General features: G+C 36.2%; 3 protein-coding genes across 6 annotated transcripts; 1 reads left to right on the forward strand and 2 right to left on the reverse strand.

Moving 5' to 3' along the window:
• Positions 1-15,253: 15,253 nt before the first annotated feature.
• Positions 15,254-40,080, reverse strand: YIPF7 (Yip1 domain family member 7). Of its 2 annotated transcripts, XM_045834467.1 has the most exons (6): positions 39,968-40,080; positions 37,878-37,994; positions 29,502-29,662; positions 23,920-24,065; positions 18,443-18,624; positions 15,254-15,763 (listed from the first exon to the last, which is right to left on the reverse strand). In XM_045834467.1, the coding sequence occupies exons 2-6, from the start codon at positions 37,991-37,993 to the stop codon at positions 15,601-15,603; spliced, it is 768 nt and encodes a 255-aa protein (XP_045690423.1). In that variant the 5' UTR covers position 37,994; positions 39,968-40,080; the 3' UTR covers positions 15,254-15,600. The 2 variants fall into 2 exon arrangements, with proteins under 2 accessions (XP_045690423.1, XP_045690424.1); XM_045834468.1 differs by lacking the exons at positions 15,254-15,763; positions 18,443-18,624 and having other exon boundaries at positions 23,939-24,065; positions 29,480-29,662.
• Positions 40,081-48,899: 8,819 nt separating this feature from the next.
• Positions 48,900-69,631, forward strand: GUF1 (GTP binding elongation factor GUF1). Of its 2 annotated transcripts, XM_045834663.1 has the most exons (17): positions 48,900-49,223; positions 50,913-51,024; positions 51,398-51,546; positions 52,368-52,448; positions 53,546-53,623; positions 55,265-55,348; positions 58,720-58,784; positions 59,274-59,477; positions 60,769-60,908; positions 61,951-62,074; positions 62,416-62,548; positions 63,328-63,471; positions 64,403-64,536; positions 65,556-65,657; positions 66,504-66,623; positions 68,406-68,442; positions 69,460-69,631. In XM_045834663.1, the coding sequence occupies exons 1-17, from the start codon at positions 49,059-49,061 to the stop codon at positions 69,595-69,597; spliced, it is 2,010 nt and encodes a 669-aa protein (XP_045690619.1). In that variant the 5' UTR covers positions 48,900-49,058; the 3' UTR covers positions 69,598-69,631. The 2 variants fall into 2 exon arrangements, with proteins under 2 accessions (XP_045690619.1, XP_045690620.1); XM_045834664.1 differs by lacking the exon at positions 65,556-65,657.
• Positions 69,632-71,219: 1,588 nt separating this feature from the next.
• On the reverse strand, positions 71,220-94,842 carry GNPDA2 (glucosamine-6-phosphate deaminase 2). 2 transcript variants are annotated; one of them, XM_045834241.1, is made up of 8 exons: positions 94,720-94,842; positions 91,991-92,152; positions 88,076-88,177; positions 86,862-87,044; positions 81,329-81,513; positions 79,783-79,957; positions 72,370-72,471; positions 71,220-72,205 (listed from the first exon to the last, which is right to left on the reverse strand). In XM_045834241.1, exons 2-7 carry the CDS (start codon positions 92,112-92,114, stop codon positions 72,395-72,397), a joined length of 846 nt encoding a protein of 281 aa, XP_045690197.1. In that variant the 5' UTR covers positions 92,115-92,152; positions 94,720-94,842; the 3' UTR covers positions 71,220-72,205; positions 72,370-72,394. The 2 variants fall into 2 exon arrangements, with proteins under 2 accessions (XP_045690197.1, XP_045690198.1); XM_045834242.1 differs by lacking the exon at positions 72,370-72,471.
• Between the last annotated feature and the right edge of the window lie 49,337 nt (positions 94,843-144,179).

A 144,179-nucleotide genomic window follows, 5' to 3' on the forward strand; every position in this document is an offset into this window, starting at 1 on the left:
TTTTATTAACAACAAAGATAAGCTAAAGTCCAGGCAGAATGAATAAACCCTCCCAAGTGATTTTGGGAGCAATGAAAAGACTTTTAAGTTAAAGAACCGAAACTCCAGCAGTGGGGACACAACTCTAAATTACAAAACGGGTCAAAGCTATGGGTCACAGATAGAATCTCCTAGAGTAGTATTCATTTTCTCACACAAATAATAGGTGGACACTGCCTGTAAATTTATACAAATAAAATACCTACACCAATTATTTACCATTTTTATTAAGACTAATTTGTTTCAAAAGATTTTTGATGCCCCCAGCTCTTGATAGGCACAAAATGTGAGTTTCATTTTTTTCCCAGCTGTTACTCAAAGTTTTCCAAATCTGTGGTCAAATATCAGCCAGGATATATTGTTATAAAATTTTAAATAAGACAGAATAAAATTTAAAAAATGATGAGGAAAAAGAGACTAAAAAATGAAGGTGGAAAGACAGCACAGGAGTAGATCTGAGGATCCAAGAAATAGAAAACCCACTCAAATGACAAATAAGAGGTTTTATTCGTTCACAGAAGAAGATGCCCCAAGGAAGGAAACTCTAAAGTTGTTAGTTTAACAGCTCAAAGTCATCAGCAGCAACCCAAGTTTCTGCCATCTTCCTACTCTGTCACAATCCGTTAGTGAGCTAACTCCATTTTCGTATATGTATATGGCTCCTTCTATCAAATATTCTTATGCTAGTGAATGAGAGGTGGAAAAAGTGACTATCCTTTATTTGTCTTTGTGTTTAAAGACTCAGAAGCATTTTCCAGGCATCAGACATTGCTTCATATCTCCCTGGCCACTTTTGGGTAACATGCCCAACCTAAAACCCATCATTGCCAAAGTTCATGATACCTGATAATTGGCTTAGAACCATGCAGATTTACCAAAGCACATGGGGAAGTTTGGACATAAAGCCAGAACAAAATTTAGGCTCTGCATTGCATGAACAAGTCTCAGTTTTACCTAAATCCTCTCTAAAAATTAATGTTCCAGATTTCATACGTTTCTAACAATATGGTTAGGGGAATTTGACAACCCATTTCCCAATCTACTTAAAGACATGGGAATTCACATAGGAAGTCAATGTCTTTCCAAATGGATGCAATCTTTGACAATATCAACCAAATATAAAGAAACTTACCTTTTGCTGTGAAGTTGAAGTTATAAAACATCAAAAAAGCAAAATGCTTATAAATCATATACCTGGAAAGTTATACTCATTGCACTAGTTTGAAAGCCAAATAGCAAAGGGAAAAAATACAAGCATAGCCTTTAGATGTACAAACTTTAGACACATATTTCTACTTTACAGTGGGACTGGAAATGGCTCATGAGGCTTGCTAGGATGGATGGTTAGGATGAAAGTGTCATGCAGTTGATCTTTGAAAAATGAGGTGATTAGGAGTGCCAACCCCAAGCAATCAAAAATCCACAGTCTGCTATGACTCTTGACTCAGCATAAACTACACTGGGCCCTTGGCATCTGGGATTCAACCAATCACTCATTGAAAACAGTATTTTCCACTTGTGGGTTGAAATTAGTATTTATTTATTTATTTATTACTCAGCCATAACAAAAGATAAAATACTGCTCTTTGAACAACATGGATGGTCCTTGAGAATATCATGCCAAGTGAAATAAATCAGACAGAAAAAGTTAAGAGCATATTATTCCACTCATATGTGGGATATAAAATTGAAAGCAATAAATGAACAAACAAAAAAATCAAAGGAAAATGTGTAGACACTGACCATAGTATGGTGGTTACCAAAAAGGGGGGTGTGGGGGTAGCAAAGGGTAAAGGGGGTCGATGGTGAGGGAAAATGATTTGATGTTGGTTGGTGGGCACATGATGCAACACAGAGATGATGTGTCATAAACTTGTACGCTTGAAACCTATATAATCTTATCAATGTCATCCCAATTCATTTCATTTTTTAAAAAACATAGTATTTTGATAGACCACTGAGAATCCATAGGTGGGAAACTGTGGTTGGGAATATGAAAAAAAAATTTCTATCTATGGTTGGTTTGAAATCTATGGAGAGGCCAAGTGTGTTTGCTGAACAAATGCAGGTAAGGGTGGACCCACACAGTTTAAACTCATGTTGTTCAAGGATCGACTGCATGATGGTTTGCTACTGTGCATCTGTTACCAGCTCAGTGGCATCACCTTTACAGACTGAAATCACAATGAGCGTATCAACACTACAGAAATCCTCAAATGCTACAGATCAGTGCTTCCCTCTACCTTCATAAAGCTGGTTGCTAAACCTTTAGCAGCAAATTACTTCATTTTCAGCTTCTTTATTTTCTTAGCTGTATAACCTCAAGCACCTTCTCCAGCTATTCCCTTATTTTCTTCATCTATTGGTACTGAAAGTCTCTACCACAACAGCAAAATATGTTTTATAAAACATCTACCCACCTGTTAGACACATTATAAATGCTCAAAATATACATTGCTATTGTTATTTCTACAATTATGACAGTGAGATTTTTGAGGGATATAGTTCAATAAACAACATATGCAAACTCTGCACTTTCAAATAGTGCTTGGTCAATACTACTGAAAATATAGAGGCAAATACACTCAATAAGAGTGTTAACAGTTAATGCTTTGAGACTGCAGTTTCAGTTTTCCTCAGAATTATAAAGATACCATGGGGGCCATTTTTCTAAATGTCCAGGTTTGGTGCAACAATGCAATTATGAGACATAAATTTGGGAATGGTAAATTGGTTTAGTTTATATGCCATTGTTTCAATGTACTTGAAAGGGATATAGGAGACTGAGATTCATAAACATGCTAATGCGTTATGTATTTGTTCAATCCCTGTTAATATTCTTTATATCCCTGTGTTTTGATTTTGACACCCGTGACATGCAAAAGTTGAACTTGGTCATTGGCTGTGCCTCAGTCACTGCCAGCATGTACAAATTTGGTCTCTTCTCCTGTCTCGATCCCATTGTACTCCTTGGAGTGGGAACTCACACCCACCAGATGCAAAATCTATTTACTATTTCCATAATTAGTTATCATGTCATCATGGACTCATTTCTTAAAGATATCTCAGAGATATTCACAATGGGTCTGTAGGATCCCAAGTGGACTGTTCCTCTTTCAGTTGCCCAGGCATATGAGGCTCTTTTCAGCATCCTGGACTTTGTGTCTACCGTTTCCTCTCCCTGGACATGCTTTTCTCCCTACTTTGCACATAGCCACTAACTTTCCTCCTTCAGGTTTGTTTTAGTCTGCTCAAACTGCAATAACAAAGCACGAAAGAAATTTATTTACTCATAGTTCTAGAAACTAGAAGTCCAAAACTGAAGTACCAGCATAGTCAGTATTTGGTGAGAAAGCTCTCCTTGGTGTGAAGATGTATCTTCTTGCTGTGCCCTCACATGATCTTGTCTCTGTGCATACATGAGGCTAGGGGACAAACAAGAGACTAAGAAAGAGAGGGAGAGAGGAAGGAGACAGAGAAAGAGAAAGAGAGAGAATAAGATGCCTGGTGTCTTCTCTTCTTATAAGGACGCCCGTCCTATGGGATTCAGGTCCTGCCCTTATGCCCTGTGATTGCTTATAAATTGTAATCATCTGTCTCTTTGTGTCTCAAGGATAAGACAATGAACTCCTTCAGGGCATAGACCAAATCTTCACCTTATATTCTCAGAAACTAATACAGTATCAGTGATAACAACATAATACCAGATGTTTAATAAATATGCTTAAATGCATGAGTGAATAAATGACTGAGAAAATGAATTAACCTTGAGCAGGAAGTGTAATATTTCTTCCTGGTTCATTTTAAAGCAAAAAAAAATGAGTTGCTGATTAGTAACAACATAAATATCACCAGTAAAGCAAAATTAAAAATCAATTGCAACATATGTCAAAGAATCAAGAACTAAGATTACAAAGCAAAGCAAAATTTGATTTGGGACCTCTAAGTCTTCAGATCTGGGAGTCACAGATCCAGTAGTAACCTGAAATGTGCTCTGGAGAAGACAAAGAAAGCTAGAGTTTATAAAGTCAAAAGCCACGCGTTGTTTTGAAATTTCTCTATTGACTAACACAGCCTTCTGGTGAGGGGAGGGTCGGTAAGGTCCTGGCAGGTGTTGGCATGCTAACAGGGAAGTAAGATCCAGATTGTAGCCTTGCAGGGAGAACAACAACCAAAAATGTTCAGATCTCAAGTCATCCAAGTGCGGATCTGAGTAAGCCTGACTTCCCCACTGGCTTCCCAACTCCAGGTTAGGTAAGGCTCTTTGACATCAGTGACTCCATTTTTGATGTTCACACACACATACATAAAAGGGGGACTGCTATGAAGTCATTGAAAATGGGACACTGGAAATAAATTCTATGACATGAACTGAGTACATTTTATAATATTAAGGGCATTTTATAAAATAATATACACATTTTGTCTGTTACACATATAGAGATGAAATCGAAAGCAAAAGCATCAAAATCTTAATAGCTGTTGTTCTCTATAATGATTTACAGTGTGCTTTTCCTCCCACACTTTGTTATTTTTTCTTTGCTTTTATGAGTTCTATTATAAACATGTTTTACTCTTGTAGAAATTGAGTTGCTATGAGAACCCATTTGATGTTGTAGTTTATAAACTTGAAATCAAACTAGTAAATATAGTTGTCTGATTCTCCAGTTTTCCAAAAGCTCCCTTAAGATCAAGCAGGAAATTAGGAGTTTGTAGTAACCTACGATTGTATGCAGCTAAGCACAACAAGTTAGCAGAAAAAATAAAGGGCTTAAGGAGTTGAGAATGTGAGACACCAATGCTATCTGGCGTGGATAGAACCAAAAGTGAAATGCTTTGAAATGGGAAAATAATACTGAAAGAAAAGGAAAGACTTTAAAAACTGACCATGCTAATGAATTTTTTTTTTCTTTTGAGATGGGGCAGCAAAGGCCAGAGTGTGGCTGTGATAGCGGGATGTTGAATAAAGAAGACATAACGGCTGCTTCAGTTGCCCAGAATTTCAGAGGAGGGAGTGCCAGATGCACCATCCACATAGAAATGCAGGTCCTTTGAGAAAAGAACAGGGCACAATAAGGATTCTAAGTCCTCAGTGGATGCAAAGGGTCCTATGGAGGAAGGGGTGGCAAGAAAGAGAGGGTAGGCACAGCCGCAGCAATGCACAGGAAGTGACAGCGGGAGACAGATGAGAATGGCAGTACTGCCTCCAATTTTTGGTTGTCGGAATGTTTCTTTCTTAAATTAAAAAAAAATTTAAAAACCTCTGGACTTTTAACATTTTTAATTATCATCACTCCTTACAAAATTTGTTCAGATGTAACCAATTTTCCTGTGGTACCTTTATGATTACTTAGCTTCTGAAGGGTAAGAGGTTATAGTATCAGTTAATTTACTTCCCTGCTATCATTACAGTGATTAATGACTGGCCATACGGAGAAGTGTGCTTTCAATTTTTTTTCTCATTAAATTGTGCAGGGAATGTTGACAGTGCCAATTGTACCTTAATAGGCATTTCAGGTTTAAGAATATTTGAGAACCATTCAGTGGATGGTTGCTCCAGTGAATAGATTTCAAATTACTTGAAATTGGTTTTATGTTAAAAGTGCAAGAGTTTGTCCTAAAGATGCATTAATTGTGTTAAATTGTTTAGAGTCTTAATTCCCTTTGGACAGATACAGTGGGCCTTTTGGGTAAGGACAGAACACAAGACTGCACTCACTGACTGCTCTATGTACTGGGATATTGCAATGTACTTCTCTAAGGTGATGGCACCTATCTGTTCCCAGGTGGTAAAACGTGGGTAGGGGCTTCAGTGAATGAAGAAGCATAGACATAGTTCTTCTCAGTGGATGGGCATCAGGGAAGAGACAGTACTACTAGTTAGAGCTCCCATTACCATGTTCTTAAGGTAAAACCTATCTGTCCAAGACATCTTCATCACTGACATTTTGAGCATCTCAGTGTTCTTTCCTGTGGTGTCTTATTCCAGCAGAGGGACTTGAATTTCAAGAGCAAGGAAGCAGAAGTAGTCAATCCTCTTAAAGGCTGGGCTCAGAATGGGCACAGTGCCATTTCTGACCATGTTATATTGGTCAAACAAGTCTCACGAAGCCCAGATTCAGGAGAGGGGGTAGCACATGTATATAGATACGGAAGGAAGTGCTGGCAACAGCCATCCCTCCTGGGAGATCCTGCACAAGAGGGTGAGGTGTGGGAGCATCATAAGGGTATGAAAAATAATTCTTAGCAGATTGAGAAAGAAGTTAGAAAATTACTTACACATACAGGTGGCATGATAGAAGCAAACACTGACTTTGTGGTGAGATATACAAATGATTATATATTGAAATCCTTAACCCCAGTATTTCAGAATATGACTGTATTTGGAGGTAGGGCCTTTAAAGAGGTAATTAAGGTGAGATGAGGTCATTTGGGTGGACGTTAATCCAGTATGACTGGCATCCTTATAAAAAGAGGAAATTAGGACCTAGAAAACACAGAGCAAGGAAATAACATGTGAGGACACAGGGAGAAGGCAGCCACCTACAGACCAATGCGAGGTCTCAGAAGAAACCAAATATGCTGCACTTTGATATTGGACTTCTAGCCTCCAGAACTGTGAGAAAATAAATTTGTTTTTTAAGGCACCCAGTTTGTGGAACTTTGTGATGGCAGCCCTACTATATAATCAGTATCCTCAAGACACAATTCTACTGAAGGTATAGACAAATAAATAGAAATTTCTAATATCTGTAACAGAAGTAGGCAGACACAGGATTCCATGGGAACATGTAAAAAGGGTATGGTATTTTCTTAGTTTATATTTTCCATTAGCATGTCTCATTGCTTCTTCTGATGGTAAAATGAGACATTCTATATAAAATGCTGACATGTAATACATGCCCACTATATAATGGTTTTTTTAGCTACTTCCCTCATGCCTATTGTATACATATATGTTTTTCTCCTCCTACCCGTGGAAGAAAAAGTAGAAAGCCAGAGTGGAAAAGTTTGAAAAGAACTCCACTGGCTACACACCAGAGCAGTGGTGGAGGCCTGGCAGTGGCAGCTGTAGGTCCCTTTGAAGAAGAGCCATTCACAGCCAGATGGCTGCTGCTTCTGAAGTTCAGTGAGGCTGTGCCTGTGATTGAGGATGGTTCTGATGATAATTGGAAAACATTCTGGATCATTCCATTGTGCTCAAGTTAAAAAGAATCTTCTCAAGATTAGTTTAAACTATGACTGAGAGCAAAGATTAGTAAATAGGATTCCTCGTTATTTTTATATAGTGATCTATGAAAATATAATGTTTAAGCAAATATTAATGACTATTGATAGATTTTATTTAATCAAAGTTTCTAAATGATGAAAAACTTATTGAAAAGAGTTCATGCCAAAAGGAACTTGGGAAATCTTCCTGGAAATGGTAAGTCTAATAAAAATAAGTAAGCATGAATGCATATCATTCTTCAAGGAGTTGTTTATATTTTTGATTTATTGTTTTAATTAAACATTATTTCTTAATAAAACTCATGACTCAGGGCAGATAAATAGTGTTTTTATTATAGGTAAGCAAAATGTTACACCAGGCTCCAGATTCCTCGCAGAAAGAAAAGCCCAGGGTCATATGTGTGTACGTGTGTGCGTATCATAGGCAGTGTTTATAAAGACAATGCTAGGAATAAAAATATCTTTGCATAATCTATATATTTGTTGGACTCACTCCAGTAATCTGTCTGAAAAATAAATAATATCAAACATAGAAAAACTAAATAGCATTTTGGGGCCTCTACAAACAATTTCAAGAGAATCCAAGAAAATTAAAATTTATTCTGTAAAAGCTTCTCTAATACACTTGAAACCAGAACAACCTTGCTGTACTTATACCAGATTCTCTCGCCTGTCTGTTCAGTAAATGACCCCGATGAGGGGAGTTCAGAGTGGTCATTTATCTACAAGGCCCACCTTCTTTATTAAGTACAAATGAATTCCCTATTTTCCACACTTTAAAAGGCACTACAGATTGCAACGCCTATTTAGGTTTCAGTAATGACTGAGGTCGTGTGCACTTTCCACTTACACTGCTCTTCCTTTGGCTGAGTTCAGCATTCCTGTCTCAGCCCAGGATTCCACCTCTAGGAAATAGTTCACATGGTCCTCCGCACACGCTGCTTTTATTCTGGCAGAAATGGTCTCTCCATGCCACAATATATAGCATCAAATACAGTCTCAGGTTTGCTGGTGGGACAGATGAAACCCATGTTCTCAATTGATCCCCAGAGTTAGGAATCATACCTTAATTATCAAATCCGCCCCCCCAAAATTACAGTCGCAAGTACCTTGTATGTGTGTATGCATGTGATAATGCCTCTGCAGTGAGAGTTTAGGTGCTAGGTGTTCCATATATGAGAGCTGCACACGGTACAATAGTTATGTCTTCTCGAACAATATAAAGAGTACACTTATTTAAATCTTCTATATTGTTATAACTTAATTTGCACTCCCAAGGTTTGGTGATACCAAATTAAGAAAATGGTCATTAGTTTACTAATACCTTAGAAGTTCTTAATTGCAAGAATTTGACCCTGGTTACTGTAAAAAGATGATGTTTATCAGAAGGATATAAGATAGATCATAGAATCAACCTTAAAGTAAGAGCACCAAGCTTGGAAAAAAGGCAAAATGCAAGAGGTCAGAGAAGATAGGTCTTGTCAGAGAGAAAGTCTGGTTTAGCAGGTATAACTTCAACAGCATATGCATAGCCACTGCCACTGTTTGAGTCTCATCTTTTGTTTCCATGAGTATTTCTAAATGCCCTTTTGCTGTATTATTTTATCTTCCTTCCAGGTACTAAACAAGAGGTTCTAATTGGCTGATCCTAGTTCACATGCCACTAGCTGCCAGGGAGGAGATAGAGAGAGGGTTTAACTGTTTTGGTTTCTACTTTGGGAGATGGAGAATAATTTCAAGATAAGAAGGAGGTTCAGATGCTTGGTAGCCAAATAATAAATCTTCAACAAAGACCCTTCTTTCAAATTAGTAAAATTGTGCTAATTTTAGTATCACTTAAAAAAAACCTTAGCTGACCTGACATGATCCCATTCACCAAAATAATTGTTTTTCACTAAATATGTATATCAGTTAAATTCATCATGATGTACCCAAAATTTTATTAATGATATAATGGAAAAGTAAAGAGTATGCCTTATAATCTCATCCCAGAGGATCTATTACAGCTGTGGTTAAGCTTCATTTATTGAGAAATCACTGTATTCCAGTGCTGGACTAGGTAATTTATATGCATCATTTATTTAGTTCTCATTAGGACCTTGCAAACTTTGTATCATTCACTTCATTTCCTATATAAAGAAAATGAGATTCATAAAGGTGTAAAGTGGTCTCAAAGTCATTAAGCTGTTTCTGTGTGGATCAAGGACTAGAATCTAGAATTTCCTTCCTTCCTCCCTTCCTCTTCTCTTTCTTCTACATCAAAGTCTTTGTTCATAGCATTTTCACCATTTGTGTGACTAATCAGCAGTGTATAAGCCTATGAAGATTACCTTCATAAAAAATCTATTTTTAATCAAAATATGTATTTGGTCACCAGCATCATGGATTTTCTGTAAGATAGACTGATTGGCTTTTAAAAGAAAAAAAAAAACAATTGTAACAGTGGGAAATTATAACCTACCCTGCCATTCTTTTGACATTGTTCCTGTAAATGCCAACTCTGACCAATATGTAGCTTGTAGATAAACAGCATATTTGCATAAGAATCCTAGGGAGTAACTACAAAAGATACAGACTCTCTGACCTTCAGTCATCCCAGCTCTAGGAGATTTACTGACCTTCAACCGTAAAACCAGGATGACGAAAACCAGGATGATGCACCCCAAACCATTGCTTGACCAGTTTCAAGGTCATTATTTGAACAGGTTAGGCTGGTCTGCATGTAGAAAACTTTTCAACCCTCTCCTCTTGATTGCATTGTTCTGCTTCCCCTCTCCCTCCTTATAAAGTCCTCTGCCTGCACTGAGATGTTAAAATGGGCTTTGGGACAAGAGTCCCCCATTTTCTCAGTTTGCTAACATTTGAATAAACCTCTTTCCTTCTCACCAGCACCTGTCTCACGAGGTTGGCTTTTGTGGTGGCAGACAGCCGGACCTGTGTTTGGTCACACTGTGATATTACAATTTATAATGATAACTATATATTTGGTCTTAGGCCTCATTTCAGGCACAGAACTTCTAATGCCCTTAGAATTTTCTAAGTGGTAAGAACAATAAAGGTATGTTTTGTTATGTTAATGAGGTGACTTTTGGAACTCATTGAAGGATAGCAGCTGGTTGTCAGCAGAACCAACCATGTGGTTAGAAGGTTGGAACTTTCAGTCCCACTCCTCCTCACTCCTCCAGGGAGAAGAGGGGCTAGAAGTTGAGCTAGTTGCCAAATGGCCAATGGCTTAATTAATTATGTCTGTGTCATAATGTTTCCATATAAACCCAAAAAGATGAAGTTCAGAGAGCTTTCAGCTTGGTGAACAGGTAGGGATTGGGGGAGAAGCTCATAGGGGGCATGGAAGCTCTGTGCCCTTTTCCCATGCTTTGCCCTACACATCTCTTCCATCTGAATGTTCACCTATATCCATTATCATACCCTTTCGAAATAAACTAGTAATCCAGTAAGTAGAATGTTTCTCTGAATTCTTTGAGCTACTCTAGCTAGAGTTCATCAAACCCAAGAAAGAGTTATGGAAATCTGTAATATATAACCAGTCAGTCAAGGTCAAAATTACAGCCAGCAACATGAACTTGGGACTGGCGTCTGAAGTGGGCTCATTGGAGGTGGGTGAACAGAATTGTAGGGTTGTTAACCTGTGGGATCCAGTGCTATAGCTAAGTATATTGGGTTTGAATTGAGTTAATTCTTATGCACCCTTCTGGTGTCCATGATTTGGTGCTGCTGGTGTGGGAGCTTTTCCTCCCATCTGCACATAGAAATTTGAGCCCCATAAAATCCATTTAAAATCATTTCAGATTTCTACTCAAAAAGTAAAACTGATTTTCAAAGCTATTGATCTCTGATTGTGTCACTGCGAAACAGAACAGAATCTTCAGTGCTCTTTAAGAAAGAAAAATCAGGAAATTGTCCATGTAGTTTTACAGTTGGCATTCGTCACCGGGAACAAGAACAGAGTAGAAAAGCATCTGTCATCAAATGTTGCTAAGGCCACTGCCCTAGTTAAACTATTGTGAACTGGGGCACTTGAGTCTGAGTAATTCAGGACTTTTATTTTCAGCACATGTCCCCAATCATTCCTGTAGAAATGAAGGCCACCTCTTGACCCCAAATGTGCCATTTACCCTTAGCACATAGTCTGTAATTTTCATCCAACCAGTAAAGACAGAAAACTAGAAAAATGTTGTATTCTGAGAGAAAAAGAAGTTGAAAGCATTTGAGCAAAAGGGAAAGTGCAAAAGTTTGTCAGCATCTATTAAATGGAAGAAGATGCATTTCTAGTTGAACATCCTAATTGTGTTTCCTTTCCCTTTAGCATTTGTTCTGTAACACTCCCTACTTTCCATAAATAAATGTCACAATTTATTTAAAAAGAAAAATATGAACCTAAGTAATGTAAATGGTACTTGAAATGAGGGAAGTGACCTATATTTTGTGAGATTTTTCTATGCAAATGCTAACTAGATCTGAATATGCATAACTTAGTTCAACTGGAATTCAGAAAGGTAACCAGGAGTGACTTAATTATCACTTCAGTCCCCTTAGGATAAAAGACTTAGATGTAAGTTACGAAACCATAAAAATCCTAGAAGAAAACATAGGCAGTAAAATCTCAGACATCTTTCATATTAATATTTTTGTTGATATGTCTCCAAAAGCAAGGGAAACAAAGGAAAACATAAACAAATGAGACCACATCACACTAAAAATCTTCTGCATAGCAAAAGAAACCATCAACAAAATGGAAAGGTAACCCACTGTACAGGAGAACGTATTTGCTGATGATACATCTGGTATGGGCTTAAATTCTAAAATATGTAAAGAACTTACACAACTCAATGCCAGGAAGATGAACAATCTAATTAAAAATGGGCAAAGGACCTGAATAGATGAAAAATGCTCAATTTCACTAATCACCAGAGAACTGCAAATAAAAACCACAATGAGATATCATCTCAATCTGCCAAATGGCTATCACTAATAAATCAACAAACAACATGTGTTGGTGAGAATGGAGAAAAGGTAACCCCAAGTGCACTGTTGGTGGGAATGCAGACTGGTACAGCCACAAATGAAAACAGTATGGAGTTTCCTCAAAAAATTAAATATGGAACTGCCCTTTGACCCAATGATCTCACCTCTGGGAATATATCCTAAAAATTCCAAAACACTAATGTGAAAGAATATGTGCACCCCTATGTTTATAGAAGCTTTTATAATAACCAAGATTTGGGATTCCAAGTGCCCAACAGTACATGAGTTAACAAAAAAAAACAACAAAAAAAAAACAACAACCAAAAAACAGTTGTACATTTACACAGTGAAATACTATGCAGCCATAAAAACAAGGAATGCTTACCTTTTTTGATAGTGTGGATGGCTTGAAGAGTATTATGCCAAGTAAAATAAGTCAGTTGGTAAAAGAAGAGTACTATATGACCTCACTTATATGTGGAATCTAATGAACAAAACAAACGGATGAACAAAACAGAACTAGAGGCATGGACACATGGAACAGATTGACAGTTGTCAGCAGGTAGATGAGGAATAGCTGGATGAGAGAAGGTGAAGGGATTAGCCAAAGAACTTGTATGCACAATCCATAGACACAGGCAACAGTGTGGTGATGGCCAGAGGGAAGGGAGGATGGGGCCTGGGTGAAGGTAGGCAAAGAAGGGAGAAATGAGGACATGTGGAATAGTGTCAACAATAAAAATAAAAACAAAACCAAGCAAAACAAAAAAATTTAGATTCTCCTTCTGTCTTCTTATGGTATTATTTCCCTTAGCAGGTGAAGCTTTTTTTTTTTTTTTTGGCTCTCTCTAATATTGTCCAAGGTCAAGGGGAAAAGATAAATCCAAGTGAAATCTATAGTAGACATGTGATGACCATGAAGATATAATGAGGTTTTTTGCTCAGTCACAGGTAGTGTTATGTCATGGTAATGGACTCTTGAATCAAGCTTCTTGGGTTCAAATCATGGTGATTGGCTGAAAAATGGTGGGCAAATGATTTAGCCTCTATCACTCAGTAGCCTCATCCATAAAATAGATGTGCTGATAAGTGCACTTCATAAACTAATTGTGAGGTTTAAGTGAGTTAATAATGTAAAACATCTAGGTCAACCTATGGTACATAAGTTCTTGGTAAATATAAAAATTATGAAAATGTCATACATGAATTTTCTCATGTTACACTTCTTTCAAAATATTTTATATAGTTATTTAGTATTCATCCAGAGAGATGAACAATAATTGACTTTAACTCACTGTTTCTTGTAATGAATTCTTAAATTGTTTTCAAATTTTAAATTATATATTTTCTTACTTTCAGATTAACCTTAAAATCATTTTGCTAACTTCTAAGAAAAATACTCCTAGAAATTTAATTGGAATTAAATCAAACATATATATATATTTTGGGAGTCTCTTTTACAAAGTTGAATTTTCTCATCCTGAGTATAGTACATCTATTTACATGTTGTTGTCTTAAAAATGCTTCTAATATTTTGTAATTATTTTCATACAGATCATCTACACTGATTTTTACATTAATTCTTAGATAATAATGGCAGAATTCATAATTATGCCATTGGGAATTTTAAATAGAATTTATTCTTATTTATTAGTATTAGGAAATGTTTAGTATTGTGTTTAGTAGCTTTTTCTACAGATGTTACACTTTTATAGTAAAAAAGCAAACCCTTTTTGGTGCATGACCTTTTATGCATAGAAGACTGTCAACCTACGTTCTGAATTTAGAGAAATTTTTACCTATAACTTCCTTTTAATAAAAGCACTTTCTAAAAGGTAAAAGTTTTAAGTCCATAATGTAAATATATCTCTAAGAAATAGAATAATATTGTAGAAAATCATTATAATAAGTAAAATCCTTGCTTCATCTTCCTTAAACAAAGAGTCAGTAAGACCATCTCAGACAAATATTATGGGTGAAGAGGTCAGGGTGTAAAGAAGTACAAATAGGTAGTTACAGAATGGTCATGGGGATGTAAAGTACAGTATAGAAAATGGAGCAGCCAAAGAACGTATATGCATGACCCATGGACATGAGCAATGATGGGGGGATGGCCTGAGGGAGTGGGAGGTGCTGAGTGAAGGGGGACAAGGGGGAAAAACCTGGGACAACTATAATAGCATAGTCAATAAAATATAATTTACAAAGCAGAATGGGTGGTGATGAAGTGGAGGTGGAGACAATAGACAACTCTTTCAATAATATTTCCAATAGAAAAACAAGCCATAACTGGAGAATAACTTTGAATGAATCCATTTTCATTCTAAGATGGGAGATATTAAAACATGTTTATATGCTGATACAAATAATAGGTCAAGTGGAAAACAATGGCAATGCAAGTGCCAGGGCTGGCTATGGAGAAGAGGAGAGATAGGGACAAGAAAGAATATGAAGTGTGTGTGTGTGTGTGTGTGTGTGTGTGTGTGTGTGTGTGTGTTATAAAGATGCATGTAAACTGGTAGGTCTGTTAGTGGAATACAAAGCATTTTTCTTCTGGATGTTTCCAATTTTCAATAAAATAAGAAGAAAGTTCAACAACTAACAGTGAGAAATAAGAAAGGAACACTAGCAATTTGAGCAGCAAAGAAATGGTGTAACATATTTATCCCAGAAATGTGAAAGCAAATTTAGTAGGGTAATGGAGCAGAATTTTAAAAGGCAGTATGGAAGACCTGTTTAAGATATAGTATATAATTGAAGTAAAACAGGTGCAATTTCCTCCAGTTACATTCAAGTATTGAGGGAACAAACGACAAAGTTACTGAGAATATATACAAAGGAGAAATTACCACAGTTGCTAAAGTAATGGAATGGAAAGACAGGAGTTATTTAATCTCAGGTAAATAAAATCCTACATAACCCATTCTTAGCAATTCTCTTAAGGGACTTGACAGTGTGACTTGAACCATTCACACACAACTTGAGACATGATGAAGTTTTCTCAAAAGGCTACCTGTCCAGGTGGCATGTGATTTTATTTATTTAAAATTTCTCAGAAATGTATCTACTGAGAAAAGCAAGGTCCATCAGTACAGCTTTATCCCTTATATTTTTATTTTAAAGTATGTTTAAATATTTGAATTCCCCAAAATGTTTTGCTGAAAAGCAAAACATCATTCGAACCAAACATGCTACCAGAACATCATCCTTAAGCAATACTTTTTCTGCTTATTATTCTCTCAAAGCAATGAAACAGAAATCTTATCCCCAAATTTGAATGGTAATAAATTCCCCAAATAATCTGAACAGCAAATAAATAAAATTTCATAATGCCATCTCACATGCTCTTCAGAAAACTGTTAGGAGGGCAAAAAGTCCATAAAGTAAGGCACACGGGTAGGCAATGAGAAGCTGTTGTCCCTCCATGTCCAAGGCTGAAATGAAGATTTTGGAAGCTGAGAGACTACACCAGCCGATGATGACCAGTGCCAATACTGTTCCAATTGTGTCTCTATAGCAAAGACAAGAGAGATGATTACCTTACATCAAGAGAAAAAGCATAATATGTATAACTACTTTCCCCATGTAGAAAATAAGGCCGAGGAACCATATGAACTCAAAGGCCTTGGCCGCTTAGAAAATATTTAAGTTAAATTCACTATCAGAGGCTATTTCAGTAGAACTTGAATTAACAGAAACTGAAGAATTCACTTGTGTCAATTCTCATATGTCGACATTCAGATCACAACTCTTGAAATTCTTTTATATCAACTGTGTTTACAAACTTTCTTTACAGCTACATATTTCTTTCCCTGGCCTTTTCTTCTTAAATGGGCCCACAGCATGAGCAGAAAGGTCCCTGGACTTGTACTTCAGGAGGGAGCCTGGTCGCCACTGCTCCCCAGTCCACTGCCCGGGTTTCAGTCTGAGAGAGCAAAGCCTGACACAGCTTGAGTAGAGAGCACATGGAACAGGAACGCGCGTGTATGTGTTGCTTTCCACTCCATCACTGAAGACCCCTTTAACATGGATGTGTGGATTCTTTAGAATTAATATGTATGTGTGAAGTTTTTGTTCAGATTGGTATCTTTAAGAATAACCATGGAGTAATTGTTCCTTTAAAAAGAAATAGGAAAATAAGGTAGTTAAGTCTACCTTGGACATAAAAAAGGAGGTGTGGGTGGTAACCAGTGGATTTCTCTTCTCATGTGCAAAGCCAAGTGCCTTATTTAGGAAAATAAGACATAAGGCCTAGAAGAGATTGTCGGTTTAGCTAGTCCCTGGCATTAAAGCAATGAAGTACCTTAACAAAACCTGCACAGTAAAATGGGCATTCGATCAAAATCTCCTAACCGCTGGCACATGCTCGTTTTCACCATCAAACTGCACTGCCTCACCTGATCCTGGTTGATTCTGAAGTTGAGAACTGAGTTTATTATTTGTGAGAATGACAGGTCTATCTACTTTAATAACTGAACCAAAGGCAAACAAGTGCAAAACTGTAGTAATAGCTCATAATTAAATCAAAATATTTTAAATATTCTAATAAATATTATACTCATTGATTTAGTTAATATTATTAGGGATAATTTCTAGAGTGATTTAATTTGCAGGCTTTTGTGAACAAGAATGTAAAATTACATATGATTAATTTGAATGACATAATAATAATATGGCTGAAAGAGCACTTTCAGTATAATGGTCTTAGAGGTCAGACTGTGCATTTCCCTTTAATAGAATTAAAAGGACTTCTAAATCATCTTTCATAATTTCAGAATAAAAATCTAATAAAAATATTCATACTGCTGATAATTCTTAAAATCCAAGGACCTTAGTTTTTATTTTCTTCCCCTAACAATCTGGAGTCATTTGAAATGTCCTAAACCTCAATTTTGCTGGAAATAAGTTTTCAAACTTAGAATTTAAATATGGTAAATCATTATAGTATTCTTTGGCAAAGGCATTTGACAAAATAGAAGTTCTAGAGCTGAACTCTACACTCACTTGTCAAATGTTTATACCAAACAACATAGTACCTGGGACAACTTGCCTGCTAAAGAATTCAGTATGCAAAAAGGTGGAATTTTTCCATGGATGGAACTCATTACATATATTTACAACTCACTTTGTATGTATAAATTCAAAGTATGCATTTTCTGTCTTGTTCCTCTATTTTAAAAGTCGGGGGTACTTGCTAGTAAGAATTTGCTCTGAGTTATTTTTAAGGATATTACTGTAAAAATAAGACCATATTTTAAAAATATTTACAACTAAGTTATTTTCACTAACACCATGAAAAATATTCTATAAAAGTATATCTAAATAAGAATATTAAAGGATTTTCTAAAATGTCTAACTCAGCTTTGGCCAACTCTTTACATAATATCTTATCCAGTGTAGGGTTAATAACTTGAAATGTGTATCATCCAAGAAAAAAAAATGCAAATGGTGTCTCATCAGGATGTGGAGTAATGAGCACGGATGGCAAATGTTTATTTCTAATTGGGTTTAGAACATGACAAGTGACAAAGGAGGATTTAATTGCTTGGTCTCCCCAATCAAAGTGGTTGTGAATCCAGATGCCCCAGGAGAGTGCCTGACAGAAACTTATCTAATGCATTCTTACTAATAGTTTTGAATTGCAAACACTAACTGCTCAGGAAGCAATAAAGAAAAGGAAATTCTTGACTGAGCGTATATGCCATAATATTCTCTGGCCTTCATATCCTCATCAGGGTTCCTGGGAATTCTGCACCGCGTGGAGTTCAGCTGAGGACGCACGGTTGCTTCCAGCCTGGAAGACGGAGTGCCTGGGAGCTGAGGCGATTAGTCAGTGTTCGCCACGCACTCACTCTTCCGAAATCAAACAAGTGAATTTTCTTTACTTGTTATATTGCCCGTGACAATAGTTCATGGTGAAGCATGTGACAACTTACAAACTACCAGTTTTAAAGATTACTTGGTTGTATCCATTTTTTAAATTATTAAAAGAGAAACAGCACCTTAGCCAAAACTGACCTTCTTTCCTGAATCTGCCTATAGCTTTTAATAGTCATTGGATTCACCAAGTCCACTCCCAAAATGACCAGAAAGAGGTTAACTGTTGGACCGGTGTGGTGAGCCTTGGCGGTGACTGCGAATGGGGGGGGGGGGGGGGGCGGGCACAGGATTAACGAACACAGACACTTACTGCAGCGAAAAGAAGACAGCACAACTGGACAGGATGACCATGGGCAGCAGGCAGTAACCCAGCACACTCGCCACGCAGCCGTAGGTCACCCCAGAAGAGCTCATCAAGTTTAGTAAGACGTAAATCCCCAGGCAGCCGATGGCACTCATGCCGTAGAGGTAACCAAACTGCACTTTTCCTGCCTGAAACAATGAGAAGAAAACGTTCTGAACACACGGAAAACATCAAGGGAAAAATCAGATTGTCAGCAAATCGGAGAGCATTTTAGAATCAATCAGCTCAGTGCTGTTCCATTTCTTTTTTTTTTAATTGCAGACTTACATGTTTTATTTTTTTGTTGTTGGTCAAGTACAGTTGTCTCCACTTCATCCCCACCACTCCCCCCTGCCCCACCCATCCCCACCCCCCACCCTTCATCCTACCCCCTTTGGCTTTCTCTATGTGTCCTTTTTTTAAATTTTAAATTATTTTATTGTTGTTCAATTACAGTTGTCTGTATTTTCTCCCATTGCTTTGTATTATTCACAATTATCAGGAAAAATATTGGCTATAATATGAATTCAGTTCCTGAAAACAAACACCCCCGACTCTACTGGGGATGGCACAAGCATGCTACAGAAAATATTTTATCACAGATGGCCTAGTTGACATACAAGGCATAGGTAAGAATATATTTTCTCTTCATATTTTTCAAATAATTAAATAAATGAATCAATTAATGAAAAAATCCAATTTAATCTTGGAGATAAACAAGGCACATTAGCAATATTAGCAAACACCCAGGGGGAGGGTTTTCAGGAACATGTATGAAGGACACATGGACAAAATCAAAGCTGGGGGTGGGATCAAGGGTGGGAAGTGGGGATGGCTGGGGTGGGGGGAGTGGAGGAAGGAAAATGGAGACAACTGTACTTGAACAACAATAAAAAATGTGAAAAAGAAAAAATAATAAAAAATAAGCAAACATCTATAGAATTTACTATGTTAGGACCTATTTAACATTTATAACACTTATTTAATCCATGCAACGATCCTATGAGATAAGTACCATTATTTTACCAATTTACACAGAAGGAAATTGATAGGCAGAAAATTTAAGTAACTTTCCCAAAATAAAATAATGCCAATTGGTGGAGCTTGGCTTTGAACCAAGGCAATTTGGCTCTAAAATTTAGGTCCTTGACATCTATAGGAGCTCTAACAAGTCCTAAAATAAAGGAACTCATTTAACCTTTAACAACCCAGCATATCCCAAACTCATTTGACCATCAATTTTGTTTTCATAATGCCTGTTGCCAGTTTAACTGGACACACCTTATGAAAAGCTGATTTATATGGACTACCTGGTAATGAATCATAGAAGAGGTACTGTTAAGGGAATTCAGTGTTGCCTAGGATATACCACTGATCTTCTGAGAACTTACAAAAATAGCCACTTTTCACTAAATATCTCTATTAAACTCATCTAGGGAAAGTCCCAATCTACTATTAATTCAACAGAGGCTATTTTAATATTGGCTACCAGAGGATGCCAAAGCTCCAGTAAAGAATGAATTTAGTTTTTATATTTACATTAATCTGATTAGAAATTCTAGATAAAGGCCAGATAAGCTGACTGTGGTTCTCATGGGAGCTATGCAAAAACAGTGAAGGATCTGGAAAATTGATTCAGAAAGAGAGCTTTTCAGCTGTCATTTTTTTTCCTCTCTATAGCTGTTATCCATGAAATCCCTGTGCCTCAGAGAACAGAAGGATATTTATTCTGTGATTAATGAAGGGTAATGAAGAATGTTATGGATATTTTAATGTTCAAAATTGTTCAGCTATTTTCATCTCTTCTTCCTCTGCAGTTAAGGAAGTTAGTCACTACCAAGTTCTTTCACAAAGTGTCCCTGGGCTATGCTGGCAGAATCCTCTCCTGCATTAGCAATAACGAGTTCCTACTGAATATCTTCTGCATTCTTATGGGTATTTTGTGAAATTACACTAATAATGTTAATGGACATGCTAAAAGAAAAACACATCAGTTTTGCCCTGCATCATTGGGTGAGTTTGTTCTGCTTGGAAAATAGTGACACTTCAAATCACTTGTATGTATTAGAAAAATATTTCATGTACTATTTGAACCAAATGTGATAATTCTGAGATAGTGATGGCTGTGATGGTGGAAAGCAACTTCCCTACACCTAAAGGACATGTAATTGGCCCTTCCTGGTCCCAAGAAGTTTTGTGAAGAGGGTAGAGTAGGTAAGGGGTGAAACAGTAAAGAAAAATGGTTGCTAATTTGGTAGAAAAAATATTTTTGTCTCTTTCCAGGTTAGTTATTGGCATTTTTCTTCATCATTTTCTCTTGTTACTTTATTCAATTTAGAGTTCAACTCCACTTGGCAAGGGCCACTGCCATTTTTTAATTTGTTTCAAATTGTAAGAAGGACTTGAAAAATGAAAAAAAAATAAGTGTTCTTTTTTTCTAAATACCTACAGAGAAGAGATCACAGATCTGAGTTGCCAGAAAGGCAGAGGATTGGGAATGGACTGAAGGGTTGAAGGATGTCAATTGTATGGTGATAGTAACTAAACTTTTGGGGGTGATCACTTCGTAGTGTATACAGATGTCAAATTATAATGTTGTACTCCTGAAACATATATAATTTTTTAAAAAGAAAGAAATATGAAAATTTCCATTTTTTTAACCTCAACATTTTCAGAATTCTCCCTGTACCACCTTCATTACTAAATCTTTATACGAAATACTTATTCATGTGATTATGCTTCTATATTGGACATGTATATTCCCTTTTCAGATCACGCTCTTCCTGCCATAATAAAATAAATTAATAGACAAACAAACAAACAAATAAATAAAACCAGTTGTCTTACTGCATTTGGAATTAATGTAATTTTGAGAGAAATAATAAGTAAAATTAAACCTGTGTTAAGTGTGTGAAGCTGTGCGTTTAGGTTGGCCTTGAACATGAAGAAAGCCCACTGTGAACATGAGTTCACAGCCCCCTGAGAGGCACTGTGCCTCGTGTCAACACAAATCAGAAAAGTGACGAGCACGTGACTGTGAATCATCTGTCCCCAGAGACAATGAACAGATTGGGACATTGTTTCTGTGTCTACTTTTGCTTTTGCTAGCACATGGATATACCAATGCATAAAATCATCCTTTATGTTTTTTTTATTTAATCTTTATTGTATTTTTTTGTATTACCATTTAGTCCCCTTATACTCTCCCCCGCCCAGCAATCGCCACACTGTTGTCCGTGTCCATGAGTCCCTTTTCCTTTTTGCTCAATCCTTCCCCTGCTCAACTTCCCCCCACTAGCTGTCATTTGTTCTCCATCTATGAGTCTGTCTCTGTTTTGCTTTATGTTTTAATTTGAGATACACAGGGCAGGGTTAACTTAACTTCAAGTGGATTCTGAGTTAAACCTGACTTCACTGACTTCCACTTTGTTTGTTTTGGCCCCGATTGCTTTACATCTATCAGAATAAATTCTGAAGTAACCATATACTTGTGGTAAAAAAATGAAGTACCATATTTTTTTCAACTATAAGACACTTCCCCCCCACAATTTGGGAGGAATAATGGTTGTTAATGCTGCTCTTCAGTTCTGTTTACATTTACATTGGTGAAATATTGTTATTTATACTATTAAATATTTTACCACATTTTTTGCTTCAAAATTTTTTCCTATTTTCCTCCTCTAAAACTTAAGTGTGTTTTATGGTCCAAAAAATATGGTAATAATGTTTTCCTAAATAGTTTCAAAAATATTCCTTTTCAAATAGTCCCCATAATTTCAGAACTGAAAGACAGCTTAAGTAGCCCTTTAATAAACAATTTTTGCCTTCAAATTTAAGAAATAAAGCCCTAGAAATAGCAAACAAAAGATTCAAGATCACACCTTAAAGCAAAGTTAGGGGTAGTTGAGTTCTTTCCCTAAGTTGGTTTGTGTTTAAGTCAAAACAGAGAATATTTAAATAGCCCTGGCTAAAACTGTATACCCTAGAAAGATCTTAATGGTATTAATACTCTCCTTTAAAGGGTGGTGATGAGAGTATTTCTACAGAAAAACAAACAGCTGTTATATTGCAAATTACTTGAAAAAGAAAGATGAGTTAATATATTAAATTGATTGTTTCTGACTATTTGATTAATTGACACAGTTTTACTTAGCAGCTTAATCTAAGATTATCAAATTACTGTGACAAAGACAGAAGGGAAGTTAGAGACTAAATTAAAACTCTGGTTGATACGCTGTTTGATTTACAGAGTATTCGTATTTGCTGTAGTTCAGAGGAGGAAATAAAACTCCACTACCAAATAATATTGTACTGGGTAGATACACTGTGATTGTTGACCGCATTGTCAAGCAGACACTAGATTGCTATCAGTGTTTTGATACTTGTATTAAGTAGTTAATAAATAAAAATTGAAAATTTGTTTCATTGTAAATAACACGTTAAAGTTACTTCTAAAAACTGTGACTACATTGGAGAAAAAACAATTGTGGGAAGTAGCTATAAGACGATCAAATAAAAAAGGCCTAAAATATTTAATTTCTAATATTATTTGTCTGCCTTATTAAGGATCACTTTGTGCCTTAATAAAACTGTATTTTTCAGACTAGCTCAATCATATTTTTAATGCTCTGTTTTTAGTATTTTATCATTCCCTTCTTGGTGTGAAATAATAGACTTATTCTCATTTCTTCTATTTTTAAAAAGTGAAACACTTTTCAAAACTATGAGCTAGGATGTTATTTAAACTTAATTAATATATCAATTTGGGAGGAAATATGTGCATTTTAATATTTGAGGTGTCTTTTAATATCATTACTTCCACATATAAAGGATGAAAGAGGTACTGTATATTTTCCACAAGGAAAACAGTAAAGTCAGGAGAAAAAAATGTCCTCATAAAAAGCATAAAAATAAAATAACAAGGGAAATATATTGATTCAATAAACAAATCATAGGTTATCAATGCAACTTAATTTACCCATAGTAGCCTAACCAGAAGGAAACAAGGAAACCCATCTCATATATCACAGGACCTTAGGAACATCTAGAGATACACCCCAGCAAAGAAAATGATGAACAAAGAAAAAGAATTTCTCCAGCGCCATAACACAAATTTCACAGGAAGCAAGAAAGAAAATCGAAGCCTTATATTTCCCAAATCCATGTGCTCCTTCAACGATCCCAGATTGACAGCTTTTTTTAATAACAAGAAAGACATAACTGATTTCCTGCTTTGCTGATAATGTTGCTTGGCAGTTTCTCTTTTGTTACTTCTAGTTCTGTTAAATATGTCTCTCCTCCCACCCCCACCAAAAAATGTAGTTATAAATTAAACAGACAAATTTCACTGTCTAAAGTGACACACTGCCTTCTCTCTTTACAAAGAGCTCTGCAAAAATGACATTGGAAAGGACACATTAAAATCTGATGCTGCTGTCCATTACCAGAAGCAGGGTGGCTCCCAGGGCGACACAGAACAGGATGGGCCCTGCTAAGTCGGTTTCATTCATAATGCTGCCATCTGCTGGCTTTAGTGGGTTTAACACTGTCAAGGTTTTTTGCCAGATGTGATCAAAATTAATTCCAAGTTCTGCAAAAACAGGGGGGAAAAGAGGCAATATAAATATAGAAAAATTAAAATCAGTAATATTCTTTAATTTAATATATGGTTAGTTTACTTAGTGCTTTAGTCTGATTGTTGTACCTTCATAATCTAAAATTGTATGTAAAAATGTAAACCATAAATAAGTAAATAAATATAGATTTGTATTCCCAATGAGCCAAAATATATTTTAGACAAAAAAATTCTATATGGAAAAAAATCTATGAAGTATGTAACAAATGCAAGTTTAAAATCTAGCTGAAAATTGGGAAATGGATAATCTACAGTAAAAAAAAATAAAATAAATGGTAGCTAACAGATGCAAAGTCCCATCCTATTGCCCATTTAGACATTTCCATTTCCTGCACTTCAATTGATAACACTGTCAAAATATCATCATATCAAACACAGCATAAATTTTCACCTAGCAGAAGCATCTAATGTGAAAGCATGCATCCCAGATCGTGGGTTTTACTTTCACACGGCTTCATGAGAAGAGCAATTCAATGCTGATTGCCCGGAGTGCTGCAGAGGAGAAAAGGTGATGCGCTTTCTGGCAGGCGAAAGTAATCATGATGTGCATGCATATTTTAATAAGTTGAATAGTCTATGTGGTTGAATGTGTGTATTTAAATATTAAATTTTTGAATGTGAGAATATGTTCCTTTTTATGAGTGATGGAGGTAGAATAAAATATCCTGCCATTTGCAATAACATGGTTGGGCCTTGAGGGTATTACGTGAAGTGAAATAAGCCAGGAAAGAAAAGTACTACATGGTACAAATAATACATTGAATCTAAAAGCTTAAAAAATATATAGTCAAACTTATAGAAATAGAATAGAAAAGTTGTTGCCAGGGGCTAAGAGTGGGCAAAATAGGAAGTGGTTGGTAAAAGGATACAACCACTCCACTCCAACCCCTGCAAAAAAACAAAAATCAAAAAAACATGCTTTCAATCAAGTCAATATGCATCTAATCTGATAATGGTTGTATTTTTTTAATTGAGCCCAATTTTCCCATGCGAAGCATGGTGTCCTTCAATCTCCTGACTGTGGCTTTCAACTTCCCTTCTTAGGATTTAGTAACTCTGGTCAGATACAGAGTACAGTTCAACTTCCTTTACGACAGCTCATACCACCAAAATAACTGGCAAAGCTGACATTCTATACGCAGAAGACTGAATGGACTTTTAATAATCGCATTGACACAAGCGGCCTTGCTTTACCAGGGACCTAGACATCTTTCAGAAGGTCAGGCAGAGGTTGGTCTGAATTAGGATGGAAAGCATATTCTTTCACTCATTTCACACCCAGATTGACTGCTATTCCAAGCTTGAAAAGGAAAAAAAATCAGCTGTTTCAGTTATTGTGAGCAAACAAGCTATTACAATATCCAGGTTGCAACTATTTTGTATTTCTTAATGAACATACACTTTGGAGAATATGAGTAGTTCACCAAGCTTAAAATAAGGTTAGAATGTCGAATGCAATTTTTAAAATAGCAGACTTTAGAAAATTCAGAAGTACTGCAGTGAAATTAATTCTACCTGAGACTTACATTGCTTTCAAACTTGATTGTCACTTTATGTGTTTATGCTAACAACGTTTTCAGTATTTACCACATAAAATGGTCTTTAATTCAAAGTACCTTTTTCTCAAAAAAAGCATTACTGAAGAAATTGAGATGAAAAATACGTTATGAGACATTATTACTGATTTCAAAAATTTATTTGATGGTACAATGAACTTCTGCACATGCTTTAACGTTGAGTCATGAAACCGTGAGTGAACGTAATAAGACTTACCATATATTTCCTTAAAATATGTGTTTTCTCCCAAAATACATTGCCATAATCCAGGGTGGGGAAAATTAGGTTTACAGATGTGAGTTTGTGAAATACAGCTTATCATTGTACTACAATCTATTAATTATTGCATTATTTTCCATATGAGCAACTGTAAACCTACTTTTGCCAGACCCTGTATTTTATTTTCAAATGTATCAAAAGTTATGCCAATGATATTATAAGTATTTGTTAATAGATAATGTAATATAAAACCTTATTATGAAAAATAAAAGAAAATAAAATTGCTTGAAACTTGAATACAAAATTATTGTTTTACTGTCATCTAGTGGTAGTAAAGTATGTGATATAAATGCTATATGATCAGTTAATATATCTATTTTCTATGAGAATTGTCTCATTGGCCTTTTGAATATAAACATCAGGCTATGCCACAAATATGAATACCAAATATCACAGTAGTTTTTCTAGTTTGATAGACTTAAATTGACTGTTAGTCTTCAAAATGTATTTGTTAACATATTGATCATACATCATCAAAATAGCAAGTTATTCTTACATAAAACCAAACAAGTCTTTTTTTTTAAAGATTTTATTTATTTATTTTTAGAGAGAGGGTAAGGGAGGGAGAGAGAGAGGGAAACATCAATGGGTGGTTGCTGCTTGTGTGCCCCCTATTGGGGACCTGGCCCACAACCCAGACATGTGCCCCAACTGGGAATCGAACCAGCGACTCTTTGGTTTGCAGACCAGCACAAAATACACTGAGCCACACCAGCCTAGGCCCAAACAGGTCTTTTAGACAACAAAGTATTTAAGGAATAAACAAGCACAGTTTCAAAGAGCATGTTTTTGTGCAGGGTATGTTAATTGTTGTAGATTCAAGATTCTAGGGGTTGTTTTAGTGTACAGTAAATAAAAGCTAGAAAATGCCTTATCATCTTATTGTAGAAATTCTACCTATGGCTTTTTCACACCTGTTATAGAGATGAAGCTTGAGACTCACAAAGTCCTCCAGCCTGAAGAGCATATTAGATCAGAGCTTGGAAATTTCATAGATTCCAAATGCAAAATTATGTTAAGTTCTCTGTCTTCTAATATACTGTACATTTTTGGTGGGGATAATCCCAAAGGAAAAAAATAATTGAGAAATTTTCTTTGAGCTGTATAAAGTGAGGGAAAATCTAGTATGGTTTCAGTTTAAAATTAAAGAGACATTAGGGGCAGATGTGTTACAGTTTAGTAGACCACAATAGAGTCATTTTAGTTAAGTAAAAAAGAAAGAATTATTTTCAATAAATGTTACAAAAACATGGTTAATTTTTAAAGAAAACATGGTTAAATCCCTACTTCACATACTAACCCAATGTTCAATGGTTCCAAACTTTAAATGCAAAGCCAAAAGTTAATTTAACAATCTATAAGAGGATATAAGCAGTATCTCGAGTTTGAGAAATATATTCTAAACAGAAGAGCAACTGGAAATAAAAGTTTTCAAGGAAAATATTGCAGAGTTGAAAACATAAATATTAAGATGTCTATATTCCCTAATGTCCCGTAAACAAATGAGATGGCAAACACGATCTAGGAAAACATGTTTGAATATATATTCCAGAAAATAGTTAATATCTTAACTTTGTAAATATCTCTAAAAATAAACAAAGAAAATCATGATTCTGTCAAAGAACATGAAAAGCAGATAGAAGTAAAAAGTCAATAAGCATGCAAAATGTCTGTCTTTTCTAGTAACCAAGAAATACAAAGCATTAATTTGTGCCTTTGTGCTGATCAAATTAACAAAAACACCCGACATTCTACTACTGAGGTGTATGTAGCAGGAAACCATTTTCCTGGATTTGCGGGGTGGTGTATGTGCCCGTTGACTGGTAATCCCACTGTATGGATCCACCCCAAAGGCGGGCTCAATGATACAGGTCAAAGTTCTTTACTATGAAGTTTGCCAAAGTATCACATTTTATTTAAAAAAAAATCAGGATGAGAACTGAATGTGGGGGTGGGGTCCAGGGCAGGGGAGAGCAACGGGGGAAAAGTGGAGACAACTGTTATTGAACAACAATTTAAAAATTTTAAAAACACTTTCAGATAAATTTAAATTATGGCATTTCTGTGTAATAAAGTATTATGAATCCATTCCATATCACGTTTTCTCCTTTTTCATTTATTTTGTTTCTTAGAGTTCCACATGGAGTGATATCACATGGTATTTGTCTTTCTCTGACTTATTTAACTTAGCATAATGCATGGAGTGTATTGCACATCATGTTTTCAAATAATATTTAATGGTTTTAAAGACTATGTGTAGAAATGCTCATGATATAATGAAACTACAAAGATATATAACTTCATGTATATATATACATACATAGGAAAACAGAATAAAATCTTAAAAATACATCAAATTGTTAATGGAGATCATGTGTCAGATAAAAGTTTAGGTGATTTTTCTATTTTTATTCATGTTTTTCTATCATTTTCCAAATTTCCATACTGAACATTGATTACTTTAATAATTCAACAATTGTCAGTTTTTAACAATAAAGACACTGGTCGAGATGAGGAAAATGTTTAATGAGAATAGCATGTAAATTTCATGTGTTGATTATTAATCACAGGGGCAAAATAGAATGAACTGGTTAAGCAAAAACAATTCAAAACTTAACTGGCTTTAAATGAGTCAAAAAATCTACTATAATTTTCTGTGCTTTACTGAAGGACTTAAATCTTTCAACTTTCTTAATTTTTAAGGCAAAGAAAGAATATTTTAATGCCAGTTGCCTGGCTATAAGGCAAATAAAGATCTTGTGATGTAAAATATTGGGAATTTTAACCTATCCCTTTTCACTTGACAACAAATAAAGGATTTGGAGCCGTTAACCCATGAATATTTCTCCTTAGCTCTCGTCTTACTTAGTTTTCGAAGCACCTATACTTAAAGCATCCTGTTGATGCTAATGAGAGATATAAGCATCAACATAATGTATATATATGAAAGAAAGAGAGAGAGAGAGAGAGAGACCCCTGAAATCCCCCAGGATCTCCAGCTGCTGCACCCGTCTCTGGGTTTCCTTGCAACCAGTCGTGCTACTTTCGGGAGTCATATTCCTCCTCCTCCAGCCATGCCTAGCTGAGATTAGCGGGCTCATGTGAGCCAGGTCTGTCTTCATAATAACAAATGAACAATAGTAAGTTCAGAAACTACATCTTTTGCTTCCAGGAAAATAGAGCAGAAAATAAAATAGGCTGTTATAAAAGTAGTCTCATTAAAAAAAATAATAGTTTCATTAACTGGGGTTACAAAGGTGATTACTTCGATGCGAACACTTTCGAAAAGGTGCCTCCACTGTTGTTCAAATTGAAGAAACAGTGAGGAAACATTGAACAACTGCAGCGACAGCACAGCAATAGCAGGTACCTACTTCCAGTTGCCCCCACACAGACATGCGACAGACTTCCACCGGTGTGAGTGTCTTCAACTGGCAGACGTGTTTACACATGGAACAATCACACGGGAAACACGGTACGCAGCATGCTGTCAGCACACACGAAGTGCTATTATTCTCGAGCTGTACACACACCAATAGCACTTCCTTAACTTATCTTCTAGCAAAGGAGGCTCTTCGTCAAAACTGTCGATGTAAGGAGACTGTGAATAATAATCCGAGGTGGATGCTGGTTGAAAAAACTGTCCAGTGTACCCCGCTGACTTGAGCGTCTCTGGGGGGACAAAGGCGGGCTGAGGCTGCTCGCTGGCTTGTGGGCTAGAGGAAGGAAAAGCTGGTGTTTACACATCTGAGCAAGCCATATCATGACGAATCCAGGCAAATCAAGGAAAGAAACCACAATTTTTCCTTCATGAACTATCCTATGTTTTATGACCATTTAATCATGAACAAATAACTTTCTTGAAGTTTAACTTTAGTTAAAAAAATGAAGTAACTGGTCATGAAAAGACTGCTGGAAGACTGATCCTTACCCACTAAAGTTATTGATTATGTACAATATGCTGGACACTTTTTCTCACATTTTCTCATGTAATTAAACTCTGCAATAGAAAAGCTGGAATTTTAGTGTCACTTTACAGAATAAAATAGAGGTTCACGAAGAGTGAATGGCTTGCCCAGGATCACACAGCACTGCAGGTGTCGGACTCTGAACTTCTTCTTACACATACTGCTTTCCCACTGATTTCCAGGGACAACCACCGAATAGGACAGTCCTTATAAATGTGTGGAAGCAGGAAGGCAAAAACTACAATTTTAATAGTATAATCAGTTCATAGGAAAAAATAAATACATGAGCTATTGTCCATGAAGAAATAGACTTTCTAGCTCTGGCGATTCCCAAACAATTATTGACAATCAAATAATCTTTGAGTACCTAACCAAAAGTATTTGATAGTTGGCTTTAGTGTTCCTGTTTTGAAATAAGCAATTTAGTTTGTCCTAACATGTGCCTTGCCCCACATGATACTTCCTTGACCCTGCTTTTGTTTGTTTTTTATTTTATCATTAGTGGGAGGAAGCTGGAAAACAACAATCTTACTAAATAATTTTTTTTTGCAAAGGCTAGAGAAAGGAAAAAAAGAGTGTGTGAGGTTATTTGGTCTTTTGTAATTGTTTTTTTCCTGAAGGAGGAGGAAGAAATATAAGGAGTTGTCCTCACTAAGGTGTGTTAAGTTTCTTCCATCAAAGCTTTTAGACTAAACTAAGCTAAAAATACAGTCCAGCATTCTGAACTTTGTAGCCCTCTATGGTCTCTTTGTCTTACAATATTTACAAAATGGCTTTTCATACTTTCCTTCCAACATTAATCTTAATATGAAGTCTAAGAATAACATATCACCCTCCCTTATATGAGTAAGCCTGACAGAGTAAATAACCTCTTTTGAAAAATAAAGCTATGAGATAGAAAGACATATAACATTTAATCATTCACTAACTCAGCCACAAGTTCATTAAGGGCAGGAACCTGGTGCAATACTTCTTGAATTCTCCACAGCAGTGATTTTTCAACTGCTGAGCCACAGGGAATTTTAAAATGTGCAATACCTGACTATGTAGTCAGAGGTACTGGCCTCTTTACCTTTAGGCAGTCAAACAAACAAACAAACAAACAAAAAAGACAACAGCTAACACAACAATAGCTGCCCAATGTGAATGAATCAAAATTATACTTATTAACCATATTTTGCAGTGTATAATGCACATCCACATTTTTGGCCCAAACTTTCAAGGAAAAAAAATTTTTGGTTTTAATTCTTTAATTCAACTTTTAATTTATTAATTATTTAGATACCTGTTTTTTGTATTATAAAGAAATTTGAGCATTTATTTTTGAACATAAAGATATTGTTATTGCTATCCAGAGTTATACTTTTAACATGTAAGCATAAATAAAAGATTTAAAAACATTTATATAGATATAGAATTAGTACTACCCTTGTATAATGCACATCCTTATTTTTCCCTCAAAAATTTGGGCAAAAAAGTGTGCATTATACACTGCAAATTACAGTATTTTGTAAGGTCAGCAAAAAATATAATTCTGGGTGTGCTGCAGAAATTTAGTAATTAGTTCATGTGTGCCATAAGATGAAAAAGATGGAAAATCACTGTCCCACAGCACATGATGATTATGGTATCTTTCATTTAATCATGTGGCAAATTTCTAATCTTTTTTCCCAACAAAGTAGGCCCACCATCAAAAGTACTGGTAGAAACAACTAAAATTAAGGAAGCAAATGGATTGTTGAATGATAAAGCTTTCCCTAGATATGTATTTTTTTTAATGTTACTATTTCTAGAAAAATGAAAGGGGCAAATGGAGATGATGCAATGGACCAGTGTCTAAACAATACTATTTCTTTGACATATTATCTGGCCTCACCAAAACCCATGCCCAGGTACTAATACCAGGCTTGAGGAAACAACTTTCACAATTACTCCAGACAAAGCAATCTCTGTGAATGAGGGGATTTCATATGGGACTCACCCTCACCCCTGCCAAGAGCAAAATACATTTTTACAGGAAAAAAAAATTGCCCAGGGCCAGGCAAATCCTATCCCTTTCTCTTTCTCCTGTTTCTCTGATACTTCATCCAACAAAACACATTCATCAGGAGTTTGGCCTCTGCTGACCTTGTTACAATGGAAGCATAACTTAAAAATTCCCCACCCTCATTTAAGAAGTAAAATTTTAAAATTTTTCCTCTAAAGGAAAACTCAAAATACTTTTTCTATAATAATTACCATGGTTATTTCTTATCAGAGTCTAAATTAAAGTTTTCTCTTTTTTATAACTTTGACTTTATACATGTTGACTATGGTGATTAACACTGTATCTCAATGAAGAAAAGCGTAAGCAATATCAAAATAATCACATTATTTATCTACACTCCCACCTGAAAACTCTGCAAATACCCAAGTCCTGTGTTTTAGGCTCTTTTCTGAAAAATGACTCTGAACAGCCAGCGTTACCATACATCTTGAACTGGCACCTAGTCCCATGTTCTACTGCTGTCCCTTTTAACTAGATGGTTCCAAATCTAAGTAACCAGGTCAATGGAGTTCTCATATTTTTAGTGATGTCTTTCAAGCCTATACTATCCTTTCATAAAAAAATAAAATTCAGGAGGAATAGGACTGGACACTTTAGTAATTGCTCTGTCACGCCTATGAATTTAGTAACCTATTAAAGGCAATTGCATGAGTCAAACTGATATACCCATCACTTCAAGCAATTGTGAGATGATTACAAAATTCTCCTTTCAAACTGGCAACACTCTTGGTCATATTTCCCCTTCATGGCTTCTTGACTCCATGGAGTTATATTTCTGCCTGTAATGATAGCCCGACGGTAGGTTTATCCTGAGCCGAGTAGAGTAGTTAGCAAACACATCTTCTGGAGTCAGACTGCCTGGAGTCAAATTCCAATTTTACTATACTGTTAGGCAAATTATCTCATATGCTGTTCCTCAGTCTTTCATCTGTAAAATGAGGATAATAAAAGAACTCATAAAGTTGCTGTGAATTAAATTAGCTAAAATAACTAAAGCACTTAGAATTTCTGTGTGGGGCACACAAAATGTGATCAATAAGCTTTAGCCAAGTGTGTGTATGCACTTTCCTTCCTGGGACTTACACTAAAGTATTCTCAACATCTTATGTGTACCCTGGAAGAGCACCTTCCATATTTATAAGAGTTGTCTTCTAGTTGGTCACTTTCTCAAAGAAAACAATATTAATAGGATGCCAAGAATTTGTATCTCTTCTGTGCTGATCATCTTTAGCTTTCTCCCTTCTTGGTTTTCCTGAAATATGCAAAATGACTCTGACAACGTCCCAGACATTCCATGTTTTCCTATGAGAAGAACCTCCACTAATCTCATGCCAGGATTTCTGTCTCGGAGCCGCACAGCAGTGGCCACACACCTGACCCATACAAAACCCTCTGTATGCTCACCAATCCTTTAACATTCCTCTTTTCACTCCCCAGACCTGGATTTATATTGTTCCAACTAGCCTCCAGAGGCTTGTCTTCCTTTGCATGATATTGTGTTAAGATAATGCATAGTCTTTGGCTGGAGAAAATTTTTGACCTGTTTCTGAATCAACAAGACTTAACATTCATCTTCCAATGCAACTGTAGGAGGTCACTGTTGGAAGGAAGTTAGACCTCCGTTCTAATTTCTATGGTTGCAGGTTTGTTTGTTGCACACAGTTTTCTGAATCCCGTCACGTAATCACCAGCTACACATTTTATTAGAGGTTTTAATCCCATCATGTAATCACCAGCTACATATTTTATTAGAGGTTTTTAAACTGCAGGTTTGGACTTCTATAGTGATGGTCAACTGAGCTGCTTTCCTTTGTCAGCTGGCCCCTTCAGGGGGTGAGCTCACTCCAGTGTTCTATGGAGAGCCAGAGCACAAGTCAGATAGTACTAAAATATGTAGCATCAAGTCAGTCCCATCCACTGTAAGTCTGTCTCCACGTTTGGAGTCCCATTCCAATACATGTGTATTTCATACAATCAGGTGGCACTGTATTCCTCCAGGAACCTGAGACAGCAAAGGATTTCAGAATTTGCAATACCATCAATGGAAACAGCGTAAGACAATGATATGACAGATCTGTAACACAAAATATGCCGTTGGCTAAAAAAATTTAGTTTGAACCCACAGAAACATTTTATCTATGTAAGTCTCCCATTGAGCCAGTAAAACCAGGCTTTCTAAGTGTCTTCAGTTAGAACATATCATATAGGATCCATTTGATAGTGCAGTCGCTTGGGGAATTGTGGCTGGGGGAGTTAGCATACATAGCATTTCCAAATCCTGGCTGGTCTAGCGAGTGAACAGTAACCATGTCATTGACATGCCATCAGCTATGGTTAAAGACTAGAGAAAGATCGCATCTGGGGATTCAAAAAAAAGAAGATGATTCGGTATTAGTCTGTTAAGGTCCTACTCAAATGCATTCTCTACATGCAGAGGGAGTTTTCTAGTTGTCACCTTCCTGTAGAAATGTCTATTTCTCTCTCTTAATAACTTGCATAGATATCCCATTTCAAAAACTGGAGAAATACAGTGGGAAAATATAGCTTGCATAACTGACTACCAGTGAATGGAAATGGTGACTACCCAAATGACTGGATAGTAGTTTTCAAATGAGAAAGCTCCTTCTCCTTCATTGTAAAATAAGAAAACTTGTTTTAAAATAGAAATATCTTCAGTGTCTTAGTAAGCACAGCCAACCAGCTTTCAGATTACCATGCCATTGAGCTGAACAAGCTTTTAAAACAGCTCCCATATATTAGAGCAGGGGGGCAGGCTGTGGGGGAGGACAGACACTAAGAGAGAGAGATTGATTATAACTACACTCTGGATTCCTATATCTTTTGCCAGGATGATCAGCATATTATTTGACTCGGGGTGTACTTTAATTGAACTATTCACTGAACGAATAAAAGGTCAAATCTCTGGAGTTTGTTTGATGTACACTAGTAAATCACTGCTCTGACTCCAAGTTTTATGTACCTCATAAAACTACCACAGCTAATATGCCCTTTTCTAATTCCGGAGACCTGCAGTGTGGGTTAGAATTTAAATGTTACCACATCCAAATCAGGACTCGGATTTCATTGCTAAGCAGGTGAGGCCATCAAACTGATACAATATAATCAAGAGTTTTCCTCATTTGGTTATATCGACCACCATCTGTCTGTCTTCTTGACTTCTGGGCAACACCGATATGTAAAATCAAATGGAGAAGAGACTGGGCTTGGTGGGGCGGGGGAGAGGGCTGTGATCCAAGAGCCCCTACTTAAAGGGGAAAGCTCTGTCTCCCTCTTATCAGACATGTCAATAAGGTTTAGCCTGAGAATACAGATTACAGATGCTGCCCTCCTGCTCATCCTGTGTGGAGCAGCGAAAGGAGAAAAGAAGCAGAAGTCCAAGGCGACTGGTTCCTTTCAATGAAACAAAATAACAGAGCTGAAAATCCTTTTCGATAGCTTTCCTTGTAGATGAGGTGTTGCGAGTTACTGTCCTGTAATACCTCAGTGCTGGAACTACTCCCTCTAGCGGAAGCACTTCTTTGTTTCTTTGTGTTTTTTTTTTCCCTTGACCTTTCAAGGTATCAATCATCAATGAAATAAAATATTCTTTTTCTGTTGTTCGATTCTACAGTGATTGCATCAATTCTACACAGCCTTGTCCCTTTCCTCCATTTTAAATAATATTTAAAAAATATTTTAATTTGCCCTCTGATAATATTCAGATGATAGATAGATGGATGCATAGATTGTTTTCCACTTTAAGGAATTCTTATAGTAATCTAGCCCTGGCTGGCGTAGCTCAGTGGAATGAGCTCGGGCTGTGAATCAAAGTGTCACAAGTTCGATTCCCAGTCAGGGCACATGCCTGGGTTGCAGGCCAGGGCCCCCAGCAACTGCACATTGATGTTTCTCTCTCTCTATCTCCCTCCCTTCCCTCTCTAAAAATAAATAAATAAAATCTTAAAAAAAAGAAATTCTTATAGTAATCTGATGCAGGACAATATAGAATAAGGGCATGCATGAGATAAAATTCCAGATATTTAACTTTTACAGTTTTTAAAACATTACCAATATGTTTGCCTATCAGGAGAGCAGTGGTTCAGAAGGAGGGGCTGGGAAGTGGCGTGTGTGTGAGCGGCGCCTCTCTGACTACACGGGTAGGAAGGAGTGATTGGCTGGTGAAAACACGTCCAAACGTTCCTGGGCACGGGTGGAGCAAACGAGTCCCCGTTGTCTGTTGTGTTTAGTCTGTCCTTTCTTTCTACATCTGAAGCTTTCAAGGTACTTATCTGTGTTAAGGAAAGTAAACTTCAAGAATTAATAAATTTGAAATGTTTGTTATGTGGTTATTTGGCCTAAGCTTTCTGGAGCAACACAGTGATTACACATCCCAGTTTGCCCAAGGTGTTCCAGTTTATCATATTTTACTCGTATTATTGTCAATAGTACCAACTTTAGTATAAAAAAATGCCTTGATTTTACAATAAATCATATTCCCATTCTAGTTATGGGCCTAATCAAACACCCTTGGGTTAAAATCCTAACCTCATTTCTTATTAACTATGTGACTTTGGAAAATTTTCTTCATTTCTCTGCATCCCTGGACATCATGTATAAATAAAATAATAATACAGTAAATAACAGATTTCAACATGTGAATTTTGCTTGTGTCTGAGACCATATGTGTGTTTACTAAGACTAATTAAATCAGAATGGTTTTTCACTTTAATAGAGAGAAGCCTAACTCTTTAGTACCTGTGTATTTTGGCAATTCTGCCATAGCAACATCATTGAGAACAGATGTTGCTTAGAGAGACACTAAAGAGATGCTAAAATGTTAAATAATAATAAATAATAATAATAATAATAATGGTACTTGTATCAGGTAATTTGAGGAGTCAATGGGTTAGTATATGTAAAGCTCAGAATTGTTCCTGACACATAGTAACAGCTCAGTGAATGTTAGTTATTATGAAAGTTGAAAGGTCTGATCCTCTTCACAGTTCACTCATCTCGGCCCATAAAAGACATCAAAGAAACAACTCTATAACCCAATACAATAAGTTTAGGTGACTTTAGGCAACAAAATGTAAATTTGCAAACTATAAGTACATAAACAAATAACTTTTATATAGCGGTTTTATTTTAACACCCACTTTCCTACACATTACCACAAGTGTCCTTCATGACAAGTTCATGAAATGGGTGTTATTAACGTCCTTAGCTCTCAGTTAAGATACCAGTCAAGCAAGTTATATCTGCCCCAACGTCGCAGAGAACACATGCAAGAACCAGAGCTTGAACCAAATTCTTCTCGCTCTAAGTGGACTATTTTGGGCACTAGTGAAGGATTAATACTAAATTCTTAATTATTTTTATTTTCAATGCAAGTTGAACTGTCAACTCAAATACCTAACACAGTCTGAAATACATTTATCTTGCTTCCCTTGAGGAGTTTTCTCTCACACTGAGTTATAATGGCATATTTAATTGTCCACCTCTATACAGTCTGGATTCTTAAATATTGTGAGGTAAAAGATTATGAATTTTTTATCTTTGGGTTTAGAGTTGTCCTTTTTTTTTATTTCTGACGCATAGCAGGTGCTCAATAAATATTTATTAAATTGAATAAAATATGTTTTTCAAGCAGTGTCCCAGAAAATGCAGTACCTATGTTCAGGCTCGCTGTTAAGTGACTGATATTTTGAAAAGAAAATCAAACCATTCAGCTATGAATGGGTCTGAGGTTATCAAGGGGATTCCTGGAGAACTGAATTCATTTCCCTGCTCTTTCCTGACACTTCTTCTTGGGCATTTCAGAAAGATATGCTTTCGTTTTCTCCAAGGAAACCTCCCTACCTGTAACCCCTTGTCATAATATTATTGCTTCTTATATTCTCAACATAAAGTACTTACTTTCCAGGTCCATAAAGATTCCCATAGGTATCAGAACCATTATAATGCTCCTCTTGATCATCAATGGTATAATTAGATTGGTAAAAATTGGAGTCAAATTGTTCCAAGTTTGTCATTCTGAAAAATATGAATATTTCTTTCACTGAGAAGTTTGGGAGTCAATAAAACTTCATTTTTATTATTGTTGTCCAGTTACAGTTGTTTTCCTCTCCCATGCCCTTCCCCCCACCCCCAGCTCCCACAGTCAATTCCCCCCATTGTCCGTGCCCGTGGGTCTTCTGTTCACATTCCTTGACTTGCCTCTTCCCCTTTCTTTCCCCCGTTACCCGCCTCCTCCCTCTCTTATGGTTACTGTCAGTTGGTTCTTTATTTCCATGTCTCTGGTACTATTTTGCTCATTTGTTTGTTTTGTTGATTAGGTTCCACTTATAGGTGAGATCATGTGGTATTTGTCTTTCACCTCCTGACTTATTTTACTTAGCATAATGCTCTCCAATTCCACCCATGCTGTCATGAAGGGCAGGTGTTCCTTCTTTCTTTCTGCTGTGTAATATTCCATTGTGTAGTATTCCAGTTCTTTGATCCACTCATTTACTGATGGGCACTTGGGCAGTTTCTAGCACTTGGCTATTGTATTGCTGCTATGAACATTGGACTGCATAGGTTCTTTTGAATTGGTGTTTCAGGATTCTTAGGGTATCATCAATCCCAGCAGTGGGATTGCTGGGTCAAAAGATGTTTCCATCAATAAAACTTCTTTAGATATATTACAAAGATCAATTGACAATGTGATGATGGATAGATTACTATCAGAGAACAAAGTATTCTTTGGGTGGGGTAGATTCAGTGTTGGGGGAGGAATATGGAAATATATGCTAGAAAGTCTTTCACAAAATGTGCATCTTCAACTCCAATGAACTTTTCTGAGGTTTTCACTCATTGGGACTGTGACTTCGACTAGATAGACTTTAACTGACCTGAAAGAACTAACATTCTTCCCCAAATACCTTATCCTCAGCAATTTATGAGAAGAAGTTTAGGCCTTGGTATACATCTAGAAGGCATCTAGAAGGTTTATTTTAAACAATGATAGTTCCTCATTTTAATGAACTATGCATAATAATTTACATTTAAACTTTTTACATCTATACATTTGTGGCCTTATTGCAAGTCAGAAAGCAAATGGCTGATGATAATAATACTGTTTCATTTTGATTCTTCCCAGAGCTTTCAAGTGTGCTGAGAGCCTCCCTGCTCCCTTCTGGCTGAGTCAGGGGGAGGAGGTTCAGTTGTGCTACGGGAACAGTCTGTCTCCCTATGAACTCTCTGCATGGTTTCTACTCACTTTGGGGAGTGAGGGGAATACATGATCTTGAGTTAGACCTAACAAATAGGAATATCAGAGAGGAGGAGAAGTTGGGGGAAAAAAGTAATAGGATGGAATGGTGGCTTTTTGGATAAAAATTAGAGAATGGAGTAGAAAATCTTTTCAACTGGACAGATATGGTTATTCAATTCAACATTCTAATCTTTGTTTTTCCTTGAAGAATTTTGTATTTTAAAAGAGTAAATTTTAAAATCACTAGGAGTAACCCATATGGTTATAATATATTTCACTACTTATAACATATTTCAAACACATTGCATAATCTTAGCTCTAAAAGCCCCATTAATCAGAAATCAGAAATATTCAACTAACAATTGTCAAACAAAAAAATTTCTTAGTTCAGTAAAAATACAAAAAACTTTTCTAAAGTTAAATGCAATGGTTCACACATCTGATTTAATAAATCAAGATTTTTTCATTAGTAATATGTACAAAAGTAGCTTTAAATTATGTAAGCTAAAATCACTAGGAGAATGTTAAATCTTTTAACAACTTATAATTTAAAGAATTTAAAATTTAATAGCATAACTTTCTCAGCCCATTAAAAAGCTATTATAAAGCATAGAGAGCAATTTCACTGGAAACTACACTAAGTTTTCATAACATGCAAAGTTTTATGTAATATGACTATTGGAGTCCTTATATAACCCAGCCTTATATTTTCTTTAAATGCCAAATTCTTTTAGAAGGACCAGGCACATACCTTTATATTACTTTGTGTCAAAAGATCCTCCAAAAAATGTTGCTTTACTTGAGAAATTTATAACAAATCAGTTCGTGAAAAGATGACCTGCTGGTTATATATAGGTTTCTAAATTTGACTCTGACACTGGCCAGAAGTTTGCCAAAAGCAAGAGCCAAACACAGTATCTTATAACACTTGTTCAAGTCTACCAAGGTGTAGAGACATAAAATGTGATGAAGTGAAACAGTAGGTTCAGTTTCCCTGTGGGCCTGTCTCATTCAACTCTGACTGAGGATCATTTATTGGAGGCAAACAATGGAAAGTGAAAGGAAAACCCTTGTACTTTATAGCCCATGAGAGTCTACCTAGACTGCAATAGTAATATGCAGCACAAATCAGTGACTATCTGAAAACTGAGAGTTATTTTTATCCAAATCTGAACTATTCAATTTATATAAACCACATTTAGAAAGGCTACCTATGATCTATGTCTGATTTTTTTCCTTTGCTTTTTACTTAGCCAGCAGAGCCCAAGATTGATACACTAATGTGTATCAATCACATTAGCAGTGCTTTTCATTTGTGGGCATGTTATGTTCCATTTTCAAGCCTATCCTGACTAGTGGAGGGCATCAGACCCATTTCTACCCCAGGAAACTACCTGAGTTGTTTTCCTCGACATCTGTGAGTCACTTCCAGAAGCCTTGTCCATATTTTGACCCAGGTAACCTGGCTTTGGATTCCTATCTGGATTTGGTTTTCTGTCCCTAATATCAGGCTCATGGCTCAAGGTCAAGTTCCCCTATAATCCACTTCATGCTGATTCTGCATCTAGGCCTTGAGACTTAGCATGTACCCAGATCTCAGTAACTAAAATATGTTGTTTAAGGGTAAATTATTTGGCAGTCAAGAATTTTCAACTAGAGACAAAGGTAGAATGCTAAAGAAATTTTCTCCACATTATTGGAAAACATTTGGAATTTGAATTTCTTTAAGAGTTGTCCTTAACCAGGTTACTAATCAAGCAACACTGGTTCACACACTTAATGAGAATCTACTGTTAAGTACAAGACTGCATTCTAAATGTCATAACTACAGAAGAGGACAAATTAAACAGACCTGCATTTTAAAAAGTTACATTTTACAATTGATTCTACTATACAGACAACAAATAATACTGACTAGCCAGGCATCGTTCTATGAACTTTAGGTTTAAGCCATTTAAGATTTGCAATTACCTTATGAAGTATTATTGTCACATTTTACAGAAAAAAAGAAATAGAAATTTAAGTTGTGGATTTTCAGACAGTGATAAAGTTATATAGTAAGGACTGCAAACATTTTAACTTTAATGGCACAGTGACTTGCCAAAATCAGGAAAAAAATCTGTGGCTGCTGACTACAATTAGCAGAGAGAACAAGAAAAATGATCTCCTTCTGCACTACCTTAGATTCTCTTTAGTGACCAGTCAAGTGTTGAAGACTGTTAGCTGCTCAACAGCTCTGCCTGTATGTCTGAATTTGCCCTGAATGTAACAATGTGTGTACATATGTGTATTAAATTACAAGATGAATAGGCTAGGTGGATGAATGAATAACCACTACTTCTAATATTTAGTTCTCAGAATTCCAAATTTCTATTGGCAGGTATCAGTAAGAATTACATAAGATTATGGTATCCTTTACTGCAATCTTTTGATATAAAAATGGAAGCTCAAAATGGCTTAAGTGACTTGTGCAAAGTCACACACTTAGTATGTCACAGAACCCAGTCTGGAAAAATAATTCTCTCATTCAGCCCAGTTTCCTTTCATTACTCACACTGTTTCTGCCAAAAGACTATTTGGCTGTCCAAAATACTGGGGTTAAGAATGCACCTGTTTGAAAACATTGAATAAAATTTATTTACAAACTCTAAAACATATTTTTCAACTGAACAAAGCTGCCAAGAGAAAAATACATCATCATTTTCTACCTCTGCTGACAGAGGAATGGGTGGTTTGTTACCAATATTTAGATAGTAATTATTTTGGCAATCTGTACTGTAATTTAATGTGAATTGATTCTGCTGTACCTTAAAGTACTACTCATATTGGATGGAAAAATACAGTGTATTCTGTTACACCAGTGTATTTTAAATACATTTTGATCAGTATTCTCTGCATGCTTTTTTTGTTAATACCACATAAGATTTGTTTCTGACATCTGACCTTTAAAGACCAGACTGCTTCTATTTTACAAGCCTAAAACTGCAGCCCTGAATATTATAGAATCACATGAAAATAGCCATAAAATTCTGTCTTAAAGCGTTCATTTTAAAGAACTTACTGTGTTCTATGGCAAGAGAAAAATTGCAGTTTTTTTCATTGATACTAAAATAATTATCTTTGACATTTTTTACCTCAAAAAATTAAAAACATTTATTGTACTTTTCCATTACCATTTAGTCCCCTTACACACCCCTTCCCCAGCAATCACCACACTGTTGTCACATCCATGAGTCCTTTTTCCTTTTTTCTCAATCCTTCCACCCCCTAATCCTAGCCCCAACTAGCTGTCATCCTGCTCTCCATCTATGAGTCTGTCCTCATTTTCCTTGTTACTTCAGTTTGTTCATTAGATTCCGCTGGGATCTCACTAACTACTTAAAGCATAGCGTTTTAACTTCATGGGACATTTCCTCAAACATGGCCTTGACACAGAGGAGCCCTTCTGAGGACAACTCTGCACTTTGTAGCGTTCATATATTCATTTATAAACATGAACTAGAGGAAGTGGTGTACAGAGTAACAAAATGATATTTTGAATATAATTTCATTTTCTCTTAAAAACAATTGCTGGGTATCTAGTTTAAAATGGCACTAGACTAGAAAGTTGTCTGACAATTCCTAGAAAAATACTCATGGAGGCTTATAAAAGGATAAATAGTCTACAATCTAAAAAAAAAAAAATAATCCTTGGAATCAACCTGCTACCAGAATCTGGGAAAATTTCTATGATAAAACTGATGAACCTATAGTGAGAAAATAATTTTTGACCGTCACATTCTTGCCTTCATGTGGAAGAATAGCTTGCTTTTAAAAATAGAAGCAGGGAGATTCAAGACCCCTGGAGAGGTAAGTTTCACAGCAAATAGAAGAAAGAGCAGCTGCCCCTCTACCGTAAGGACGTTGCTTTTGTAAGTATCGGCGTAATGAAGTTATCTTTTGTATGGTGACTTCTTCTCTCCTCTGTGAATCCCTCCCGCAGAACAGCCACGTTGTTTCCATTTGGAATCCCCGTGGCTTAACACTGTGCTCTTGGACACTTGGAAAAGTTTCTGAAAAACTGAAAACGCTCCTCATATGTTATTCTGGGTCTGTAAGGCCTCTTCCACTTCATAAAAGGGTACCCCCAGGTGTGTCGAGTCTTTTCTCGACTATTTTATCTCCTATCCTCTGATATCAAAAACTCATGCAATACCATTTTTAAAAATTTTGTTATACATGGTTTCCAAACCTCTAGCCCTGAACTTTTCCCCAAGCATCATTTATAACTATCTGTTAGATACTGAGTTTCTGAATTTCACATTCTGGTAAATACCAATTATATTTTCCAACCTACCAAAGCTAGAAATTTGGAGTTATCCTGGACTTCTCTCTTTCTATATAAACACATCAAATTAACTCTGTTTATTTCAGTTTCTAAAATGTTTATCAATCACTCCTTCACTCCTATTGTCTGTCAGTGATTCATTCGGTCCTTTACTGTGTCTCACCCACTGTATTAAAATAAGAGATTCTTCTCCCTCTTTCTGTCTCCTGTTTCTCTCTCACCACTTCATTCACCTTCCTCTTCAGTCCATGTTCACACAATTGTCAAAATAAGCTTCCTGCCCTGGCTGGCGTAGCTCAGTGGATTGAGCTCGGGCTGTGAACCAATGTGTCGCAGGTTCGATTCCCAGTCAGGGTACATGCCTGGGTTGAAGGCCATGACCCCCAGCAACCGCACATTGATGTTTCTCTCTCTCTCCATCTCCCTCCCTTCCCTCTCTAAAAATAAATAAATAAAATATTTTAAAAAATAAGCTTCCTAAAGCAAAATCCTCATGTGTTATCTCCTTGCTCCCAGTGGCTTCTGAACAGATAATGGTGAAATACTAGTAAGCAAGACCCTATTCAACTTCTTTCACAAACTTGGCTGAAATTGTTCTTTCTATATGTAACTCCTGCCACTTTTCTCCTTCTTTCCCCAAGCACTTTTTACTTTGTGATATGAAAACATTTATAAAGCTCTGATTCATCTCCAAAATTTGAAAATATATGAAAAAAATTACAAAAGATTTAAAAAACTGGACAGAAAAAGTGGTTCCCGAGCTGTATTTTCCACTCCTGACACATAGTGATGCCATTTTAGCTGCTTTAACAGCAGCACGGGAGCTAACCTAATGTAAATACGCTGTAAATTTGTGCAAGTGCTTGTGATGGCTATTGTGATATTCTTCAAAAACATTATTAATGGTCTGCTAGTGTTAAAAATGTCCCACAATATTAGTAATTTCAAAACAGAAGTTAGAGGACATATTTATATGGAGTGGGCAAAAGTAGGTTTATAGTTGTGAGTGCATAAAACAGAGTTTGTTCTTGGGTTATTTATTATCATTATTATTTACTTGTATTATGACTCTAAACCTACTTATGCTCACCCTTGCATATATACTGTATATAATGTTTTTTTTAATACATGCATACTTTTTTACTTACAGGAAGCTCTTTATGGTTTCTTTTTAGCCTATCTGAATTTTAAGCATCACAGCCCGTGTGCTACGGGCCCATGATTAAGTAAAGTAAGGGTCACTTGAACACAAGCACTGTGATACTACTGTCAATTGATCTGACAGCCAAGACCCCTACTAAGTGACTAACAGGCAAGCAGTATGTACGAAGCATGGATACACTGGACCAAGGGATCATTCACAGTCTGGGCAGGTCAGAGCTAGATGACTTGAGATTTCATCACACTACTTAGAATGGCATGCAATTTAAAACATGAATTGTAATCTCTGGAATTGTTTATTTAATACTTTTCAGACCACACAGTTAACTGCAGGTAACTGGAAGTGCAGCAAGTGAAAGCAGGGTTGTGGATAAAGCAGGGTTGAGGGGTGGGGGACTGTGTATTCTTGCTTCTAGATGTTCCACTAGACAAAACATTCATAATATAAATTTGATGGATTTTCCTTTTCTATTTTTTAATAAAACAATACTTTTGGCATTTCTCACAAAACCCCTAGTGATTGCAAGTTTATTATTTGGTTTTGTGGTTTTCCAGTTGTGAACATCAAACTGCTTTTAGCATTTCCAAATTTACCATTTATCTTGACATATTACTTTATCACTTTCTACAAAAGTCTTTTGAACTTAAATATCATATTAAACCTGAATATAAATAAAACCATCAAAAATTGTATCATTATGTTTTCAGCCATCTCTGTACCTTTCAATGCTTTCCAGTGCTTCAAAACCAAATGTGGCTGCTCTTTGAGTGCCATTAGAAATCAAAGCTAAATTAGAAGCAGATGATGGGGAAATTGTTTTCTCTGGATGAACTTAAAGCTGAGATGATTCAATGCTGTGCATTGGAGAAGCACTGAAACGGGATCATGGGTGAGCAGCCCGTGTTTGCTTCTCTGAGTACTACTCGACACCCATGTAAAGAATTCTTCCAAATCATAGGAGGTACAGATGTAATCTGCCAGTTACTGGTGTCAACAAGTATATTTTCAAAGAAATTTCTATTAATTGTGCTTCTCTCCTCTTGGCAAAAACCTTGAATTAGAAAATTTGTTCTAGTAGCCCAATTATACAAAAAGGACCAATATATCTGTAATTTAAGGCTATAAATTTTCTGGCCAAAAGTAGCAATTAACTAGTCTTAAAAAATTAGGAAAGCCATATAGTATTTTAGGGTCTGGGGTATATCTTTTTGTATATTTAGCTTATTGCTCAAAGGACTTCGATAGCTGTTTCTGCTAGGGTGGAGATGAAAGTTTATATATTTATAAACAAATGGATTGGGATAGGGAATCTCTAAAGCCCATTTCTTAACTCTGAAAGTTTTGATAATAGTATCAAACTTACCCTAAATTAAAGTTAGGGTACCCTAAACGAAAGTTAAGGATGTTTTCTGCAAAAGCCCAGTAATTAAAACAGATCAAAGATCAGGTAATCTAACTGAGGTGAGGGTGAGGCTTCAGGCGCTCTTCCTTGTTTTCACTATCTTTTGTAGCTTCCACAAGTATTTGATGGAATATGGAATCTGGTGTAAAAGCAACTCCCAGAGACCATGTTACCTCTGAGCTTGAATATGCTATTTCTGCCATCATACTCAGTTGGCATTGGATACTTTAATAAAAACACTATTGAGATGAATAATATAAGGTATTTGTAGTTTATATAAACTACACTTATAAACATCTCGAATACAAATAAAAAATTATTGAGCAACTACTTAAAATATTTTATGCATACATATATCATATAGAGAGAGTATTTGTAATTTGATACATGATGACTGTTTCTTGAATCCTTTAGTTTATCTCCTCTGAGTCCAGCAATTTTTTCACAGGTTTTGCAATATGTATATTGAACTCTATAACTTTGCTCATCTAGGAAATATTTACTGAGCACTAACCATGTACCCAAAAACTCTTCTGACATTTTATATTTTTGATATAAAGTGTGCTCTACTTAATAAATAATTGCATATGCAAATTTCCTGCATGTACTCTTAAATTAGGTATAGGATGAATAAAATAGTAATGATGTATGTATATTTTAAAACGTGAGATATTTTAGAAGCCTTGATTCCCTCTGGGAAAATAAAATGGATGGCGATAATTTAAACTGCAGAAGAGCACAAGGATGGATATAGATTTATATACATCTATTGATACAGAGAAATACTATATAGTGTTCAATAATAAAAATAAATGAATTAAAGCTATGTGTCAACATAAATCAGTTGAAAATATCTTGGAGGAAGGAAAAGTCAGAGACATGCATACAGTATTATTTCATTTACATCAAGTTGAAAAGCACACAACAAAAAAACAGCACATTGTTTCATGATGTATTTGTAAATGTGGTAGTAGTAGATAGAAGAAAAGGAACACTAGATACTATAAAATGTTTCCTATGAAGGAGAAGGGGAAAATGGGATTGAGGAAGGAGGGTCACTTTTGGGTAACAGAGGTACTAGTAATAATATTTTATTTCTTAAGCTGACTTGGAGTTTCTAGTTTTTTTGCTTTGTTATTGTATTTTTATAACTTACAAATGCATAAATAGTCTTTATGTATCCAGCATTAAAATTTAAAATACATAAAATGTACCATAGAGGAGGGGGGAGGGGGACGATGGGGGGGCATCAAGGAACATGTATAAAGGACAGAGGGACAAAGCTGAAGGGGGTGGGTTCAAACGTGGGAGGTGGGGATGGTTGGGGGGAGTCGTGGTGGTGTAAAAATGGAGACAACTGTACTTGAACAACAATAAAAAACTAAAACTAAAAATAAATAAAATGCATAAAAATGTCATTAAAAAATCGAGGGAGATTGACATGGAAAGATTGTCCCAGGTCCCTGGCATGGCATTGTCCTAAGTGGAATGGTCTCTTTCAGATGAAGTCACTGAAGCTTGCACAAGTTCTCCTGATAAAGTCAGCATAAACGACATTACCGTGATTGCTCTCAATACATATTTTAGAACAATTAGCAAGAAATTTCTCCCCAGCAAGTGAAATTTCTCCTAAGGGCCAAGAAAGGTGGAAAAGCTTGAGGGTCAGCCCTGGCTGGCATAGCTCACTGGATTGAGTGCGGGCTGTGAATCAAAGTGTCGCAGGTTTGATTCCCAGTCAGGGTACATGCCTGAGCTGCAGGCCATGACCGCTGGCAACCACACATTGATGTTTCTCTCTCTCTCTGTCTCCCTCCCTTCCCTCTCTAAAAATAAATAAACTCTTTTTTTTAAAAAAAAGAAAAGCTTGAGGGTCCATGTGTTTTGCAAATTCAAAAAATTTACCATGTTGCTGTGTCAAAGGATAACAGAGAATCTCAGGGTGCTCCAAGAATGCTGTGTTTGCAAATGACTGATGGTCATACAAGTTGCACAGCAGAGTATAATTATACATAGCCTGAACACACCACCTGGAACTAAAGTTAAGTTCCCAGGCATTGCAGACATTAAAAACAAAAACAAAAACCCTGCTCTTCAATGACTTGAACACCACAGTTCTTCGTGGCAAAGTGGTATACCTTATGGAGAAATATGAGTCACAGAGAAGCCTGCCGAAAGGTAATGGAAGCAACACTGAACCTGAAGATGGACCTTCTCCTTTTGTGCCTTTTGGACACAACTGTGTATCTTATGTCCAAGTGGATAGCAGAGAACTGGATGGAAGAGAGACATTTCAAGTTACAATGCCTGCCAAATCTATAAATGATAATGATGAACTTGAAAAGTAGTGGACTGCTGCTATTACAGAAGTTGCAAAGAGCTAAGAAACCTAGACATTCAGAGGAGATGTTGTTAGTGTGGAAATAGAAGTAAACATTTGTTTAAGCTGAAACTTGAAGACGATGGAGATATTAGGGCATTCAGAGTGTAACTTTTTCCCACCTTCACTAGAGACCTAAACTTCTATGATACATTGCAATAATTTTACCACCAGTTTCCTTTCAGATGCACTAAAAAATTAGCTACGACCATTGACAACACGAAGAATACATTCTGACTTCCGTATTTTAAAACAATTGTACATTACTCTGCTAGGTGGTAAGTCGTTAAACCCCACCATCAAACTAAAAGCATAAAGAAAACCACTGCTAAGCGCTTCCGCTCTTGTGACTTTCTTAAGCACAGGCGCGGAGGCACGCTAGCGTCATGACGTCGTTCGGCGTGCAGACGTCGGCGGGCAGCGCAGGGACTTTGTTGTTTCCTAGGCTTGCGAAAGTCTGGTAGAAATCTGTTCTCAGGACCCTAGCCGCGGTATCTTGGAAAAACCGAACCCAGCTGACGATGGCGCCTCTGTGTCTCGGGACCCCATCCTGACTTTGTTGCCACGGGGGAGGATGTGGCCTCCTGCGCGTCCGAGCTGGTGGCGCGGACACGCGCTGGTGGCTTGGGTTACCCGGGCTGCCAGTCCGGGGCTGCCAAGGCCTCCCCACGGGCGAACTCTCAGGGCTGCTGGCGAGTCCTGGGGTCTGAGCAGGCACTACAGTTCTGCAGAGCGCAAGGTGACTGACGCTTAATTTCTCACTAACCACGTATTAAAAATTGGAAGGGGGCTTCTTACGAATTTGGAGGTTTGAAGGGCTCCTTAAAACTACCAATGAAAGCAGGTAGCGATTCTGTAAAGGAGGCGGAGCTGAGAGCACGCGCGCCGCAGGAGTTTCTGAATTCTCCACTGCTCACCAGTGTGACCTTGGACAAGTCACTCTTCTGGGTGGTTTCATGGGTGATGTTAGTAACTAATTCATTGTTTATGCGAGGCACTGGGCTGAACGGTTTGCATGTATTACTTTAATACTCCTAAAATCCTACTGAAGAAGCTGCTAGTGTACCCTTCATTTTCTTGAAATTTATTAGCCATGTGACCTGGGCAAGCGACTTGACCTTTATGTAAATGTTTCTGAAAGTGTTAGATGATACACTAACAAAACATTGAAAGCCATTTGCACGTTGGAAGGCATAGAACTCATTAGTTGAATTCCTAGAATATAAGAAGTGCTGGGTATGCCATAACTCCTGTTGTGTTTTACATCAGCCAACACAAACTGGTGTAATGCTGACTCTTCTTGTGGTTGGAGTAGGTGGGGGTCAGCAACTCTAAAAACTACCCTATCTGATAACTATGAAGATATAATTTAGAAGAAAAGTGAAGTAATTGATTGCAAGTTCTGAGTTAACTTGAAAAAATAAGACTACATAAAAGTAGTTTTGACCGTTTCTAAAATGTGGAATTTAAAACTGTATTACAATTGAATCATCTTAAATATGGTGCAGTCCTTTATAGCTCTTCAGTTGTATGGTGGGGAAAAAGGAAACTTACAGGGCAAACAAATCAGGTTTAGTTGTTTGCTAGTATTTCTTCCAGATATAATTGCACCTTTACTGTCTGCCTTATAAAACAGGAAACTTAAAGCTTAGGAGAATGTTTTTCACTGTAATTTCATGAGATATTTTTTTTGCCGGTTATAAAATGACAATTTATTGGAAAAATACAATGTTTAGAGTACAAAAAAATCTGACATATTTTACTTGAATACCAATACCTAACAGTTTATAATGAATCCCAGTAAAAGTTGAAGATGTATGCAACTAAAAATCAAGTTATATTTTTAAATATTTTTGAATTTTGTTATTAAATAAGAGCTTTTTATTTTTGCAGGTGGGATCGTTTTCCCTCTTCAGAGAAGTTGCTGAGTAACAAAGTAGTATCTGAATTAAACTTTGAAGACTCAGTAGCACAGATTTTTAAGTAGACTTAACTGGTGATTAAATGTGTGATGCCGGCACAGGATTTCCATTTTTTTTTTCCAGCTTTTCTGTAGCTTTTTTGGCTCTAGGGGTTTTGTTAGACTCTGTATTCTAAGGAGGCTCATGAGTTCTAGGTATTGTGTTCTCCTTTCAAGAAAATTCTGTTCTTCATTGACCCTTTTAGTGGTAGAAATATTATAAAGAACTTTTGTTTAACTGCCCAGTGACCTTTGATGGTGAAACTAACATATTCAGTAAGGCATATTATGATTCATTGCTTAGGAGTTTAGCCATATGTGACTTTATTGTCAGAGTAATAATATAAACAATAAAGATGCTACAAATGAAGTGTTTTGAAGAAAGCTAAAATAATAGTCTTTGAATTAGTATACTTATTTCACTTGTGTGAAATTTACAATCATAAGTATAATATGTCTCCTTTCTAGGAAAAAGTTGACATGTCTAGATTCCCTGTTGAAAATATTAGAAATTTCAGTATCATTGCACATGTGGATCATGGAAAAAGTACTTTAGCTGACAGACTCCTGGAATTAACAGGTATTTTCATTTTGTATTATACACTTGATTGATAGCAATGAATAATTGATAGTTACTTTTACCATGCTTTTTAAATTTGTTTTTTATATGCAGTATTGTTTCTTTTTATTTTTTCTTTTTTAGATTTTTAAAATTTTCTTTTTAGACAGAGGGGGAAGAAGGAAGAAAGAGAGAGAAAAACCCATCAATGTGTGGTTACCTCTCTCACACCCTCTACTGGGGACCTGGCCCACAACCCAGGCATGTGCCCTGACTGGGAATAGAACTGGAGACCCTGTCTGTGGTTCGCAGGCTGGCACTCAATCCACTGAGACACAACAGCCCAAGGCGTTTCTTTTTAAAAGCCCATATAAATATGTGTTTCTATTTATAGGGACAATTGATAAAACAAAGAATAATAAGCAAGTTCTTGATAAATTACAAGTCGAACGAGAAAGAGGAATCACTGTTAAAGCACAGACAGCATCTCTCTTTTATAATCATGAAGGAAAGCAGTACCTTTTAAATCTCATTGATACACCCGTAAGTTTAATATTAATTTTGTCTCCATTGTTAAAAGACAGCCTTGTACTAATAATGTAAACATATCCTTGTTTAGTTTTTGAAATGAACATTAAACACCTAAGTTTGTGTTTTGTTTTCTCATTGTTCTTTGGTTAATGTAAATTGTTTTACAAGCATGGGCTAAACAGAAGAAACCTACTAACATTTTTTAAATTATTATTATTTTTATTGTAGTTCATGTATAGTTGTCTCCATTTTCCTGCCACCACTGTCCCCCACCCCACCCACACCCACACCTACCTCCCACCTTTAATCCTATCCCTGTCCCTTTGGCTTTGTCCATGGGTCCTTTACATGTGTTCCTTGATGACTCTTCCCTTCTTTCCCATTATCCACTTCCCCTCTCCCTCCTGGTTACTATCCATTTGTTCTTTATTTCAGTGTCTCTGGTTATATTTTGCTTGCTTGTTTGTTTTGTTGATTAGGTTCCACTTATAGGTGAGATCATATGGCAGGGGTGTCAGACTCATTTTCACTGTGGGCCACATCAGCCTTGCAGTTGCCTTTCAAAGGGCCGAATGTAATTCTAGGACTGTGTAAATGTAACTCCTCCTTAACAGTTAAGTGAGAGCTCGGTGCTGCCACCTGGTAGAAGCAAGATGCCAGGCAGGATAAAACAAGGTGGAGGGCAGGATTCAGCCCACAGGCCTTGGGTTTGCCACCTGTGTCATATGGTATTTGTCTTTTACCAAGTGGAATCAATAGATTTGCCATAATGCTCCCTCCCCCAAAAAATTGTAGCTAACATTTAGAGGTATCAATATATTTTTGTTTCTTAGGGCCATGTTGATTTTAGTTATGAAGTATCCAGGTCCCTCTCTGCTTGCCAGGGTGTTTTACTTGTGGTTGATGCGAATGAGGTACGTACTTTTAATTTTATATGATGTGACGTACTGTTTGGTTGTTTCAAGATGTTTTCCTTAAAATGTGTTTTGCAAATAGAATTTTTGTGTTTAAAAAAATAAGGTTTATTGCATTGCTTAACCAAAATCATAAGTTTTGGTCCTGTTAATATAAAGTTTTATTACACTAAAAACTTTTTGTGAAGCAGACTAATTCATCTTTTAAAATTTTTAAGCTGATCAGAGGAATTGTTTAATTATATGTATTTTTTTAGTCCTTACCCAAGGATATGTTTATTGATTTTAGAGAGAGAGAGAAACATTGATTGGTTGCCTCCCATATGTGCCCTGAGGATTGAACCCCCAACTTTTTGGTGTACAGGACGATGCGCCAACCAACTGAGCCATCCAGCCAGGGCTGTTCAGTTGTGTTTTTTGTTGAAGTATGTCATACGTATATCCTACCAAAAACACTCTCAATTTTTAACAATTTTTAATCTGAGTTTTCTATATAAATTTTTAGCAAAACTGGAAAATAACTGTTTTTGAGGCCATTTTGGGTGGTTTTAAGGTAATAATAAGAGAAGTGTTAGATTTAAAGAAACATGCCAATAATATTACCATCTTCTTTTATGTTATAAACAATCCACAGAAACCTATTTAGGAGATAACCATATAAGAGCTATGACATGCTATTTAAAATAAGCTTTTGCTATATTCAGTTTCTCACAAACTCTTCATTCAAACTCCAGAGATTTTTTTTTGTTGTTGTTGTGTTAAACCTTCCCTGATTCTGTCAGGAAAGTCAGCCTCTACCTTATATACATAGTGCTGGGCTTCATAAACTGCATCCCATGGCTTTGCCCTGTAGGAGGCTTTGATGACCTTGAGGGTCCGTGTCACCTTTGTGCTTTTAAAGCCTAACACGGTTCCCTCCAATAAATGCTCCCTGACATGAAAGAAATTTCACAGAGAATGATCTGTGCATGGCAGTATAGTTACCACAGTTTGCCTTACTCCTCTGCTTTTGTTGGTGTGTAGAATGGTCTTGAATTGTAAGATCTGTGCCAAATGGTAGAATAAGCATCTTAGTATCCCATGTCTTGATTTTCCAGGGTATTCAAGCCCAGACTGTGGCAAACTTCTTTCTTGCCTTTGAAGCACAGCTCTCAGTAATTCCAGTTATAAACAAGGTAATTATAATGAGACAACAATATTATTTATTAATTGGGCTTTCTAAAATTCGTGTTTGAATATCAAGAGTACTTTTTCTTTACATGAGGGACTTCACTATTTATTAAATATATTATTTCTTTGAATTGCAAGTGATGGAATTGTAACTCATACTCCTACAGATTTGCATGTAGTTGAGAAAATAGTTACATGGAGAGATGGAGGGCTGTTCTGTAGGAAAGGATGCATGTAGGACGGCTGAAATAGATCTGTTACACTAAACTGTATGTATAGGAAAAGGAAAGGAGCTTGGGATCTACATGTTATATATGAAATATAAGGCCTGTCCAGAGGTGTCCAGTCATATGAAAAACAGAGAAATTTATTGAAGATGCAAGATACAAGAAACATTGTACATATGACATGACGACTCAGTCCCTTTCAAAGTAGGCACCTTGGAACCTCACATAGTTCTCCCAGTTGCCATCAGCTGCCCTACTGTATTTTCATGAATCTCATTGATGATCTGAAATCTTTTCTGCTTCAAAGGTGATTTTAATTTTGGGAAAAGACAGAAGGTGCAGGGTGCCACACCTGGGCTGCAGTGGGGCTGAGTCACCTGGGTGACTTGATGTTTCACCAAAAAACTGCACAAGACATGATGCATGAGTGGGCATGTTGTTGTGATGAAGCTGCCAATCACCAGTTGCCCATAGTAGTGGCCTTCTGAATCTTCTGAATATTTTCTGTGGAGGAATGTTCAAGCTTAACACAAAATGTGATGCAGATTCATTGTTCTACTCACTTAGTCATTTTAAATGTGACTGCCACACAGTTCACATGCTCTTGTGTCTACCACCCCCACTGACTAGTACACTGAAGTCGTCATTGTTCACATATGTGCATTCTATTCCACTTTCCTTGGCTGCCAGGTTACATCAATGTTGGCCAAACCATTCTTGTTATATTAACAATGGCTGGACTTATTCTGGACAGATATCATAGAACAGTTAAAGTACAAAGCTGAGTACTGTGAAAAGGCTTAACTTTTATTTATTTTTTTAAAAGATTTTATTTACTTATTTTTAGAGAGGGAAGGGAGGGAGAAAGAGAGAGAGAGAAACAATGTGCGGTTGCTGGGGACCATGGCCTGCAACCCAGGCATGTGCCCTGATTGGGAATCGAACCTGCGATGCTTTGGTTCGCAGCCCGAGTTCAATCCACTGAACTATGCCAGCCAGGAACTTTTATTTTTTAAAATAATAAATTAAGGAAATTTAAAAATCTGTACTGCATTTAGTATATTTTTTGAGATTGGAGTTAAGTTTAAAAGAAGCAAGGTTGACCCGTAGGTAAGACAGTTTGTTGTAAGTCTCATCTGACTTACGACATCTGTTTACGTGGTGTTAACTGAGGAGTCGTCCTGGAACTCTGCTCTGCCCTGAGCGGCTGACTGCCTGAATTGTTCACATAGTCTGTTTGTCAGGTGCCCTGTTTATTAAAATTTTATTTCTTATCCCTACATTATTTTAATACTTTTGAAAGAAAAATTATAGAGGGGCCGATTATGCTTTCAGCTGCCTCCAAATACTATGATTTAATGAGTAGTACACTTTATTTTTATTAAATTAAGACAATGAATTCCTTTTGTTTTTTTAAAGATAGATCTGAAGAATGCTGATCCTGAAAGGGTTGAAAAGCAAATTGAAAAGGTGTTTGATATTCCAAGTGATGAATGTATTAAGGTAAAATACCTTTTTTTCCCCTAAGACTTCTTGAAAATCTCAGGTAATTGGTCTAAGTGAAATTTCAGAGTACTCTATTTGATAACCCAACATTATGTAGTGTTTTTATAGTTTTACAAAATTGTTTTTATTACTATTTCATTTGATCCTCACCAAAAATTCTTATTACATGGTTAGGGCAGATAGAAATTATTCTTGTTATACAGTTGAAAGAACGAGCTCAAAGATTTTATCACTTTTTAAGGTTACAGATCTAGTTAGCTAGTGTGCCAGGACTAAAGTGCAGGTCTTCTACAACACACTGCAATACTATTTGTGGTATGCCATTTTGACTCTATGGAAATGCTTTCTGTGAAGAGCTGGTTCAAACTAACTTCAAGCATTTGTATGTATTTTTGGAATTGACAAACAAAAGTTTTTTTTAATAAAAGAGCTAGCTAGAGTAAAAATCTTAGAAAACAGTAGATTTTATTTATGTCAAAGTTAATACTATTTTGAATTTGAATTGTTGAATTGACCCTTCTAGTGCTGTTTTGGGTGCAAATCATGCTTTGTTACATGCATGTGTAGTAAGTATGTCAATGCTCAGTGCAATATTATAATGTTCAGCTCTCACTTTCGATCTTGTTTAAATTTTCCAAAAGCAAATTTCAGGTGATACAATTCTTGTTTGCTTAAAACAGTGGATGATTACATACCACTTGGTAATGACTGAAAAAAACAACCTTTTTTTCTTGAATACACACACACACACACGCACACAGAATTCAATGGTTTTTTAATATGAAGTCAAACTATTATGAAGCAGGGCTGAAATTTTGGTTTCATAACTTGGATTATTATATTAAAGTTTAATGAACTATTCTAATTTTAATACATCTTTACAAAATTTATTCAGATACGTGCTTGGTATGTGCCAGCTAGGGCACAGCGATGAAAAGGGCAGACAAGATCCCATCTCATTGCGTTTATATTCTACTTGGGAAGCAGCCATTAAATAAGTAAATAAAGTAGTAAACGTACTAATTATTGAACGAGACTGATGTTGTCAAGGAAGGTCATTCAACAGCTTATATTGTTTCAGGTGGAACACCACAGTTAATGATGGAAAAAAGATATTACGCAGAGTAACTCTGTAGGGAAGTCCTCTCTGGTGAACTAAGACCTGGAGCAGTTAAGACTTGTGACAGTTGCATTCTAGGAGGAGGAAAGAGTAAGTGGAAAGGCTTGACATGTTTGGCAAGGGTTGACATATTTATGGAATAAAAAGGAGGCAGTTTAGATGAGATGGCTTTGTAGTAGTAGATGGAAATCAAGTCATGCTGGGACTCTGGCTTCATACAGCGTTTTAAAATCATTCTGAGATAGTGAAAGGATTTTAAAGCAAGAGAGGAAATAAACTGATCATTCAGGTTGCCTTGCAGAGAATGGATTGGAAAAGAGTAAGGAGAGATAAGGGCAATCAGCTTGCAGTAATAGCCCAGGTACAAAATGGTGGTGGGTAAGTATGTGATTGATGGTGATGTTGAAGTGGGCAAATTTGATGTATGTTATGTAGATATAATAGATTTGCTTGTGGGTTATATGTAAGGCAGTGAAATAAAAGGACAAATCAGGGGGCTTTGGGTTTGAGTACCTAACCCAATATTCATATTAAAATGGAGAAGACCTGTGGAGAAACAGATATAGGGAAAAATAAAAAGCTCTCTATTGGACATAGGTTTGAAATGTCTGTTACACATCCAAGTAGAGATAGTTGTATAAATCTACAATTCAGACCTTCATAGAGAAGCCTGGTCAGAGAGCTGTTTAGGAGTCATTAGCATGTATGTGCTATTGAGGCCGTGGAAGTGGATGCAGTTTCCTAGCGGGAGAGTGCAGGTAGAGACGTCCCAGGAGTCAGACTACATTACTACCAATTTTTACAGAGTTGTGAGTAAGAACACGAGAAGGATTAGAGAGAGTATGATTCAGAATAGAAGTGTGGAAGGATTGAGTTTTCAGGAAAGGGGGAATAATTCCCTGATTGTTAACAAGAGAGAAGGCAGAGGGTGCAAATGGATTTGTGTATTTGAATACGTTTTTGATATTTTCTGTTTTCTTAAATGAAATGAGAGAGAACGCTGTCAAAAGAGAAAGGGGAAAGTGTATAGGGTAAAGGAAGATGGGGTGCATTACCTTCCTGAGTGTGGTAATGTGAATTTACTAGGGGGTGCATCCTCGGATCGCTAGGAAGTATTAACTACCTAGTGAGATCTGTGGTCATGAATTTGCAGAAACTAGCCAGACCAGTTACTTGATTTTTGTCCAGTTGTGTTAAGCGGGTCTGGCTATAAGCATAGAACAGGCATATAATTGGACACAGTCACGGCTGAAGGTTTACTATCTGCTTATCATAGAGAATAGAAAGTGGTTGAACAATTATAAATAGTGGACCTTGGAGTCTCAGCTGGAAAAGAGGGAGTGGAGAACTAATGGATAGTTTTAAAAAGTCATCCATTCAGTGGCTTAGAGGTTGTGATCTTAAAGGATTGTTCAAACAAGGTACTAGAAACTAGAGCAGTGGTTTTCATTAGGGATTAGTTTTGTTCACCAGCAAACCTGTGTTTGCTAATGTCTGGAGACATTTTTTTGTTGTCACAGTGAGGGGTAGGTGCGACTGGCATCCTGTGGATAGGTGAGATCCCACAGATGCTGGTGAATGCCCTACACAGAATATGCCCCCAAACAATTATTCAGCCCAGAGTACGTTTGCTGCTGAGTTGGAAAACTGATCTAGAGGGAGTTTGAAGGGTAAGAGGTGGTGTTCTGGGATTGGGTTTTGAAATCAAAATTTCAGAGACAGTGCAGTCACTGGTGATGGCAAAGGTCAGGCATGCACATGTGTTTGGAGTCTTGGCTTTTTCAGTGTAAGAACACCAGTGATAATACGCCTTCAGTATCACCTGTATGCCATCCACACATACTGTTTATTCTGTCCACACAGCCACCTCGCGATCTAGGCAAAATTTGAATAATCACTTTATTTATCAGATGCAGAACTTGAAGCTCAAAGAGATACATATGGGTCAAAGTCCTACATTCCATGCAAAGTCATGATTGGTGCCTTGGGTTTTTGAGTTCTTAGTCCACTATTCTTACAGCTCCATAATCAGAAGTAATTCCACGCAAGCACAATGGAGTCCCCTAGCTGTACTGTGGGAACGTTTGTCAATATATACTATGTGCTTATTACTTTTATGATATTCTTTAAACAAATTGACAACTGTTAGAATTCTTTATTTATTCTGCTCATAAAGCTCCATTACCAGGATAGAAGAAAGGCAGAATTTTAAGTTTAAATGTTTGTCTTTTTACACATATATTTTTAGATTTCTGCTAAAATTGGAACAAATGTTGAAAGCATTCTTCAGGCAGTCATTGAAAGAATACCCCCGTAAGTTTTTTGCTGTTTTTCTACTGTTTATCTTTAAGAGTATAAAGACCATCAGTGTGGTCTATTTTTTAGTTTAGTAGATATGGAAAATATACTATCGTAGTCAAAGAAAATAAATTTTTAAATTTATTTATAGTACTATAGAAAGCAAATACAGTACAGAAAAATAAGAGAAAATTGATAGGAATCTTGTAACAATGCAATAGGAGAAGAATACAGTGACAGTTATTGTTCTTTGCTTTAATGGTGAACAAATATATTTCATCTGTTTTATAAATGACTTTAATATAGTCATTAAAGCTCGAGTTTGAATGAAAACATGAAAATAGATATTATACCTTATTTTATGGAAAGATCTTTTTATTTTGGCTATCACTTTTTAACCTTTCTGAGGGACTAGAATAAATTAAGCATAGTATTTGAGTTAAAATAGGCATTTTATTGTTAAGGTTTTAATTTACTGTGTGTGTATTTACTTATTTTTGATAGTCCTAACGCACATCGCAAAAATCCCCTGAGAGCCCTGGTGTTCGACTCCACCTTTGACCAGTATAGGGGTGTGGTAGCCAATGTAGCATTATTTGATGGAGTGGTTTCCAAAGGAGATAAAATTGTATCTGCACATACTCAAAAGGCATATGAAGTTAATGAAGTAGGAGTTCTGAATCCTAATGAGCAGCCAGCTCATAAACTGTAAGTATTCCACAGTAGTGATGAAAATGCACTTGTATGTTTCCATCCTTTCTCAGCTTGGTATACTTAGAATGACCCTACTATGGAGACTCAGAAGTGAAAAACAAAAACAAACACTTGATTTTTTTAATGCAACTACCTAGTGAATAATCTTTTGAAAGGAATGTAATGTGCAAAGGATAGTAGAAATTTTATGTATTTTTATGCCTTTCATCTAGTCATAACTAATTTTGTGATCCAGCGCAGATAGGATTCTATATTGATGTATTTGATGAAACAGGGAAAAATAGTTCCCTCATCCATATCCATATTCATACTGAGCATCATTTTGACATTTAATTTTTTATAATTAGATTTTTCAATATACAAGTAGTAAAGAAAATGTAATAATGCTTTCCACTGGTGTGGAATTCATGGCAGAACTTTGATTAACTAGAATTCCCTCATGTGGGGTTAGCAAGTTAGTATGCACTGGAAAAACTGAATTCTGAGCTCACTTGTAAATATTTGAATGCCACTCCACCAGTACCCTGGATACTGACGAGGTAAACTACCTTGGACACATGGTTGGGGCTTTCTGTGGTCATTGTCTTTCTATGCGTAAGAATTAAGATACTGAACAAGGTGAACTATATGGGTCACACTTGACAGTTTAGTGTGCATGTCTACACCTAGCACATTTTGCTCATTACACTTCTCACTTGAGGGTTATAAAGTAGTTTATCTTAATTATACGCAAACATTTCTAAAGTCTGTCCATATTCTGCCATATATAACACACTCACCACTACTTTAGTGTGTTGATATGTAGGAAATTTGCTTAAAAAATAAAAACTGAGCTAAAACTCTGGAATCTTATGGTTTGCTCTTTTTCTACGAAAGGCACATGAAATAGATGTCCACTTTGTTGAGAATTCATTTATTTCTGCTTGTTTTTTAAAAGAATATTTGTAATGCAATACATAAATAGTGGTTTACACTACAAGAAGTATCTTTATGTTTCTACATTTACTACTTTCACTGTGTTTATATTATATTTAGTTGATATTTAATACACAAAGGTGGGCAGAGTCATGAAGAAGGCCTTAGGCTCATTGTCGGTGGTGGATTTTAAGGCATGGTATGTGCTTTTGCTGGTTATCCTGAGTTGAGAATTGATAAGCAGCACTTAGTTTCACTTCCATGAAGTTTTATTTGGAAGGCGATCACTTCCAGGAAAGATAGAGCTTATTGTGAGTCTGCGCTTGAAACATTGAAGCAGTAAATATTTCCATATAATAATTTTATTTAGATATGCAGGACAGGTGGGCTATCTGATTGCTGGGATGAAAGATGTCACTGAAGCACAAATAGGAGATACATTATATTTACATAAACAACCAGTGGAGCCCTTGCCTGGGTTTAAATCAGCGAAACCAATGGTATTTGCAGGTGAGGAGCTCACGTATTCAAAGGATGAGGGTCGATTTTTTTCTGTCATTTGAAATAAAAATTACCAGGAATACTCATCTTAAATAACAGCTAATTCCAGGATACTATGTTTTTTTTGTATGTGTGTATACTATTTACGTATTAGCTAATTTCATATGTAGAGTAAAACTTAATATGGGGAATAACTTCCTAGTTTCTTTTAGGAAATGACTGTCTGATACATGGGAGAGCATAGTACTATGGATTTCCTATTTGTTTCCTTAGACAGTAGGTCATTGTATTTAAAATATTTTTCTGATTTATTACTGCATACTTTCCCCTGAGCTGGACTTTCTTTACTATTGTACTAGTGTAGACATGGCAGAGAATAGTGTCACCTCACATATCTGTGACTTCACATACTGTGTGGAATTACAGACGTTTGGGAGAGGAAGACCCGATTGAAGGTCACCAAGTTACTGTGTGCTGGGTGTCCATTCAGACCTTGTTTCCTCCTCCATTGTCTCTCACTGGGAATTTTTAACTTTGTTTATCCCTACAGTGAGGCAAAGTCAGCATGTTGATTTTGAGGATTTGGGAGGTGAGGGCTTGAGGTGTCAGATGAGAGAGAATCTGATGAATCATTTCTGCATAGTTTTTGTCAGTGAATTGAAAAAGGCAAAATTATCTTTGATTTTGATGGATAATGTCATAGAGAATTAAGAATTCAGTGTAGTTTCCATTTCTACTCCTTTTATTAACTGTTAATAGAGTCTCATTTGTGGTTGTGGAGTGCGATCCATTTTTTTTCTTGAAATGAAAACAATGTATTTTCCTAGCTGTAATTCCCATGGTGCTTTTGTTTTCTTTATATTTTTGCAAAATCATAAAAAGACCACTTGCAGTGTGAATCCAGTTGTAAATTCATTAAGGCTATGAGACTTGCAAGACACTTTCAAGTCAGTGTAACTTAATATTCATAGTTTCTGACAAACTAGTATTGTAGTGAGTCAATATAAAAAAACTTTTCACATGTGAAAATTAGAAATTATTATATCCTTAGGAATGTATCCTGTGGATCAGTCTGAATATAATAACCTGAAGAGTGCTATAGAGAAACTGACCTTGAACGACTCCAGCGTGACAGTTCACCGGGATAGCAGCCTGGCTCTGGGTGCTGGCTGGAGGTAACATTCGGTTACGTTGTGCAGTTCCGTGTTTATTGGAAAGTGAAGTTTAGATGGTGTGTTACTCTTGAACATTTCTGAAGATAAGTTTCCTACCAGTGTGTAAAGTGAAATAAAATAATATCTTCCTATTTCACACTGTGGATTCATATTCTCTAGGCAAGTTTTATAGCAATTTTAAATGGAATCCAATGCAACATTGGAATCTTAATGAAATTATGCTAGCACTTAATTATGATGTGAATTGCGTGAATGACTTTCGATTCCACTCCTTCCCCACAAAGTAATGATATAGAGCCCATGGGAGGTAAATATTTTGGAATTTGACTTTTTCTCCCCAGATTGGGATTTCTTGGACTTTTGCATATGGAAGTTTTCAACCAGCGACTAGAGCAAGAATATAATGCTTCAGTCATTTTGACAACCCCTACTGTTCCATATAAAGCTGTTCTTTCATCATCCAAATTGATAAAGGTACTGTTGTGAGTCAGGATACAAGGAAGAACCAAATGTGTGCATGTGTGTGCAGAATGCCAGAGCCATTTGGTACATCATTAGCTGACTGCATATTAAAACTACATACTTCCTGATTCATAGCAATAGAAATTGAAATACCTTATGATTAGTGATGGAGAAACTATGTGACAAATAATTTGTCAGCATTTTACTTGATAAAATATCCATATTATCAATACTAGTCTGTTACTGAATTAGTAATGAAAATACTATTCTAAATCCAGTGCAAAGATAATGAATATACATTTTGGTCGTAAGTAATTTATCTTATTAAAGAGAATGAAGTGTTCATTCCTCCCTGGCTGCAGGAAACATTAGATTTCAAGTTAATGACAGGGATGACACTGTAATCCAGCTCAGCAATACGTTTATTTTAAAGAAATAATAACTTTGGTTTCTGTAAGTATTTTCCAACAAAATTAACTTAGGAAACTGATTATAATCCCTTATAAAGGAGAGATTAAAATATATTATTAACATCCTGTTTTTCTATATGATACATGAAACATGTTTAGTGAATATATATCACCAGAATATATTGCTTATTAAATAATACAGTTGGAGGGTTTTTAAACCTAAAGCATGTTAAGATAATTGAACTTTTAGGGATTCTGTTGTTTTTATTAGTTCTAACAACTTCAATAACAAAATAAGGTTTAACATATACTTTAAATTAAAACATGGTAATTATTTATTAAGACTTCTTTTTAACTGTTGGTGATATTTCTTATTTTTAGGAATACAGAGAAAAGGAAATTACAATCATCAATCCTGCAGAGTTCCCTGATAAATCAAAAGTATCAGAATATTTGGAGCCAGTTGTTTTGGGCACTATTATAACACCAGATGAATATACTGGAAAAATAATGATGCTTTGCCAGGTAAATGTAATATAACTTAATATAAGAGTTACATTTTCATCCTCTCAAACAGTTTTGAAAGATTTCTTAGAATTTGTAACAAATTTTCTTAAAGACCTGTATCTCTGTACACATATACATATATAAGAGATATCTACCTATATATAAATATACTCTAAAAAGTATTTTGATTTCATATAAGAAAAAATGGAGCCAGAGATTTGATCAACTTTGTAAATTCACTGAATATTTTACCCTAAAGGAAAGAAATTTAACACTTATTTATCCTGAGTAGATAAAATTATAATTTCTTTTACACTTTTTGAGTATTTGATATAGAATATAGTTTGAAATGTAATAGTGATACTTGATACACCTTTAATTGGAAGGTATTTTCTAGTTTGCTTTAGTTCTCACCATATTGTAATGCATGATTTATTCCAAATACTGGATAAAATGATAGTCCTCAAAAATACCTATTTGAAATACTCTGACATACGTTGGGAAGAACTCTTAAATGACTAATGGACTTGAATTTCAATTCTGTTATCATAAACCAGATTATAACTTCGATTAGTCACTTAATTTTGCTGAACCTAAGTTTGTTTATTTGTTAAACAAGAAATTAAGAACTTTCACTTCATCTGTATTTACATTTGACTTATTGTTAAATGAAATACTTCATAATGTAAAAAGGTAAAATTGTTAAATACAAAGGATTAAAGCCTTTAGTGTATACTGTAACTGAAATACAAAGTCGTTCTCCCTGTGTTATAAATATTGCTTGCAAGTTTTTACTACACAATTAAGGACATATTTCTTCATTTTTATCCACTCCTTATTAACATTTGTAAGGTAATACTTAAGTTGGTAATTGACATCTGACTATATTAATTTCAAATCATCATTTGAATAGGTGATCATTAAACACATTTTATTCTGCTGTTTTTAGGCTCGAAGAGCAGTTCAGAAGAATATGGTATTTATTGATCAAAATAGAGTTATGCTTAAATATCTCTTGCCTTTGAATGAAATTGTGGTGGATTTTTATGATTCTTTGAAGTCCCTGTCTTCTGGATATGCTAGGTAAATATTTAATGGGCAGTTCAGATACTCGAACAGTTTTGTTTTTTTTTTTAAATATTGACCAGCGAAGTATCTAATCTCTTCTTTGTATTTTGCATAGTACTTACCATGTTATACTTAATGATGTTTGGTGAAGAGAGAAATAATTTTTAGCAACACTTTAGGCAGTAATCTGGTTTTAGAGAGTATTACTGTATCACCTTGGAACCTTCATGGTTTGGAAATGAAACATATTTGTAGCTCTAGGTACCAGCTTCTTTTAAAATTATAACAGTAAGGATACATATGTTCTTGTTTCTAATTGGAAAGACATGTAAGCATAATTAGAATTTTATTAGACTTTGGTTTATAAGTTAAACCTGTGTTTTGATTAGCATTGTAAACTAACTATTTTATTAATGGCTGACACTAAATGCTTATATTTGCTCGGTTAGGCTCTTTGCTAAATACTGTGTTATGCGCTAGGTCCTGTGTAAGTGCTTTACATGCGTTACCTTAGTTCATCTTCAAAAACGCCCTGTAAAGGTTCAGACCGAAGAACCATATCTGAAATCCATAAGTCTCATTCATTAATGGCTGTTCGTCATTGCCATAGCATTTATTTAACTGAAAATAGAAAACTGAACAGAAACCCAGCTTATGAATTTGAGAATGACCCATTAGAATATATTATTTCTAGCCAGCCAGCTATGGGGAGGGAACATTGGGAAGAAAGTGACTTTTGCCTTCAATTACCCATTTTTCTAGACTAGCTTTCCAGTATCTTTTCCTTCCCCTTTAGAGCATGTTCCCTGCCTTTGCCCCTCATCTCACAAATGTAAAGATGGTGAAGTTTATTCCTTACTGTGATCATTTAGATCCATTCTTCTGAAATGTATATGTAACATTTTGAAGGAAAGTTAAATCTTTTGGGGGAGGTATGGCAGTCTACAAAAAAAGAAGCTATTTTGAAAAGAAAAATATATAATATTTTGGGAAGTATAATGTTTATCTTTTGGTTGGACATTTTTCCTTGTTAGTTTTGATTATGAAGATGCAGGCTACCAAACTGCAGAACTTGTGAAAATGGATATTCTGCTGAATGGAAATATTGTAGAGGAGCTAATAACTATTGTACACAAGTAAGTGAATAGAAACAGCATGGGATGTGAAAGTAACCCCTTCTGACATATTTTTATTCAGTTATTAATTGCTCTATTTTCCAGCTATATTTTGAAAACTTAAAGGTAATTAAATTTTACTAGTACTAGTTTTTTTTCCATTCTTTGTCCATGCTTCTTTTTCAAAATTATTAAAAGATAAAAGGAGAATAGTTATGATAGTCAAAAAGAATAATGGCATGGGAAGAAGTATTTCCCTTACCAAGTATGATAAAATAAAGTGTTTTTTTTTTTTAACTTAATGATCAGTTTAGAATTGAGAATAAAAAGATTTTTATCTTCACAAAAATTTATAATAATGAAAAATGAAATATACCCTAGATGTTCAAGAAATAGTGGCTAGTGGATTGGTTAAAATAACTTATGGAGCACTCATATAATTTGTTTTAAGCCATTAAGACTATATTGTGGATTATTATTTAATGACATAAAAGTGCTTATTAAATAAAATGGTACAATAAACTATAGTCCAAACTGTAAAAAAAATATATGTATGTAGAAAAATAACTAGAAGGATATGTTTAACATAACCATTCTAAAATGTTTATCAGTGGTTTTGTATGGGTGAGGGAAAGGCATCAAGAATGCTTTGTATTCCCTAATGTATATTTTTCTATATTTTTGTACTAGATCATGTTATTTTTGCAGCCAGAAAAGTTGTTTATTCAACAAGTGATGTTTATGATACATGAGATCTGTTTGAATATCCTTAAGGAATCACCTTTACATTGATTATGCACATGGTCTAGAAAGTTACTTAAAATTCTTATTTAGTATCAGTAAATACTTGAATTTTCTCTGATTCAGAGACAAAGCACATACTATTGGCAAAACCATATGTGAACGTCTGAAGGATTCTCTTCCTAGGCAGCTGTTTGAGATAGCAATTCAAGCTGCTATCGGAAGTAAAATCATTGCAAGAGAAACGTGAGTTGAAATCCCTTACATTTTCTGGTTTTTAGAAATGATATACCTAGAAAATGAAATATTGAAAAATTTAACATTGACCAAAGCCAGTGATTTTTCAATCAGTGTGCCGTCTAGTGTGAATGAATCAAAATTATACCTATTTTTCTTGTCAGATCAGCAAAAAATGTATTTTTTGGTGTGCTGCAGAATTTTAGTAATTAGCGTATGTGTGCCATGAGATGAAAAAGGTTGAAAATTGCTAGTGTAAGCTTTATTACTACTTGTAGAAACATTAATCTGTGTCTTAATTACATTAATTTAAGTGATGACTGTTACTTTTAATTACGTATTTTCAGACTATAAGACATACCCCTGCCCCCCCATTTGGGAGGAATAATGGTTGTTAATGCTGCTGTTGAGTTCTGTTTATGTTTACATTGGCGAATTATTACGTTATTTATGTTATTAAATATTTTACCACATTTTTTGCTGCAAATTTTTTTCCTATTTTCCTCTAGAACCTAGGTGTGTCTTATGGTCTGAAAATATGGTACTTATATGACACTTTTGGGTAATATTACTTATACTTATTAGTAGAATGTGTATGAGTTTGAGAAATTGCTTTATTTCTACTCACTTTACCAAATGACTATTGAATTTCCTAGGTAAGAAATTTCTGTAAAGTTTTTATGGTTTTATCCCTTCGGGTAGATGATAAGCTAATAGGAACTGAAACTGAAAAGGTTTTACAGACATTCCTCAAAAAGACAAAAATCAAGATACAATTTTTACTTGAAACACTCCTCAGAGCTAGTCAGGTTGTGATCAGAAAGGTGAGAGAGGAAGCTAATTTCATGTTAAGTTTTTGCCTTCTAGAACACAGACTTCACGAGTGACACAGGAGACATGGGGGCAGGGGCGGGTTGTGGTGCACACGGCGCACAACTCAGGGCGCTGAAGGAGCTGCTCTGCTGCTCACGGCAAGTGCGGGAGGTATCCTGGAGCAGCTCCTCTTTTTTGCTGGATGGTCTATCATTTTTATATAATCTTGGAATAAATTTTATGCCAACATTTGCAGTGAGTTCAATTTTCCAACACCATTTTGCTTTAGAGGCAGTCGTTTTATGTTCCTGAGCACCTGGACATGAGGCAGAGGGAAGCTGATAAACTGGGAACCTCCTGGAAGGTGCAATTTAGAATAGTCAGCAAACATTAAGTATGCTGGGGTAGACAATAAAGAAAAATTAGATTTTTATATCTTTTGGAATACATAAAAATGGAGCTATTTTCAAATTTCTCATCCTCCAAAATTCTCAGCAACATTATAGGAATAAAACTAGATTTAGTTTATAAGTGCTTGGATGGATATATTAAAATTTAGTTTACCCTCAAGTGGGTTTATGAAACTAATACATTTTATATCCCTAATCATTCTTGTCCCACATTCAGTGGAGTTTTGAAAGTAGTAGTTACACTTTTAGGCTGAGCCAGCATCAACCTGATACAGTTCTTGTAATCGAGGTCATACCATGCTTGAATTTGGCCTCAGCTTTACCCACAAGCTTGACCTTTTTTATTCTTAGTAAAATATATGTTGGTACTCATGCTGAATTCTTTTTCTATTTTATTCCAAATACATAAAATATAAGTGTATTCGAGCTACCTAATGATTTGCTTTTGGCAGTTTTGCATAGGTCTGACACTATCATTTGAATCTTTAATAAAGGTGAGACTTTGAAAATAAATTTTTAAACAGTATAATGAAGTTATGCACTGCTAACAAAGTTTTCTCTTTTACAGTGTGAAAGCCTATAGGAAAAATGTTTTGGCAAAATGTGTACGTATTTACCTGATAGATAATAGATCTACTTTATGAGTTTAAAATTAAAGATGTATAAATATATTGGTTTCCATTGTTCATTTTTATAATACCTTTTATTTCATCTCCAAGTTTTCTTTTTAAATTGGTAAATTTCAGCTTGACTATAATAGCATATTCATTTTGATATTCATTTTGAAAAAAATTTTCTTAAATTTTTTTCATCTTATTTATAAAAATGTTCTTATATGGAATACGAAGTACAGAGTCTAGCAGAAGTAGACCTGCTTGGGTGTGGTTGTCAGGGTAACAATATGAGTGCAATAATTTGTAGTTGTAATGTGAACATTTCACCTAAAAAAGGTGTGTTTGAGCGTGGTATCGTTATGTCACAGAATTACCTGCTTATGATTTTGTAAAAGATTTTGTAATAAAAAGGCATTATTTGTGCCAGACTTTGTATTTTAGAACCATTACGAATAGGTAACACATTTGTTGATCTAATTTGTAAGGAAAGATTTTGAAGACAATGACTAAACAGAGAAAAGAATATGGGATTGAAACCCACCTCTCTTGCCTTGGTTTGCCAAGTGTGTTGTCTCATCTATTAAAAAAAAATGTCCCTAGCTCAGTTTTTATGGGGATCAAATGATGCTATTTCTAAATCCTTTGCATAGTGACTGACACAATTACACCTATGCAAGTTTCTGTGTGAGACTACAGCTATATAATCCAAAATTTGGAGTCTTGAATATGTAAGGAGATTGATAATTCTTCTTTGATATGCATAATGTATGCTATTGCATTTCCTTGTGGATCTTTATCTCCATCCAAAAACAAAGCCTTTATCATTCTTGAAGGCAGTAAAAATAGGATCTGCCAGGAAGAGGAATGGAGAGGTATATTTGCAGATGTCTTCCTCATGATTCATGAGTGGTAATTGTAAGGTGGTTCTTTGTAATGATGTCATTGTGTAATTGTAAGATTGTTTTTCTATGGAGTGATTGCACTTCCAATTTTTAAAATATTTTTCAGTATGGTGGTGATATTACCCGAAAAATGAAGCTTTTGAAGAGGCAAGCAGAAGGAAAGAAAAAACTGAGGAAAGTTGGCAATGTTGAAGTTCCAAAAGATGCTTTTATAAAAGTTCTGAAGGCACCCTCTGATAAATAATATGAAAATAAAAAGATTTTTTATGAATTAAAAATGATGTATCTTTTAGTTTTTCTTAGGTAAATCTATAATATGTTGATACAGAATGAACATTATAAAATGTGCTTGTTACTTTCAGCATTTTCAGATACAAATAACCTATTGGGTTTTCTTTGAAAGGCAGTAGTGAGTGGATAAGAGTTTGTACTCTGAAGCCATGTTTCCGGGCTTCAAATTTCTGTTCCACCACTTACTAGCAAGGTAAATTATCTCTCTTAGTCTGTTTATTCCTTAGTAAAATCATGTTTTCCTATTGCTTACCTCCATGAGTTGCTGAATGAGATAATATGGTTAAAAGACTCAGAAGAGTGCATGACACATAGTAAGTGCTCAGTGAACCTCAAGTATTTTGTATGCCTGCAATGCTTTGAATTTGGATACATTCTCTTTAACCTCTGTGAGTTTCACTGGTAGTAATAATGATACAAAACAGTAGTTTTCAAATTTTTAGCATAAGCTTAAGTTCTCTTCCTTGGCCATGCTCTCAGATGATTTTCATGATTTAAAGTTGTAAGCCTTCTAAGTGTGTTCCCCAGAGGACCATATGTTTCTAAGAAATTTGCAAACATTAAAATTACAAACTAGGACATGAATGTTAGAATGGCCCCTGTTTATGGTGATAGCAACTGTGTTGCGCTCTCTATGCCTTCCCTCCCTTAAGCTACGCAGTAGTCAAGGTGCAGGTGCTGCCACAGTCCCATTTCATGGGGGAAGAAACTCGGAGTTGGTACTGTCCAACACGTTTCTGACAGAGCTGGGGTTCAAGCTGGCTTCTTTCTCCAAACCCCAATTCCTAGCTACCATGCTTTATTGCCTCTTGTGAAAATACCTTCAGTGGTTTCTCAGTCTTTTCTTCACTGCAGCTTAGCTCCTAACTTAAGGAGTGTGGCCAGAAAGCCATTTACTGAGGAGGTGGAGTACAGGGACCTAAACTGCAATCCTCACATCAAGGGCAGTGATGCAAGAAGACTGTGTCTCAGCAAACACATTTAAAGCACAGTAATAACTGGTGAGCCGTGCACCCAAACCAGCATCTTCAGCTTTTTCATTATTGTTACTTAACCTTCTAAGGTAGTTAGGGTAGTTTTCAGTAACCAATACTTGATTACCAGGTGTGACTGGAAGATGATACTGATTGACTAGTCATTTAAAAAACATTTATAACACTTAAGGCTATCACAGCTTCATTATCTGGAATTCAAGTGGTATATATATTTTTTACCCTAACAGTTTTATTTTTATTTAACTTTTTATTTCTTTGCTATTTAAGTATTTTAAGGAACTTAACTTTAAATACTTTTCAGTCACAAGTGCAGTTAATTAAGCAGGTATGTAAGTAATGCTTCTACTAGATGGGCTTATAACATACAAAACATACAGAGAAAAAGGGAGGGTTTTTACTCTCAAGGAGCAAGACTAAGAAATTTTAGGCAGAGTCATTGTCTGAACTTAAATCTCCTATTTGCATGATGGCAACAATCGAAGCTATTAAATGTAGGCTCAACATCCACTATTAATTGACGGAATACCTCAAGTGCATATATTCAGTTTCACATCTGGAAATAAAATTTAGATAACTTACATTTGTTTATTATAAGCTTTATTGAAGTTAAAGATAGAAAACAATATACTGTATTTGCAGTTTAATGATTGAAGTTCTTATGACAAAGTAAAATAGTTTACAATAATTATTTTTATATATACTTCATTATATTATCTTTTTAGAGATGTGTGTAAGGAATAAAGGTAATCATTTATGAAGTTCAACAATAATCAGAAAGTTTTCTTCAAAAGAATTTCTTTAAGTGTGTTGCTAGGTATAAAGCTCATAGTTGCCAAAATACTTATATTAAAAGCAAGAACCCAAGTCATTAAATAAAAACAAGAGCACAGTTGTAAAAAAGGCGCACAAAAATCATGCCCTCATTCATACTTTTCAGAAGGGCGCATACATATTTTTAGGCACTGTCATCTCTTCAAATTTTCCGTACCTACAACATACAGCAGGACTTTTGATGTCCAGATACTACTGCTGGGAAATGACTTAAGGCAACCACGTGCAGAAAGCTTGTATAATGCACAGAAAAACAGAGCATTTCAAAAGTACCGGTAAAGGTTTGCAATGATAGTGTGTTTTCATGTGATTAAAAGTATTAATCTAAAAATGCCACTAGAGAAATATGAATGTACTTGATGTAACACTCTTCACCTTTAAAATGACTTTTGAAATTTTTAAACAGATAGACATTTAATTTCTTTGCTGTTTTACAGTGAATATGTGGCTTCCATACCTTAAAATTAACTGCTGATTAATTATGAGAGCCAATTATTCCTAAACCATAGTATAAAATGAACACATTCTAAATATGGAATGTTTAATATATAGATATTGGACTTCAAAAATGAGTCTTCAAAAATTCTCCATGTTTTATCATATTGCATAGCTGCAAATCCATCTATTACAAAAGTGTGCTGTTCATTCGAGTGGAATTTGGCTCCAATTTCTTTCAGTCTCCTCCTTTCATACTGTATAGTGGGTCCACAAGTTTATTGTGCACATGCATTAAACCTTGAAGAAAGAAAGCACAGTTCTATTGTATTTGAAATTTTGAACTGTATCTCATATACTTTAGAAAACAAAAGATGTGTAAGAATAGAGGTTCCCACATGATATAAAATTGTTTATTTTAAAAATGTAAATAGAAATATTTCAGGATATTTAGTTTTAAATACCTAGTATATACCAGTTTTCAATTATTTATGAATCGGTAGTTCCAGAATGTGTACAGGTCCTTTGGGAATAAGCAGGAGTAGGAACAGTTCCTCTCTTCAGAGCTTTGGTAAGACAAAATAAGAGTTTAATATGGACTTGGTTAATACATTTTAATTACACGTGTAAGTGTTTGACGCTCAGTCATTTCCTCTACCATACTCCAATGAAACACTCAGAACTCTCGTTCCACTGGGATAGGCTTGCAGGACATTTAGTCTCATCAAGAACATCCATGGGGATACTTGGTCCACACCAAATGGTCCTTGAAATTTGGCCCTATCAAAAACGTCCATGCTTAGAAACATCCCTGGGTTTAAATAGCCTGTAACATTTACACTTTTGGATTACAGAACTAATACATAAAAAAAAATACTCTCAAGGACCTTTTTTTTGGGCATGGTCCAAGTGTCTTCGTGGATGTCTCAGACAGAACCAAAAATCAAGCACCTTTTGGTGTAGAGCAAATGTCTCCATGGACTTCTTGGACAGGATCAAATGCCCACTAACACTGGGATAGCTTTAGTTCCCCAAAAATCATTGCATCCATCCATCTGGCAAGTGTTTTCCCACTGTTTGGGCATGTATATACAACAGAGATTGATTACAAACCAGAGGGAGGTTTACTAAAACAATACAGAAGAGAACCTACATTAACTCCTGATTTCAGTGTAGATTTAAATTTCTTACAATTGGTATGCTTTAAATTGCTCTTATTAAGCTTCTTGGGAAATATCTTCCAGTTACTAATGTCTTAATACATACATACTATATTTCTTGGAGGGAAACAAAAAGATTGTCCCAATTAATGAACTAAAGATTTCCTATTTTGAGAGTTAAATGAGTTAAATTTTTCAGATTGTCAAGAACAAAGAGGCTGGGGAAATGGACTCATAAAGTCATTTTCTCAGGAAATGGGATGATTGGATTGGGAGACAGCACACTTGGTTAGTAAATATTGTATTATAGGTAGTCCTTGTCAGGAAAGCTGCAGAAATACTCTAAACTGTGAGGAGGACCTATAAGAAATAAGCAAAGATAGGAACATGCAAAGAACACTTAAGTGTTCATGTAGTAGGAGAAAAACCAGAAGAGTCTTAAAAGGAGAGAAAAGAGAAAACTCATTAGATCTGAAAGAGAGAGTGGTAATCGCTCAGCAGCCTACTCTACTGTCTAACTAATCAGCACCTTAAATTTAACAAGGTCTAGACCCATCTGTTCCCTTCCAAACCATTTCTTTGAAAATCATGTTACCCTTCAATGAGTCAAAGTCAGGCAACTACAATCCACTGTTTATTTTCTCTCTTCTCTTTTATAATTCAGCAGCAAGGCCAGTTGGGCACTACAGATGCTCCTTGACTTACATGGGGTTATCTCTCAACAAACTCACAAGTTGACTTGGTAAGTTGAAAATGTGCTTCACACTGCACTGCAGAGTGTGAGCTGTTTACCCTCGTGACCACATGACTGACTGGGCTGCCCACATCACAGTATTTTACTGCACGTTGGTTGCCCAGGACAAGATCGAAATTCAGTGTTCAACTTCTGCTGGGTTTTCACTCTTGCACCCTTACAAAGCTGAAGTGAGGGGCTGTCTGCACTTTCAGAATATATCCCCATTAGCCACAGTGCTTTATCTCCCCACCACCACCCTTGTTGAAGCACCTCTTCACACTAATTACTTCCAGTTGCCTACTTTCGTTCATTTCTTCCATACCGTATTTCTGCCCAGTAGGCAACCTAGTCTTTTTATTTTTTTAAGTTTTTTTATTAAATACTTTTGAATTTTATTGTTGTTCAAGTATAGTTTTCTGCCTTTTCTCCCTACCCCTCCCCACCACTCCAGCCACCTAGTCTTTTTAAAACAGAAACTGGATTGTACCATTTCCCTAATTAAAATTATCCAATTGTTCTGGTCACTTAGAAAGTAATCTCATGTCTTCTCACTTTCTCACCTTTATGCTGAAATCAACCCTAGGTTTGCCGCTGTCACCCCAGAAAAGCTTAGTTCCAGTGCAGGATCTTTATAGTTGCTGTTTGATTCAGCATGGAATGCTCTTCTCCCTGAGCAAAGCATGGCTCGCTCCTTTTTATGTATTAGGTCTCAGCCCACACATCACCTTAAACTATTAATGGCACTTTGCGCTCTTAAAAGCAATTTTCATTCTTAAACAATATTTTCTGCTATGTTTCCAACTAGAAACTAAAGTCCAGGACCTTATATTCACTGCTTTAAGTCCAGGGTTTATAAAGGCCACTGCACATAGTAGCTCAATAACCATTTATTTTTAAAAGTCTGAAGATTTAGTGAGATGGCAATATCTAGTGGCTTTTTTAAATTTAAAAATCAAGCTAGAACATATAATGCTAAAAAGGAGGCAGTATAGAAACAGATAGGAGACAGAGATTCTATAGTTCATGGTCCTGAAGTTAGAACAGGAAAGGTCAAGGGCACTGATGGAATGGCTACACCTTAAGGAAAGGATGGCTAAGCATCAGGGTAAACGTACAATCTTGGAAGGAGGGCTTTGGAGGGACGCACGTTAAGCCTTCCATGCAGCTGGAAGGAAAGAAGAGTCAAAAGAAAGTGAGTAATGGGAAAAGTTTAGAAACTGCAAAACTTGGAGCAACAACTAACCCAGGAAACAAAAGGATTTTGTACCAATTCTAAACTAGGCATAAAAGGCATTTCATTGGTTCAGCCTCCACCTCAGATATATGGCAGCCACTTAACCTATCTGGACTTATTTATAAAATCATCACTCTCAGCTCAAAAATTCAAAACATGTTTGGTTTATGCATGTCTTAAATAGTATAGTATCCAATACTTGAATGTTTCCATAGTGACAGTTCCTATAATGTTATACAACTCTGACCCCAAATGCTTACCTAGTGCTTTGAAGACAAAAAGCCTGTGATAAGAATCCATGAATATGTGGAAAAACCAATGACTATTTCATTCATTAGACTGTTTTATGCAAAGGTATCCCTGAGGCTAGATTTAAAATCACTGCCATCTCAATATGTAAAACTTATTCTCAGGGTTAATAAAACCTCCCCATATCCTTTTGGTGCAATAAAGGCTGCTACAGTTAATTTTACACCCTTATAGGGAAGAAATTAGCTCTTGGATGTTCAGAGGTAAGAGTTCTGAGGGAAGCCAGAACGGAATTAATCCACAAGCATTCTTTCAGTGAACATTCTTTGTGTTCGTGGAGTCTAGTTTTAAACTAAACTAGACATTTTATCCATGGCCTACATTCTAATATTGGGATTTTCAAAGTTAAAAAAACAACAACAACTAGGGTAACATCATTGTTAAAGTTAAACATTCCATATTTAAAAATAACAAGTTAAACTTAGAATGCAGGAAAAAGTAGTCAGTACTGAACCACCTCTGGTGATAGTGAGGAGCCGTCCACCTGACAGAAATCAAGCACAGCAGCAGTCAGCCTGGAATCCCATGATGTAGCAGAGCTAGGAAAGGCTCAGGCAGTCCTCAATTCTCCCACATTAATCTATAAATTTATCTGCATGATGTACGTGCATGGGTGAGCACACATATATGTGCATTTTTCTGAGGACAGTCTCTTTTCACCAGATTTTCAAAGTGGTCCATGTCCTAAGAAAGGTGAAGAATCACTAGCAAGTCAACCCTGGTTTGCCTTTTTGCTCTAAACCTATACATTTCCTTTCAGTCTAGCCCATTAACAAATTAATGTTCTCTATTCTATTAACAATAGCTTCTTCTGCTACTATATTAGCTCATCCTTACATCATATCCCCTTTTTCCAGGGCTCTCAACACCAGCAGGTCAACTAGAGTTTTCTTCAATGACTGTTTAACTATAATTCTCTCCTTCATTCATTATCCTTTGGACTTCATTGTGTGACTTACGGAATAAAGCACTTAAACTGGTAGGGTCTCCTAGTCCTGTGGTCTAATCCAACCACCCCCACATGGATCAAGCACCTCCAGTGTATCAGGCACACTTCCAGATGCTGAAACTATGTAGTAAACAAACTAAAGTCCTTACCTTTGTGAAGCTTTTGTTTTAATGCAATATATTACATTGTATTTTCTCAAATCAGTTAATAAATGAGCCAACTTTTTAAGAAGAATGTCAACCACTTTCAGGCAAGAATAATTCTTTCACATTTGATTAACCCTGTGTTAGACAATGTACTTGAAAATACTTTCAACCATGTTTCTTGGCTGATGTCACTAACTGGAAAACATTATTTACATTTTCCAAAAATATACATCAAAAGGTAATATTTCATAGTGCAAAGGAAATATCTGCTAATGAGAGAGATTTACCAGATGATATCTCCAGACAGAACCAATCTTACTTAAAACAGTATTTAACTGAGGTGTTTAATCCATTTCCACAAGCAGTATATATATAAACAGCAGTAGAAAGGAGACTGGAGAGAACCAGGAAGAGAGGGCACAACAAAGACAGTGGTAATTTGAACCATGTGGTGCAGAAAATGTTTTGTCTTCTAGAGGATCAGCTTTTAAGGATCATTCTTGATACAATTCATCTATCATTTCTCACAGCTTTGATCATGGAAAAGAATATATTAATGCTTTAAAACAACTTAAAACATCAGTATAAACATTAAGAATTCAACTCCTTTATGAAGTTTTCTTTTTTAAACTATACATTGGCTCTATCTTTTATACATAAGATAAGGCTGCTTCCCAACTAGAAATTTTGAAAATTTTATTACTTGATATTTGGATAATAAGTCAAGAATTTACTATGACTTAAGGTAAAAATTGGTAACTTTCTACACAAGAATTTGATAAAATAACTGCTACTTAAGTAATAAACAAATAAGTAAAATTCTTCTAATGAGTATTGAAAAATATACAGACTTCCTGACATGTTGCCAGAAGAAGAAAGTTAAATATCATAGACTTTAAAGGTCAATTTTATGGGTTGGGCTTATTGTAAACTCATTTAACCACTGTCAAGAAATTGGAGCAGGGCCTAAAAAGGATGCAACAGCAATAACAACAACAAAAAGTGTTCATCTTAAAAATATATAAAGCACATAAAATGTTTTATTTTAAAAAGCAAAAACGAGTATTAAACTGTTTTCCTGTGATATACTTTTATCTTTCAAAAGGTGTACGTTAAAATAAACTTCCATTTACTGATGACTTTGTTTTAAATGTAGTTAACCTGCATTTTCTTCAGAAGCTAAATAAACAAAACCCTTTAAATTTCTGTTGTACTTTTTGGCAATGGCAGAAGAAATGGTAGTAATGGGAATGGAATTTGAATTACAGATGATTGTAGGATTCATATCCTTCAGTACATAGTGAAGTGATATATTAACCCAAATAAGGTACGGCAAATATAAAAACTATATTAATAATAGATTTTTGTATTTATTTATTTATAATATTATAAATGTATTTTATAGCAATTATTCTACCTATATCAAAATACTTTATTATAAGATGAGGTCTATATGAGTCCCAGAACAATATCTCAATTCCATTTTCCTCCATATTAAGACAGGCATCCCAACAGAACCTCATATCCTGAACCTCTTCAAAAATACATATGGCTCCAAGGGAAAAATACAGTGCTGCCAAAAAAGCAATGAATGCAGCAATTCTCTCGTAAATAGCTAGATATACACTTCAAAATGTTTCAGAAAAGCTAGAATGTGGGTAGGTGAACTGAAAGAACTAAATGCATATAATCATCTACCTCTTTTCTGTTTCACATTTTCCTTAACATATATATGCCTATGACTTTTTGGAAGCAACATGATTTGGATCATACCATATCTAGAGTTGACTCATCTATAAGGCATTGTAACGGTGGACAAATCCCAGATTTGAGGTAAGACTGACCTCACCCAGCTCACCCACACATAAGCTGTGTGACTCTGGGTACACAATTTAATGAATACTCATTTCATAGAAATACTTTTGATGAATATTGTGTAACACAAGAAAACTCTTACAACACATAAGTATAAATACAAAACTATACACACATGATCACAATTCTGTTTTACAAATTAGACTACTTTAATTGTTTGCCAAACTTGCATTTGTGTGTAAGCTTTTGGAGTTTTGCCGTGCTCACACATTCACATGAACCATGAGTTACTGGTATCCTTTAAATTGACATAATTTTTAAGGTTTGTACTATATTTCATGAAGTGCTAAAACTTTGAGACATTATTTTACATACCACTAAGAAAAAAGTGCTACCAGATAAACTAGAAGAGGCCACCAATTTTAAAAACATCCCAATTTTAAACAAGATAAAAATGAAAGAAAATGGTGGTGGTGGGAAAATGGAGACACCTGTGCTTGAACAACAATAAAAAATGAAAAAAAATGAAAGAAAATATTTCTAAGAGGCAATAAAATATGGTAACTTCTTCAACCTCTATATCCATGAAATACAGGTTTGATTAGTTCAGTATAATTTTATTAATACATGTTAAGTAAATACCTAGTTACTGGAGTAAAAATTAAAAATTTATATTCACATGTTACATACTTTATGCATTACTTACCTACGTGTATGATCAATTACATAATATTTTTATATCAGCTATATAAATACAGGTGCTTTGTAAAGAGTACCTATTTATACAGCTTCTTTAGGTGTGTGTATTTATATATGGAATTGACTCAAGCAGGAAATGGTTTCTAACCTGAGTGTACTCAAAATTCTCCTTGAAAATATCCTAAATGACCCGTTAACATCAAGCATAGGTGGTTTTGTATATATAACCTGGTATGGTGAGGTTTAAGAATTACCGAAATAGACGGACTGCAGGAAGAAGAGGAAAATACATATGCAAAAGTCTGTGCAAACTCCTGCTTACTTGTAAAGATTATGCCACACAGTCTGACACTTAACATTTATTACTTTATTATGTGGGAATAATTTGTTTGAAATTGTGAGGATTAAATGAGATAGCGGGCAACCCATCTTATCCACTGATTAGACTCTAAACATAGATAGATATAAAATCAGAAAGGATATATATATATATATATGTATACAATTTCCTTTGGGTTTTTCAATCTTGTATATTCAATATGAAATTAAAAATCTTATTAAATTTTGGATTTTAGGAAAAATCGTATCTACTGAAAATATAGATTGAAGAGATTCTCCTCATGCAAACAAACAGGAAATTATCTGAAAGCTCTTATATGAGGTGAGATATTCCTTGAACACCGTTTCTATCCTTGAAATAACTGGCCAGTAAGTATGTCAGCACATTGCCAGTTTTTAATGGGCCACAGTGTAGGAGATAACTCGACAAACAAATTCCGTTCTATAAGGGAACATTCTCACATTCTGCTTTTGAGATTTCAATGCTCACCTTTAAAGTATTTCACAGTTTTAACTCTTAATTCTAAGGTAGCATCCTCATCACACACAAAAATAGTTCGGGGGTGCTGCTGGAAAGCTGAAACAGTCCACATGTGGCTGACTCCCTCTTCTATTGCTTTGTAGAGAGCAAATGCCTTGTGTGCGCCTGTTATGAGGATCATTACCTGAAAAATCATGAACGTTACTTGTTAATTCTTAAAATATTCTAAATAAATGATGGAGAACCTCTATTTGCTTGAAAACAATGACTTGGGCACCAATATTCTTCTGCGAGAAAAATAAAAATAAATAGCTCCATATTTCCTCAAAGTGCAAGGTATTTACTTCTGCTCTTTAAGGTAATAGGCAAATAAAAACCTGTGCACATTAAGCTCTACAACTGAAGATAAGAATATCCTGAAGTATGATGACCTGTTTCAAAAGAATGCTATAAAAATATCAATGCACTAAGCCCTTGGGAAAATGATAGAGCCCGTGAGTCACTCTGCCAAAATGGTTGTCTTTATAGCCATGCTGGCAATGGATACTGTGACATAAATGGCCTCATATAATTTTTTTGTTGGAAAAAATTGACCAAAAAAATCAATATTTGAGTAATTTTCTGTTCATTTTAAGAATCAGCATAAGAGCTGTATTATAATTTAAATCTTGTTAAATTTAAAGAAATATTTGTATAACTTTCAGTTTCATATTTGAGAAATAAGATTGTTCTAAATCTGTTTTTCAACTTATTTACAAAATAAATTTGAGTCTTTGAAAGGTTTTTCATACACTGATGAATTTTAGATGAAAAACTCCTACATTGTGAATGACATTTCTGTTTGTAAGTTCAAATCTAGGTAGGTATATTTACGTCACGATGAGTTAAATATTAATTATTTTCTTGTCTGTAATCTTTCCTCTGAAACTGCCCATCTGGCCCCCAGAAATGAAAGGAGTTTAGGGTTTCTCTATGGTGGTTAAATAACCACTTATAACCATGAGTTGACTGTCTTGCTATTTTCAGGGAAGGAAATGATAGCCCACTTAAAATTTTAAAAATTAGACAGGGTATACTGTTCAGAGATCTTGCCTTTTTTACATGTACTAAATTTAGAACAGACCCAGTCCTAGAGGAGTTCTTTTCCTGCTGGAAACCAACATCCCCATCCTGTCAGGAGTACATTACACTAACTTATCCTGAGCCTCCAAAAGTAGGTGAGTATCATCTAGCATTGCACTGTTGCAATGCACAGTTTTTTACAAGAATATTTCACTTAAAAACATAAATATAATCAGGGTGATTTTAGGACCTCAAATTGTAAAGCAGGAGTAGGCAAGTGAAGGAGTAACCCAAAAGAGGCAGTGCCTAATTCTTAGTTTATAGCTCAAAAGACTGAATTTAGCTGAATTCTAAACATGGCAATAAGAAAAAAAAAGTTACTGAAAGCTAGAACATTTAAAATGTGAATAGGTAGCAACCAAAATATAACATATTAGGCACCATTAATTCCTCCAATATCTATTAATATCAAAGGAAAAACGTTAATTCTTACTTCTCTAGCATCCATCACTGTCCCCACACCAACTGTTAGAGCCATAGTTGGCACCTTCGATAAATCTCCATCAAAATATTTAGCATTTGCCAAAATGGTGTCCATTGCTAGAGTCTTTAACCTTGTTCTTGATACTAAACTGGATCCTGGCTCATTGAAAGCAATATGACCATCCGGACCAATTCCTTTCAAAAGAAATACACACACACAAACGTAGATAAGTAAAGAAGGCTTTCAAAGTTCAACGTGTCTTTAAGAACGAAGAAACAGTTATAATCATGCTTACCATGTTTATTCAATAGCTGAATTTCCAGTGATGCATTAACATAGCTGTTCCTGTATGTATTTGATTTGACAAGTACTTCACTGTTAGCATTGAGGTGGCATTATTCCATTAGCAGTAAAATTACGTATGTCCTTATATTAGAATAATACTTTACATTTATAGAGCATTTTTACATGCATCATCTCAACAGCAGACATATTTAACAATCCTATGAGATAGGTTAGGCTTATCTATTTCCCTCATCACCCCCAACTTTTTTTAGATTCAAAAGGAAAGACTGCTGCTCCAGGATAACATACGACTTGTTCAAGTTAGCAATGTAGTAACTACTGAAAACATAAATCTAAATTTTCGGATGCTGACCCAGTGGTCTTTTTTTGTTTTACTCACACTTTAACTTGCTTGGTTCTAGTCCAGATGGGACAATTAACTCCTCCTCCCTATAGTACAATTTCCTCATTTATAAAAATGTCTACACTGGACAAGATATTTCCTTGGGGAAGCAGTTTTCTTCAAACTTTTTGTTACTGTAACCACTTGTAAGAAACACATCTGAGGCTTCAATCTAGTACATGTACACACCCACACACAGATAAATATCACTGAAACAAGAATTGCATGGAACAATAGCCCTTCTAGGAGCCATATAAGCTACTCTGAGTACACTCATTTGAATGTAGTTTGAATGTAGTTTTCATTTGAGTGTACTTTGAATGTAGTTTGGATTACATTCAAAACATACAAAAAGGAAATACTGCATGTAATTGACTATATTGATTTCATGACTTAATAGTGGGTGACATACACAATTTGAAAATACTGCTTCAAGGAGGTCTACTGTCAGCTCTAATATTCTAGGATTGCCTCTAAAATTTAGGTAAAAATATGGCATTCCTTATTTGAAGGATATTGCAGGTATACCTTTTATAAAATCAACACTCTGTCTACAACATAATAAACCAAGTTTCATTTACATGTACTATATTAGCTAGTCAGATTTCTGACAATCTCAATAAAAAAACACACCCACCAGATCTCGGAGTCAAAAATTCGGTTACCTTTATAATTGCATATTTACTTTAATGATACTGTATTTTACTGACCCTTTAACACACACTTCTGACAAATTATTCCCAGGTGACAACGTAAAACATGACAAAGAGTAACCTGGTTTTGTAGGAAGAAAAAAGAAATGAAAACCTTAGGAAGCAGATATACTACTACCAGAGCACAACAACCTCGGTATTTTTAATGTGGAGACATAAAGCCAGACCCACGTGTGGCTAATACATACGGACTATTTCCATTATTAAGTATGTATCTGCTTGTAAATGCATGTTTTAAATTATAGATATACATCTTTCTAGATTTGTAAAACTATTTTGTTTCACCTCTTAAATATACCCAAATATTTATATTTCTCTATGTGTGTATAAAGAGGAAAGGATGGAACCAGGAAAATCAAAGTTCTGGGGAAAACAAAGTCCTTCCAAATCAACGCTAGTGGTCTCACTGGTTATTTGGGTCATACGAGTGTACAATAGTTCTTAATGGAGAAATGTCCATGTATTCCTTTAATAATGATCAGAAGTTGAGCTTTCTGATACAAAATTACATTTTTTCAAATGTTCATAGCATTTTACAAGGCTTTATAGACTTTCTTAAAAATAATCATGAAATCTAAAACCATGGCTACTTCTTATTCGGTCTAAGTCAAAACTAGGATATCAGAACCTTTATGAAACACCTCTAAAACCTCAGAGTCTGGATTATGCAGGGTGGGACAAAAGTAGATTTACAGATGTTTGTATGGAAAATACAACAATAAATAATAATATAAGAATAATCTGTTTCATGTTCTCGCAACTGTAAACCTACCTTTGTTCTACCCTGTATGTTTTTCTCATGTCCCTTATAGTTTGTGGGATACACTGTGAACTTCATGAGAGTAAAACTTTATCTTCTTCATCACTGTATCCTTACCATTTAGCTCAAGGCATGACACACAGGAGGTCCTCACTAAATATTGGCTGAATAAATGAATGGATGGATGCTGTTCTTGAATATGCTCAGAGTTTCTCCCTGCTGCTTCCGCCCTGCTCTCCTTCCCTCAAAACAGGGGCTAGGACAGTCAGAATACCTGTGTGTCTCTCAGGCAGAATGAACTGTGGCCTAAGGATAAGTAGTTGTCCCCACCTGAAATAATTAGAATTTCTTTCTGGGGATTCTGAAACTTGGTGAGGGTCACAGAAAGAAAAAAGGAATTCAGGGCTGAGGCATCTGATGGCGGCAGTGTGGGAAAGGGTGGATGAGTTGCCCCTGCTTCGGAGATCTGAGGCTCCCGATTCTTGTTCTCCCAAAGACTTGGTTTTATTCAACTCTTCTCACCCAACAATCATTCCAATTAATTCAATTTTGACCCCATTAGCAGTTTAAGGTTACTTGTAAACCGAAGTCTCTAATCATGTATCCAAAGGAAAGTGTTAAAGTTTTCCTCACTGTTTTATTTTCTTTTTTAAAAGAGTGTGATTTATAAAATTCCATGTCTGTGTGCTTTATGGCTGTGGGGGGTCAAGGAGAACATGATACGCTCTCATCTCAACACTTCCCGCATCAGAGGAAGAACGAGAACCTTTGGGAGAGCCCTCCTCCTTTCCCTTCCCTTCTGAAGGAAGGGGCTCCTGCTGCATTCCCCAGAGTGAGCTCTGCGGCTTACACGTCGTAAACTGCCCATGTTGGCCTCAAGCACAACCTGCGATCTCTAATCCAACTTTACCTTTAATAAGGCTGATATTTTGATCCCATTTGGCTCAGTTCTTAGTGTTTTTATTAACCAAACCCTGGAACAAAAGAAGGGTAAGTGGTAAGACCCAGATACCAAGCCTCATCTTGAAAATCCAATGATGAGAAACCTAGATCAACAAAGGCAAAGAATCAAATGAGATTCTTTCATGAGTACACATCCAATAATAGGGTACCAAACAGGAAAAAGTTGAAAGAAAATGAAATAAATTAACCATTCATTCTGTATACACAGAGCAATTATGTCCTTCGAATTGTAAATATAAACTGTGGGGCCCTAGACCATCATATGACTGAAGTGAAGATGCTAATGGAAGAAGCAAGGAAATCCTCTTAAGTTTTTATTTTGCTGGGAGCCAAAGTCCACAGAAAGCTTAAGATAAAAATTGGTTAAAAAACAAGGTAAAGTTCTTTTTAGTAGTAGAAGTGAATGATAAATAATTATAATTTATGCACTACTTACTCAATGGGAGAAGTAAGGTGACTTATAGTGAAAAAATGAACCAAAAAAGGTTAGCTAAAAGGAAATGAGAAGTGACTTAAAGCTATGAAGAAAGAAGAAAGCTCTACTAGAACTCTTTGATAAGGGAAATTAGATTCAACCTTAAATATTATGTTCATCTATGGATGCTTTCTGGTAAGCAAGCGAAAGGACAAAGTGGAGTTAGAGTTATCAGTTTTTTTCTCAGTAAGTTCTACTTCCTGGCATTGAGTCCCTAAGGGATTTGACACATGGATCCTTCTGTAAAGTCAATAAATTAACAGAAAAAAAAGTGTTCAATGAAGTAAAAAAATGTTTTTTCATGCAGCCATTTTTAATAATGAAAATATCCTAATAACTATAATCTTTTTTATATAACAGTACATAAGAGAAAATACTTCATGATATAACTAAACAGTTTAGGTATACTATATAACAATAATTCTACTAGATTTTGGTACAGAGTTTAAAAAATCTGAAGAACACAGGGGTAGTGCACTCCTTAAACAATCTCAAGTATCTACTTCCTTAGCCTTGATATTTGCAAGTGCAAATAGTAATTATCTCAGAATTGAGCCAGATGGACAAAAGTGAAGTACAAATGTTTTCCAGGAACCCTGAGGTAATATGAGGAAATTTGATTTAAAATGCAGATAACTTTTCTATTTTGAAAAGCAAAATAATCTAAGTTAGATTCTTGCTCCAATAAAAATCATTCCATCTACACAAGAAAGTAACTGATAGTGTGGTTCTGCTGGACAGAGATAAAACTTCCCTTAAAGAGAGAATTTTTATCTTGCCAGGTACCTTTACAGGTAGGTTATTCAGTTTAAAAGCAGGAAATTTAGTGAATTAAGGAACAATTATTTCAGCATCTACAGTTCAGAGAAGAAAGACTGCACTAACACTTAATAGAATACCAACTACATACCAGCCACTGTGCAAGGCATTTTATACATTTTAACACAGTTAATGCTCACACATTTTGGAATGGTTAACATTAATCCTGCTTTACAAATGACTTAATTACACTGAACTTCAATTAACCTCCCAAAGTTTTACAGATAACAAGTGGCCAAAACAGGAGGAAAATTTATGTTTGACTGAAAAACCCAATTCTCCCCAAGGACAACCAACAGACTCAACCATACTTGGCCACCTCAACCATAAATTAACCTCATACAGTTCTAGCGAAGAGCTAATTCATGTAATTTTCAGCAGGCTTCTAATAAGTTAATTATAAGATACATCCAAAGAACTTAATGTTAATTTTGAGCTTTAGTATGTTTAGTTGAATACTAAAGAATCTGCCAAAAAACTACTTTAGTTTCAGTGTAGTTGATGTTACTGTGATGTTAAGATACTATTTTGTTGGTAACAAATTAGCCATCTCAAATGCTTCAAACTGATGACAGAAAACTATGTTGTTATCACAAAGGAAGAAACTCTTCACCTATTTTCGGTGATAGTTATGCACACTCAAACATCTCCACACATAAGTTTCTAGTGGAATTAGTTCAGCATTTAATCCCTTTGGGAGATTATGAAGATAATCATACTGCTTAATTCATATTAACCAAAGGCTGCTGATAATAAAATCTTACATCATTCTTACCTGATTTCTTAGAGCAAATTAAGTGACTAGTAGAGAAATGCTAAAATCCACTTGTTCCACATGTGACTTTTAGAAATTTAACTCTCTAACATGACAAGAAGCTGGGTTGATATTAAAAAAATAGGATAAAAATATCGTTTAGGAAAAGAAACAAAGGAATCGGGATCTGTTTCTCAAATGTAAGATTATTTTTTGATGAAAATAAGGTAAAATAGAAATCAGAAGCTGAGTAAACGTGTATTATAGAAGTCACAGGTGTTCTTCACACTATGCAATGGTGAGATGTTTTTTATTCATAGCACCTTAACCAAGTATTAATAAATGACTAATGACAAAATGTCATACATACCTCCAACAAAGAGATCAATTCCTCCAGCTTCTTTTATTTTCTTCTCAAATGCGTCACATTCTGCTTGTAAGTCTGCAGCGTTTCCATCAAGGATATGAGCATTATTAGGATCTATATCAACATGCTTAAAAAAGTTATTCCACATATAAGAATGGTAGCTTTCCGGATGATTTCTGGGAAGTCCTAAATGTAAAGTTAGTAAATATAAATGTAATTATTTTCAGAAATAAATCTAAAATGTACTTTTCTGATTAAGCTTTAAATGCTATTTAAAATATGTAATCTTTCTACACCACATTCAACATAAAAGAATTTTTATGTGGAATATATGCCAGGCATTATTTTAATGACTGTACATGTATGCTAATTCAATTAATTTGTACATCTATAAAAATATTATCATCATCCCACTTTACAGGTTACCAATAGAAGCACAGGAAATGTAAATAACTTTCTTAAAGTTACATAAGTCATAGAGGGGCTGGAACTCAAACACAGAAGTCTAGTTCATGTGCATTTAGTCACTAGATTCCATTTGTCAAACATGCAAAATTTTAACCAATGGAACTGATGTGTTAAACTCAATGTAAATTAACCACACAACTAAAATGATGGTCCATGTTCCTTCTGTATTCTTCCTGTGTGCCTACAAAATATATTGAATCACAAGAGTTCTTGGCTATCACTTAGGCTACCCATAAACATGTTTTATTATATTTAAAAGCACAGTTTATATGCATCACAGATCTTTCTAATTAAGCAAGTTAGCAATCAATAAATTATAAAAACTTTAAAGCTACAAATATAATAGCCTTAAACTTACAAAATCTTTATTTTGCTAATTACTCTTATATGTTACTTTATTCCCCACAAGAAGACTAGTCTTAACTTTGCCTTCAGGAAAATTTTTTTAAAAGAATAAGAAATGTGAACAGATTAGGTCAAAGTTTTAAGATTAGTAAATTACAGAGCCCAAGATGAGTACAGATAATCTGATTCTTAGTCCCATATTCCTTCTATTATATTGTGCTATTATTGCAAAAATAAAGATTTTTTTATAATTCCCAACCTCATCATAAGCTGTATATTATACTCTAAAAGTATATTCATATTACATTCAACATAATTGCAAATTACATTATTCTCAAAATATACTCACTTAAAAATAATACACATAACATACCCAAATCATATATTAAAAAAATATAGCTTACCTACATACTCATCCATGTTAAAGGTCTTCACATATTTAAAAGAGAGGTCTCCATTTTTGTGATATTCTATTAGTTTTTTATAACATCCTAATGGTGTACTACCTAAAAGAGATAAAAATTACATTTTCTAACATAACGAAAATTTAATTTAAAAGTTTACATTAACTTTATCCTATATCTCTACTATAATAGGCAAACAATTCTTAGTATTTAAATATGTATTCAATTAACACATATATGATTAATGAGTCTCTTTTGAAGACACACTGATATTTTATTAAACTAGAATTTGCTGATAAAGTTGGAAATCTGTCAATAGAAATTACAGTTCAGAAAATTATTCTTGAGTTGTTAGGTATTTGGAATTAGTATGTATATTCCAAGATTAGAAACATTTAGCACATTTGAATTTTTTAAAAAATCTACCTTTAGAAGAAAAAAATTTAGAGGATTTGTAGCCTCAAGGATATATAAACAGACCAAGTATTGACCATATATTGAAATCAAAAGGAAAACCAAAGCTAAAATTAAATATTGTCCCTAATTTCAAAATTGACTCTGAAACTGGCAAGGACTGAGTAAGGAAACTTACCCTTTAAGTATTTAACTGGAGTTCCCGTTCCTCATTTGTTATGTGTGATCTTTAACATGTATCAGCAGAATGCATTATGTAAAATGACTTCTAGGAAATGGGATCTTGACTTTGAGTACTTCATCTGAGTTCCTGATTTTATTGTTTTATAAATGTAATTCTTTATATGGTTTATAAAATTAAAATGATTTTTTAAAATCCCTCATGATATAGTACAATAAAGATAAGTCAATTTAGCCACTTGAGAATGGCCTTCCTTTATTTTATGAATAGACTATACTTTTTCATTGAGCTACAAATTGGAAGGCGAGCTTGGCTGTATTCTAACAGCAAGTGCCCTGGTCTTCCCATTCCTGGTTACAGTGCTGACTCCTCGTCCACCCACCATCCCAAAACAAAGCACCTGCACACAAAATTTCTAGTGAAGTGGCAGGCAGAACTAAACAGTCTCTGGCAAAAAAGAAAGTGTATATGTTTATACATATAAATATAAATATATATATATATATATATATGCATGTGTGCTTATATGTATATATGTGCATATATACACACATAGAAACAAATTCTAAAGTAGTAAAAGGACTGCCTCTCATTTGAGAAGACAATAATGGAAGTGGCTATAAATAATAAATATCATAGGGACAGATTCAGAGAACAAAAGACTAAGAGATTTTCTTAAAGTTAGGCATATACATTGCTTTAAAATGCAATTAATAGTTGTCAAATTTTACAATTCCTTCTCAAAGAACCACAGCCCGCTAACATGAAAAATGGCTAAAAAATGGATAAATATGCTTTTCTTTCTTTCCTCTAAAAGCATAAGTATTCTGACTTTATCTTTCTATAACTATGTCTATGGAAATCCCTCTTAATTTAAGGATATATAAATAAAAAATGAGAAGTTGTCACAATGGTAAAAAGAAATATGCATTTTTCCACTTTTGAATCAAAGTGGCTAAAGAAAAAAACAATGGAAGATATGGTACAGGGTGTATTGATTTTAAAATTCATTTAAATATTTGCTTTGTGATACTCAGTAACAATATTTAGCAAGAGCTTATTATAATTCTGATAAAATAAAGATTAAGACTGTTTCTATCCTAGAAGAACTCAAAAGATGGGGTAGCAAGTACAGAGTAACTTTAACACAAGAAAACTATTATAAATAACCTATAAGAAGTCCAGAAAACTGTTACGAACCCAAGAAAACTATAGTCTTGCTTGTTGGTGGAAGGATCAAAGAACATGACATTTCAACTAAGTTTTGAAGGAGTGGAATTCCAATAGTCAAAGATTGGGTAAGTTGTAGTGGAGACCAGAAAAAAATGGGGGGAGGAGGTTCAAAGACAGCCTTTTTATGCCTTCCATGTGCTAGATACAATGCTCATGTTTTCATACATTAGCTCATGTACACCCCAAAACCTTGGGAAGTTGGCATTATCTTTCCCATTGTGAAGATAAAAGAATCAGGTCAAAAAAGATTAAGGAATCTGCTAAATATCACACGGCAGTGAAGCCAGAGATTCAATAGTTTATTTGGTTCCAGAGCTCATATAGTTTTCATTATATAACACACTAGCGACATGAGTGAAAGTAAAGCCAGCAAGTTCAGGCGTATTCTTTAAAGTAAAAGCAGGCTAATTTTCCTGTCATGATTCAGTTCAGGGGAACAAACAGTGGGAATAAGTCAGGGATGTAAGTCAGGCCCATAGCACTCAGGCCCTTAAATGTCAAGCTTGTTAAAATCACTTCAATAAATACACTGAGCAAATATATCTCAGAAATTGTGCTTGGTTGGAGGGTAATTACAATAGAACGTGTTACTTGCAATTACAGAAATGTGCTCACACATTTCAAAAGCACAGAGAGTAGGGGGTATGATAAACACTGTTGATGGCCAACGGTCAATGAAGGAGAAAAGCAGGAAACACCAAGAGATACACACTTTTGGCAGGTACATTACTAGGCAGTTACACTAGCCAAAACAAAGCAAAAGTTGTATATCTAAATACACAAAAAGATGTTTAGCACTGTTGGCATTTATGACAAGCCCTTCTGTCCTCACACTCAAATTACAGTTTATTTCTACATCATAATTAAGCCAGAGTGACTAAGTTAGGTGGCCTGAATATAGCACAGATTTACAGTATGTGAACTGATAAGAAAGCCATGGTTCAACTACTGGAGCTCACGTATCAGAACTGTGGTTGCTGGGAAGGCCCAGTAATGGTGTGTACAATTGTATGAAGTACCTCTCTGCCATTTGCCATTCTCATCAAGGTCTACTGCACTGGACCAAAAAGCAAAAAGCAAAACAACACACAGACAAAAAAAGTCAACTTGGTAAACTAAAGATTAACTTTCATAAAAATTATGTAAGTGCAAAAAATATTATGATCGTACATTTTACATAGTTGGCATGTGTTGGGAGTGGGGAGAACAGGAGGAGAAAGTACTGTTTAAATAAAACACATTTATGGGAACTTTAAATTTATATAGTATTTGTAGTATATAAGGGACTTGCACATTTACTCTTATTTGTGCTCAAAACAGACTGTCAGCTGTTATTATCCTTCTCTTTCTAAAAGGTAAGGAAATTGAGGCCCAGGAATGCAGAACAAATGCCTTGCTGTAAGCAAGGAAGTAGCAACCCTGATTCCAGGTCCAATACTCTTTCCTGTGGAAGTCTACAATACCAAATAAAGTGCCGCAATGTCGATGACACTATTTGGTTTTTTTTTTTTAAGGAAAAACTTGACAGAGAACTAAATTCAATAAAATATGTAATGAATGCTTATATTTATTCTGTCATGAAAACATACTAATCTGTAATTTTTTACTTAGATACTTCGATAAAAGAAAGAAAATAAACAGAAATAGCAAAGGGCTAATATGATAACATGAAGCAGCTAAGGTGAAAGTAACACAACAGCACATACTCTAGGTACCTCTTCATGGTTAATAGGAAGGATAATCTAATAGAAATTATATGAATAGTGAAAGTGACGTCCCTAAAACAAACAAACAAAAAACTACAAGAAAAATGTACAAAAAATACTATGACCATCACTTAAGTTAGGGTATTTCCGTCTGTATTTTGGAGTGGTAGGTGAGATAGAATTTAAACAAAATACAGTAACAAAATATAGACGCTAGATAGACAGATGATAGATAAAGAGATAGGTAGGTAGAGATTTCTGGCTTTATATACTAATATATTCAATCAGTGATGTGATAAACTAAACAAGAAACATTTTATTAAAGGAAATCCTTCAATCCCAGAACTTCAAATATCTAAAATGGGGGGAAAGGTATATTACCTGTTGGTAAACCCAGGGTAAAGTATCTGTCCTGTCCAGGTTTGAACTGGATGATACGATTACAGATGTATTTGGCTGCCCATTCACTAGCCAAGTCATAGTTATCGAGAATTACCAGCCTCATTACGGTGGTGCACAGCTTCCAGGACAAGAAGTTCAAACCTGAGAAAATTCCATTGCAGAACACTTGAAATAACTTACAGACAGTTAAATAGAAGTGTAACACCCTGATGAATTAAAAACAGACATTACTTAAGAAAGACACGCATGTATACAAATACAATCTGTACTTTGTAGTAGTAATAGCTGTTCTCTTTTAAACACACCTTGGTTTCTGGGCAGTAGGCTAGGTCATTTAAATACATATAATAATCCTAACAATGATCTGCAAAAGTAAACATCATGCCCAGTTTTAGATGAGGGCAGAAACTCACACAATTTACACGGCTACTAAGTGAGGAAGCCAGAATTCATATCAAGGCAAATTTACTATAAAGACACTACATTGTCTCTACAAGGGTACTGTATGAATCAACACAAAACAAACCTAAAGGCAAACAAAGCCGTACTCATTTCTTGATTGCAAGTTAATGGTAATAATGATTACTCAGCAACTTTTTGGTTATTTACTAAAATCCAGAATTCTCCCTATAAATGACATAAAAATCAAACCTCCCTTTATGAAATAATGTTTTTATAAAAATGATACCTGGACTTTAAAACTTTTTCAATCAATATAGAAAGGTAAAAAAAAAGTTTAAAAAATCAACCCAAATCCTATGACTCAAATAATTCTATTATTATTAGGTTTATATCATTGCAGATATCCAATGCACACAAGTAAATAGAATGTATAGAAATAGTTTTTAATAATGGGATCATACTATGCATGCTATTTTTGAGTGTTTAAAGATGCTTTTCTTTTAGACACATTTTTTCATTTCTTTAATTAGATTTATTGGGATGACATTGCTTAATAAAATTATACTGATTTTGACATACTATTTTTAATAGAAATCATAGCACTAAATTTTCCCTGCATTCGACAAAAGAAAAACAAAGTGAACTAAGGAACTGCTGATTTTGGGGGAAAAATTTTCTTCACAAAAGCAATTTCAGTTCCTAAAAGAGTACTCTAAAGTTAACAGAAATTATACAAATATTAAAAGAGCAGAGTCATTTAAAAACTATATGCTTCCATTTTAGACAATGTGGATTGACCTAGTATAATGAAAGAAAAAATTGCATTCTTACACTTTCTAACATCCCGATTTCTGTAAGATGTACTATTTTTGTATTGTCAAGATTTATAACATTTACACTAGAACAGTAATTTCCACATTTTAATTCCCAAGTTTTCTATTTCTACAATCCCACATTTAATTTAGTTTTACACTTACATGGATTTGTCACCCAACCAATCCTTTTAGAAACTGCTTCAGCAGCAGAAGTCCTGAATTCTGTACCCACAGGCTTTACATAGAATAACGAGTCAACTTCTTTAACTCGACAGGGGCAGGTCACATTACAATGAATATACAGAACCTAAACAATGTCCTTGGGAACATAACAATTTAGGATTCTGGCATAACAACAAAAATTATGATCACTAACATCTAGAATTCTGGCACAGTGACAAGAGGTAAATAGCATTTGCTTATTTAAAACATAGATTCCCAGGCCACTTTCACAGAACACAGTATTTCTGAAATGGGATCCAGGGAATCCCCACTTTTACAAACAGCACATCTGATTCTTACTATCGGGTGAAATTTGGGAAAGAACGCCACGCGCACGAGATGGCTGCATTGGAGAGGTTCAAGTAAGTCAGGTCAGGTACAGGCAAGTTTTGTCTATTTTTTAAACTGTCTGGAGTCCAAAATGAATCAATTCACCCAGAGAAAAGCAGAAAGGTTTTGCCACAGTTAAGCATGCAAATTAAGAAATGCGTTTCTGCCAGTCCTAAGAGATCCAAACTTCTATGGCCCTGGGCCATTTTCTGGCATCACAACCAGGGCTCTCAAAAAGTGACACAGCACCACCACGTCCTTCATCTTCCCCAGGTGCTGATTCATTTTGGAGGAAGGGCTGCTGAACACAAATCTCAGAACTTTAGAGCTGGATGGGAACTTCTACAGGACTTGGGCTTCACGGTAGGATCTATGGTAGGATTTAGACTTCCGGAGTCGTTGCTCTGGGCTTTTTCCCTACACCACACAGTATCTAACCTGAAAAGGTCCCAGAAGCCCGGACCAAGCAGAGGACGTGCAGGGCGGGGTGCCCGCTCCCAAGCAGGTGCCCCAGGCAGCAGAGAAGGGTGTGGTTTCTGCCAAGGGAGAAAAAAAAAAAGGGCTTGGGCTGCAGACCCACCTACACTGCGCGGCTGCCGGGCCCAGTCACTCCAGAAACTACAGCTACTAGCAAGTGAGGATGATTTACGAATTTTTGACAAGTGTCAGGGGAAAGCCGCCAGAGGGGAGGCGCCAGATGGAAACCCCCTCCTTAAGCCCCAGTTCTGAACTGGAGGACCAGCCAAGTTTGATGCTGGTCGTCCTCCCTTCTCCGTCCCCGCGCCTCGCGGGTCCCCGGACCCTAAATCCACCGTGGGGTCCACGTACCTCTCTCGGTACAAAGCCCAACCGAGGGGACTAGGACCAGCCGGGTCCTACCGCCCGACGCTCCTACTTGACCCAAAGCCCTGGACCACCCCCCCCCCCCCCCCGGCTCACCAGCTCTTCCCACGCAGGAACGATCAGAACAGCCAACACTTAGCAACCCCCGAACGACCCGCAACAGCAAGTGGAGCGCGAACCCGAAGACCCGGATGCAAAACGAGGCGTAGGCAAGGCGGCGAGGCCTGAGCGTAGTGCGCATGCGCGTGCTCCTCGTCCCTAGTGATGGGCGCTGTGGAGTCCCTTCACGGTTCTGTGCGGCAGGAATCCTTTACTGCGTGGGGGTCTCCAGTTCCTGGGCTCCCCATGCCGCTATCCCCCTGCCCCTCCTTTCTTTTTATCTCTCAGAGGTTGAATTGCTGTAGATTCTTTGGGTTTATGAGATTTAGAATGTCGCGCTTACTTACAGTAGTCATGCAAAAACATACTTCGGTTATTGCTCATAATGAAAATAGGGATTCGTCTCTCTTTGCCCCAAGCAATTGGATGCCCTCTACTTTGCAAGCACAATCACAGCTAAGAGCTTTTCATCAACAAGCTCATTAAAGTTAAGTTTATTAAGTGCTGCGAAAGGCAACATATTTACCATGGGAAACCTTGGAGCAGCTCAGTAAAAGTAAACCCAGAAGGAGATTTTAATGAGATGTTTAAGGCCTTGTGCTGAAGGAGTCTGAAAATGTGATAGAGGAAACAGTCAGATCTTTGTTCAGGAGGGGGAAAAAAGGAAGCAGGGCTAGAGAAGCAGAAGCAGCAATCACTCTGAAGGAGGTTTGTGTGGCTTCTCTATGCCCCATTAGGAGCGCTGTTTAGAGTTCTGTTAGGAACAATACAGTCTGTCATCAGCATAGAATGACAGACAGTCTCAAGGTCCTGTTTCCTTGGACACTAGAAAGTTAAGGAGAATGTGAAATGTACTGTCTCCAAATTCTTCATCTGTAGTTCTTCACCTGAGTTGTAAATCCAGCTTCTCTGAGTCAAATGACACCCCTTGCTTGCATTCTTTAGCCAAGAATAGGATGCTCCATTCTCAATGATAGGACTTCAAAGAGCAAAGTTTCTTATAAACTGGTATTAGAAGACAAAGTTTTTTTTAGCATTATAGGATTTAGTTAGCTTACAAAAACAGTTTTTAACACCTTGCCAGGACTACAATACACCATTTTAACAAAAATCTATTGTGCATTTAGTGTGGTCAAAAAGACCTGCAAGTAATAAAAAGAGCTTTACATGGAATGTTATTGGAGCAGAATGAATATTTAAGAATGCATTCTTTCTCAGGAGGTTCGCTTCTTCATGAGTTCTTGACAGTAGAAGAGCAAGTTCTGCTCTTTACTGGTATAAGTACTACTGTTAATTCTGCTGTGATTACGCTATATTATGTTCTGTCTGCCTTTTCTCTAAGTTGCTGTTTCTTACCTCTTGCAACCCAAATGCCATGCTCTTTGTACCAAAATTAAAGCAAGCAGTTACTTCCATCAAGAGCAAAATATTTAATGCTAAATAGGAAAATTATGGTTGAGAAGGGTAGGGGCATGTAAGCTGAGTCATTCATTTGTCCATTCAAGACCCTATTATGTACCAGATGTCAACATGAGTAAGACAGACAGACACACAGCCCTTGCTTTCAGTGAACTAATAGTCTGGTGGGGATACAGACATCACCTAGTAAATCCAAATAAAGCAACACAGTCTCAATCATGAGATTCTAATTGAGATATGCCTTTATGTTTAAGGTTACCTGAGTGTAGGAAAGACCTGTGTCCTGTCTTCCAAATAAAACCCCAAAGAATGGTGAGACTAATTGAAAGGTCCTTAACAAAGGTTTTAGATGAAGGGTTTCAATAGGCTTTCACTCAAGGACAGACTTTGAGTGGCATAGAAACAGTGGGGTAGAGGTGACTATGTAGGTGACAGGATAATATGCCTGATAAAGACCCTGGTCTACTACAGGTCACAGAGAGAAACATCAGACAGCAGTCATATGCTGTGATCCTGAGTAGCTGACATAGAGCTTCGGTTAACTGACACAGAACCTGAAGTAGTGCTTCAGTCAATGGGTATTATACAATGGAAGCTGACAAACAAAGGATATTTCAGCAGATACCAATTGGGATATATGCTTAAGACCATTAACCACAGGGAGAAACCCTTATCCATTGCAGTGGATGACAGAGAAGAGAAAATGATCCCAGAACAAATGTCTTTATTGATGTAGGCACCAGTAGCCTCTGCACTGTAGATGCCATCCCGAATTGAAGGTTGGGAAGAGTGATACAGATGGAGGACTCAAATGCTGGGAATTTTTTAGTTTGAGGTAAGAGCTAATGAGCTTAGTAATCAATGTATGGAAAAGCTATTGTTTCAGAAACTGAAGGTATGACCCACATTGACTCCAAGAGACCACAAACAGTTCCACCTTTGCCCTCAGGAGGACTGCAAGCAATCAAGATGGTATCAGAGCCATTGTGGTCCAGGGTGAGAGTCCCTGCACCAAGAACACAGATTAAAGAATGCTGCAGCTTTTTATCTGATTAACTTTCCCCCTGAATTCCAAACCCCTTACCTACACTTTTCTTCTCCTTGTAAAAAGGGTGGGTTTAAAATGGAATTTAAGACAGTCTGTTAGTGTACAAACCCACCACATTCTAAGCTTGCCAGGCATCTGAATAAAGCGTCCATAAAGATTCAATCCCTGTCTCTGCTTATTGGATTTGGTAGGTGACTGGCAGCACAGATGCTGGCTTTTCCAGTTTCAATATCTACCAATGACAGAACCTTTACTTAAAATGACTAAGAAAGCATTAAACAATTAAGTGAACCTGAAAACAGCTGGTTTAAGTTTCCTGCTCACGTGAGAATGAGTCTTGAGGAAAAGATTTAAATAAAAGTTATATTAAAGATGTATGTAATATAGATATATTAAAAACAAGAAATTGCTTATGGGAATGTATGGCCTATGAGATTTTTGTATGTTACACAATATTTTAGCAGGGGATACCATGACCAGATGTGTATGCAAAACAAATATCACCCTGCATGCCTGCAAAGAACAGGCTGAAGTTAGATCAGGATAGATCAGGGTAAGCTGGGTTTTGCCAGTAAGAAAATACAGAGAGGCGCCCTTGGCATCCAGGAAACAGCTTGCCAAAGGGATGCAGGCAAGAAAATAAAAGGCATACGTGTGAAATTTTGAATTAATCTCATGGAGCTGAGAGCAGCATGTGTTTCAAAAACTAGCAGAAATTGAATCCAGAAAGAGAGGTCAAGGTGAAATGAAATATCTTATAGACCATGTGTAGAAGTTAAACTTTATATTGTAGGCAATGGGTAGCCACTTAAGCTTGATGAATGCCATAAAAGACTAGCAGATTGTGTCTTAAAGAGCAGGAGGTGAGGGGGTAGCCTCATTTTGTATTTTTCCTGGCGGGGCCCTAGAATTAAGCATTCACTAATGACTGATAGTTTCAATATTTTTAAAATAAAAAATGGATGTTATTTATTAAATACTCTGCATCTATGGAAATGATGGTATAGTTTTCCATTTTAGTCTGTTGGTGAATATAGTGATTGATTTTCAAATACGAAATATATCTTGTGTGGACAAAAAAAGGGTCTGAATACTAAACCTGACATGCTCAGGGGAGGCCTGCACGGCGGCCTTACAAACTCGAAGACAGAATGAAACCTCATAAGGTGGTCTGAAATTAAAACTTTAAAATGTTCTAACCAAAAGCAGGTGGTGGCAGTAGTCCTGTCCCAGGCCAGCATCTTCCTTGGCAAAGGTCAGTCTTTACCTTAACTGAGCCTGTCTATTGTCTTTTTACATCTAAGATAACATACCTTTGAAATGCCAGAGTAATCTCCTTTTCCAGACTCCTCAGGGCACTGCACCAGAGCCAGAGACCACAGAACCCCTCGCTGTTATCTTGTTCAGGAATATCATCTCCGTGTTTTGTCAGTGTTGACTGTTAATTGTCCTATACCTACCACTCTAAAAGAAGTGTCTGTTTTACTTTTTATTCAGTCCCAGAGATTTCCTGCTTTGCTTTCTCCTCTCTCCCTCATGTATCACCAGTGGATTTCATGTAACCCTCTTACATCTTCTCCTTTGATTCCGATGTATATAAAAAGGGTGAAACTGCCATCTTCCAGAGCATTTTCTCAATCCATTGAGATGTGTCCTCAGTCTGGCTCAAATAAGCTCACAAAAATTCTTACAGGTTTGGAAGTTTCTTCCATCAACACTGGCATTGCTGAGATAAACATGATTTGGGTATGATTTTTTTTTTTTTTTGGCCATAGTCATGGTCTTTCAGCCAGAAGCAACGAAACGTTTGCCTGTAAAGTTTTGAACAAATGCCACTTTCCCTCTGGGTGTGGCTTTAGCACTACACTGGAGTTCTGAGTTGGACAACATAAAGATCAGCCTTTCAACAGCTTCTTGGGAAGTTCTTTCTTTTACCTTAACTAGAAAGGTTCAATAGTGGCTATTATTGGAAGGAGCATTTGAATGCACTCCAGGTTGGTTTTGCTCCCCCTGCCCCGAACAGGGCTACCATTGATCTGGGAACAGATGATAGGTGAGCTAGGTAAAACTCACAAAATTGACTATTCTTAATGATATTCCGACAACTTTCATGAATAACCCCTCTTCCTCCAGGTTGCTGAAAGTCTTTGATCAATCTCTAGAATTCTCAATATGTGGATTTTGATAGTTCACCAGTTTTCTCTTTGCTTTTATGGAGAAGCAAATTTTGGGGTATCCTTACCCTTGCATTTTAGTTGGTCTCTTCAATTGATTCCTTTTTTGAGTGAGATTTGGTGGTGTGTTTTACAAGGAATTTTGGAATTTCTCTTGCCAAAATTATTGGCATAACATTGTTTATCGTATTCCTTTATTAGCTGTGCAACCCATAGTGAATTTCCCCTCCCTCATTTCTGATGTTGATAAATTGCACTTTCATTTTTTTCTTCCTAATCACTGTGTTCAGATGTTTATTAATCTTCTCAAAGAACTAAATTTTGGATTAATTCAGTTTTTCATTGTTATTTGTTTTCTATTTCATTGATTTCAATTGATATCTCACAAGTTTTGATAGCTCATCTTTTCATTTTCATTTAGCAAAGAATTTTAATTTCTTTTTTGATTTCTTCTTGATGTATAGGTTATTTAGATATGTGTTCCCAGATATTTGGGTATTTTTCAGCTATCATCCTGTTTTTGATTTCTATTTTACTTCATTTGTGGTCAGATGACATTCTTTGTATGATGTAATTCTTCTAAAATGAATCAGGTCTTGTTTGTGGCCCAGAATATGGTATATATTCCCGTGCACCTGAAAACAAATGTGAATTCTGCTGTTTTGGGGTAGATTGTTTTATAAATATTAATTAAGTTGATTGATAGTGTTCAAGTCTCCTATATCTGTACTGATGTTATATCTACTTAATCAATTAATGAGAGAGTAGTATTGAAATTACAGTAATTGTGAATTTGTCTACCTTTGGTTTCATTTTATCAGTGTTTGGTTTGTGTGTTCTGATGCTCTGTTATCAGGTACTGTCCGGAACTGCAGCTGCCGGGTGTCAGAAGCTGTAATCCCCTCCAAGGCTAAGGCTGAGGGAACAACCTTGGAACTATAAGCCACCAAGGAGACAGGCTTATCTTCCTGGCAGGAGCACCGCTTTTGCTCCTTTTACTTCATCTATAGCTGGCCCCCAATGCTTGGTCGGTTGGTTAGCCAATGACGGGTAAGTTTCCCCAAGGGGAGAACGATCTAAGACAGGCACGATCATGTGGGAGGCCCCCAAGGAAGGACTTTGGGGGCTACAGCAAAAGGGGGTGATGGACCCTCAACCCTCAGCTTTGACAAAGCCTGAGTCCTCATTGTCTGTGAGAAATCTCCTAATCTCTTGGTTGCCTTAGTTCCCTTGCTCCACCTAAGCCTGAAACAATGACAGAGGGTCCTGGAGCCCTGTGCTGGAAAGGACGGGTTCCCGGGGTAATCAGGCCTAAGAAAGAATATGTAAAATCCTGTGAAACCTGCTTTGTTTAGAATACTCTTAGTTGAATGATAAGGATCCAGGGAAGAAGTAAGTTTGTTCCTCAAAGTTTTTTATAGCTCTTTGACCCTGACTCAGAATAGGCCCTCAGAGTTCCTTGTTATCTATTGTTTGATCCTTACTTCCTGGCAATGTTTAATAAGCTTTACCTGAATTCTTATGCAGACAAACCCAATAAAAAGCCTGCTAGGGCTGGAGAACAGGGCGCTCCCCCTTAGGGGCACTCTCCCCTAGGGAGTGTGGCCATGGTGCTCCCCACTAGAGAGAGTGGCCGTTCCGTCCCTACTTCCCCACAGGACCTGGTTGTCTCTGTGTATGTTTTTCTCATGTTTCAATGAGCCATCCGCAGCATTCTGCGGTCACTGCCAGTCGGTGGCCACGACAAGGTACATTAAAATTTAGGTTTGTTGTATGTTCTTGAGGAATTAATCACTTTATCATTATGAAGGTTTCTTCTTTATCCACAGTAATATTTTTTATCTGAAATCTTCTTTATCTCATATTATTATCATCACTCCATCTTTATTTTGATTAGAGTTCAAATGAAATATATTTTTTCATTCTTTTGTTTTAACTTATTTATTATATATATGTTTAAAGTTATGTTTTAAAAACATTTACTGAGGTATGACTGATACATAAATCTGCATATATTTGATGTCTACAATTTGACAAGTTTGGGCACTTGCATACACCCATGAAGCTCTCACCACAGTCACGGAAATAAACATTCCCATTGCCTGCAAAGTTTCCTTACGCTCCCACTCTCTCTTGGGTGCCATCAGTTCAGTTAACAGAACTACTGTCTCAACAAAATGTTTAACTGCATCATACAGTATTGTAGACCTAATAGGTGCTAGGTTATACAGCAGATCTCTAGATCCTATTCTTCTTGCATAACTGAAACTTTATAAACATGGAACAACAAATATCTTTTTTCCCCTGCCCCCAGCCTCCAGCAACCAGCAATCTATCTTCTACTTCTATGAATTTGGCCGTGTTAGATACCTCATATAAGTAGAATCATGCAGGTTGTCCTTCTGTGACTGGCTTATCTTACTTAGCATAATGTGCTCCAGGTTCATCCATCTTATCACATGCAGCAGAATGCCCTTTATTTTATGGATCCATGATATTCCATTGTATGTATATATCATATTTCTTACCCACTCATCTGCTGATGGGCATTTAGACTGTGTTCCTGTTTGGGATATTATGAATATGAGAGTGTGTTTATGTCTTTGAGATCCTGATTTGAATACTTCTTTTGGGTAGATACCTAAAAATGAGATTGCTGGATCTATGTTAATTCTGTTTTAATTTTTAGAGAAATCTTTATACTGTTTTCTATAGTGGTTACACTATTTGAAAGGCATACCAACAGTGTCCAAGGGTTCCCATTTCTTCATGTCCTGACTAATATTTGTTATGCTTTTTTTAAAATAGTTGCCACCCTAACTGGCGCAAGGCGGTATCTCACTGCAGCTTTGATATGCACTTCCCTCACGATTTGTGACATCGAGCGCCTCGTCATGGTGGCCATTTCTATGTCTTCTTTGAAGAAGTGTCTATTCAAGTCATTTAACCATTATTTAAATGAGTTATTTGTTAATTTCCTGTCGAGTTGTAGGAGTTGCTCATATATTTGGGATACTAGCATCTAATCAGATATATAGTGTGCAAACATTTTCTCCCATTCTGTACGTTGCCCTTTTCATTCTGTTGGTTATTCTCTTTGGTGCACAGGAGATTTTGGGTTTGATGTTGTCCTGCTTGTTTATTTTTCTTAGCTGACTGTTCTTTTGGGGTCATATCCAAGGGATCATTGCCAAACCAATGTCAAGGATCTTCTTTTTTTTCTTCTAGGAGTTTTAGAATTTCAGGTTTCATATTTAAGTATACATTGAGTTTATTTTTGTGTTCAATTTTATTATTTTGCATGTGGCTATCCAACTTTCCCAACATGATTTTTTCAAGAGACTGGCCTTTCTCCACTGTGCATTCTTGGTGACCGTGTCAAAGCTCAGTGGACAGTGTATGCATGGACATATTTCTGGACTCTCAATTCTGTTCCATTACCCTTTATGTCTATCTTCAAGCCGGTTACCCTGTAGTCTTGTATTATATTTCAAAATTGAGAAGTGTGATGCTTCCAGTTTTGTGTTCTTTCTCAAGATTTTTTTGGCTTTGTAGGGCCTTTGGTGGTTTTATATGAATTTTAAGATAGTTTTTTTTTCTATTTTTTATAAAAAAATGCCATTGAGATTTTGATGATGTTAGCATTGAATCTGTAGATTGCTTTGGTTAGTACAGACTTTTGAATAATAGTAGGTCTTCCAGTCCATTAACATAAGATGTCTTCCTATTTATTTGTCTTCTTTCATTTCTTTCATCAGTGTTTTGTAGTTTCCAATGTATAAGTAATTTACTTGCTTGGTTAAATCTATTCTGAAGTAATTTATTCTTTTGATACCATTGTGAATAAGATTGTTTTATTTATTTCTGTATTTGTATATATTTTTACTAGTGTAGAAAAGTGAAATTAATTTTTTGAAGTTGATTGTATATCCTGCAACTTTACTGAATTTATTTATTAGTTCTAACAGTTTGTGGAGTCTTTAAAGTTTTCTGCAAACAGAGATAATTTCCTTCTTTCTTTATAATTTGAATGTCTTTTATTTCACTTTCTACCTAATTGATCTTGCTAAGACTTCCAGTATTGTGTTGTCAATAGAAGTGGTGAGAATAGGCATCCTTGTCTTATTTTTTATCTTAGAACCTTTCAGTTTTTCACCATGGACTATGGTGTTGTCTTTGAGTGTATCACATATTGTGCTTATTATATTGAGGTAAATTCATTCTATATCTAATTTATTGAGAGTTTTTATCATGAAAGGTTCTTAAATGCTATTTCTATATCTGTTGAGATAACCATGTGATTTTTATAGTTTGTTCTATTAATGTGATATATTGCATTAATTCATTGGCATATGTAGCACTATGCTTGTATCTCAGGGATAGATCCCACTTGGTCCTGGTGTATAATTTTTTTAATGGGGTGTTGAATTTAGTTTGCTAGTATTTTGTTGAGGTTTTTTGAGTAGTTTTTTTATTCTTTGTTTTTTAATTTATGCTCTAGTCTTTATTATTTTCTTTCATCTGGGGATTGGTTTAGTTTTCTTGTGCTAGTTCCTTGAGTACTATTTGATCTCTTTTTTAAAAATGTTTTAACTTTTAGCCCTGGCTGGCATAGCTCAGTGGATTGAGTGCGGGCTGCGAACCAAAGCATCGCAAGTTTGATTACCAGTCAGGGCACATGCCTGTGTTGCAGGCCATGGCCCCCAGCAACCACATATTGATGTCTCTCTCTCTCTCTCTCTTTCTCCCTCCCTTCCCTCTCTAAAAATAAATAAATAAAATCTTTAAAAAAGTACATTTTGATAATAATGGCATAAACTTTAAAAAAATGTTTTAACTTTTCAAATTATAGTTGTTGTACAATATTATATTAGTTTCAAGTGTACAACCTCATTATTAGACATTTATATAACTTAGGAAGCAATAACATCAATAAAGCTAGTGAGCATCTGTTACCATGTATTGTTATTGCCATATTATTGACTATATTCCCCATGCTATATTTTTTATCTCCATGATTTTTCTGTAATTACCAGTTTGTGCTTCTTAATCCCTTCACCTTTTTATCCATTCTCCCAACCTCTCCCATCTGGTAGCTGTCAAAATGTTCTGTGTATGAGTCTGTTCCTCTTTCGCTTATTCATTCATTTGTTTATTTTTTAGATTCCACATATAACATAAATCATCTGGCATTTGTCTTTCTCTGTCTGACTTATTTCACTCAACACAGTACCCTCTGGGTCCAATCATATTGTTTCAGACAGTGAGATCTCATTCTTTTTTATGGCTGAATCATATTCTGTTACATATATAATATATAATATAATTCTATTATATATAATTCTATGTAATAGAATCTATTATATATAATAGAATTATATATATATAATTGGTGTATTATATATAATATATATATTATATGTATATACACACCATTTCTTTTTTATCCATTCATCTATTGATGGACACTAAGATTGCTTCCAAATCTTGGTTATTGTAAAAAAAAAAAAGCTGCAATAACCATATGGATGCATATGTCTTTTTGATTTAGTGTTCTGGGTTTATTCAGATAAATACCCAGAAGTGTAATTTCTGGGTCATTCTTTGTCTCTTATTATAGAATTTGTTTTAAAGTTTATTTTGTTTTATGTACATTTTGCTACCATATCTTTGTTTGTTTGTTTGTTTTTGTTTTCATGAAGTATCTTTTTCATCCCTTTACTTTCAGTCTGTGTGTGTCTTTTGATCTGATGTGAGCCTCTTGTAGACTGAATAATAAGGGTCTTGTTTTGTTATCCATTCAGCTACTACATATCTTTTGATTGGAGTATTTAATCTATTTGCATTTAAAGTGATTGCTGAAAGATATGTATCTATTGCCATTTTATTATTCATCTTGATAGCTTTGCTGGGCAGAGTAATCTTGGTTGTAGGTCCTTACTTTTCATTATTATTAATATTTTATGTCAATATCTTCTGTCCTTCAAAATTTCTCTTGGGAAATGAGCTGGCAGTGTAAGGAGGAAATCAGCTTCCTTATAGGTGACTAACTTCTTTTCTCTTGCTGCTTTTAAGATTCTCTCTTCATCTTTAATCTTTGGCATTTTAATTATGATGTGTCTTTGTGTGGGCCTCTTTGGGGTAATCTTGTTTGGGACTCTGAACTTCCCGGACTTGTATGTGTATTTCCTTCACCAAGTTAGGGATGTTCTATCATTATTTTTTACACAGATTTTCAAGTTCTTGCTCTCCCTCTTTTCCTCACAGCACCCCCATGATGTGAGTGTTGGCATACTTGAAATTGTCTTGGAGGCTCTTTACACTGTCCTCATATTTTTGGATTATTTTTTCATTTTGCTGTTCTGATTGTGTGTTTTGCTTCCTTACCTTCCAAATTGCTTATTTGATTCTCTGCTTCATCTCCTCTAATGTTGTTGATTCCCTATAAATTATTCTTTATTTTAGTTAGTGCATTCTTTATTTCTGACAGGTTCTTTTCTATATTTTCTATCCCCATTTTTATGTTTCCTATTTGTTTGTTGAAGTTCTCGCTAAGTTCCTCTACTCTTTCCCTAAGTTCATACTCTTCCCCTAAGAGCATCCTTACAATCACTACTTCAAACTCTGCAACTAGTAGCTTGCTTGTCTTTATTTTGTTTAGTTCTTTTTCTGGAGTTTTATTCTTCTCTTTCATTTGGGGCATGTTTCTTTGTTTCCTCACTTTGGTTGCCTTCCCTTTTTGTTTCTGTGTTTTTGGTAGAGCTGCTAGGTTTCCTTATCTTGGTAGGGTAGCCTAATGTGGTAGGTGTCCTTAGGGCCCTGCTATAGTTGACGCTGGATTGCTGTTGGCATGTCAATGGGAGAAATTTAGTTCCAGATTGATCCACTGTGAGGATTTGTCCCAACCACCATAGGGGATCTGCTGTGCAGGGACTGACACCATACATGGAGCAGAGCTGACTTCAGGGTGGCTCAGGGACCTGTTAAATCCATCCTTTGAGTTTGTCACTCTTGGAGGTGGTTGGGTGTTGGTTTGGTGGTGGTTGGTTGGTGCTTTGGGTGGTCTGAAGCTGTCTACCAGGTGTGCTGGTTCTGAGGCCTCTTGAGAGGTGCAGGCCAAGGTCAACCACCACTTATGCCCTGTCTGGGGCCAGATGGCATGAGCTACAAAGTGATCTGTAGATGGTTGCTACTTGTACTGGGATCAGAAGGGCCCAGGAGAGGCTAAGGTGAAAACCAAGACCAGACCTGGAACCACTTAGCAAGAGGTATGGTGCATGTCAAGACCAGATGCTGCTTCTTTAAGAGATTTGAGGAAGGTTGGCATCATGAACCAAGACAGAGCATTTGTATGGAAAGGCCATCAGAAAGAGATTGGGTGGGCCCAAAAATTGGGTTGGGGAAGGGCTAACTGTGTCAGCTATGTTGTTGGAGACTCAGATATGGCACTGTCCAGCTGGCATAGGAAAGGAACAACAGCCTTGCCAGCATTTTGTGTGGGAGAAAGCTGCTGCTCAAGGTTTTGCCTGATTTCAAACAGTTCAGTTCCTCCCCTTATATCTTTAGTGCTTTTTGGGCTGCTGCCTCAACACTGGAGCTCAGGGCAAATGAGTCTGAGTAAGTTCCTGTGATAGCCCTTTAAGAGGAATCCCTGGGACTCCAGGAGTCCTCATCTTACATGGCCACAATCACCACTGGTTTTACAGCCAGAAGTTGTGAGGCCTTCTCTTCACGGCACTGAAAGCCTGGGCTGGGGGGCCCCATGTGGGGCAGAGACCTCTGGCTCCTTGGAGGGGACCTCCAAACCTAAACATCCCTCCAGATTTTTACCAGCACACATGGGTGTGGGCCAGCCCTTCTGCCTCTCCACGGCTCCCACCAGTCTGGATGCTGTGGTTCTGTAGTTCAGTTGTAATTTTGATGTGGTTGTGGGAGTTTCTGAGTGCCACATTTACCCATGCCGGCCTTTTGACTGGAAGCCTGTTTTTCTTTGCTGATGTTGGTATTTATCACTATAAACTCCCTTCTTGGAGGAAGTTTTTGCTGCATTCCATACATTTAGGTATTCTTAGCCTCAAAGAGAGGTTTTTGAAATGGATTTTAAATTTCTATAAATAATAATTAAAGTAAAATCTAAATAATCTCCACAAATATGGGGACTTTTAAGGTCTTCTCTACAGCTGTATCCTCAGCACCTAGCATAGAACCTGGCACATCCTGGGCACTCATTCAGTGTTCAATTTGTTTTAGCATAAAAACGGAAGCTGCTATACTACACTTACACACAAGAGGGCACAGTTGAACCTGAATTAGGACAGGTTGTGTCCAATAGAGCTGCTTTTTCTTACTGTGGGTTTTGTTTTTTCGCACTTGTGCTTTATGGAATAGCAGGTTACTCTGGCTGACTCTTGAGTGTAGAGCAGTAATAGACAGTAAAAAATATAAAAAAATTAAACTGAACTATACCTCCACATAAAACTTAGTATTTATTTTCATTTATATAACTTATAAGATTTACCAGAAAACTGAAAAAGTAAAACATGAAAAGAGTGATATAAAGTTTTAGAATTTTATTTTTTTAATAGAAAATCTTCCATAGGAAGTGGGGCTCTGTCTCAGGTCACTGCTGGGGGAACTGTGCTTTTACTTGGAGAGCATTCCTTAAATTTCATTTTCCTTCATTTTTGTGAGTGAGAAACTTGTAGCAGATTAAGCATGAGAAAATTACCCTTGACAAAGAAAATGTGTTCTTCAGACTACAAAGTAGCAATGAAAAGGAAGGAATGGGATCGGAGAAGTGGCCTCCCACATGCTATACTTGGGGCAGAAGCAGGTCTGTCGACCCTCCTAGACTCTGGGGAGGTGGCTGTGCAGATTCTCTGAAGATCCAAGGCACAGACATTTCCTGACAATTGTATATGACAGTCGTGTATCTGCCGCAGATCATTCCCATTCCGCTGTCTTCCAACTCTCTCCCCATGGGCTCACGTTGCTCCTTAAAAAGTAAATAGCATAACAAATAACCAAAAAATCATTTTTCTTTAACTACTTCCTTATACACAGGATTATGGAAAAGGAGGTTTACAGTTGTGAGTACATGAAACATGGGGTTTATTGTTGTATTTTCGTGTATTCAATTATTGTCTTATATTAACTGTGAACCCACTTCTGCCCACCCCGGTGTGTTTCTTCTTCAGCAATGGTCAAGTCACCAGGACACAATGCGTTGCTAAAAATGATAGGCACTTCTCTTCTTAATCTTCTCATTAATTGGGCTCTGGGAAGCACTTAGTACCACTGACCTCTCTCTCCTCCACCTTAAAAGGTTGCCCCCATCTGCTTTATTACATTCATGGACTTTCCTTTTTGTTTTCTCAAATGAGCTTCTTTTTCCAGGATTTCCCCTTTAGCTTTTTTGCAGTAACTTTACACATTGTCTGTAGACAAAGCCTTTTACTATGTGACTTCAGTTATATTGTCCTAAACTTAAAACTCTAGTTTAGCTTTCAATTTTATCAAACTGAGTTCTGGGCTTTCCAACTAAGAAATTCAAATGTGTTGTAAAAGATTTAATCTTTTAAAGAATATTGTATTTGTTTATTTTTACAGAGAGGGGAAGGGAGGGAGAAAGAGAGGGAGAGAAACATCAATGTGTGTTTGCCTCTTGAGTACCCCCTACTGGGGACCTGGCCTGCAACCCAGGCATGTGCCCTGACTGGGAATCGAACCGGTGACCCTTTGGTTCACAGGGCAGCACTCAATGCACTGAGCCACACCAGCCAGGGCTAAAAAATATTCAGTCTTTTCCCACCCAAACCTGTTCTTCTCACTTAGCTCAGTGAACAGCAGTGCTATCTGGACAATTCTCTAAGCCACTTGTCTAAGCAGTTATTTTGACATTGCCTTATTTTTCAGCCTCTACATCTAATCAGCATTTAGTAGTCTCTCCCAACAACTCAGTTCCAACACTTCTTTGCTACTTTTGGAACCTATCTCCCATTATAGAGGCTGAAGGGGCCAGATTTCATTTTCTCAGCTTTCCTTGCGCTTGAGGCAGGGACATTTGGCCCAATTTTTGTTGATGGGACCTGAGCAGAACCTGCTTAGGGGTTTCTGAGAAATGACTTCCTCTCTTACTAAAAACAAAGAGAGTCCTGTGCAATGGGCTTCTTCCTTCCCTTCCAGGTTAGGCGTTGCTGTTTGCAGACGTGATGCTGAGGGCTGCTGCTCGAGACCACGGAAAAGAGAACTGCCTGGCAAAGTCAACAGAGAGTCCGGCAGGGGTGGAGCAACTGTGCCCACCTCCATCCTTCTTATGTAAGAAAATGGCCTCAAATTATTATCTTACTTACAGTTGAAGTTATTCTAGCATAAACTGCTAACGATACTTGAAGGCAAATGATTGTCGCTAAGTATCTCTTGAATATGCCTCCTTCTTGCAGTTCCTTTTGTTGATACCTTTGGGCCTTTATCGATTTTTTTGCATGGATGACTTCATCAACAGCCTAACTGGTTCACCTGCTTCTACTCCCACTTCTTCTTCAGTCCAACTTTCCCTAGGGTAATAGAGGAATTTTAATTTCAAACTTGAAGTTAGATCATGCGTCTGCCAGTGTTGCAATATCTTTAGTGGTTTCTCTAAAATAGTTGTTACTGTTAAGTAGATAAACAGTCTCTAAGCAGCGGCTATTACTTTGGCTGCTAGATGGACTTCCCACATTTCCATAAATTCAGTCAGTATGGAAACAAGGAGCTTAAATGGATTTAGATCGCTTATTACTCATGGGGCATCTGGCAGCATAAGCTTCATCATTGCACCGGCTCCCCTTTCTCTCCCCTCTTCTCAGGGGGATGCTGTAGAAGGGGTCCTGGCGAACGTTGCACACACCAGAGTTTGCATCACAGCTCAGGAACACTAAACTAAAAAGAAAACAATCTTGATAAAGAGACGCTTGCAAGCTGCAAGCCAAGGGAGGCATTACATTTGTTATCTTGATCAGGAAACAAATCTGTCCTTTCACCTGGATGGAAACACTCATTATGGTTTCCAAGAATGTTTGCACACCTGAAAAGTTAATATAAGACATGTAGAAATCCAATGGAGAATTGCTCGTAACAGTTAGAAGCTGGCTTTGGAAATCAAACAGATCTGGAAATGAATTTATATGTTAATGCTATCTAAATCCATTTCTCCAGTCCAGACACTTTCCCCGAAACTCCAGCCTAATATCTCCACCTTTCTATACAACAAATACACTTGAATGTCTAATGAGGATATCAAGCGTATCATGTCTAAATCTCTTCTGCCCAAAGATTAATGGTAATTTACCTTTCTGGCTGCGCAGGCTTCCAAACTTGCTGCCACTTTTGATTACCCTCTTTCTGTGATGCCACACATTCACTGCATCTGCACATCCTGTGGCTCCATGTGCAGATGCAGCGAGAAGCTGACAACGCGCCTCCCCTCTGCTGTTATCGGATGTGTACAAGGTGCTACCTTCTGTCTGGCTTAGTGAAGACACATTCCAATCACTCTCCCTGCTTCCTCTTCTCAGGTAGTTCTCAGTACGGCAGACAAAGTGATCCTGTTTAAACATGCCCTCCTAGGGTCAAAAACCTCATTGTTTTTAGAAGCAAATGTCAAAGACCTGATTAGGATTTACAAGGTCCTATAAGAACTTCCCTCTTACCCATGACTACACAGATTTCATCATCTGCTGCACTTCCCTGCTTTCACTGCACTTCAGCCATCCCACCCTACCGTCTCTGGAACTTTATACTCACTATTTATTCAGCCTTATATGCATTCTCCATTAATGTCTGCACATCCAACTCCCTCCCTGTTAAGCAATATGTCACCTTCTCTCATATTCACTGCCTACTTGATAAATATACTTGGATGTCTAACAAGCATGCCAAACTTAACATATTCCACATGACTATCATATTTAAAATTTCAATCTCATCCCCTTTCTATTTGCCTTCCAAGTTTTATTTAGTTTTGTGGGCATTTATCACTACCTACCATTATATACAGAGATCTGTCCAGAATAACTCCAGCCATTAGTAATATTATGAGAATGGTGTGTGCGACATCAATGCAACCTGGCAGCCAAGGAGAGTGGACTGGGTTGCACATGTGTGAACAAGGATGACTTCACTGTACTTGTCAGTTGGGGGTGGTAGATGCTGTTGAGTGAGCATGTGTACTGTGTGGCTGTCACATTCAAAATAACTGAGCGACTAGAGCAACAAATCTGCATTAAATTTTGTGTGAAGCTTGAACATTCCACCATGGAAACTATTCAGATGATTCAGAAGGCTCTCGGGGACAATGGAATGACTGCAGCACAAATAGAAGTGTGGCACAAATGCTTCAAGGATGGCTGAGAATCTGTTGAAAGGGATCAACATTCTGGAAGGCCTGCAACAAGCAGAACACCTGAGAATGTTGAACATGTATGGGCTGCAATCAACAAAGATCGGCGGCTGACAGTGTGAGAACTAGAAGCTGATCTGGGGATTCCAAAACCACGGTGTCCGAGATTTAAATGCAGGATCTTGGCATGAATGTGTCATGGCAAATGTTATTCCACAGCTTATGCTACTAGAGCACAAGGAACATAATTCTGTTCAGTTGTTAAAGACATGATTCAAACCACTACCAAGGAACCAGGCTTCCTCAAGAAGGCCACAATGGGAGATGAATCGTGGGTCAATGGCTATGACCTGAAAACGAAGGTCCAGTCTTCCCAATGCAAGTCGCCTGGTTCTCCGTGACCAAAGAAGGTGCAGCAAAGTCAAAGCAGGATCAAAAACATGTTAACTGTGGTTTTTGATCAGGAAGGTGCTGTCCATCACAAATACTGGCCAAACAATTAATGAGTACTACCTCACTGTTCTTCATTATTTGAGAGACACAAGTCACCCAAAAACAGCCACAGCTATGGACAACTGGTGATTGGCAGCTTCATCAGGACAATGTCCCCACTCATGAATCACTTCTTATGCAGAGTTTTTGGAGAAACATCAAATCTCCCAGGCGCCTCAGCCCCTCTATAGCCCAGATTTGGTGCCCTATGACTTCTGGCTTTTCCCAAACTAAAATCAACTTTTAAAGGGAAGAGATTTCAGACCATCAATGAGATTCAGGAAAATACGATGGGGCAGCTGATGGCAATTCCAGCAAAGTATTTTGCAGAGTGTTTTGAGCAGTGGAAGAGATTCTGGGAGAACTGTGTGAGATCCCAAGGTGCCTACTTTGAAGGGGACTGAGGCAGTATTGTCCTATGTACAATGTTTCTTGTATCTGGTATCTTCTTCAATAAAGGTCTATTTTTCGTAGTACATGGCTATATACTTTATGGACAGACTCTGTGTGTTTGCATTTTTATTTAGGTAGGTATTTTTATCTGTTGTGTTCACTACTATAGCCCTAGAATCTGTAACCATGACTTATGTACTGTTGGTGCTGAATATTTGTTAAATGAATGAAAGGTGAATACATTTCAGCTTTATGGCTTAATTTTTCTCAAGCCTTAGAAAAGTTAGTTAACTGATTTCTTCTCTTTCTCATCAGTATCTCAGATCATCTCCAGATGGTTATGAGGGTTAAATGATGTAATATGCATAGTGCCTGCACACAGTAGGCATTCTGATTCCCTACAGACAGAGTTACCTTGCCACCCATTTTCCAGTTTGTGTCAGCTGTGGGTGTCTCTGTCAGGCGGAGTCCTCCTGGCGGTCATGGACGGAATGAGGCTTCCAAGACAAGATCTGCTTGGGGAGAAAATGCTGGCTAACCTCTCAGAGAAGAGCCTCTAGCACCTCTTTCCCTGGGTATTTATTGAGTTCAGCTCACAGGGATACATAAGTATGCACGTAAAGCTCATCAATCAATGTCCAAAAAGCTACAGTCCTGAAAAACTGACATCATCTACAGATAATAATTGAAGAAAAACAGGGATTGTCTCTGGTCAGGGTCGGTGAGATATGCTGACAGTTGTTGAGGTGTGCATCAGGAAGCAGGGAGTTTCACTCCCTATGCTTTGACCTCAAATGTCTCGTTCATACCAACAGGGCAGAGCAAGCCTCAAAGGAAACAATGTAGATTCTTTCTCTGGCCTGATTTGTCCCCAGGAGCTGATCTGTTCCAGGAAAAGGCTGCAGCTATCTCTGGCATTGTTTTCAGGCTGAGTCAGGCAGGGGGAACAAAGCAGCCAAGAGATTAGGAGACTTCTTACAGATAGAATGAGGACTTGGGCAGTGACAAAGCTGAGGGGTGAGGGTCTTTCTGCCCCTTCTCTATAGTCCCCTAAGTCATTCCCTGATGGCCCTTTTTGCAGCTGTTCCTGGCTTAGGTTGTCCCTTCCTTGAGGGATCTTACCTGTCTTTGACTAACCAGCCATCTTTCCGGGCCAAGCAGGTTGAAGTGAGGGGGGCAGGGGCTGCGCTCCTGCTGGGAGGAAAGGTCTGCCTCCTCAGTGGCTCATGGCCCCAGAGCCTCTTCACTCAGCTCTAACTGTGGGGCCCTTCCGTCTGTTAATGAGGCTACAGTCCCTGAACCGGCAGGATGGCTCTCAAGAGTCAGCCATGGCTCCACATAGAATTCTGTGTCTGATACTGTACATTAGTTGTGAGTTGTTTTCTATTCTTTCCTGTGTGCCTAGCTTGCTGTTTGGCCTATAGGAACTGAGAGACAAACTGGTTTGGCCAGCTAAAATTGCTTTAAATGCCTTATCTCATTATATCCTCAGAACTAACCCATGTGGGGTGTAGGCTAGTGAAATCATACAAAAAAACACACACAAAAAAACAAACAAAAAAAATCCCGAGGTTTAGAGGGATTCATAATACACTGCCAAATCTTATCTGGTGATGATTTATTTTGTTTGTTTGCTTTTGTTGTTTAGATAAAAACAGTCTCACATTTTGTATAAGGTACTGAAATGAAAGCATTTTTGAAACAGAAACTATCTACCCATGAACATTAATTTGATTTATCCAAGTCCCATTTGTGTTTGACCTTTGCAGACATTTAAACACATTTTAAACATCTTGGTGAAATCATGTTAGAAGTGAGATATCACCTTTACTCTCTACATTCTTCTATGTTTCACTTAGCATCCTCATCCTTGGAAGATCAAACAAACGGTGCCTAATTTTCTTAAATAGTCTGTTCTCAAAGAAGAGATCACTCAGGGCACAAGCAACAAGTCTGTCTTCTGAAAAATCTCACAAAAATAATTGTGTGCTATTTGAGGATTTAAAAATATATTTTGCTTCTAAATTGGTGTCTGAGTGGCATTAATTAAAATAGCTGTGTAATGATGACTTAAATATTTATTAAGTCTTTGGCAGTATCTTTCCCAGTAATTGTTTTGACAAAGCAATTTATAGAAAACATCGCTATCGTATGAAATTATAATTATCATCTGACAATTAAGGAGAGTTGGGAGTAATGACAGGTGATTGAAATAAGAAACATATTTGTTAAGGAAGGAGCAGTTTCTGAGCATCTGAGGACGTTGGAACAAATTTGGGGGGTGTACTGTTTCCCTGCTGCTGCTGTAAAATGTTACCACAAACAAAAGAACACCAATTCCTTATTTTACGGCTGGACTCAGAAGTCTGAAATGGGGTGCCCGGGGTGAAAATCCAGATGTTGGCAGGGCTGCGTGCCTTCCTGGAGGTTTCGGGGAGAAGCCATTTTCTTGCCTTGTGCAGGTTCTAGAGATTTTCTGGATTCCTTGGCTCCTGGCCTTGTTCAATCCTCAAGGCCAGCTGTGTTTCTCCTGCTGCCCGCTCTCTGGTTCTGACTCTGCTGCTCCCCTCTTCTGCATGCCAGGGGCCCTTATGTTTACTTTGGCCCACCTAATAATCCAGGGTAATTTCCTTGTGCTAACTTCAGCTCATGGGCACCCTTAACTGTAACTCTTGTCATGTAATATGACATTTCAAACGTCCTGGGAATTCGCTTATGACCATTTCGAGGAGACATTACCTTACCTAACATAGCAGTAAAGCCAACATAGGGGCCTAAAATGGAATAGGTATGGATGTTTGTTCAGGTTCGGAGTGCAGGAGTGACTAAGCATTACAATGTAGCATTTGCTCACATCTCTGTTTGCTGCTTATTTTGGGGCATTCTGATTATTTTAGAAAGTTCTGAGCATGCTTTTTTATGGCTATTTTATCCAGGTTGAACCCATCGCTGCCAAATACCTTTTATAACAATACTTCTTTTTTTGCTGGCTTGCTGCTTCTATTATTTTTAGCAAATGATTTTGCTATTATCAATACTATGTGCCAATGACTGAACATGTTTCCTCATTCTTGCTAACCCTCTATTTTATAACCTTCTGGCAGGTAGAAGGCAATTTTACACGTTATACTAATTTCAGCTTATACACGTTGCTACCCACCAGCAGGGAAAAGGGATGTGTTTGGAACAGTAGGGGATGCAAAAATAAGTAAACAGTAACTTTCAACCTGTTAAAATTTGTAGCACTTTTCCTTCACATGACACATTTTGTTGAAGTCTAAAGCCCGTTACCTGAAGCAGAAGGAGGGCTCTAACCTCACCCCGCACTTCCTATTCTTGGCAACTCCTTTTTGAAAAACAATGAATTCATGTGTCCTTGGGAAACATACCAGTAAATGGAGAATGAAACCAGAATTTTTATATTCTACTTAAAAAAGTACCCTGCTTTATTGAGTTGAATTGATATATAACATTGTGCAAGTTTAAGGTATAGAATATAATAATTTAATATATGTATATATTGCAAAATGGTTGCCACAAGAAAGCTGGTTAATATATGCAACACCTCACATATTTACTTTTTGTGTGTGCGTGAGAACTTTTAAAATTTACTCTCTTAACAACTTTCTAATATACAATACAGTATTGTTAGCTATCCTGACCATACTGTACATCACATCATAAATGTTGATTATGACATTGTGAAGATGCAGAGGAAGTCATTGAGAAGAAAAGTACGAGGTTCTACTTTTCTGTGTCCCAAATGTTAAAGCTGTGGGCTTTCAAAGTGATGGCGGATAACTGCCAGCAGGGAGTCTGTTGGGATGGGGCTGAATAAGGGCCAGAGTGTGGGACAGGGCTCCTGTGGGTCACACTATGGACCAATGTGGGTCCTGAAATCTTGGAAGGTGACAGCATAGCTAAAACCCTAGTAAGAAGTTGAAGTTCAGAGCATGATACTTTTAAAGACATGGGGAGATTGCCTGGTTCTGCCAGAATAGGTTACCTCTGAATGATCACAAGAACAATTTAAAAATCGGGATTTTGACAGTGTGATGAATTTTAAGTCACACATAATGTGTTTTGACTTCATGTTTATTATATGTTTTTGTTAATATTTCTTTTCTTATAAACAATGTCATTAATGCTTGAAGGAGGAATGAAGTGTTTATGATCATGCTTATTATAGAACTGGGGTCTCCAATCCAAGGCCAAGGAATGGTACAGCCCCTGGCCTTTAAAGTATGGTCCGAGCCAAGCCCACGGGAGCTCCCCTTCCTGTCTCAGCCCCACCCCGTCATCCACAGCAGGGGTTGAGCATTGGATGAGAGCCTGAGCTCCTCCTTGTACCCCCATGTCTTCCCCCCTGCACACACACACACCACACAAGCTTGCCTGAGTTCCCATGCCCTCATCTGTGGGAAAGTTGTCTTCAATGAAACCAGTCCCTGATGCCAAAAAGGTTGGGGACCTCTGCCATAGAACATAGTTTCAGGAATGTTGGGAAGGGAAATATTACATGAAGTTGCTTCTTCATACATTTATTGACCTGAGGTTATGATTTCCAATGATTATAAAAAGCACTTCGGTAGAATCATGGATTGCACATGGAACATCGTATAATACCTCAGTGGAGAAACTGGAACTCCACATCAACTGTGTGATAACTCCCATAGCTCCTCTACCAGCAACTGGAAACCATTGTTCTTTTTCCTGTCTCTGTGGCTTTGACCAGTATAAGTACCTCATGTGAGTGCAGTCATACCCAATGTGCTTTGTTGTGGTTGGCTTGACTTAGTGTAATGTCTTCATGGTTCATCTGTGTTGCAGCATGTCAGAATTTCCTTCCCTTTTAAGGCTGATGCATATTCCACTTTATGCATATAATACATTTTACTTACCTATTCATCCTTTTATGGACACTTGGGTTGCTAACATGCTTTAGCATTATTGTGAATAATTCTGCTATAACATGATTATACAACTGTCTCTTTGAGACTCTGCTTTCACTTCTGTTGGTTAGATACCCAGAAGTAAAATTGCTGAACTATTTAGTAATTCTATTTCAACAGTTTTTGGAGATTGCCATGCTCTTTTCCACAGTGGCTGTACCATTTTACATTCCCACCAACAATGCAAAAGAGTTCCAATTTTTCCACATTCTCATCAACACTTGTTATTTTGGGGTTTCTTTTTTTATATCTTCCATCCTAATGGATCTGAAGTGGTGTCTCATTGTGGTATATGTGAGATGCAATTTTATTGTAATTTTGATTTGCATTTACCTAATGCTTAGTGATGCTGAGTATTTTTCTTTCCTTTTTAAAAATATTTTATTTATTTATTTTTAGAGAGGGGAAGGGAGGGAGAAAGAAAAGGAGAGAAACATCAAATCAATGTGTGGTTGCCTCTCAAGTGTTCCCAACTGGAGACCTGGCCTGCAGCCCAGGCATGTGCCAGACTGGGAATCGAACTGGTGACCCGTTGGTTTACAGTCTGGTGTTTGATCCACTGAACCATATCAGCCAGGGCGTGTTGAGCATTTTTCATGTGCTTATTGGCCATTGGTATATCATGGAGGAACAGGTATTGACGTTTATTGCCCATTTTTGAATCAGATTGATGAATTTTTTAATGGTTGAGTTTTAGAAGATCTCTATCTATTCTAGACATCAATCCCTTATTAGATATGTGATTTATAAATATTTTCTCCCATTCTGTGGGTTTCCTTCTTACTCTTTTGAAATGTGTTTTGATGTGTACAAATTTTAAAGGTTTTCAAGAAGTCCAGTTTGTTTGTTTGTTTTTTTGTTGTTGCTGCCTGTACCTTTGGGGTCATTTCCAAGAAATCATTGCCAAATCCAGTGCCACAAATCTTTGACTGATGTTTTCTTCTAAAATTTTATATTTTGAACTTTTATGTTTAGGCAAATTTTGAGTTAAATTGTTTAAATATGGTGTTTAATAAGATCTGCTTCCTTCTTTTACATATAGATATCCATGTCCCCTGAACCATTTGTTGAAAGACTGCTCTTCTTTGAACGGTCTTGGTCCTGTCATTGAAGATTTGGGTTTCTGGGCTCTTTGTTTATTCCATTGGTCACTGTGTCTGTCCTTTTGCTAACACCATACTGTTTTGATTTGTACCAAGTTTTGTAAACAGGAAGGGTGATTCTGCCAGCCCTTTCCTTTGTGCCTTACACATTTTATGATACCTTGACCCACAGGAGAACTTGAAAACCTTTGTGAATTTAATGATGGACTGGGTACTATTATATAATGTGGAACATGCTGAGACATTTGCTCCCATTTCACCAAAACTAAGCAATTTCCATAAGAAACTATTTCAACAAGAAAATATCAAATGTTTTTTTATAACGTAAATGATTTCTTATGCTACATACTGGAAGCTGCTATTTGGGTGAAGAATAAATCAATTTATTCTCACAATATGTTGCCCTTTTTATATTCATTAAAATTCAGATGATTGGCATTAGAGAAAGAAAATCTCTTTCAGTTCAGCCATGGCTTCTGAGCATAAAGTTTTTCAGGTGCTAGAAAATTGATCTGGCACAATTTCTTATCCATAACAAAATAGCATTATCTCTTTATTACAGTTTTCACTTAACATGGTATGGATTAAAAGTCTATGGAAATATAATAGGGGATGTTAAGGTTATACTTAGTAATGCCGTGATATAAAGGAAGACAAGGTTGTTACAATTCAGGGAGGTAAATATCGGAACCGATGTACATTATAAACCACCTTTATGAAAGAAGTCTAGTTCTGGGGATTCTAATTTTACTAAACCATAATTTCTCTTTGCTTTTAAATTTTGGGGCATAAAATTACCATCTTTTCAATTTTATAATTAAAATTTAGAATTTCAGTATTTAAGGCAACTGAAAGTTTACTGTTTTATTATAGTTAAGGTAAGGATTGACTGATGTAATGAAGAGAACTTAAAGTTCTTTCATTGTTTAAAGAAAAATAAAGTGGACTTTTTTCTTATGTTACAGTCTGAGGGGAGCATTGTAGGCGGGCACACTGCCCCCTCTAGGCAGCCCTTCAGAGGCCCAGCCTCCCCCACCTTGATTCTGGATGACCCCCTTGGGCACTGTCTCCACCAGCTTGAGAGAAGGTAGGTCCAGGCACTTCCTTACCCCTTAGTGCCAGGTTTTATAGGCCAGGACTGAAAGTGCCAAGTGTCACTTCTGATGGCATTCTGTTGGTGAGAAGCCATCCGCTGAGTCGCACCTGTCCACAAGGGGCACTGGGAGGTGAAATCCTTGTTAGGTAGTTGTGTCAGTTATAACTCTCTTACTGTGCCATAAAAAGGAGAAATCGATTTTGGGTTACCAGCAGGGTCCTCCACAGTCACCCAGGCAGAGCCCTGAGGTTACTAAGGAGAGAACAGAAGTTATAGAAACTCAATCACTTATCACCTTTGTGATCTTAGATATATAGCCTCTACCACATATCGTCTATTGGACCTTGAATACCTTACCTTTACCACTGACCATTGATGTAACCCTGAACACATAATTTCTACTAGTCACCACTCATCTGACCTTGAATAACTAGCCTTTATCATTTATTACCTACCTGACTTTGGACACATAATTTCCACCAATTACCATCTGTGTGACTTGGACTCATGACCTCTACCACATAACATCTGTGTGACCTTCGATTTATAATCTCTACCAGTTAGCGCGTATGTGGCCTTGGTCACATAACCTTGTTAAGCATATTTTTTTCTTATTTATCTCATAGGATTATATTATCCAGGATGATTAATATAAAGACATTAGACCAATGGCTAGCACATCACACTCAATAAATATAAGCTACCATCATTACTATTGCCATCATTGCTCTTCACGTCATCCACACTTTCTTTACCTGCTTAACCAAAACCGTATAAATATGATAATTATTCTACATTGCAGATTAATGATTCATGGCCTCCAGTTCACTGATATGAATTCTAGTTCTTACAAAGCATATAAATGATCCTGAATAAAAGTTATAGTCAATACAATGTCCCCCTAGCAGGCATTTAATATATATACTTCAATAGTATATAGTGGCATTCTAATAGATTATAATAGTATGCAACCTCAGATTAAATGAAAAGATAATATATTTGTATATTCTGGTTCTATTTGCCAGTTATAAAATTCAATGACTTGTTTACTGGGTATTGGTCCTATAAGGGAAATTAGAGCAGCAAAAGTGGAATAATTTACTCTGAACATATTCTTTAGAGTTAAATCAACTGTTAATGTATTTTATTCATCCTTTTGTTATGCTAATATTCCAGGGAAACTAAGTGACCTTAATATTATTAGTTCAATGAATAACCATTTAATCGGAAACAGGAGTCAAAAACTGCAAAGAAACCCAAGTAACAGATTGTCAGATTTTACAAAAAGGAATTTTGTTAATTGGTAAATAGGTCCTTATGCACAAAAGAACCATCTACTGCACATGCAGCAAAACAATCTGGGCAGTTGATGAGTGCCTATGAACTAGGCAGAGCAGACAAATTACTGTCAAAGTCAGAATTAATTTTCCTGTATCTTAACCACATCACAGTAAAGTTGTAAATATTCAGGTTCAGTTGATGCTGTAGCTTGCCTTTTGCTTTTGTCTAAATTAGTTTATGTTTATATTACCAAGATTTTCATTCCAGAGTATTTTGGTACCTCAGTTACCCTAATTGAGAGTTTATATAATACTTATTGCCCATATACACAATGTGATTTTTGATGTGTGTGTGTGTGTGTGTGTGTGTGTGTGAGAGAGAGAGAGAGAGAGAGACAGAAATTTGTTGTTCCACTTACTTATGCATTCACTTGTTGCTTCTTGTGTGTGCCCTGAGTGGAATAGAACCTGCAACCTTGGCATATCAGGACGACACTCTAACCAACTAAGCTACCCACCCGGGGTTAAATGTGCATTTTTAAAATGTAGATTTTAAATTCTAGCAATAACTGAAAGAACTTTGAATACAATACAGAAGATTCTTGCTATTTGTCGAAGATTCACTTGCATGCACATGAGCACATGCATACAAACACGAGCACACACAGAATTTAGTAAATTTCTAGTCTGTGGAACATGGACCTGAAAAGGAAATGAAGTGTTATTGCTGTGCTAGAAATAATGAGAAGGTAATCTTACAAAATGACTTCTTAGAAGATAGGAGTTTGGGCTAAATTAAGACCAAACAGTCAAATTTAGCTGTGGCTTGGCTGTATGTCACCAGCAAGTCCACCATATGTTTTATACAAAAATGTGAAAATGTGAATCACGAAATTATTTTAGTGAGTGTTCCAGGGGGGATTAATTTTTGTGACTTTATAAGCCAAAAAAATAGAGTTGTTTTATAACATCAATCAGGATGTGAAAGGACACTACAGTTTTGCATTTAGTTAAGAGACACTACGAAGGAAATCTCATGTGTTAAAATATTTAATAATTTCGGGAGTCTTCAGAGCCCCAGTCTACATTCCTTGGAAGAGAAATGTTTATTTAGCGAAGAAATAATCATCTCACTTACTACTGGCCTCTCACTCAATGAACATGTGCACGTTCAACCTGCAAGCCGATGTGTATAGATTGGGTTTTGTCTGGACTTTGCTGAAAAAGTGCTGCTAACATTAAAATGTAGTTTAGGTGAGCAATGAAAAAAAACTAGCTTGTGTTTATAGTTACAGCTTTTAAAACGATTTTAACACTTAATGAATTTTTTAGACTAGTGTAAGTGAAAAAAGGGTCCCTACAAGTAAAATGAAATGGCAGTATTTAATAGCACTGTATGAGACAATAACTTTCTACTTCTCGTTAGAAATGGTTCATTGAAATGAAGTAGAGAGAAATTCAATCTTTTTCTTTTTTACTTTAGTGAGGATGTGCCTAGTGGACACAAATATTTTGCTATTACTCACAACAGTGCCCTGACTAGCATCTTTTTTATTGAAATTCTTCATTTTGCAGATACTAACAAGTTTTGCCACTGGGTGTCAGTATTTACCTATATTTTGAAAAAGCAGAAAAGCATACAGGTGATGTCACTGAGTATCTTGTTGTACGTGGTTTGCAGTTTAAAGAAACACTGATGCAGAAAAAGGCTAAATTAAGACAGGGATTCCTAGAGACTAAAATACCATCCGTGGCAAATTAAGTGATTCTGCAAAACCAATTTTTATAGAGATTTTATTTTTATAGAGATTTTATTCAAAGATAACAAAACAGTAATTATGTTCAATGATCATATATGTACTTTCGGAGAGTTAAACAAATGGTTTTACCAGTCTGTGATCGTTTCGGGCTGGGTGCTTTCCAAGGCTCAGAGAACCAAGGCTGTGCTTGCGTGCGTGCGTGCGTGCGTGTGGGGAAGTGGACGGCGCATGCCCAGAACTTAGGAGGGAGAACTGGGTTCCACTCCGGCTCTCTCACTCACTGCCTGGGACCTAATCAGGTGTCTTAGTGCAGCCTTTGTGTTTGTAACACGAAGGTGGAGGACTCCATAATCTCAACAGTTCCTCTGGCACTGTCTTTCTAAGATTACTTGTCAGTATCTGTCAGACTTTAATGTTTTCAGTTGAAAGGGAATGAAACTCTTTCTACTCTTTCATTTCCATGATAGACAAATGAAAAGACAGCAACAGCAAAAGTACTACTTTGTTGTTGCTGCAGCTGCACCTAACAGTTTCTGACAGCTGCATGAAATGACTCCTAACAGAAGCTTGTCTTCTGCAGTGAGGTGAAGCCCGAGGAGCTGACGCCAGGAATGGTTACAACGTTTTAGGCAAGGTTAACTAACATGCCTCTGACCAGCTTTGCTCCACAACTTCATATTTTACCAATGCCTATGAAAAATATTTAATTGGTGCTTATCGATCCAAAATACAAAAGAATTCTGGCCGAGGAGCTGTTGGATTCTTTTTCTTTTCCAACTTTTGGCCAAAAATGATTCACTCCCAGATGAAACCTTGACCCTTCATTGTCAGGCTTGCTGCTGTTTCAGCCTTCAGCTCCAGTTTTTTTTTTTTTTAACTCTTACTAAATTAGTGGCTTATTTTAAAAGTATATAACTCAGGAACAGCCAAGGAGAAGAGATGCATAGGGCAAGGTGTGTTGAAAGGTTGTGGATCTTTCATGCTCAGCACTGGTTTGAGTCCAGGAGTCTCCCTGGTCTTGTGCCTTAGATCTGCTAATGATTAAAAAAAAAAAACACACATGAATAAAAATAAAAATTAGTGTTTACAGTACAGTCTACAAAGAATTTCACCTATTTTCCTTTATCTTCATAACTAACAATCTTGTGACAAAAAGCGAGTAGTGTTATAAACCCCTTTTTGGGGGTGTTATAAACCCCTTTTTGGGGGTTCAGGAACTCATTATCCAGAAGTACTAAGTGATTTATCTAAGTGCTATGTTCAGTTTGTAAGCTAATTACAACTGGACCCTAGGTATTCAATCACCAAATTTCATATTCCTTTTTCTTTCTGAAGAACCACGTTCTCGGTTACCCTGAAGTTCAGTTCACAGACTTCTCTGTTTTGACATGTGATCTTGCGTTTGAGACTCTGGACTAGTCTCACTATGCCATTTGTTGTGAGCTGTGTTGTGTCCCCACAAAATTCTTGTGTTGAAGCTTGAATCCCCAATACCTCAGATGTAATGTTATTTAGAAACGGGACCTTTACAGAGATGATTAAGGTCCCGCAGGGACCTTAAGGTCCCCCTAATGACTACAACGCAGTCATTAGGGTGGACCCTAACCCAATTTGACTGGTATCTTTATAGGAAGAGGGAATTTGGACACGTGTAGAGATGCCAGGGATGTTTATGAGCAGAGGAAAGATCATGTGAGGACAAAGAGAGAAAATGGCCATTTGCAAGCCAAGGAGACAGGCCTAAGAAGAAACAAAACCTGAAACACCTTGATCTTGGACTTCTAGCTTCCAGAACTGTAAGAAAATTAAATCTTGTTGTTTAAGTCAACCAGTCTATAGAGTTTTGTTGGGTAATCTGTAGTGGACTAAGACACGGTCCGTCCATTCATCCATCTATCTATCCATCACCAGCAAATAATGATTTAGCATTTAACTTGACAAGTACTGTGTTGATCTTTGGGATACATGAAAGATAGTGTCTGTGTTCTCAAGGCCCTCATAATCTAGTGTTTTGTGTGCTCGTAGTAATAATCTGGGAAGAGGGGAAGCAAACAGCTAATATAAGTTGGACTGAGCTCTGACAGCAGATGCACAGAGAATCATAGAAGCTCAGAGGAGGAGACTGTCTCAGCCTGATTTAAAATGGGGTAGGAGTCGAGGTGGGGATCCCGGAGAAGGTAATTTGAAGAATAGTGGAAGCTGGTCACCCCGTTAGACTACAAACTATTTCATAGGATCTAGTCATGGTCCTGAACTTTTCTTCCAGGTGAAGGCTAGTCACATATGCAAAGAAATTCTTGTTGCCAAATACGTACTTGGATTTTCAGTATTGTTAGCCTCTGCGTTTTCTTCTCCCTACCTCTCTCTGTGAACCAACCTAATAGAGCTCTGATACCTATTGTTTACCTGAACTATTTACATTTTTCTTTCTGTCAGAATCCCTTTGGAAGCATGGAATTAGTTCTTATCATATCTTGTGAAAACTTGTAATTCTATGTTCTATACATATAATAATTTCCCCTACCAAGTAGAAGTTAGCCAGGCAACTATAGACCTGTTCGTTCTAAGAACTAACAGTATCTGTACGAACAACACAGACCTGTTACATGCATGTATAGTGGTGGTGCAGAACTGGGCCTTAGGCTTCCTACCAAATACCCCTTATTTATGGATCACCATGAGTTTGAGCAGCTTATTTTTATTTAACTACTCTTCAAAAATTAGAGAGAAATATGATGCCATCAGTATGGCTACACTGCTGAATAGAGAATAGAGTCGACTGTGAAATAGGTTTACCCTGTTTATAAACAATGTAGGGATTGAGAGGAGATGGAGCTGTGGAACTTGTGGTTCTGTATGTGGATCTACCACGTGGGCATACTTTACTCAGTTATAACCTCTTCCTGATGATCTGTGAAATAAGAGCTTAGAGTAGACGGTCATTATGGACTCTTGTGATTGCTTCACCGTGTCTTTTCTCCATGGTTATTTTTATATAAGTTTAAAAGCTGCCACCCTTTCTTTGTTAGCCATACTTATTAATTGCCTGCTGTGTTTCCAACAGGAATCTTTATTAATCATTTATTTAAAAATGTTTCATTCGACCTTTAAGGTACATGTTCTAAAAACACAATCATTCTAACAGACCCATTTTATGTCTCTCATTTTATGAGGCCTGTTTTTGTTGTGCTCTTAGCCATGTACTTTTTATATAAATCTCTATGTAGTTCTAATTTTAGTAATGGCAGGGTACCTAATATCAGACTAACTCTCCTACAGTTAGCAATTATAAACTCCAGATAAGATATAAAATGAAACAACTACTTTAAGACTCTGGTGAATAGCCCGAAGCATGCAAGGCTGTAAATTATCTGACCCATGAAATAAAAAAAGCCCACTGGTTAAGTACAGTATATATTTTTTTTCCCAAGGGCCAATCTGAGTCCATGAGACTTGAGTAGGGGAGCTAAAATAGGCAGGAAGCCACAGTTTTAAAAGCTTAAGTGGTTAGGTTCGGAGATCAGGATTGCTGGAACAGCTGGAAATTGAAGAGGGAAATACTGAAAAGGAAGAAGTCCCAGAAGGGAAAGGCTCTAGAGCTGCCTACGAACTCCTCTCTGATCCCTGAACTATGCAAGCACACGGCAGTTTCCAAGAAATGTAGGGTAAAACAACAGCTTGCATGCTGAAAATGCTAAGCAAAGATTTGAATTGCTGCCTATTACATGGATAACAGGAATTGACATTTAAATTTGCCTAAATGAGGAGGGCTTTTAATTGAAAACTCAGATGGGCCGTAACTTAGGAATAATGGTTATTTCCTCAAAAGTGATCATTCTTCCTAAGACTATGGTTCAACTGAAATAAACCCTAACAAAGTATGAAACCAAACCTCCACAAGTTCAAGAGATGTAATAAGTAATTTAGGTATTTTCTAAACAACAATTAGCACATTTTAGAGAAAGATTCTAGAATCCAGAGTTTTAGTATGTAAAATCTACAATGTGCAGTATACACTTGAAAGTTAATGCAGGCATAAAAAAATAGGAAAATGTGGCTTACAGTCAAAAGCAAAAGTAGACAGTGGAAACATTGTTTTAAATGATTCAACTCTTAGAAGTCAAGAACTTTAAGTGAGGTATGATGGATATGTTCAAGAATGTAAAGAGAATGTTTCTGAGCAGATGAAGAATTTCAGCAGAGAAATGGATGTTATAAAAAATGGAAAGTCTACTTAAAAGTACAGTATCTGAAGTACAGATTTGCTGATGGTTTTATAGCAGATAGAAGATGTCAAATGAAAAGTTAGGTCAGCAAACTTGAAAATAAATTGATAGAAATTATGGCAATCTGAAGAATAGAGAAAAACACCTTTAAAATTCGTGGAGCCTCATTATATTATAGGATATATCAAGCTGCTAAACATTTGTGTGAGTGAATTTACAAAGAGTTAAGAGATGAAATGGAGGAGAGAAATATTTAAAGAAATTATGGCTAAATCTCCCAAATATACCGAAAAGCATCAAGCTCTGGGAATGTAAAACTGAGTAGATGCAAGCTGCATAAAGACAACTCCCAGCACCTTACAGTCAAATTACTGAGGATCAGAAGCAAAGAAAGAAATCTTGAAAGCAGTTGTGGGTAGGAGAGAGGTGAATTTCATAAAGGAGAAAAATGATACAAATTATGACTGCGTCTTCTCATGAGAAAAAGTGCAGGCAATGAAAGGATAACTTTTAAGTACTCAGTGAAAGTAAAGGGGTAAATTCAATATTTTATACCAACTATTCTAATAAAAAATTAAGGCCAAATAGATATTTACACATATACAAAGGCTGAAATAATTTACTTTCAGGAGAGAGACCTGAAACGTGAGAAATGCTGAGGATCAAGGGAAATGACACCAGCTACAAACTGCATATGGGCAGTGATGAAGAGCTTCAGTGAGGGTGGATGCAAAGGTCTGATTTCTTCTCAATTTATTAAAGAGATACCTAACTATTTAATGCAATCTATGCCTTTTAATTTGAAGATTATAATATAGGCTGATATAAAATATGTAAAATCTATAAAATACATCACAACAGTAGCACACAGGGTGTTGGAGGGTGAGTATATGGAGTCTATTCTTGCAAAAGATAAATTGCAAAATATTTTGAATTTAATAGAAATAAAAGCATAAAATATCAAAATTTGTAGAGGACAGTGATTAAAGGAAAATTTAAGCTCCAAATGTATATAACAGCTGTTAATGATAGGTTTTCATCACAGAAGCTAGAAAAATATAAGTCAGTTAAAGTCAAAGAAAGGAAGTACTACATAGCATGTATATGTATATATAAATATATATATATGTGTGTGTGTATATATATATATATATATATATATATATAAATAAAATAGGAAAAGCATAAAGTTGACCAAGTCATACTCAGTTTTTCAAAAAGATTATAAAGTGGATATAATTCTAGCAAGATTGATCCCAAAACAGTGTAAAATTAATATTTTTGGGATTGAAAGAATGATTATCACAGGATATTTATAAGCAACTACAATGCTAGATGAATTGGACCAATTTCTTAGAAAACACATGTGGTATAAGAAGAATGAAAATATTATTCAGGGAGACTACAGGGCAAAGGACATAGTTTATTCATGAACAATGCTGCCTCCCTTGGATGTGTTACTGCCACAGCAATGGGGTCCTGTAAACCTGGAGGGGGATGTGGGAGCCAGCTGGGTTGCAGAGGTAAGGGATTCGGGATTTTACTCCAAGTAAATGTGAAGCCAAAGTAAGATTTTATTATGTGCAGATAAATGTATTAGATAGATTTTTTCCCTAAACTTTATGAAATTCCTAACATCGATTAAGCGTTCTAGTTCCAATTCTGTTGAGCTTTCTATTGAAAAGTAGAAATAACTAAACTTTTATGTATTAAGCATATACAGAGCAACAATATTCAGTGAGGTTTATGATCTTGCAGAAGTAAAACATAATAGCACCCTGAATTGGCTAAGAATAGTGATGTAACTCTACTCCAGCAGCTCTGAGCTATGTGTAGAGGTACTTGGACTAGTGTCAGTTACTTCTAGGAGCCAGGGTGAAGCTTGAAAACTATTTCTTACTATTTCCTCTGATAATAAGTATTGTGTATTTAAGCACTGCCAGACACTGTCAAAATGAAAATGTTGTTTTTGATACCAAACCTGTAAACTCAGGTTGAGTTTTAATCTTTGCTCTCCCGTATCCTTACTCTGTGACCTTGAACAAATTCCTCCAGCATTTTGAGTCTCATTTTCATTATTCTTAGCATTGACATAACAGTCTCTAACTTATAGATAGCATATTTAAGCACTTGCCTCAATTTTTACCATGCAGTAGGCATTTAAAAATAACTGTACCTATAACAACTATATTGTTCTTTGTATCTTCTAATATTGTTATATTTTCAGCAGATGAAAACAGGTCACAAAATTTGCATTCTGTTCACTAAAGCATATTATTAATGTTTATTGTTATGCTCTTAATTTTTGATATTCTAAGGATCTAAAAATAATGTGTACAAGAATAAAACAAAGAAACAATCCCCATAAATGCAAATTATCTAGACAGATAAACAATACATTTTTTCTTACAAGACAATTAACATAAAATTTTAATTTTGGGCTGTCCAAGATCCTCTCAGTATTCAGACTTATTTTTTGTTTAAATATTATTGTTCAAAGAATATTGACAATGCTTCATTTGTCCTTGACTTACCCTGGTGTCTTCCCAACCATAAATAATTAATACACGCTTGCCAAAGAAAAGGAGAGGGAGTGTGTGTGTGTGCAGAGGGGTGAGATGGGAGGAGTAAAGCATCTTCACGGTCATGAAATTGGGAATCTTGTGCATTGCTGATAGGAATGTAAAGTGGTCCAGCATTATAGAAAACAAAATGGCAGTTGATCAAAATATTAAACATAGAAATACAGCATGATCCAACAGTTTCTTTTATGTATACATCCAAAAGAATTGAAAGCAGTGAACAATACAGATACACATTCACCAGTGTTCATAGCAACATTATTCACAATAGTCAAAAGGTAGAAACCACTCAAATGTTCATCATCAAATGAATGCATATATATACATAATGAATATGGCTCAGCTTTAAAAAGGAATGGAATTCTGATGCATGCTACAACATGGGAGAACCCAGAAAACATTGTACAGTTTGAAATAAGCCAGATATTAAAAAAGGTATTATTTCCATTATATGAGGTATTTAGAAGAGGCAAATTCATAGAAGCAGAAAGTATAATAGGGGTTAGCTGAGGCTAGGGGGAGGGAACAATGGGGATTCACTGTTTGGTGGGTACAGAGTATGAAGTTCTGGGTATGGATAGTGAGGGTGGTTGTACAGCTTTGTGAATGGATTTAATCCCACTGAATCGTACACTTAAAATGGTAAGAATGACACATTTTTATGTTTCTAATTTTACCTCAATTTAAAAAAAGTAGTCTGTTGAAATGGTAAGATTTCATTCTTTTTATGGCTGAATAAGGTACCATTGTATATATGTACCACAACTTTTTGTATTCACTCATCTATTGTTCAGCACTTCAGTTGCTTCCATTTCTTGGCTGTTGTCAATAATGCTGCAATGAACAAAGGGGTGCATGTATTCTTTCAAATTGGTGTTTTGGGTTTCTTTGTCTACATACTCAGAACACTTTGTAAAGTATGTGATTGTCTAACTGCTGTGCTGTACATCTGAAAATAATGCAACATAATGTTGAATGTAAACTATAACTTGTAAAAAATGTGAAAATCAGTCTTTTTAGAATATTGAAAAGGAAGTATCTCCAAAAGTAAATTGGTTCAGTATTGCCCAAATAAATACAAGTACTTATATGGTGATACATGTTAGATATCAGTTTATTCATTGCAAATTTATCACATACTATGGTTGTTTTCCCAGTTTATTTCTCAGAGCATTGAAAGAGGCAGAGGAGAAAAGAGGTGGTATGTTCATATTTCTATACCCTCCAGGGTGGTTTTAGCCAGCCATGGTAATTTGATGACTCACCACAGAGATTGCTTCAGAATTGGTTAGTTGCCAGGCATGATGTGGCATACTAAGGGTTACAATATTAATGTCTACAGAAAGACCATGCCTGTAGAATAACTACTTCAATACTGAATGTGCCCAATCTCCCCAAATGGAGAATTTACCGTGTCATGAACAGATTCACAGCCTAGCATCACAAAACACAGCCAATCTATAATAAAAACCATGTTTCAAGTAAATTCACTGACATGTTATGAAAGACTAAAGGCTTACCTGTCCTTGAAAAAGGTGTCAGTACTTTGATATTTTTTAAGGTTTAAAAATAACTTGAGAGCTACTAGGAAAACCATCAGCAAACAGAAAGAGATGCATGTGAGGCTATAAAAAACTACCTGTGTTTTTTCTCTTTGTAAGATTCTAAATGCAGAATAGTGCTGGGTGTAGTCCTAGGTTCATTGAACTTAAACTCTGTAATTCGGCCCAAGAACATTCAGAATAGATAGGGTTTAACCCCACCCCCTCAAGCCCCCTCCCACCAGATACACACCAGTCCCAGTTAAAGCGAGAGAATTTTCTAAAGCAAACAGAAAAACTCATTCCTGGTCTAAAACTAAATCACCTTTGGTGGAGGTGGAAAAGGCCCTTGACTACAAAGAATGTAATAGCTGAAGTTATTTTGGTTCTGCTTCTATGCTCAGTAAGTGTAGGCTTGCATTCTTTCCCCTCCCTCTCTCTCTTTTCCATTATCCTTTTGTCAAAAGAGAGACAGCAAATATAAAGTAAGATAAAATAAAAGGATAAAAATGATGGAGTCAAACAATTGAGTCAGATGTAATTTTAAAGAAACAACATTTAAAGTCTGGTTTTGATTTTTTATTTATACAAGTATACACTAGGTTTATTTTAGTTTAGCTTTTATAAGGGAGGAATGCTTTCCAATCCAAAGAGAATTATTAAACTGGAGTTTAGGACGTAAAATTGCTTTTTATAAATACATAGAGAGGAGGTTATACTGGAAAGGCTATCAAATAGGAATCTTAATTTTCAAAGCATTCAACCACTATCAGCTTAAACATCTAATTGTGTCAAATAAATTGCCAAAAATATTAAAATGCTTTGATAAGTCAGAAAATGGCATTCAAGGAGAGATATGGTTGAAATTTTTTAAAGATAAACAGTTTGAAGAGGAATGACTGAGAACAAAACCCAGGAAAAAAATGATGAAATGTGGGAACTACCATTTGATAGGGATTTTGGAGAAATGTGGTTTCTCCCTGCTCTTCACTTGGATTTTGAACAATTGTGTCATGCTTTTTAGGTTACATAATGTACGTGCCTTCAAGCCTTCTGAGGGAAGGGGGGTCCAGAGGTCTGTATTTAGAAACCTAGTGGCATGGCTAGTGGAATTATCTCCCTAAAGAGCTGGAAAGAAAAAGAGGAATATGTGGGCAAGGGGTAGAAAAGTTTCTGTTCCTTCTGAAAATGAACCACAGTTATTATTGTAATTATTCCTTACAACACAGAGGCCCACATTGTGGGGTGTTTGATGGGATGGGGCTGGGCTATGAGGCCTGAGGCTGCACTGAGGATCTCCCAGTGTGAGCCCCCCGTGGTGGCCCAAGGATCTGGGTAAATGATCCACTTACTCTGCCTCATTGGTAACTGCTCTTTTACCATATTTTTATTTAAATGTATGTATTATGCAAAGGAAATAATAATAGCAACAAAATCCATATATTAAACCATTTTAATATATTCCATTAGCATTTTTCTTGTTTCTTTAAGGCATTTATTTTTCATATGCACTCATGCATTTTTAAGTGGTTGCAGTCACTTCACAGGTACAATTTTGAATTCAGAATCTTTTTACTCCCGCATTTGTTTTGAGAATTATTGCTTTTTTTTTTGAGTTTTAAAATCAATTCAGCAGTGGCTATGACTGCCTGTTCCTGTTGTGGTTGAAATTTAGTTTTATCAGTCTTTTACACTCTTAAGTAATGTTAAGAATAGATACTAAAATATCTTTTAGGGAGGAACTGTCTTTATAAAACTATATTGCAAAAATCTGAGGTAGGTGCAAAAGAGGCATTAAGGTTTCAGCTAAGACCAAGACTGCTGAGCACGTGCAGAAGTGCATGCCAGACACCTAGCAGGCAAAATCGCTAAAGCTCTGTGACAGACAGTGGAACGTGAATGGTGAACGGAGCCAGTGATTCTGACATGTGCACCGTTGTTTATCTTTTTTCCTCTTTTTTATTCCTTTTGAATTTTTTCTCTTACTTTAATGTTCTTATTTTATATTCTTGTTCTCCTCTTTCATAAAGATTTAAAGGGATAATGTATGCCTGATAATAATGGTTTCTTGATAAATATTGCCAAAATATGTCTAAAAGAGTTTCTTAATGACGTTGCCATTGACATAAAACAAGAGCAACTAATTCCTCCAAGGATTATTAGCAGCCTCCATATATTCCACAGCATTTAAATGAACCCTACAGAATCGATCATGGTGAGTTCCTGAGTGAGGAAAGGAAATGCCTGAATTATTTTGGAGATAAAGAAAATAGGGTGGGTATATGCTGATTATAATTATGTTTGTTAGTTGTATTTTATCCCATTGTGCCTAGCTTTTGAAACATTGGTTAAAAATCTCTTCTCTAGACATGCTCTTCCCATTCATTTGCATGATTTCAGTGAGAGTTGCCATATTATTGCTACATGATTGAATTCTTTATTATCACTGTTGGTTGGACTGGAGATGAGACCTTGGTCCATTTGAGCTATTGAGTTCATTACTTATGAATACAGTTACAAATTGGAGTCAGTTTATCCTTGGTTCCAAGATCATACATAATATGGAAGACTCATGGGTTGTTGGTATTTGTTTCATCACATAGACTGTGAAGGAGATAAAGCTTCTCTGTGGAAATGTCATAGAAGAGGAAGATCTAGAGAGAAGCAGACACCAACTGGAGAAAGAAGTTGATGGCATTGGAGCTCATTGTCCTGATTCTTTCATGATATTTAAATCTTGAATTCTCTTGTGTTTCCTTAGCTAGTCTTAAAGTCTCCTGGATAGCTGCATAGTAGTCCTTTGCATGTTTTTTTTTTTTTAAACCTGTACAATGATCTGCTGTTGAATCTCACTTAGGAATCTCATTCTTCTCAGGGATGAACTTTGTTCTTGGTTAAACCTCCATTGACTATCAGTTCATTTTAGCAGTCCCTTGTGCTGGAGAAATACATTTTACCATTTTAAAGAATTTAGGGCTCCAACGGAGATTAACCTTCCTTTTTACTGAGATGAAGGAGCTCTTCTTGCCGTGAGCCTCATGGAGAGAACGCCATATAAATATAATGAAAGATATTTCTAACTATGGCCAAACAGTAATTACAGAAGTAGTTGTTTCTGTAATGAGTAAGTGAATGGGCTCTGAAAATTAGGTTTAGGTTTTCATATCATCATTTACAAGTGAGTGACCTTGAACAAATTACTCAATCTCTTTTCAGCTCAGCTTCCTCATTATTCAAATGGGGGAAATAATAGTGTCTGACTGGAATGTTTCATGTGAAGATTAAATGAAATCTTATGTATGTGATTCTTTGAATAGTGGTTAGCACAGTTAACATATAATAAGCTATCATTATTAGTGAAATATAGTTTAGTATTTTAAACAATTGTATCAAAATGAAGTAATAGCCTAATGTCTTGCATTTCTCTCACATTAAGGTTTGGAGCAAGCCAAAAGTTTCAGAGTTCTGTGGCAAAATCCAGGGAGGTACTTTAAAGTAGGTAAATGAATGGACCATCTGTTCTTCAGACACTCATTCAAAAATAGGATTGTTCAACTTAGTTTATGATAGCTATTGATCAGCAGTGATTGTGTGATTATACTCTTTGACACGTACTTGGGCTACAGTTTTTCTGAGTTGTTAAGTGTAAAACTTGTGTTTTGAAAGGAATAAAAAATTTCAAGTTGAGAAGTTTGATAACAACCTGTGTTTAATAGAAACCTTTTATCTCTGCATGGAGGTGGGCAGAGGCTTCCTGTGGTAAATAGCAACATTCTAGTTAAAATATAATTTGGGTTTTGATCCAGCATCTAGATGAATGTGCAATTGAGGCTCACTCATTTTAAGCAAAGAGCAGAAACACAATGATTTAACCTTGGAAAGCTTTAGAAGCAGGTGTAAAAAAATGTTCCCCTCAGCCATAAATAAAACCTCTGTGAAATAATCATAGAATGTTTAACCTTGAGCAGTATTCCTTTCTTGTATGTGCTCCAAATATATGCTGAATACTGAGTGACTTAACTTACTATATAGATTTATTGATTAAAAGCCATTTAAGAGTTACAGAATATGTATCCTAGATAACTATTTGTGTTATAGAATGCTTCATGGTATAATTCATGTTTAAAATCACCCTGGTGGCAATCTTTAGATTAGATTGTTGTAAGGCAGTGGTGAAATCAAGAAGATAAATTAAGATGCTATGGAAGGAAAGTAGGTAAGATGTTTATGGCTCAAGGTGAACCAGTTCAGGGATTTGTGAGAGCCCTTGATAGGGAACCCAACATTCACCACTAGTCCTGATGTTTATAAACATCCCCAGGTGCAGCTAACTCCCTCCAGGAAAATGGGAAATGAAAGTTCAATGGTCATCAAACTGATCTTTTTTTTAATCTTGACATTTTTTATTTGTTAAGCATATTTGTTTATTTATTTTTATTTTATATTAGTTCAGGTGTACAACACAGTGGTTATGTAATGGTGGAAAATTGTAACCCACCACACCATTCTTTTGACATTGTTTCTTTAAATGCTAACTGACTAATATGTAGTTTGAAGATAAACATGTTAACCAACTGACAGTAGCTTAAAATGTTGGTATAAAAATGGTAAGTACTAACTTCGAAAGATACAGACTCTGCCTTTCAGACATCCCAGCTCCAAGAGGTTTGCTGACTTTCAACCATGGAGCTAGGATGACGTGTAGCTGGGATGATGGGGATCCAGGAGGACTAAACCAGGATGATGCCCACCAGACCGTCACTTGTCTAATGCGAACATACTGGGCTGGTCTGTACGTAGAGAACTTTTCTACATCCTTCCTTGACCTCTTTGTTCTGCTCCCCTGTCCCTCTTTTAAAAAATCTCTCTCCACTGAGTTGTGGAGTTGGGCTTTAAGACACAAGTCCCCCATCTCCCAGGTGTCTGGGACCTTAAAATAAACCACTTTCCTTTCCATCAGCAACTACCTCTTGAGTATTGGCTTTCAAAGCAGCAGGCAGCCAGACCTGCACAGTTACAGTTTTTGGCAACTCAGCCTGGACAATGTGGACTCTGGAAAGGTCTGGAGCCCCAGGCTGGAGTCCCAGGCTGAAGTTCCAGCCAGACCTGTGTTCAGGTATAATTAGGCAATTATATAGTTTATGTTTGATTGCCTGTGTAATTCTAGTATGCACCTGGCACCATACAAATTATTACAATATTATTATCTATATTCCCAATGCTGTAATTTACATCCCTTTGGCTATTTTGTAACTTCTTACTCCCTTCACCTTATTACACTTAGAAAATTTTTATCAAACTCACTGGAGTGACGCTGGTTACCACTGTAGTATATAGTCTGTGTCTGTAAGTTTTTGTTTTACTTAATCCCCTCACTTTTGTCTCTGAGCCCTCCAACCCCTTGCCCTCTGACAGCTGTCAGTCTGTTCCATGTATGCATACCTTTGTTTCTATTTGGTTAGTTTATTTTGTTCATTAGATTCCACTTATAAGTGAAATCGTATGGTACTGCCTTTCTCTGACTGGCTTATTTTAATTAGCATAATACTCTCCAGGTCAATCCATGCTGTCACAAAGGGTAAGATTGCCTTTTTTATGGCTGAGTAGTATCCCATTGTGTAAATGTTCCACTCATCTACTGATGGACACTCGGGCTGCTTCCAAATCTTGGCTATTGTAAATAATGCTGCTATGAACATAGGGGTTCATATATTCTTTTGAATTAACATCTCTGCTTTCTTTGGATATAGTCCCAGAAATGGAATTACTGAATTATAGGGCAGTTTTATTTTTAATTTTTGAGGAAATCCCATACTGTTTTCCACAATGGCTGCACTGATCTGTATTCCCACCAACAGCGCATGAGGGTTCACTTTTCTCCATGTCCTCACCAGCACTTGTGGTTTATTGATTTATTGATGATAGACATTCTGACAAGTGTGAGGGGATATCTCACTGTGGTTTTAATTTGCATTTTCCTGATGATTAGTGATTTTTTTATGTTAGCAGTGGATGTGTGCTCTGATGGACCAATGTGTATTTTAAGACAAGCCATATTCAGCTTGCCAGGGAACTAAAGTGAGATAATTATGAAGAGTTTCAGTGCTGTAACTCGGGTGACCGTCTCTTTGCAGTGGACGTGGATAAGGATGGCCAAATTACCCTTCTTTTTGCCATTTTGTTTTCTCTGAATGCTGGAGTCCACTACAACACTAAGCAAGTGAAAAGATAATTCTTCCAAAGTCCAAGGCTCTTGCTGGAAAATAATATCAGAAAAAAAAACATTCCATCAGGGTTTTTATTTTTGACTATGAACTAGCCATATTTCAGAAAAGAACATAGTCTTTGGAGGGAATCTACTATACTATAATTTGGGACATCTCCGAATCAATATCTTTATATTGCTCACTATTATTAAGAGGTATTACCAATACAGAACACTCTTTAAAGTCATATGAAGTCATATGTGCCAAAATATTAATTTTAAATTGGGAAGTTTATCAAGAAAGGTAAAGTCTGAGAGATTATTGCATCTGCAAGCTTACCAGTTAGCCTTCCACATTTTCCTGGATCATGGCAGAAAACATGAGACTCCCTGCCAGAGACAGAAGATTTTATTACTCTGCATAGGAATCAGCATGAGTTTCACCTTTGCTCTGACCTCCTTGTCCTGCCTCCAACCAAGTCCCACCAGAGTAGTGTAGAGTTGGGTCCATATTCTTTGTGCTGAACTTGAAAAAGACACTTCAACTGTTTATAAGTACTATCAGCAGACAATATTTTTTCTATAGGTGTCTTACTGTGAATCTCAGTCTTGTAGCTAATAATCCATATTTTTATTCAGAATTAATCATGCATGCATTTTTGGCTGATGTAAAATATGATCTGTCCAGGGATGAAAAAGGGGGACAACTGTAATTGCATAAAAATAAAAAAATACATAAGAAAAAATAATATAAAAAGTAACTAAATAAAATGTAAACTTTTCAGGACAATTCATTTTCCCCTCAGTTTCTCAGGGGAGAAAGAACTTTCTGTATGAAGCTGGTCAAACTACATATTTAGCTTTTTTGTCTTTAATTTAGTTTGTAGGTTTTTTCCCTTTCTTTTCTTAGAATCAAAGTATGAGCATTTACTCATATTTATTGTCTTGAAAAATGTGAGTTTTGGATTGCATGGCATTTCATCAAATGTAGTCCCTTTTTACTTTAGCACCCACATTTCGGACAGTTAGGTTACCAAAAAATTTTAAATTCTAACAATTTAAACTTAGAAATCTGCTACAATCATCCTTTGTACTTGTCCAATTATTCTTTTGAATACATTATTAGGGGTGGAATTACTATATCAAAGGTTATGAATTACTCTAAAACTATTGAGATACATAGCCAGATTACTTAATAGAGCTTATTCTAATTTAAATTTCCTCCAGCCAGTTTATTACTTCCTATTAAATAAGTACTTACATTTTTATAATCTTTGTTAAACTTTATAGGGCAAAAATAATGTTACACTAATTCAATATACATCTGTTCCAAGGAGAACATTTCCTGCAGGTGTTTATTGATTATTTGCCATTCTACTCTTGTGAGCTGCCTGAACTCTGTCCGCATCTCAGGAATATGATTGTGGTTTGTCATATTTACTGTAAATTCTTCTCCACCTTGTTGCTTTTTTATTTTATGGTGTTTGAAAGTGCACAACACACCAATGAAACTAGAAATGCAGAAATTTCAATGTCACTATTGAAGTGCCAGATTTTAGGAAAAAATAAGGGAACACTTAATTATTAGAGGGTTTGCTTATAATAAACAGCAAGTAAATACAGCAATTCCTAAGTTACCTGATTAGACATTATGAGTTTTAAAGCCCAGCATAAAAAGAAAAACTAAAGAAAATAATGACTATGTTTTTTATTGTGGCAAGATACTGCTTTTGCATTGTGAAATATGATTACTTTCTTGAAAATAAACTTAACGCAGTAAATTTACTTTTCTTCCCGATAGAACCATCCCAGAACACTCCAAACGTCTAAACTGCAATTATATTATTTTTTTTTACTCCCATACCAGTCCACCCACCCAGCCCTCCCCACCTCCCTCCCATTTCTACCCACCCCTAGTTTTTGTCCATGTGTCCTTTATAGTTGTTCCTGCAAACCCTTCCCCTTTCCCCCCGAAATTCCCTCCCCTCTCCCCTCTGGGTACTCTCAGCTTGTTCTCTATTTCAGTATCTTTGGTTATATTTCACTTGTTTCTTTGTTTTGTTGTTTAGGCTCCTGTTAAAGGTGAGATCATATGGTATTTGTCTTTTACTGCCTGGCTTGTTTTGCTTAACATAATGCTTTCCAGTTGCATCCATGCTGTTGCAAAGGGTACAAGGTCCTTCTTTCTTTCTGCTGCATAGAATTCCATTATGTAAATGTGCCATAGTTTTTTGATCCTTTCATTTACTGATGGGCACCTAGGTTGCTTCCAACTCTTAGCTATTGTAAATTGTGCTGCTATGACCACTGGGGTGCATAGGTTCTTTTGGATTGGTTATATTCTTGATATGGGGTTGTTGTACATCTTTTAGTTTTTTGTGTGGTTTTCTAAAAGATAAGGTATCTTCAGAGCAGGGCATAGAAAAATATTTTTTAACAAATAAAAGAAAACAAAAATTTGAATAAATAGCCTTGCTGCATTTCATAAAAGACTAAATTAAATGAGATATATGTTTGCCAAGGAAATCTAAAAGTAAATCTCAGCAGAAATGTTATCACTTTTATTACAAGATGTGAGACAAAAATATGTGTACAGTGCTACAGAGTAAATTTGTACATGTTATATTATGCTGTAAAAGCTAGGGGCATTTTAAATTATCAACCACACATTTTACTTGCTAAGAAGAGAGAGAAGGAGGCATCTAGAATAGAAATTTAAAAAATTCAAGAATTACTAGAAGTTTAAAATAGTAGAAACTTAAAAAATGAGGATTTTTTCCAAAGGAGTTTTTCTTGTATCCACAAGGCAAAACAGGAAGACATGTTTTGACTTCACATGAGGAAGCATTCTCTAAAACTCTTTGCTAAAATCTTGTTGAAAGTTGAGTGTTTTTTCTGTTTAATGGGGTCTGACCCCATCCTCTGCTGCTGTCCTCTGCCTTTGTACAGATGATTTACATGGACAAAGGGGATTTATATTCCCTCTATAGTTCCCCACCAGGCTGGACAAGACTTTTTCAGGCCTGCATTGTACTTAAAACCCTTCTTGTGTCCAGTTCTGCTTTTTATATCTTCCATAGATCCACAATTTTTTGTAATGTTTTTAAACAAACTTTTTGTTGGAGGGAGTACTGCACTTGCTTGAGGCTCTGCATACCCTTGGGTCAGGCACCAGGTGACATAATGTAATCCAGTCCATTTCTTGTCTTTCACCTTCACAATTTGTTAGAGAGTGCTGGCATCTGCTTTTTCTCTCAGACCATGTCAGTGACCCACTACCGTCCACTTGATGTTATACTCACCTTCATTTTTAATTTCTAGAAAATGGGAAGTCTTATGTAATTAAAAGCCTTACAGATAAAGACATGGTCTTGATTGAAACCAGTTGGGACAGTTCCTCTATTTCTTTTGTGTCCTTGGAAAGATGTTGTTCACCTCTTTCCTGCTTCCTGAGATGCCGTAGTCCTCTGTTGGCAGGCATTTAGAACACCTGCACATAAATGATAGGCAAAATGCAGAATAGAGCTTCCTGTATTAATTTTCTAGGTAGCAATTAGTCGTGTTTGTGTTTTTCTTATAAAACTACTGAACTATGGCTCAGAGTCAGCTCAGTTTTGATGGAGGAGAGTGTTTTCTTGGCAATATTTTCAATTCTTCTACCCCATGCCAATAGCAGCTGGGTCAGAAACACACTCAGCATTGCTTTCATTCTTGTGACCGTGTTAATTACCATCCTGTCTAACAGCATGATGGGGACACTGTATAGTACTGAGAGTGATTATAGTCTTGCCTTCTTTGAGAAGACTTTATTGGAAACCATGTGTAATTTGTAATTAAAGTTCTAGTCATCCTTGGTAAATACATATTTTTCTTAGTATAAAATTCTATTCTGCTTTCATTTTCTTTGATTAAATATTTTGCAAGTTAGGCATACCTGGGGGTGGGGTCCTAAAAATCCATGTTCTGTTTTATGGCAGTTGGGAATGAAAACAAAAACAATATTGCAGTGTTGCCTTACACAATTTTTCAATATATGAAATCAAATATATTTAAATGCAAAAATAAAATAAATTGCATTATTATAATTAAAATATATTTTGTTAAGGTGTATAGAAAATGAAAATTTACAACCCAATGAATTATTATAAAATGCAAAACAAACAACCATGACATCATGTCCACTACCAGTAACTAAACCCTGAATCACCTGCTCCCAAAGTAAGTATCCTTTGACTTTCATAAAATTTACTTGCCTCTTTTTTTGTAGTTTTTTTTCATCGTAGGATAAATCTGAAGTCACCACATGAATTAAACCACACAATAAATAGTTTATTTTTTTTCTGGCTTATTTTGCTCAATGTGCCATTTTTATGGCACAGCCCTAGTGTTGAGGTAGATCTAGTTGGCTCATGTACACTGATGTGTAGTGTTCTATTGTTTGAGTATTCCACAATTTGTCATCCATTTTAATGTTGTTAGGTATTTGGGCTTTTTCCAGTTTGAGATGTTTATAAGTAATATGCGTATATGTAGATGTTTTTTGCTGCACATGTGCACACATTTTTCTTGGACACATACCTTACAGTAAAATTCACATTATAGTGTGTGCACACATTCACTTTTAGCAGCTGATTTCACCCTGTTCCAAAGAAGTTATCTCAGTTTACAATCTCACCAGCACTGCATGGTAGTTGCTGGTGCTCTGCATACTTGGTCATGGTTGTAAGACTAATTTTAGCCATTAGAGTGTTTCTAGTTCTATCTATTTGTGATTTTAATTTTCATTTCCCTGAATAATTATAAACTTTGAAATATTTCACTTATTAATTGGTCACTAGGATATCTTTTTATGAAATACTTGTTCTACTTTTTCCTATTTTCCCTTTTTCTTTCTAGTTTGTAGGAGGTTTTTTTTAACATTCAAATGTATATGTTATATCCTCTTCTGTGCATAGGGTTGCCTTTCACTCTCTTGATATATTTTGAAAATTTTAAGTTTTTAACTTTTGTGTAGCCTAATTTTTAAATGTATTTTTGATGCTTAGTATTATTTGTGTCCTGCTTAAAAATCTCTTATCCTAAGGTCATGAAGAAAATCTCTAATGTTACGTTTCAAAATTTATGTACAATGGGGCAAAAGCAGATTTACAATTGTTCATATGGAAAATAATACAATAATTAATAAATAGTACAAGAATAAACCCTGTGTTTCACATACCATACTCACACTTTACACCTACTTTTGCCCCACCCTGTAGTTTTGTGTTTTGCACTCTTATCTACAGTACACTGTTTTGATACTTATATATGATGTGGGGCACATTTTGTTTTTTCCCATATTTTATCCAGTTGTTGGGGGCTATTGAAAAAAGTCTGCTTTTTCTGCATTGGTCTACAATGTTACTTTTAATGTAAATTAAATGTCTATATATGCATTGATTCCTTTCTGGGCTCTTTTAAAGTCAATTCCAGTGGTCTATATATTTTGGTATTAATATAACACTATATTAATAAATGCCACTTTAAAATAAATCTTTATAGCAAGAATTAAAGCAAATCTTTACTTTTCTTACTCTATCTTGAATAGTTTCTTGACTACTCCAAGTCCATTGCATTCCATTTAAATTTTAGGATAATTTATAATGTCACACACACATGCATCCACTCTGTTGTAATTTATTGACTCCTTAGAAGCTTGAGGAAAATTGATATCTTCATAATATTAAGTGTCTTTCATGAAGAAACATGCTGTATCTCTACATTCATTTAGAAGTTATTTAATTTCTCTAAATGTTTAAATGTTTTCTATGTAAAGTTCTTACACATCTGCTATTAGACTTGCTATATTTCATAATTTTGATAATACTGTAAGTATCTACTACTTTAACTTTTAACTTTTAAACTTTTATTTCCTAATAGTTTGTTATGTGAATTTATAGACATACAAAAAATTCACACTATGTTGACCTTGTAATCAATAACTTTTCTAAAATAATTTATCAATTTTAAATATATATATATATTGCCCTGGCTGGCGTAGCTCAGTGGATTGAGCTCGGGCTGTGAACCAAAATGTCGCAGGTTTGATTCTCAGCCAGGGTAAATGCCTGGGTTGCAAGCCATAACCCCCAGCAACCACACATTGATGTTTCTCTCTCTCTCTCTCTCTATCCCCTTCCCTTCCTTCTCTCTAAATAAATAAAATCTTAAAAAAATATATATTTATGGATAGTTTTATATTATCAGCATATACTGTCACGTTATAAGATAGTATAGGATCATGGTTAAGAGGATGAGTTCTAGAACTGAGATGTCCGAGTTCCAATTCCAGCTCTGTCACTGTTTGGGTGGGGCTTTGGTAGGCTACTTAAATGTCCCCACTTTATCTTTTCTGTAAAAATGTCACAGTAATGGGATTGTAAGAACTTTGTGAGGTTTATTTAGTTGCTAAACTTTGAGACCTTCCTGAAGAAGCCACCCAGCTCTAGCTAGCAAAGCAAGAAAAAAATACACACACACACTTGATATATATATGTGTGTGTATGTGTATTTAAATAAAAATTAGTTATTTTTGATTTATAATAAATTGCAAAATTAATACAGAGCATTTTCATACACCCATCTGTTTTTTGTCTTATTAATATTTTTTCTGTTCTAAGATTCTATTGAAGATACCCCATAAGATTTAGTTTTCATGTTTCTTTAGGCTTTTCTAGATTGAGAATGTTTCTCAGACATTCCCCGCTTTTGATGACCTTGACATTTTGAGGAGTGATGGTCAGGTATTTTGTAGGATGTCCCTCACTT

This window comes from Phyllostomus hastatus, unplaced genomic scaffold (genome assembly GCF_019186645.2).
Source record: "Phyllostomus hastatus isolate PE091 unplaced genomic scaffold, TTU_PhHast_1.1 phas_contig_196, whole genome shotgun sequence".
NCBI lineage: Eukaryota > Metazoa > Chordata > Mammalia > Chiroptera > Phyllostomidae > Phyllostomus > Phyllostomus hastatus.

Coding starts and splice junctions, on each gene's coding strand:
- YIPF7 (XM_045834467.1), bottom strand. CDS start 37,993: ATGACAAACTTGGAACAATTTGACTCCAATTTTTACCAATCTAATTAT. Junction 18,625..23,919: donor TGGGAGCCACCCTGCTTCTG/GTAATGGACAGC, acceptor TCATTGTTTCAG/GCAGGAAAAGTGCAGTTTGG. Junction 15,764..18,442: donor GCTGTCTTCTTTTCGCTGCA/GTAAGTGTCTGT, acceptor TCTTTGCTATAG/AGACACAATTGGAACAGTAT.
- GUF1 (XM_045834663.1), top strand. CDS start 49,059: ATGTGGCCTCCTGCGCGTCCGAGCTGGTGGCGCGGACACGCGCTGGTG. Junction 51,547..52,367: donor TAAATCTCATTGATACACCC/GTAAGTTTAATA, acceptor TTTGTTTCTTAG/GGCCATGTTGATTTTAGTTA. Junction 64,537..65,555: donor CTGTCTTCTGGATATGCTAG/GTAAATATTTAA, acceptor TTTCCTTGTTAG/TTTTGATTATGAAGATGCAG.
- GNPDA2 (XM_045834241.1), bottom strand. CDS start 92,114: ATGAGGCTGGTAATTCTCGATAACTATGACTTGGCTAGTGAATGGGCA. Junction 81,514..86,861: donor AATTGATCTCTTTGTTGGAG/GTATGTATGACA, acceptor TTCTTTTGAAAG/GAATTGGTCCGGATGGTCAT. Junction 79,958..81,328: donor CAGTGATGGATGCTAGAGAA/GTAAGAATTAAC, acceptor ATGATTTTTCAG/GTAATGATCCTCATAACAGG.